The sequence below is a fragment of the Eschrichtius robustus genome, chromosome 12 (assembly GCF_028021215.1).
Source record: "Eschrichtius robustus isolate mEscRob2 chromosome 12, mEscRob2.pri, whole genome shotgun sequence".
Classification (NCBI taxonomy): domain Eukaryota; kingdom Metazoa; phylum Chordata; class Mammalia; order Artiodactyla; family Eschrichtiidae; genus Eschrichtius; species Eschrichtius robustus.
Window position 1 is genome coordinate 86,311,637 of NC_090835.1, and position 143,477 is coordinate 86,455,113.

At 39.2% G+C, this 143,477-nt stretch overlaps 1 protein-coding gene and 28 non-coding genes across 29 annotated transcripts; 17 read left to right on the top strand and 12 right to left on the bottom strand.

The window, feature by feature from the left end:
- Positions 1–6,368: 6,368 nt before the first annotated feature.
- On the top strand, positions 6,369–6,440 carry TRNAA-AGC (transfer RNA alanine (anticodon AGC)). Its single transcript has one exon. It is a non-coding gene; the product is annotated as a tRNA-Ala (tRNA).
- Positions 6,441–10,768: 4,328 nt separating this feature from the next.
- On the top strand, positions 10,769–10,840 carry TRNAA-CGC (transfer RNA alanine (anticodon CGC)). Its single transcript has one exon. It is a non-coding gene; the product is annotated as a tRNA-Ala (tRNA).
- Positions 10,841–20,979: 10,139 nt separating this feature from the next.
- Positions 20,980–21,052, top strand: TRNAF-GAA (transfer RNA phenylalanine (anticodon GAA)). The gene has a single exon. It is a non-coding gene; the product is annotated as a tRNA-Phe (tRNA).
- A 3,383-nt stretch (positions 21,053–24,435) lies between these two features.
- Positions 24,436–24,507, top strand: TRNAA-UGC (transfer RNA alanine (anticodon UGC)). Its single transcript has one exon. It is a non-coding gene; the product is annotated as a tRNA-Ala (tRNA).
- Positions 24,508–28,026: 3,519 nt separating this feature from the next.
- Positions 28,027–28,099, bottom strand: TRNAK-UUU (transfer RNA lysine (anticodon UUU)). Its single transcript has one exon. It is a non-coding gene; the product is annotated as a tRNA-Lys (tRNA).
- A 1,185-nt stretch (positions 28,100–29,284) lies between these two features.
- On the top strand, positions 29,285–29,357 carry TRNAR-CCG (transfer RNA arginine (anticodon CCG)). The gene has a single exon. It is a non-coding gene; the product is annotated as a tRNA-Arg (tRNA).
- Positions 29,358–33,140: 3,783 nt separating this feature from the next.
- On the top strand, positions 33,141–33,212 carry TRNAA-AGC (transfer RNA alanine (anticodon AGC)). Its single transcript has one exon. It is a non-coding gene; the product is annotated as a tRNA-Ala (tRNA).
- Positions 33,213–36,730: 3,518 nt separating this feature from the next.
- TRNAA-CGC (transfer RNA alanine (anticodon CGC)) lies at positions 36,731–36,802 on the bottom strand. The gene has a single exon. It is a non-coding gene; the product is annotated as a tRNA-Ala (tRNA).
- Positions 36,803–40,755: 3,953 nt separating this feature from the next.
- Positions 40,756–40,827, bottom strand: TRNAA-UGC (transfer RNA alanine (anticodon UGC)). The gene has a single exon. It is a non-coding gene; the product is annotated as a tRNA-Ala (tRNA).
- A 706-nt stretch (positions 40,828–41,533) lies between these two features.
- Positions 41,534–41,606, top strand: TRNAF-GAA (transfer RNA phenylalanine (anticodon GAA)). The gene has a single exon. It is a non-coding gene; the product is annotated as a tRNA-Phe (tRNA).
- A 922-nt stretch (positions 41,607–42,528) lies between these two features.
- TRNAT-AGU (transfer RNA threonine (anticodon AGU)) lies at positions 42,529–42,602 on the bottom strand. Its single transcript has one exon. It is a non-coding gene; the product is annotated as a tRNA-Thr (tRNA).
- A 4,577-nt stretch (positions 42,603–47,179) lies between these two features.
- LOC137774376 (U6 spliceosomal RNA) lies at positions 47,180–47,291 on the bottom strand. The gene has a single exon (XR_011075897.1). It is a non-coding gene; the product is annotated as a U6 spliceosomal RNA (small nuclear RNA).
- A 477-nt stretch (positions 47,292–47,768) lies between these two features.
- TRNAF-GAA (transfer RNA phenylalanine (anticodon GAA)) lies at positions 47,769–47,841 on the bottom strand. Its single transcript has one exon. It is a non-coding gene; the product is annotated as a tRNA-Phe (tRNA).
- Positions 47,842–53,290: 5,449 nt separating this feature from the next.
- On the bottom strand, positions 53,291–53,362 carry TRNAA-AGC (transfer RNA alanine (anticodon AGC)). The gene has a single exon. It is a non-coding gene; the product is annotated as a tRNA-Ala (tRNA).
- Positions 53,363–60,064: 6,702 nt separating this feature from the next.
- On the bottom strand, positions 60,065–60,136 carry TRNAA-AGC (transfer RNA alanine (anticodon AGC)). The gene has a single exon. It is a non-coding gene; the product is annotated as a tRNA-Ala (tRNA).
- A 2,200-nt stretch (positions 60,137–62,336) lies between these two features.
- TRNAA-AGC (transfer RNA alanine (anticodon AGC)) lies at positions 62,337–62,408 on the bottom strand. Its single transcript has one exon. It is a non-coding gene; the product is annotated as a tRNA-Ala (tRNA).
- Positions 62,409–64,515: 2,107 nt separating this feature from the next.
- TRNAA-AGC (transfer RNA alanine (anticodon AGC)) lies at positions 64,516–64,587 on the top strand. The gene has a single exon. It is a non-coding gene; the product is annotated as a tRNA-Ala (tRNA).
- Positions 64,588–67,065: 2,478 nt separating this feature from the next.
- Positions 67,066–67,138, top strand: TRNAF-GAA (transfer RNA phenylalanine (anticodon GAA)). The gene has a single exon. It is a non-coding gene; the product is annotated as a tRNA-Phe (tRNA).
- Positions 67,139–67,869: 731 nt separating this feature from the next.
- Positions 67,870–67,976, top strand: LOC137774287 (U6 spliceosomal RNA). Its single transcript, XR_011075816.1, has one exon. It is a non-coding gene; the product is annotated as a U6 spliceosomal RNA (small nuclear RNA).
- A 2,291-nt stretch (positions 67,977–70,267) lies between these two features.
- On the top strand, positions 70,268–70,339 carry TRNAA-AGC (transfer RNA alanine (anticodon AGC)). Its single transcript has one exon. It is a non-coding gene; the product is annotated as a tRNA-Ala (tRNA).
- Positions 70,340–72,272: 1,933 nt separating this feature from the next.
- Positions 72,273–72,344, top strand: TRNAA-CGC (transfer RNA alanine (anticodon CGC)). The gene has a single exon. It is a non-coding gene; the product is annotated as a tRNA-Ala (tRNA).
- Positions 72,345–81,452: 9,108 nt separating this feature from the next.
- TRNAA-CGC (transfer RNA alanine (anticodon CGC)) lies at positions 81,453–81,524 on the top strand. The gene has a single exon. It is a non-coding gene; the product is annotated as a tRNA-Ala (tRNA).
- Positions 81,525–87,220: 5,696 nt separating this feature from the next.
- TRNAA-AGC (transfer RNA alanine (anticodon AGC)) lies at positions 87,221–87,292 on the top strand. The gene has a single exon. It is a non-coding gene; the product is annotated as a tRNA-Ala (tRNA).
- Positions 87,293–95,245: 7,953 nt separating this feature from the next.
- On the top strand, positions 95,246–95,319 carry TRNAT-CGU (transfer RNA threonine (anticodon CGU)). Its single transcript has one exon. It is a non-coding gene; the product is annotated as a tRNA-Thr (tRNA).
- A 10,501-nt stretch (positions 95,320–105,820) lies between these two features.
- TRNAA-UGC (transfer RNA alanine (anticodon UGC)) lies at positions 105,821–105,892 on the bottom strand. The gene has a single exon. It is a non-coding gene; the product is annotated as a tRNA-Ala (tRNA).
- Positions 105,893–108,728: 2,836 nt separating this feature from the next.
- Positions 108,729–108,800, bottom strand: TRNAA-AGC (transfer RNA alanine (anticodon AGC)). Its single transcript has one exon. It is a non-coding gene; the product is annotated as a tRNA-Ala (tRNA).
- A 6,014-nt stretch (positions 108,801–114,814) lies between these two features.
- Positions 114,815–114,896, top strand: TRNAS-GCU (transfer RNA serine (anticodon GCU)). The gene has a single exon. It is a non-coding gene; the product is annotated as a tRNA-Ser (tRNA).
- Positions 114,897–119,054: 4,158 nt separating this feature from the next.
- On the bottom strand, positions 119,055–119,126 carry TRNAQ-UUG (transfer RNA glutamine (anticodon UUG)). The gene has a single exon. It is a non-coding gene; the product is annotated as a tRNA-Gln (tRNA).
- Positions 119,127–121,490: 2,364 nt separating this feature from the next.
- Positions 121,491–138,499, top strand: SCAND3 (SCAN domain containing 3). Its single transcript, XM_068557025.1, has 3 exons — positions 121,491–122,479; positions 134,700–134,847; positions 136,959–138,499. Exons 1-3 carry the CDS (start codon positions 122,060–122,062, stop codon positions 138,464–138,466), a joined length of 2,076 nt encoding a protein of 691 aa, XP_068413126.1. The 5' UTR covers positions 121,491–122,059; the 3' UTR covers positions 138,467–138,499.
- The last annotated feature ends 4,978 nt before the right edge of the window (positions 138,500–143,477 follow it).

Here is a 143,477-nt window from a genome sequence, read left to right on the forward strand (position 1 = left end):
TCTATTTCATTTATTTCTGCTCTGATCTTTATGATTTCTTTCCTTCTACTAACTTTGGGTTTTGTTTGTTCTTCTTTCTCTACTTCCTTTAGGTGTAAAGTTAGATTGTTTACTTGAGATTTTTCTTGTTTCTTGAGGTAGGCTTGTATTGCTATAAACTTCCCTCTTGGAACTGCTTTTGCTGCATCCCATAGGTTTTGGATCATCGTGTTTTTGTTGTCATTTGTCTCTAGGTATTTTTTGATTTCCTCTTTGATTTCTTCAATGATCTCTTGGTTATTTAGTAATGTATTGTTTAGCCTCCATGTGTTGGTGTTTTTTACGTTTTCCCCCCTGTAATTGAGTTCTAATCTCATAGCGTTGTGGTCGGAAAAGATGCTTGAAATGATTTCAATTTTCTTATATTTACCGAGGCTTGATTTGTGACCCAAGATGTGATCTATCCTGGAGAATGTTCCGTGTGCACTTGAGAAGAAAGTGTATTCTGCTGTTTTTGGATGGAATGTCCTGTAAATATCAATTAAATCGATCTGGTCTTTTGTGTCATTTAAAGCTTGTGTTTCCTTATTAATTTTCTGTCTGGATGATCTGTCCATTGGTATAAGTGAGCTGTTAAAGTCCCCCACTATTATTGTGTTACTGTTGATTTCCTCTTTCATAGCTGTTAGCAGTTGCCTTATGTATTGAGGTGCTCCTATGTTGGGTGCATATATATTTATAATTGTTATATCTTCTTCTTAGATTGATCCCTTGATCATTATGTAGGGTCCTTCCTTGTCTCTTGTAACATTCTTTATTTTAAAGTCTATTTTATCTGATATGAGTATTGCTACCCCAGCTTTCTTTTGATTTCCATTTGCATGGAATATCTTTTTCCATCCCGTCACTTTCAGTTTGTATGTGTCCCTAGGTTTGAAGTGGGTCTCTTGTAGACAGCATATATATGGGTCTTGTTTTTGTATCCATTCAGCAAGCCTTTGTCTTTTGGTTGGAGCATTTAATCCATTCACATTTAAGGTAATTTTTGATATGTATGTCCCTATTACCATTTTCTTAATTGTTATGGGTTTGTTTTTGTAGGTCCTTTTCTTGTCTTGTGTTTCCTAATTAGAGAAGTTCCTTTAGCATTTGTTGTAGAGCTGGTTTGGTGGTGCTGAATTCTCTTAGCTTTTGCTTGTCTGTAAAGCTTTTGATTTCTCCGTCGAATCTGAATGAGATCCTTGCTGGGTAGAGTAATCTTGTTTGTTGGTTCTTCCCTTTCATCACTTTAAATATGTCCTGCCACTGCCTTCTGGCTTGTAGAGTTTCTGCTGAGAAATCAGCTGTTAACCTTATGGGAGTTCCCTTGTATGTTATTTGTCATTTTTCCCTTGTTGCTTTTAATAATTTTTCTTTGTCTTTAATTTTTGTCAATTTGATTACTATGTGTCTCGGCGTGTTTCTCCTTGGGTTTATCCTGCCTGGTACTCTCTGCACTTCCTGGACCTGGGTGGCTATTTCCTTTCCCGTGTTAGGGAAGTTTTTGACTATAATCTCTTCAAATATTATCTCGGGTCCTTTCTCTCTCTCTCCTCCTTCTGGGACCCCTATTATGTGAATGTTGGTGCGTTTAACATTGTCCCAGAAGTCTCTTAGGCTGTCTTCATTTCTTTTCATTCTTTTTTCTTTATTCTGTTCCACAGCAGTGAATCCCACCATTCTGTATTCTAGGTCACTTATCCGTTCTTCCACCTCAGTTATTCTGCTATTGATTCCTTCTAGTGTATTAATGACAGCAACATAACTACTTATTTGATTAATTACATAAACACAAAGAGGTCATAATTACAATACCAAAATCACAATTAACAAATGATTACTTAAAATAGTGTAGTAATCATTTTTTTTTCACTTCTTTTAGTCCTTAAGGTATTACCTTTCTCTCCATGTAAGTAAGGTTTTTTGGGTTGTTTTTTGTTTGTTTGTTTGATTGTTTTGTGAAACAAAATTTAGTTTGTCCTTCTGTATTCCATTTTACAGTGGCATTATATTGATGTGCCATAGTTATCTCAGTTTTTCCTTTTGATGGATATTTGGATCATTTCTCATCTTTTGCTTTATAAATAGTGATGTGATAAATAGTCCTAAGCATCTACTTACCTTTTTATTTTTTACTTTTGCCAGTATATCTTTGGATAGCTTCCTAGAAGAGAGATTTATGGGTCAAAGGGTAAATAAATATGTAATTTTTCTAGATACTGCAAATCTCCTTCCCTTAGGATTGTATTCCTACCAGCAATCCACAGATGGAGTAATGTCTCTGCAGCCTTGAACAACAGAATATGCTATCCAACCTGTAGATTTTTGCCAATCTGATAGGCGAAAAAATTGTATCATAGTGTTAACTTAGTTGTATTTCCCTTATTATGAGTAAAATTGAGCATTTTTTTCATATAGTTAAGAACCATTTGTATTTCCTACTCTTAACTCTTTATTCATATCTCTAAACTATTTTTTCTACGGATTTGTTGGCCTTTTACTCCTTTTAAAAATTTTATTTATATAGAAAGAATAGTAACCATTTATCATGATATAAATTGCTAATAATTTTTTCAGCCTATTATCATTTGTTTCTTTGATTATGGTGTTTTTTTGCAATGCAAAAAGTTTTCCTTTAATGTTTGTATAATCATATTTATAAATATTTAGAATACTGCTTTTAGATTTGGGGCCATATTAGGTAATTTTGCTACTCCTTAGATTATAGAGGAGTTCACATATGTTTTCTTTTTTGTATTTTTATAGTTTCATTTTTTTAACATTAAAATTTTTAATACGTATGGAATTTATCCTGGTATGCAGGGTGAGAAATGTATTCAATTTAATCCTTATTCATGTGACTATTCAATTATCTCAGTGCTACAAATTTAGAAGTTCATCTTTCCTTTGTTGATATGAGTTACTGCCTTTATTGTAAACTAATTTTTATTTGCAACTGGTTTTGTTATAGGATTTTCTATTCTCTGTGTCAATAACAAACAATTCCAGTTACAGAGGGTTTTGGTATGTTTTAAGCCTGTTGGGCTAGCTCTCCCTCCTTGCTTTTGCTCTTATTATTTTAGGGGTTTCCTGGCTATTATTGATGGCTTGTTTTTCTAAGTAAACTTTATAAAAATTACTCAGTTGCAGAAAAATGTGATGGCATTTTTATTGGGATTGCATTAAATTAATAAATTATCTTAGGAATAAATGACAATTATATGAAGTTGTGTCTTTTTCTATTAGAATATTATATATTTTTACAATGTTCAAGTATATTTTTGTGACTTCAAGGAGTGTATTAGAGTTTTATTCATATAGATTTTGGAAATTTTTAAAGTTTATACCCAGGAATTTTTTTCTTTTAAAATTTTATTTCCTTTTCCCTTTACTCGCCTCCCCACCCTCCCTGCTTCCTTCCTCCCACCCCCTTTTCCCTTTCTTTGCTGTTGTTAATGGCTTCGTCTATTGTGTTTTATATATATATATATATATATTTTTTTTTTTTTTGGTATACGTGAAGGGTATTGATTTTTTGTGTGTTATTTTTCTAACCTACCACTTCACTAAAATCTCTTATTGTTTCATAGTTTTTCTTTTGTTTTTCTTGATTTTTCAGATACATAATTATAACTGAATCATAACATCGTTTTCCCTACTTCTTTCAATTCTTATGCCTTTAATTGTCTTGTTAATTGCTTTGACAACTGTCTCCAACTTAATATTAAATAGCAGTAGAAATACTGAATATTATTTTTTCCTGCCCGCAAAGCCTCTAGTGCTGCTCAGTTAACTAAAATGCTAGTTTTGGGCCTGAAGTATTTTATCATGTTGAGAAATGTCCATCAATTCTTATTTTATTGAGTGCTTTTGGCACATTTGTATTAATTTCTTAAGGCTGTCGTAACAAGGTACCACTAACTGGGTGGCTTAGAACAATAGGAATTTATTCTCTCATAGTTCTCTAGCCCAGAAGTCCAAAAGCAAGGTGTCAGTAGGGCCATGCTCCCTCTGAGGTCTCTAGTGAAGAATGCTTTTTTGCCTCATGTTAGTTTCTGGTGGCTCCTGGCAATCCTTGGATTGTAGCTGCATCACTCTAATCTCTGCCTCCATCATCACATGGCCTTTTTCTCTTTGTATATCTCTGTCTCTGCATGTTCTCCTCTTGTAAGGACGTCAGTCATTGGATTTAGGGCTCACCCTAATCCAATACGATGTTTTTTTAACTAATTACATCTTCAAAGACCCTATTACTAAATAAAGTCACATTTTCAGGTTCTGAGTCCACATGAATTTTTGGAGGACACTATTCAACCCACTACAATGTGAAATGTATGTTGGCTTTTGTCAATGTCTATTGTGCAGCTCTTGGAGATGATCATGTATGGTTTTTCTCCTTACCTTTATCAATTTGATGTATTATATTAATATTGTTAAAGATAAACCAGAGCTGGACAGTAGCTAGAGTGGTAAAAACAGATTTCATTCAGGAATATTGCAATGGGCAAAAGGCCTCAATATGGAACCAGGATCAATTCCAAATACAGCATAGCCAAGTGGGAATTTATAACTAAGGAGAAGGGTGGAGTGGGGGAGAGGGTCAGTGGATAGAAAATTACTAAGAAGAAACATCAGAGGTAAGGAAGAATTCTGGCTAAACCAACCAAACAGGATTCTTGTTGAAAGTAGGCCAAGGTGATCAGACATCACCCAGGGGATGGCAGCGGATGAGGAACACAATTAGATATCAAGGGTGACCAGACATGGAGGATAGAGGATTCTATCCAAACCAACCTAACAGGATTCTTGCTAAAATTGGACAACACAGGGATGAAAACAGAAATCCAAAAGTCAAGGCCTATTTGAAAAAGAGTTCAGGGAACCCTGAGTAGAGATTGGTAGAGGAGAGAATCTTTGTTAATGTCTTCCTTAATAATGAGTGATCTTTGCATTTCTGGAATAAACCCCACTTGGATATTCTGTATTATGTGAAATTAGACTATAGTTTTCATTTTCTGTGTGAACTTAAAAAGTTTGTGATGAACGATATACTCACTTTATAAAATGAATTGGAAGGGCTCCTTTTTCTGTGCTTTGAAAATTTAAGTTGCATCATGATTCTCTGATATTTAGCAGTTCGGTAAAATTTCTTTGTGAAAGTATTTGTGCTTGGTGTCCTTTTGGGGGACATACTTATTCAACTGTTTTTCTATTTTTCTATAGTAATGGTCTGTTTAGACTTTCTGTCTCTACAAGAAGTAATTTGCGTATAATGCATTTATAAAATCCACTTCATCTAAAGTTTTTAAATCATTTGCTGAGTTGTGTCTTATGATTTTTAAAAGGTTTTTCTGTTTTGATCGTTATTTTCTCCTGTCAGTTCTAATTTTGTGTATTTGCACTTATTTTCACCCTTCTTGATTAGGATGGTTAGAGGTTTGTCTATTTTGTTGACTTTTCAAATAACCAGCTTTTTTCTTTATTAGTTGTACTTCTAAAAAACTCATTTTCTGAGTTTGTCTTTATCAACCCTTCCTTCTTCATTCTTTTTGGCTTATTTTGTTCATTTTCTAACATCTTGAACTGAGTGTTTGATTCGTTATTTGTCATTTCATTAACGTCCTTTTCATCTCTGATTGGAGAAGTATTATTTACCGCATTACCTTATTATGTCTTTTGCCCATATAAGCCACTTCTCCAATCTTATCTGAGGCTCTGTCGGTTTGTGGGGCTGAAAGCGAGAGGCTCAGAGCCTCAGAGAAGGATGTGGTTAGTGAACCATTCCCACCGTGCGGAAGGTTTTACAAAGGGTGAACGTGCATCACAGGTGTAGCCTTCTTAATGACCTTCAATTCCACCCCCAAGGGGGGCGCGATCATAGCCCATGCGCCCTCTCTCCTCGGCGACCAAAACAAGCAGCTCTCCATTTGTCCTACTGTCTTCTCTCCCCTCTGGAGCTCACATGGTCTCTATTTTTGCATCCCCCGCATTATACTTTGTGGCTTTCTGGCAGCCCTTTCAAGCGGCAAGGAAAGAGGAAAGGAGGGAGTGAAAAAAGGAGAGAAAATATTTCATCCCGTGGTCTTCTAGAGGCGTCAAGGAAGTGACTCCAGACTGATTGGAGCGAAAAGGTCCCAGGACCACCAATAAGGACTTTCCGTCTAGAATGCAACTTACTCTTCTTTTAGCAAAGCATGTCATAGGACCTAGATTTAGGTTCCAAATTTAAGATTTCGGAAATAAGCGAAATTAGGCAGATTGGACTTTAGCTTGATATTAATTCTTGTAAAACCTACTCAAAATGGCTATTTTCTGTTTTGAATATATTCCCGAGTGCACAGTTCAAGAGAGGGGGTGTAGCTCAGTGGTAGAGCGCGTGCTTAGCATGCACGAGGCCCCGGGTTCAATCCCCGGCACCTCCACTTTTGAAAGTTGTTCTTGTCTCTTTCCCCATTTTACTTTTTTTCCCTGTTCAAAAAGAAAGTAAACCGATTTCACAACTATTTGCTATGAGTATTGGCGCTGCCCTGTTACTACTTCTCGGGTTTGGCAACACCCAGGGTGGCTGCGAAAGGAGGAAGAGATGGAACGAGAAGACAAAGTCTGGGCTCATTCAGCAGCTCGAGATTCCGGAACAAAAAGCACGTCACAGTATTATTAATAAAGCAGGAAAGAAGAGATAAGGATGGGAAAATTTAACAAAGGAAACACATGGTCGCAAGCCAATTTTTCTTAGTTTCTTTTGTTTTCTGAGCCGTTTTGGCCATGATCAGACTGCAGGTTGAGCAAGAAGAGAGCGTTCCAAAATGGGAAATCGAGAAATTTATTTTCATCAGTGGATGTGGAGAAGTCACACTTAGGCAGCAATAGCTCCATTGGGAATACATTGAGCAATACCTTGGGCTGAAGGTTTCAGAAGTCACAGATTAATTTCCAGTTTTGTTCTGTCTTTACTCTTACCCGAGAATAGGATTTAACTGGATAATTTAGATGATATACAGAAGAAATTTTATATGAGATTGTTGCACCCTCTATCGGAAAGGAATTTTCCAGACCCAGGGTCAGTGTGGTCCTTAGACCAAAGGAGTTGGTGGTACCTGAGAGCTTGTTAGAAATGCAGGATGTCAGTTCCACCCCAGACTTACTGAACTAGAATCAGCATTTCGACAGGATCCCCAAGTGTGTCCTTTGCACGTGAAAGTTTGAGAATCACTGGTTTGAGTGCTGTGACGTGGATTTAAAGGGTATATATTATAAATATATGGCTGTATTATAATTGTTTGCAACTTCCTACTCTAATGTAGAAAAAACAATTGCAAAAAATGTATTTCTATTGTTGAACAATTTTTGTATTCTAATAATTGACACTGTTTCCCCTCTCATGGTAAAATGATATTTATTAATATTAATATTTTGAATCAATATACATAATTGAATTAGATGTGAAGTTTCTTTTTAATAAAAGTTTTGCAAGTTTTGCAATCAAGACGATGCTAACTTCCAGTATAAACTAGGAAGTTTGTATCTTTGTTTCTGCTCGGCAACATCTTAAATAGGATAAGATCTTTCTCAAGTTAAAATGCCTTCACTTTGGAATTTACCTCTTCAAAGGAAGAATAAGAGCTAGCACTTAGGAGCCAGATTTTCTTTAATAGGAGTAATAGGTCATTTTCGGTTCTGTTGACATATTTTTCTCTCTTGTTTTCAAAGTACAATTTTACAATGTCTTTTTGCCACTTGTATCTACTGTGTCAGGAGAAATGTATTCACATGCTCCAACAATAGGAATTCATCAAGTTGCAAAAGGCAAATAGACTAAACTTGAAAAAGAATATCATGAATTCTTACCATTGCTTTTATGTATTATATTAGGGCTCAGGTCCAAATGGAAATTTTTTTTCCCTTCCAACCATAGACTTCTCCAAGGAAGTTCACCTCTGAAATTTAAGGGAGAAGAGGATAGAGTGGAAAAGCCAGGAACTTAGTATGAGAAAACCATAGGAAATATAGAGTGGAAATTTCAAAAAAATTATATGCCAATAAAAGCAACATATGACAAATGGAGGTACTTCTTTGAGGGCTAGCTGTGTCTAACTTTGGCCCAGGACAAAAAGGGCTCATTTTAAAGTACGTTGTAGATGAATTCTGGAAATTCAACTATGTCTTATTTGGGGGCTCTATCCTTCAACAAGCTTTTGTTTAGCTTTCTTCGGGGAGGAATTAAAGATTAAGGACCTCTGAGAGGAAAGGGGAGGTGGCCATGTGTGTGACACCCTCTGTGAATGTGTGAGAGGTCACAGTTGGGCAGGACCATTGGCTGCATAGGAATATGGAAGCAGACAATATCCACTAGGCCATGCAGTCACTATGACTCAAAAGGCAGTGATTTATTTCTTTCAAAGACATATTTAATAGGAGAAAAAAGAATACCTAATCCTTTACTGCCTACTCTAGGCACAGTTTCTTCATATTCAGTCACGGTGGGAAACTTAGAGCAATATGACTAAACCTCTCTGTCCAGGTCAACAAATCGAGATGTTGTAAACACCAAACATCATGAGTGTTAATTCAAATTCCAGAGCATTACATAAAACCTTTTTACATGAATACTTTATCCCTTTTGCCCTGTCAACTTTGTGTGTGTGTGTTAGCTAACACCTCTACTGTGTCACATAATTATTCTTCTAGTGGTGGGAACAATTAAGATCTAGTCTCTTAGCAAGTTAAATGTTTACAACACAGTTTTGTGGTCTGTAATCCCTGGACTGTGTATTAGTTCTCCAGGACTTATTTGTCTACTAGTTGCAAGTATGTACCCTTAAACAACATCTCTCCAATTCCCCACCCCTCAGGCTTTGGTAACCACCATTCTACTCTGTTTTTTTCGTTTGTTTGTTTGTTTTTAAGATTCCACATATAAGGGCTATCATATAGTGTTTGTCTTTCTCTGTCTGACATCTCACTTAACACAATGTCTTCAAGACCCATCCATGTTTCTCATATATAACATCTTCTTTATCCTTTCATCCTGGTCTGTCATTAAAAAATGGCACCCAACCAGTTACAATTTCCTCCCTGGTTTTAGATGCATTAGAAAAGCACTTCATACATCTGCTAATTGCTGATTATTTTCACAGAAAATTGATAAACCATTTTGGTGTTCAGTGTATGTTGGAGTAAACACAAAAAGACAAAATGAAGCCAAAACTCCTTGTGAGGAACTTCTGGTAAAGTAACTGGTAGTTAGGCTTCTCCAATTTCAATGACTCTGGAAACTTTCATATTTGTGCTTTGACCCTCAAACAGCCTAGATAATTTCCCACTCATCCTCCTGGACTCTCTCTCTCTCTCTCACACACACACACACACACGCTCATACACTAGAGCTTGCAGAATTTTGTGGGTGCCTCTTCTCTAGCGCTCAATTTCAGCGAAACCTGCCACTTCTGTCTCCTCCTATCTATTCTACCAGCCCCATGAGCCAGTTGAGAGAGAAATTCTGCCAAACCAATAATGTCCTCTCAATTCCAAAAGATATTCAATGATATATTTACTAATATAGGCAAAGACATAAGATGAATGAGGAAGATATAACACATACTAGGAGTCGTACCAGAAAACGAGTCCTTCTGGGTCTTCTATGGAAGTTTCAAGGCCATGATGCTAACCAGTGTGGCTGCTAGGGTTCAAGATCAGACTAAGAAGCATTTTTGTTTGTTTGTTCGTTTGCTTTTGTTTTTGTTTTTTGGCTTTGCACAACTATCAGTAAAAGAGTTCCTGATCGCTAAATCTCAAAGGACGTTTCCAGTTCTCATTCTGCTCACTCTCTGTACGCTGTGCCTGCCTTCTGAGCACTCCCACTCCCGTGTATTCATATCAGAGCGCTGAGTTGAGTTCACTGCGCTACACTGACAGGCGGGAACCTATGGATGGATCTGTTAAATTCAGCATGTCCAAAACCAACGCCATTTCCTCCGCATAATCTCTCTTCCATTCTGAAGAAGAAGGAGGAGGAGGAAGAGGAGGGGAGGAGAAGGGAGAAGATGAGGGGGAGGAGGAGGAGCTCCCCAGGGTAACGGCCTGGTCCAGTGGTTAGGACTCCGAGCTTTCGCTGCCGAGGGCGCAAAAGAACAATAGATCTCTTTTTTGCTTTTCTTCCTGTTTCTTGGATGACTGGGTTCTCTTTTATGTGCCTCCCACTTTGTTTCTTGCTCTGTAAACCCAGTAGGTATCTCCAACCTGTGTCTAGATACCTATTAACTTGCTTTTAATCAACACTTCTTTCCATCCCTGAATCTGCTGTTTAGTGCGTGCCTTGAGCACTATTCTCCTAGACTATTCTATGAACCTTCTTACTTGCCATCAGGATGTAATAAAGATGAATAGACTGTTGGGAATGAATCGCTGAACGAATTGCCGGTGGTTTTTATTTTCACCTGGGGTTTTCTCATTAAAATCTTGCCCTTAACATTCCTGTGGAGCAAACAGCAAATAGCAAGAAGTGTTTTATCCAAGGAAAAGTTCGTCAATTTTCTGACACACGTTTTCAATATTTTTCGTTCCACTTCAAGTTTTATTTGGTAAAGAATCAGTATCACCCACAGCTCCCTGGCCTTCTCTATCTTAAAGCAGTCACATATCCTGCTCCGACACACAGTACTGCTAAAACAACAAACACAGCAAGTGGGGAGACGGGACCACAGAATACGGTGAGATATTTCTTGAAGGACCTCCACCCGTACTTCAGCAAGGGGGTGTAGCTCAGTGGTAGAGCGCGTGCTTCGCATGTACGAGGCCCCGGGTTCAATCCCCGGCACCTCCAGCTGTTGGCCTTCAGAAAGCTGTGAGATTTAAGTTCCCTTTTCCTTGATTCCTTTACCCATTGCCTGCCTGCTCACAAGAAAAGTAAACATATGGTCTACCAAATGCCTGCTCACAAGAAAAGTAAACATATGATCTAAGACATTCACTTTAATGTTGCGCTATTTAGGCTTCATGAGCCTCAAAACCACTCAAGTCAGCTGACAGAGTAGATGTCTATTGCTTTCCTACGGAGGCTGTAACAAATTACCACAAACTCGGTGGTTTAAAATAACAGAAATTTATTCTTTACCCTTCTGGAGGCCAGAAGTCCAAAATTAATATCACTAGACCGACATCAGGGTGTTGGCAGAGTGCTGCTACCTCCAGAGGCTCTAGGAGGAGAATCCGTTCTTGCCTCTTCCAGCTTCTGGTGGAGGCTGGCATTCCTTGGCTTGTGGCAGCAATACCCCAATCTCTGTCTCCGTGGTCACACTGCCTTCTCCTCTGTGTGTGTGAAATCTCCCTCTGCCTCTCTCTTTTAAGGACACTTGTGATTACATCAGGCCTACCCGGATAATCCAAAGTAATCTCTCCATTTCAAGATCCTTAATGTAATTACATCTGCAAAGACCTTTTTCTATATAAGATAACATTCACAGGTTCTGGGGATTGGGACCTGCTATCTTTGGGAGCAATTATTCAGCCTACTATTCATAGGATCCCCTAAACCCAAAACAAGTGTGCCGTCATAACTTTTCATCTTGGCTTCTATTTCCCACTATTACTGAGCGAAGAGAAAAAGGAGAAGAAAATAAGAGGCTTGAGGAAAAATTGCTTTAGTTTCCTTTGTTTTATGTGAAGTTTTAGGATGAGAAACAGAAAGTCCTCCCTCTGATTAGTCTCTCCATCACCAAAAGTTTAGTCCAAAAATAAACCAGAGAATACTAGTTGAATGAGTGGGTGATGCTACTGGAAAGGACAGCTGTCAAGAAGCTAGAGTCCTGCGAAACATGAAAAAAAAAAAGAATCGGCTTTACACGACTCAGCTTACACATGCCAAATTGCTATTTTGTACTATCCAATTTCCTTTTATTTTATCACTCATCCATTGTTCCTTCTTTTCAAATCTCTAAATAAGATTATGCCTGGAAATGTCAGTTAACAACAAATATGCTACCATGAAGAAGTGGCAAGAAAAAAATTTTTTTGGTATGTATGTCAAAATAGGAATTATTAGCTGCCAAAACAAGAAGACATGTAGTTCACAAATGTCTAAGACATTTTCACTGTAGCGAAAACCCAGCCATTTCCTCTACTGTTTCCTGCCTATATAATCACTTCTGCTTTGTATTTTCCAGGCACTCCTCAAAATTTCTAGTCCATTGATGGCCCCGTTAAAGGGCCATTATGGTTACAAATCCATCACTATCTCTGCCCATCTTCACCGCTGAATATTAGGGAGGGAAGGGAATTCTGTCTCCCAACTTTACTCTTTCTTTCCATACCACAACTTTACTCTTTCTTTCCCTCCTCACCTCTCAGCTCTGAGAAAGAAATTCAATCTCTTTCGAATATCCTTAGTTGATTAATTCACAAGCAAGGAGTGTGAAAGGAAAAGAGAGCAAAACACCGCTAAATTCTAATATAAATTGGGAAATTTGCATCTTTGTCTCTGCTTAGCAATGTTATCAATATGATGGAAACAATTTGAGAGCACCTACTGTCCAAATCTTGGGATCATTTCAGAACACTGGGTTGCCTCTCCCTCGATAACCAAAAACTGCGGAATATATAATTACTCGGACAAACAATATTTTTCTAAACTATTTGAGAACAATTTGCAGATATTATATCTTTTTCTCCACAAATCTTCTTATTATACACTTCCATCATAATCTTTATATTTTATACATCAGTATATATTTCTTAAGAGTAAGGGCATTTCCTTACCACAGCACAATGATCAAATTCAGGAAATTTAACACTGATAAGAAGTCTTTTCTAATATACAGTGCATATTTAACTAATTTTACCAATAAAATACTTTATAGAAATTTCTCTCCCAAACTAAGGTCCATTCCAGAGTCACATATGAATTTAGTTACTCCTTAGTCTCCTTTAATCTGGAATGGTTTCTCAATCTTGCCTTTTGTGAGATTGACATGTTTTTGAAGAGCACATGCCAATGATTTTGTAGAATATTCTTCAATTTATGTTTTGATTAGACTAAGTTCAGGTTATGAATAATTGGGAGGAATATCACAGAAATTATGTTTCCCTCTATCACACCAAGGAGCATGTGATGTCAGTTTCTCCCATTGTTAGTGATGTCAGCTTTGATTACTTGGTTAAAGTTGTGTCTAATAGGTTTCTTTCCCCGATAATTAATAAGTAATCAGTAAGGGATACTCTGAGACTATATAGATATTCCGATCCTCATCAAAAGTTTACCTATGCTTTTAGCACTGATCTATGAATTTTGTCAGAGTCTATTATTATTCTGATGGTAATTTTATAACTTTGTTATTACCTCTGCATTTATTAGTTGGCATACCACTGTAAGGAAAAATTTCTCTTCTTCCGTATTTATTCATTTAAGTATCCAAGGATTATAATCATTTATTGTCATTATTCATCTCAAACTGCCCCAGATTTGACCAGTGAGAGGCCCTTCAAGTTGGTTTCTGGATCCTTTTGAATTGTCCTCATGATTTTTGAGCAGTTATATTCTAGCACAGAAAGATAACTTAGGATCATCTTGTACTCTCCCTCATCCAGTCTTAGAGTCTGTGAATCCTACAAGTAGCTCTGTTTCCTTTTGGTGGGGATTGGTATTCAAAAATCAAGATATGGGACTAGCATTGCTTATTGCTACTGAGGTATTAGTTTTTCTAGGCCCTGTTAGCAGACAGATCTGGAGGGAAAATGACAGATATACAAACAGACACACGTGCGCGCGCGCACACACACACACACACACACACACACACACATTTCATATCCAGAGCCAACAGGGCTATTCGTTACTTACCTCCTTCTCTTACAGTGAGAGCCCTGAATTCCAGCAACACTATATGTGTTCATTTTCCCAACCACACAAAAGTAAATTCACACACACACGCACGCATAAAAATAAATAAAATTCACACAAAATATCAGAATTGACATACCCTTAACACTACAAAAAATAACCCTGCTACATAGAGGTTATGATTTGTTTGCTTTTTTTTTTTCTTGTCTTTACAATTGGGATAAAGTACTGTGTAAACATTTATTTGGATGTGTTCTTTTTCTCTTGAATGAGGTTATGTTATCCTTTTGAAATGCAGTTAGATTTTTTTCTATTCATATTCAATTTTGCAGTAGTTTCACACACACTTGAGTCAGTTTTATTTTTTGACTATGTAAAACATTAATGTTTCCAAGAGTCAAAAGTATTCAGAGAGTAATATTCAGATAAATTGTGGGAGAATGTTGTGTCCTGTGACTCACCCAAGTGATGGAATGGAAGCACAATCCAAGCAATCTAATCTGATGGGAACCCAACTTTGTGATCAGATTCTGATCACAAGCTGACCACAAATCAAGAACAGTGCCTTTCTTTCTACCATTAAGGTTCCTTTCTCCTGGAGTAGCCATGCCTGAGAGAGGATAAAGTGTAAGGAGTTTAGAAATAGCAGAATTGAACTTAAGGTGGCTTATTTTGATAACTTGGTCTTCAAAGATGCAATGCTGGTCACTAGAAGGTCACAGAAAGTCTTCTGAGAAGCTGATAAGAGTGAGGGGGTATAGCTCAGTGGTAGGGCGTGGGCTTAGCATGTACAAGGTCCTGGGTTCAATCCGTAGAACCTCCACTTTTGTATTTTCTTCTTACCCACATACTCTAAGAACTCTTGCTTCCTGAAATATCTTTGTCAAACTCAGTCGTCTTGGCTATGGCAATTCTTTCTTAACCGTTTTGGGACACAGGGAGGAATTGTGCTCCTTCACTAAAGTTATCTGTTGTTTGCTCTATTATTGACTGCATCTCTCCAAGCACTCTCAGCAATCACTAGCACGTGGGCCACTGTCAATAGGTTATAAAAAGCAAGTAGCAGTTTTCCCAACCACCTAATTTCCAGTTGTATGGAATCTGAAAGCATTGGCAAACGCGGGTCTGTGTGGCCTAATGGACAAGCCATCTGATTCCTTGTCAGAAAGTTAATCACTTAAGTTCTTCTGTGGTTCTTTTATTCTAGCTCCTTCCTAACCAGGATGCAGGAGGCTGAGAAGATTTCACTAAAATATTTCACTAGATTTCACTGCGAGTGGTTGATGACGGTGTGCTGGTGGGCACTTTTTGGCTCAGAGCCCCTCAAACTCTGGAGCTTACATAGAAGTCATTTAACTACAAACAAATGGCAAACAAGGAAAAGATAACAGTCACCTCAGCAGAAATCTGTAAAGGGAAATAGTACTTCTCTGAGTGTTCGAAGAAAGTTTCCAGTCTGAAATAGCAAACATTCTGAACTCTGGGGTCCAAGATCAATCTAGGGGAAAGTTCATTTCTTTGTTTCCCACAAATAGAGAAAGAGCTCTTATTCTCCCAATCCCAATAGATCATTTCCAACCTTACTCTACTTACTCTCCAGGGACACCCTCCTTCCAAACTACTGAACAACCCATATCTCCAGATCAGAGCTCTTTGCACAGCTTCAGATTCTGGTATCACAATGCCTAAGCAGAAATCCATGGGATACACCGTCTTTTTTTTTTTAAAACATCTTTATTGGAGTATAATTGCTTTACAATGGTGTGAGTTTCTGCTTTATAACAAAGTGAAGCAGCTATACACATACATATATCCCCATATCTCCTCCCTCTTGCGTCTCCCTCCCACTCTCCCTATCCCACCCCTCTAGGTGGTCACAGAGCACCGAGATGATCTCCCTGTGCTATGTGGCTGCTTCCCATGAGCTATCTATTTTACATTTGGTAGTGTATATATGTCCATGCCACTCTCTCACTTTGTCACAGCTTACCCTTCCCCCTCCCCATGTCTTCAGGTCCATTCTCTACATCTGCATCTTTATTCCTGTCCTGCCCCTAGGTTCGTCACAGCCATTTTTTTTAGATTCCATATATATGTGTTAGCATACGGTATTTGTTTTTCTCCTTCTGACTTACTTCACTCTGTATGACAGACTCTAGGTCCATCCACCTCACTACAAATAACTCAATTTCGTTTCTTTTTATGGCTGAGTAATATTCCATTGTATATATGTGCCACATCTTCTTTGTCCATTCATCTGTCTATGGACAATTAGGTTGCTTCTATGTCCTGGCTATTGTAAATAGAGCTTCAATGAACACTGTGGTACATGACTCTTTTTGAATTATGGTTTTCTCAGGGTATATGCCCAGTAGTGGGATTGCTGGGTCGTATGGTAGTTCTATTTTTAGTTTTTTAAGCAACCTCCATAGTGTTCTCCATAGTGGCTGTATCAATTTACATTCCCACCAACAGTGCAAGAGTGTTCCCTTTTCTCCACACGCTCTCCAGCATTTATTGTTTGTAGATTTTTTGATGATGGCCATTCTGACCAGTGTGAGGTGATACCTCATTGTAGTTTTGATTTACATTTCTCTAATGATTAGTGATGTTGAGTATCCTTTCATGTGTTTGTTGGCAATCTGTATATGTTCTTTGGAAAAATGTCTGTTTTGGTCTTCTGCCCATTTTTGGATTGTGTTGTTTGTTTTTTTGATACTGAGCTGCATGAGCTGCTTGTAAATTTTGGAGATTAATCCTTTGTCAGTTGCTTCGTTTGCAAATATTTTCTCCCATTCTGAGGGTTGTCTTTTCGTCTTGTTTATGTTTTCCTTCGCTGTGCAACAGCTTTTAAGTTTCATTGGGTCCCATTTGTTTATTTTTGTTTTTATTTCCATTTCTCTAGGAGGTGGGTCGAAAAGGATCTTGCTGTGATTTGTCATAGAGTGTTCTGCCTATGTTTTCCTCTAAGAGTTTTATAGTGTCTGGCCTTACATTTAGGTCTTTAATCCATTTTGAGTTTACTTTTGTGTATGGTGTTAGGGAGTGTTCTAATTTCATTCTTTTACATGTAGCTGTCCAGTTTTCCCAGCACCACTTATTGAAGAGGCTGTCTTTTCTCCATTGTATATTCTTGCCTCCTTTATCAAAAATAAGGTGACCATATGTGCGTGGGTTTATCTCTGGGCTTTCTATCCTGTTTCATTGATCTATATTTCTGTTTTTGTGCCAGTACCATACCGTCTTGATTACTGTAGGTTTGTAGTATAGTCTGAAGTCCGGGAGCCTGATTCCTCCAGCTCCGTTTTTCTTTCTCAAGATTGCTTTGGCTATTTGGGGTCTTTTGTGTTTCCATACAAATTGTGAAATTTTTTGTTCTAGTCCTCTGAAAAATGCCATTGGTAGCTTGATAGGGATTTTTTTTTTAATCTATTCTTGTTTTCAGCCACCAAAGGGAAAACCAAGCCAGCAAACTGCTAAACATTCAGAAAGCATAAAAGCAGTCTCTTTCTCCATCTACAGAAGCCAAGAAACCTGGAGGTCTTCCATAATGCATCCTCCCCTTTTCTTATTCTCCAGAAGCTGTAACTGTCCACCAGGCAGTCACAAACCAGCTGTACAGCCAATCTTGAGTTCATCCACTTGACTTGTGAGGGACTCATCTATATTGTTCTGTGCCTGTACTAGGAGTGAAGAGACCATGGCTTCGTCTGTAGGTATCACCGACTGTTCAGTGACTGTGGCTTTCCACGACCAGAGTCTTCAGACCCTGTTCCACTCTTCAGACTCCTTTTGAGGCAAGAGCATCGTGTGAGGAGTAAAGGAGCCTGTTGCAAATGCCAGGAAGAGTTTCTTCAGGACAAAGTTGTGTTTCAATAAGCTTCTAAGAGTTAGAAATATGTGCAGCAAGCAAACAGGAACTTTCTCAATTTTTTGCTTTTCAAGCAAAACCTTAAAAAAATAAGACGCTTCCACGGTCTCGGTTGTGTTCAACCTCAAAGCTGCCGCTTCTACTGTCGATTCTGCTCCCACCGCATCCATGCCCCCAAACCGGGGCATCCCTGCAGCTCCTAAGCTACCAGTCCCAGAGGTTCCTGAACTTCAAACGAAATCTCACCCTCACGTTCGTCCCCCAAAGCGCTCAGCCTGTTTATCCAGCGATGGAGAGTTGTTAGGTGCTCCCGAAGCCAGAACAGTCTTCGACATAAAGAGCCAAATCCTTTTCTGGGACAAGCCTACCTCCCTTGAGAGAAAAAGATCTCATCTCTTCCCTCATACCCGGACAAAGCCACGGAGAGACGTGGAGCTTAGACACCGCCCCCCCCCCCACCTCGCCCCATCAACTTCCCCTCAAATCCTAATCATTTTGAGGATGCTTTTCCTTTGCCCACTTCCTCTCTATCCCTTTTCTCCTTTTCTTCCTCCACTTCACCCCACCCCGCCTCTTCCCTCTTCCGTCAGCTGCTGCTCCTCTCCTCCCTACTGTGTGCTCCGGAATGAAATTTGCACAGTAGTTTAGCGCACTACTAGTCGCATTTACACGCATTTTAATCTCTGTATTGAGACACTCATGTGTAGCTGATATTTTAATTTCCACATTGCTTTCTAATTCCTTTCCTTATGTTCCCAGATCAGTCTTTCCCCAGCATAGGCTGATGCTTGGTCTGGTTGGTGGCTAGGTGCATGGCTGGGGCTAAAACCCTGGGTAGTTAGAGAAATGCTGGGGGGAGAAAGAATCAGTAAGAGAATCTAAAATATTTTTAGAGGAAGTCATCCAAAGACTTGCATCTGAATTTCCACTCGCACCAAATTTTGGCTAAAGGCAAAAAGCTCCACCCTTTCAGAATCGGAGATTGAGATTTGAGAACCTGTCCAGATATGCACAGGGGTTTATTAAAATCCACTTAGCAGGTGGTTCTTGGGTGCTGCCCTTTCCTCATTCCAGAGATTATTATTTCTGAAATCCTGAAAGCCCCTGAAATTGTTTCTATTTTATTTAACAAAAGGAGTCCTATGTCCTGGCACTGTTCACGTCTTATAAAAAGTCCCTGATGCTCACAGATAGGTAAAAAACAATTCTTAGCCAGGCACCAGTCTGCAGACCACAATCTGAAAAGCACTAATGAAGAGATAAGATGTACTGGAGGTGATGAGGTATCCAAGGAGATCCTTTTTCTTCTTTTCTTGTTATTTAAATTGAGGCTTAATTAATATAAACAAAAATGCATGAAATTTAATGATTCAGCTTGATGGGTTATTACATATGCATACACCCATGTAACCAACAGCTCTGGCAAAGATACATGATTTTTCAGCCCCCAGCTGCTTCCTTGTGCCTCATCCCAATCAATGTGACTCTCTGACCTCTATCACCATAGATTAGTTTTTCTTGCGTTTTGAAATAATCTAAATAGAATCATCCAATATGTACTCATTTGAGTGTGGATTCTTTCACTCAATTTTTAAAAAGTTGGATACATCCATATTGTTGCTAGTAGCAGCAGTTCTTTTTCATTGCTTGGTAATATTCCATTGTATGAATATTGTGCATCACAACTTAAATTCATTTTACTGTCAATGTACATTTAGAGTGCTTCCAGTTTGGGGCTGAAATGTCTAATGTGGTCACTAGCATTCCTATATTTGTCTTTCAAGGGAAATACTCATGCATTTCCCTTGGGTATAAATACAGCTGTGGCGTTTTGGGGGCATAGCTTACATGTATATTTAGATTTAGTCAATATTTCCAAATAGTTTCCCGATGTGTGTGCACCAGTTTACAGTCTCATCAGCAGTGTGTGAGTGAGTATTCCAGTTGCTCCACATGCTCAGCAGCACTTGATATTGTCAGTTCTCTTAAGGTAATTGATTCTGGTGAAGAGAAGTATTATTTCATTTCGTTTTTAAATTTGCATTTCCCTCATAGCAAATTATGTTGGGCACCTTTTAAATTGCTTATTGGCTATTTTGGGTATCCTCTTTTTGTGAAGTGCATGTTAATTTGCTCTTTCTTAATGAGATTTTAGTCTTTTTCTTAGTGTTTTGTAGAAGTTCTTCACAGATAATGGTCTTTCGTAAAACATAAGTGTTGAAATATCTTCTCTCAGACTGTAGTTCATCTCTTCTTAAGAAGGAGAGGACTTGAAAAATTTTGTAAGAATAGGAAAGAGAAAAAGAGAGAGAGATTGAAGTCAGAAAAAAAGAAAGTTCCATCTGGAAATCTTTCCTGGTGGTTGCAGAAAAAACGCCGCCAGGCAGTTTTCTGGGGCGGGAACCTCGGAAAGAGCTGATAGGATGAAATGTGTTAAGAGCAGAAACGGTGCTATTTGGTTTGCGACCCTTACATTTCTCCTAGTGTAGCAGCTTAAGAGGATACAGTTTAGAGGTTTAAGAAATAGTAGGATTTGAGACAGTGGCTCTTCTATCTGGCCAACTACGGTATCTTTGAAGACCCCCCCTCAGAAATATGGTTACTATTTCAAAGATGATCTTCACGACCTTTCTGTCGTGAGACGTGTAGTTCAGTGGTGGTTTATCCTTTCCTTACGAGAGGGCTGGAAACCATACACGTGCATCTCTTTTTCTCCCTTTACGCTTTGCTTGCTCACACGGAAATAGACACATTATCCAATGGATTGCCTTTAAATGCTTCCGGTTTCTACTGTGTCTCCGCACTAACAACCACGTGTCAGCACAAGGAAGACAAGGGAAAGGAAGTGACTAGAAGAAAAAAATTGGCTCCTTCCGGATTTCCTCAAGCCAAAGCAAGAAGCCCGTCTCCATATTAACGTGCCCAATAATCCTTTTAGCCTTGTCATTGAAGAGCGAGACAGAAAAAGAACCGAAAGACGAGGCTCGATAATTTCATTTTGAATTGCCTTAGTTTTCTGAGCCGTCTTTGAGTAGTGGAGTAGCCGAATCCATTTCTCCCCCTTTACTTCCCTCCTCCTCTACCAACCCATCCAGTCTCCTAAAACTGGATGCTATTTTTAGACATGGGTTTCAGGGGAGCCCATATATTTTGGGGCGAACGAATGGGTGATGTTGAACAAAATAAGATTAGACTGGCACCCATAAATGAAAACTTTAAATTTTGGGAGAACAGCTAAGGCGAGCGTTGCCAGGCGGCCGAAATAGCTCAGTTGGGAGAGCGTTAGACTGAAGATCTAAAGGTCCCTGGTTCGATCCCGGGTTTCGGCAGTAGCGTTTTACTTTGGTGTAATTATTAACCCGTTACAAGACAGTTATGCCCCAATCCCCAAAATCTATATATAACTACAATTTTTACGGCTTTTTGCAAGCGCAATCAAGGGATATGTGTGTGTGTGTGTGTGTCTGTGTGTGATGTGTCTTCCACGAAGTGTTTACTGACAGTGATATTTTATTTAAAGTTTCAAAACCTAGGAAATTATTTTCCTAGGAACTAGGAAATTCCAATATGCTACATGCCCTTGCACTTACAATTCATTTCTGCTTTTTGTTGTGTGTGTGCGTGTGATCTTTTTAATCACAAGAATTGTTGTTGTTGGTGGTGGGGGAACCTGCAGGAAAAAGGACTACTACACTGTGTAAGTGTATGTATGTGGGTATGGTATATGCAAGGAAAATTTTCCAATCAGAAAATATGGGTTTGTATCTTGAGTCCACCCTGTTTTTAAACTGCTAGAATACGGAGCTTTGTTGAACATCATTGAACTTTTAAACAATTACAAGAACATGCAGAGTTTTCTTTTTGACAAGACATTCATTCCTTCAGCCTTCCACCCCTGTCTAGAATTTGCACATCTTAAGTTATTTCTGTTTTGTTATCCAGGAAAGAATGAAAATAAGCACTTCTTTAAGAATTATTCTGTTGAATTTTCACAAGGGGACCTAGAATACTGAAAAATGAAAGCAAATGGAAAGTAAAGTCGTCAAGACTCAGGTACCAATACTCCATTTTTTCCTTTTAATTTTGACTTTATCTCTTGAAACTCTTTGTTAGGGATAATAGGTCACTCTTGTGTCATTTTGAACTGTTTTCTTCTTTTCAAATTTCTGTGTCAGTTTCATAGTGTCTGTTTTCCACCGACAACTCTTGGACACTTTGTCAGAAGAAAATAACCAACACTATTTCAACATCAGAACGGCATCAAGTTGCAAATGGAAAATGGGTACAAACTGAGAAGCAATGTCAAGGTAGGGACATTCGCTGTACAGGAACTTGGCATTAGAAACTTATCCATTAACAATCTATCCCTCCTCAATTAAGAAGCTTGCGTTTTATTTCATTAAGAAGTATTTGATTGGACAAACAGCATCATTGAGTATTGTACTGCCTAACACAGTAATGATTCCTTTACATTCTGTTGAAGTGGGAGGTCTAGGGTAATTCACAAAACATAATTAGCCTCACATTCAATATCTAAACAATGAGGCTAATGATGTCTATGCACAAAGGGATACTGTAAATACCAAAGGAGATCATGCAAGTGAATGCCTTGTGTCATGTCCACACATAGTAGGAAACTGGTAGACTGTGCTCCATATATATTCCTTGGTTCTGGTGTTCTCCCAGAACAGCATCTAAACATGTCATGTCTTCTGTAGCTAAGGCCGTCCAATAGCAATATAATAAAGCCATAAATGAGTCACTTTTGTAACTTTACATTTTCTAGTAGTCACATAAAAAATAAAAATAAGTGGTCTTAACTGAAGAAGAATATTTAAATAAGTTGGTATATCAAAAACATCATTTAAATAAATAGTCAATCAAAAAATTATTAGTGATATAGTTTACATTTTAAATATCATATTAAGTCTTTGAGGCCTGATATATATTTTACACTTACAGCACATCTCAGTTTTTAAGTGTTCAATACTCAAAGTGGCTAGTGGCTACCATTGTGGACAGTGCAGGGTTAAACATACACGTCATAGATTTTCAGATTTTCTGAATTGACTATATAATGGCATGAGTGTGTTCTTTCTCTCAATTTAGAAGTTTAATTCCTGATAAGAATCGTGTATTAAATGAATCCATAGTCTGAAGATGGCTATAGATTTTTTAAAAATTGAAGTATAGTTGATTTACAATATCATTAGTTTCAGGTGTACAACATGGTTAACAATTTTTATAACTCTAAGTATTTAATTTAAAAAATCCCCACTTTGTTCTTGGGGCAAAAAGAAAAAAAAAAAGGCATACCTTATTATTATGAATTCCTGAGACCCCAATAGACATGCAGTTTTCACCAGGTGTAACACAAAATTATGACCCAGCAGTGTTTCTGCAAACCTTCCTAATATTGGAAAGCATCATAAACCTAATATTTTACAACATCAAACAGTTAAGATAATCCTCCTCAGCACTTCATGGGCTAAAAATTTCATGAGCCAACTGAAAGAACAAATCTGTCAGACAAACCATATTCTTCCAACTTCAAAAGGAACTCAATGTTATTTTATGAATATTGGCAAAAGTCCATAAATGAGCAAACCAGAAGGAGAAAGGGTTAGCCACTGGATATCTGGTGCCAGGCAATGGGTTCTCTTGCAGTCTTTTATATATTTCAAAGAACACAGCCTTAACCACAATAAATCCCAGGGTTCAAGAAATGTCCGGGAGCAAATTTATTTTCCTACGAATATCACTAATGAGAATACTTTTCTGTCTTTATCCATCCTCCACATAGTTGTATCTACTGATTACTCACAAATCCAAAGCTGGATGCAGGGGTAATTGTCTGAGTTCACCATGTAACATTCTCACAAGTGTGCACCACATAGATCTTGAATTTAACATGAGCAAAGCTTGCTCATCTTCTCCGTCTTCCAAACTTCCTCCCATTTCCAAAAGAATTTTTAAAACCTCCCCCTTTTCTGCACTTTCTTCTGTTTGGTAATGACATGGCTTTTTCCCCCTCCCTAAATAAATGAATGAACAAACAAACAAACATAAATAAATACTTTTTTTCCCCTTTATCCCTAATGTCTTGAGGCTATTTGTCTTTGGTCTCGCTCTCATAATTTAATATTCCTCTCCATCCCTGAAGCTGTTGTTTCATTCATGCCTTATGAATGCTTATGAAGAAGAGACTTCAGATTATTGGCGGGGCCTGCTAAATTAGCCTGGTGCCTAGATTAAAAGAGAAAAAAAGCCCCTTACATTGCAATGTTGAATGCATCGCTCTAGGGTTTTTTACTGCCTGTGGCTTTCCTCCATCAAATCTGGTCCTTAATATTCCGATGGAGCAAACAACAAATACCATGAAGCGTTTTAGGCAAGAAAGAGGCTGAATTTCAATGGCCTTGTGTCTCAGGTTAAGACATCTCTGGAGGAAATCAAAAGGTCCAAAAACTGGGACTTGATTTGATCTCTTGCCAAGCATAATAGGAGACCCCAACTATGTTTTAAAGCTATGGTGGCAACTTCTTTTGGTTATCTGACACGTTTCCAATCTTTTGCCTTCCACTTCAAGTTCTATACTCTAAAGCATCAGTATCCTTCTTTGGTTCCTCTACTGCCAAGACACCCAAGGATCCAGAGCCTCAGGAAATAAAATTTATTCTCAAAGAAGCATTATCAGGGAAACTACCGGTGAGGGGGTGTAGCTCAGTGGTAGAGCGCATGCTTTGCATGTATGAGGCCCCGGGTTCGATCCCCGGCATCTCCAGGCCTTGGTTTGACTTTTCCCTCAAACCTCAAGGAATACAGATTTAGTTCTCCTAACCCTTTTTTCCCCGTTATAGTCCTGTACATATACAAAGTAAAAACATAACCCAATGGATTCCAGTGAAGTCCCTCGTCTCTTGCTGTGAGCCGCGACCTCACCAAGATGACTTCAACAAGCAGAAGAAAGACAAAAAGGAAGTGGGAGAAAGAACGGGATGCCAACAGGAACAGTCTCGAAATCTTGGCCCTGAGATTAAAGTCATGACAACCTACACACCGAACTATCTAGAGTTCAGCCTCTGAAAACCATTTCAAATTAAAAATACTTGGTTACTGCCTTACCTTTCTTATCTTCAATGTCTTTCATTCCAAGCTCAACACATTAAATAAACAACAGCAACAACAAAAACACTCACTCCTACGTATAGCTCAGATGGTGAAGTCTAAAGACAAAGGCGGTCCCTGTTTCTACCTTGCGCTCTTCTCCTACCCCTAGCACGTGGGGATCCGGACACTGTGACGTCCCTGCCGCGCGGTCTGAAACCTCCAATACTACCGGGATACACTAAAAACGGAAACTCAACCGCAGGACTTCTCTCAAGTGCTCCAACGACGGAAAGAGCAGCGAGGCTCTCTGAAAACCGCGACAGTCGGACAAAACGAAGGGGATCTTCCTTCGGGAAAGCGCTCTCAGCTCACTTGTTTTACCGGGAATGGGCCTGCTTGTTCCCCACGTACCCAGAGGAAGCGCAGCAGAGACGCGTAACTAACCGCCTCTCCGCCCATCCGAAACTGATGCCAACCTAAGCACTCGTCCACTTTTTTCCTCCTCCACCTTCCTGTGGCCGCTGAAGCCGCGGACTCCACGCCTGCCTTTCGTTATCGTTACCTGTATTCCGCTCTCGTTCTTTCCCCTTGACGCACTGATCTCCCTCCTGGTTTTAACTTTCCCGAACATTATCAGCTCACTCGTCTGGGAGTCTCTAAGGCCGAGAACTGCCAAACCTGGCTGACTTTCAGAATCATCGGGGGAACTTTTAAACAAGGTCGATTTCTGGCTTAGCCCATCAGTGATAATTTAGAATTTCCTCCAAACCTAGTACCTGGGTTGACTGTCGGAACAAATTTTGGCTGAAGGTGGGAAGCGTCTCCCCTTTCCACAGGGACAATGGGATCTCAAGAACTAATTTGGCAACCGGCGAGTTCATTTTGCACGTCGGGCCCAGCGGCTGAACCTCCCCCCTGGTGTTCTTTCATCCAGAAAAGGGTTCCGTATATACTAAGAGGGGCAAAAACCGATGCAGCGTCCTGCTGTCTGTGCTTGTCCCCAGCTTGGTCTCTGTGCGTCTCAGAACCAGAGCTGCAAGAGCCCGGGAGACAAACCGATGCCGGATTTCCCAACCGTGGTGCTGGCCCAGGCGTTGACAAGCGTATTGTTTTTATTAGTTTCTTCCTTCTGTTTGCCTTAGGTTTCTTCTGCTCTTTTTTCCCTTGGCTATCTCAGTGAAAACTTAGATGACTAACTTGTGATTTTTCTTTTCTTGTATGCACTGAGGGCTATAAATTTCCTTCTCAGTGCTGTTCTAATATGTATCAGAAATTTTTAGTGCTGTCTTAGTGTATCAGAAATTTTGATACATTGTATTTTCATTTTTATTTCATTCTATTTCTTTTTAAATCTCCATTGAGATTCCTGTTTGTTGCGTGGGTTATTTAGAACTGTGCTGTTTAGTTTCCAAATGTTTGAATATCTGCCTCTTATCTTTCTGTGACTAATTTGCACTGTGGTCAGAGAACACACTGTATATTTCAATTCTATTAGATTTGTTGAGGTTTATTCTATATCCCAGGATATGTTCTATCTTGGAATACCTTCTGATGGATTTGAAAAGAATCTGTACTCTGCTTGTATTGGATGAACTGTTCTATGTTGATTGGATTCTAGTGGCTGATGGCATTTTCAAGTTTTTCTATATCCTTGATCATTTTCTGTTTAGTTGTTCCATCAGTTATTCTGAGAGAGACGTTGAAGTCTCCAACTATAATAGTGGATTTGCATATTTTATCTTTCAGTTTTATCAGGTGTTTTTTTTCCTTCACATATTTTGCAGCTCTGTTGTTTGGTGCATACATATTTTGGATTACTATGCCCTTCTTGGTAGATGGGCACTTGTATCATTATATGATGTCCTTCTCTGCCTCTGATAATTTTCTTTGTTATGAAACTGACTTTATCTGACATTAATGTAGCTACTCCTGCTGTCTTTTGATTGATGTTTGCATGACATTCCTTTTTTTTTATCCTCTTAACTTCAAACTGCCTATATATTTACAGGTTATATTTGAGGTGAATTTTTTTGTAGACAGACAGCATATAGTTTGGTCATGTTTTCTAATCTACCCTGTGGGTTTAATTGGTGCACTTAGACTATTTACACTTAATGTTATTATTGGTATGTAGGGCTTAAGTCTGGCATTTTATTTTTTTTGTTTTCTGTTTGTTATCTGTTATTCTTATTGTTCTCTTCTCTTTTTTTGTTGCCTTTTTATGGACTACTTGTACATATTTTGGAATTCCATATTCATTTATCTATACTATTTTTTATTGTATCCTTTTGTATAGATTTTAAAAAGTTGTTACTGTAAGAATTCCATTATAGATATTTAACTTAGACTGTACTGGTGTCACCATTTTACCAGTTCAAGTGTAATGTAGCAACCTTACCTCCCTTTCTGTCACTTTACTGTTCCTCACTTGTAATATAATTGTCTTAACTATTTCTTTCACATACATTTAGAACCACATCAGACAGTGTTATACTTTTGCTTCAACTTTCAAACATAATTTTAAAAGCTCAAGACAAGGAAAGTTTATTGTACTTACCATGTTTTTTTGCTTACCATGTTTTTTTCTTCCTTCCTGATATTCAATATTCCTTCTCTTATCATTTCCCTTCTATTTGGAGAACTTACTGTAGCCATTCTTTTAAGGTAGTTCGCTGGCAGCAAATTATCTTAGTTTTCCTTTATCTGAGAATATCTTGATTTTCTCTTCATTCCTGAAGGATATTTTCTCTGGATATTGTATTCTGGATTGATAATTCTGTTCTTTAAGCACTTGGAAAATGTTGTGCCACTCTTTCCGACCTCTATGGTTTCTGCTGAGATAGACAGCCGCTGTCATTTGAATTGTTTCTCTATACGGGTAAAGTGTCATGTATCTCTGGTTTCAAGACTTTTTTTTCCCTTTGTTTTTAAGAATTCAGAAGTCTTGGTTGATTTTTTTCCCAGTCAACTGATTAAAGAGACTCTCTTCTAAAAACCACATAAAATCCAAATCTTCAGGTCAGCAATCCCTATTCCAAATGACTTCCCAAGACTGTCCCTTGGGGTTGGTAAATTTATCGTGTAATCATTTCACACCCATAAAGCAATGAGCAAAGTTTCAATCAGTGTAAAAGCAGGATATCATTTCCCCCTAACTCTTCCTGCATGAATAAAGATAAAACAAACGGGAGTACGCCTGAACAGGGACTTGAACCCTGGACCCTCAGATTAAAAGTCTGATGCTCTACCGACTGAGCTATCCAGGCCCTAGGGAATAGGCTTTCCCTTAGTATCTTATCTATCTTCACACATTTGGACAGTTCGTTTTATCTTTCATGTATTAGTTCCCAAGTCAGATTTCTTGAATTTTCCTCATTGCTAAGAAGATTCTGTTTGAGAGAGATGTTATAATCGTTAGGAACATTTTCCTTCCTTTTCTCTTCTTTGTCTTCCTTCTCTAGGTTTTCAGAACCAGAGATGCTGCGTCCCCTAGGCAAAGCATTGCCAGGTTTCAGACTACATTGCTAGACAAAGAGGGTTTCATTTCTTGCCAAGTACCTCACCTAAATTTCTCCAGGCAACACTCACACTATTTCTGTTTCTCTCTCTCTGCATTGTCTTGTACATATTTCTTGCAGCCTTTGTAGACAGAGGCAAAGAGAGTTGAAGGAGGAGGAATTTGAAGATGCAAGAAAGTGTTCCATAATGGGTCCCTTTCTGTTGATGGATGAAATTGCCCCCAAACATTCCTTTGGCAAGGGAGTCTTGGAGCTGGCTGATGGGAGGGTGGGAACCATGTGGAACAGCTCATGCTGGCCAGACATTCTGCCCAATGTGGTGTGGATTTACAGTCTTCAGCTTCTACTGGAGCCAGTAGCTCTCCAAACAGGAAAACAACAAGGGACCATTATCCAATCTAATGCTTCTCATTGAACCCATTTCGAGAAGGAAAGGGATTTAACTAAAACAATTTCGCAGGAAACAGCAGAAGGCATTTCCTTGGTCTAACCCGATTCATTCAGTCCAGGCCCTAGCTCTTACCCTCCGCTGCTCCTGTTTGAGCTTACAGAATTTTCTCCCTGGAGGAGGCGCCATTGTATCTTTGAGATGGAACAGGTCAGAACACACCAAACTCTGAAGCTCCCTCTCCTTACACTATCATCATCCCTTCATTGCAGACTTTAGTTCTTGGCTCATATTTCTCCACTGAACTTGCATCATCATTAACTTGCATCAGACTTAGGTAAGAAAGCCTTCAAAGGCTGTGTCACTTCTGATCGCCTCACCGTTTATTAATTTTAAGTAATTGTTGTCAGGAACTTGATGCAGTTTTATTCCTTTTGGGGCAGGAATGTTATTAATGAGATCTTCTTTCCATTGAAGTTAGAAATTTGAGAACAGAAACCTACCACGTTTCAGCTTTCACGTTTGAATGCATATATTCACCAACTGGCTACGTGGCCTAATGGATAAGGCATCTGATTCCGGATCAGAAGATTGAGGGTTCAAGTCCCTTCGTGGTCGTTTGCTTATTGCTAGGCAAGAAACGGAATCCTTTTCATTTGACTTTCTATCGCTGAACTTAAGAAGAAAACCTGAAATGAGGCAAGAGTCTTAAAAAAGCAAAATTAGTATGCCCACTGATTACCGATACCTTGCGTTTTGTCATTGGCATCTAATCACCAGATAATACCCAGTAGTGAAATACTAGTGCATGTATAGTTATTGATACCATAATGACCCTGGATTTTCTGGCTCAGAATCCTTCTCTAGAACTGGTAGACAGTGGCCAAGAAAAGGATAGGAAGGGGAAGAAAAGTTGACTGCAAACATTTCTCTGGAGAAAGCTGGGTTTCAAAGAGTTTCTATGCTTGTCTGATGCTTGTCAACTGAACTATCCGGCTCAGGACTTCAACTTATCCTGAGAATTTATTCAAAGCTAATAAGTGGATTATTCTCTAACCTTTCTACTATTTGCCTTCGTTATAAATACAGGGCACCAATATCTGAGAAATTCACCTGGCAGAGGGATCCTCCTTCTACATTCAGGATAGCTTCCTACTTAGAAAGTCTGAACAAACTTGTAACAGGTAGAGATTGAATCAGTATTCAAAAACCTTCCAACAAAGAAAAGTCCAGGAGCACAGGCACATTCAGCTAAATTGCAAGACATAAGATCAACACAAAAAAGTAAGTTGTTTTTCCCTACACTAGCAATGAACAATCTGAAAAGGAAATTTAAAAAACAATTCCATTTACAATAGCATCTGAAAAACTAAAACACCTAGGAAAAATTTAATCAAAGAGGTGAAAGACTTGTACACTGAAAACAATAAAACATTGCTGAAAGTAATTAAGGAAGAGGGGTAGGGAATTTCAGTGGGAAAAATCTCTGTTCCTCCATCTACTGTCTATTTCATGACTCAAAAATTATGAGACTCAACAAAAATGTCTGTCAGGTTCTTTATTTTTCCTCTTCTTTCCATCTTTTTTCCCTGTACTGAAAGCGAACTTCCTCTTAATGTTGGGGTAGGCCTCTTTTTCTTAACTGTTTTTTTTTTTTCTCTCTTTTTCTTTTTTGGTTTCACAGTGTGGATTGCAGGGATTGACCCTGCGTCCTCAGCAGTGAAAGTGCAGAGTCCTAACCACTGGACCGCCAGGGAATTCCCTGGGCCTCTTTTTTTTTTCTGGTGGAGATTTAGGATGGACCCCCCCCCCAACTTTTCCTCTCCCATCCCATCTTCCTTTTGCCAAAACAACCACCCTATGTGGAACCAAGGTCTATGGAATAGAACTGGAACAGCTGCAAAGGCAATGCACTGAATCATTGGTTTTCTTGTATGAGCGGGGAAATCAGGAGAAAATGAATGAAAAGGTGCAAGAAGGATTTGGTTACAGAGTAAAGAACACACATGGAGTTACAGGGGTTTTACTCAAGACCTTGTATGTGGAAGGCACCTGCTCAACACTAAAAATCAGCTTGCCCTAGAAATTCTTCATAACATATCAGTGCCATTTTTGGATGGTTTTGAGAAACCTAAAAGTTGGCAAGGGAAAGTCCACTGAGGTAAATTTCACCAATGTAAAAATCATTAAACTAGATCCTCTGTTGCATGTCTGGCTCAGTATTCTGGAACAGAAAAAGTATATTAGGCAAAACTAAGGAAATCTGAATAGATTGTAGATTCTGTTTTTTAAAATGTATCAATTTGAGTTCATTAACTTGGCAAATGTATCATCCTACTGCAAGCTGTTAACAATATGGGAAACTGAGTGCAGGGTATAGGGGAACTCTCTGCAATGTCCTCTCCATTTTTCTCTATATCTACAACTGTTCTAAAGTTAAACTCTTTTTATAAAATAAAAATGATCTCTCTTTTAGATATACAAGAGAAGAGAGCGTTTAAAAGGATTTAGAGCAAAGGTTTGCTGCAGAGAGTGAATGCATTTCTAACAGGGCTCTTGTACCGGTTAGCACCCACATTCAACAGGAGGGTGACTTATAGGACCTATGCCACTGTCTGATTTCTATGATGATTTTAAATAACATTCAACAGAGGCTAAAACAAAAGAATAAGCATGTGATTAGTAACGTGCTCCAAACGAAAGCTGGCTTCAGTAGCCTTTTGTGTATGTATGTATACATGAAGTTATGGGGAAAGTGAAAGAGTCTACACCAGAACCGGGTCGTGAATCCTGGGTCCTCAGACTAAGGGCCTGATGCAGGTCCAACTGAGCTACCCAAGATTACAACGGTTTCAGTGAGAATCTATTCAAATCAAAAACGTTTAGTCACTGCTTAACCTTTTCCTTCCACTCTTTCCCTTGTATTTTAAAGCCAAACACGCTAAAAACTAGTTGATGGCAGTTGAAATGCCCAAACACAAAACTGCGGTTGGAATTTGTTTCTAAACTCAACGCTGCATCGGGATACGTATAACGTCGCCTTTCTAAAATCTCGAATACCGGGTTCTACTGCTCCAGAGATATGCAACCACAGGTGCGCCCTTGAAAATGCTCAGCCTGTTTGCTGTGACAGAAAGTGGAGCAAGGCACTCTCAGAGTCACAAAATCTTGGGCAAAACGGGACGTATCTTTTTGTGGGACACACGCTTTCAAATCACTTACCTTAGGAAGGAGCCTTCTTCTCTTCCCGAGGGCCTGCAGAAAGTGTAGCAGAAATGCTGGGCTTGGTCACTTTCTACCTCCGAGCCTCTCCATTGAGACCCATCTCCAAACTAGTCCTCTTCTATCCTCTTCCTCTGCTGCCTCTTTTCTTCCCCTTCATTGGCTTCATCCTTTTCCCTTCCAAGAACCAGGCCACTCTCCCTTCTCCAACACCTCTTCTGCTTATTCCGCTTCCCAGCCGCTCGTCTTTCTAGTATGGTGATAATATAACCCATCCCGGTCGGTACCTGTCCTCTCCTCCCCATTCCCTCTCCTGCCAGAAGGTTTAGGATTTTATCCAAAAATCTTACCTAGCTTAACAGTCGCACCAATGTTTGCCTAAAGGTGGGAGGTGTCGACGTTCTGCGCCCTGGGTACTGATGAAATTTGTAGACTTGTCCAGGCATAGGGAAGATTTACAGAGGGCGAATTGGTTTCGCAGGTTGCGCGCAGCTTCCCTTGCGCTCTCCTCCTTGCGCAAATAATTTGATCTGAAAGTGATGCTGTAACAACAGGAGCGCCCACATTTCTACTCTTGCCTCTGTCTGCCGCCACTCTTGCGTTGCCTGCAAAACCAGAGCGATAGCGTCGCCGTAACAAAGCCGCTGTCACGTCCCGAGTCCAGATGCCGAGTGCAGTGGTTTGCAAGAGCACGCAAGACTGCCTGAGACACATACTTGTCGCTGTTTGTTTCGGTCAAGTATTGTGAATTAATTCACCTCTTGTCTTAACTTCACATCTGGACCTACGTTCCCTCGGCTGTACTCACGGAGCGCGCCTTTGTATCCTCAGCACTACGTTTTGCATTTTTTGGCAGCTTCGTGGGCAGAGGAGGACTTTCTAAAGAAGGGAGAATCTGAAGACTTAACAGAAGATTCAGTTCTGGGACTGTCCCTCGTGGTGGACTAGAACTGACGCAAGAGGCAGTTGGCTGAAAGTCCGTGATGGGGAGGATTGTGGGAAGACCTAAGGGTTTTTCGGTCCAGAATCCATTTCTCCTTTTCCTGCCCTAGCAGTGAGACAGGAGTCACGCCAGAGGTTTCAGAAACAGAGGAACTGAACATAATGGACTTTGGCTTGCCAACACCGTCATACAGTGATAAATAAATAACATGGGACAATAAGTAAACAAGCATGTCGGGGGGTGTAGCTCAGTGGTAGAGCGCGTGCTTAGCATGCACGAGGCCCTGGGTTCAATCCCCAGCACCTCCATTTGTCCTCAACTCCTTCACAGCTGAGATCCTTCTCTGTTTTCTTTGTGTAGACCTTAACTTGTGTATCCTTCGGTTAATCATGTAACTATGGGCCTTGACGTTCCTTGGACCTCCCAACCTGACTACTTTAGTACAATAAAGCCAGGAACCAAGTAAAGTATAGAAACTGCTCGCTCAGAATCAGTCTCCTGAAGGCGGAGCACCGAGTACGCCATGTAGGGTCCATTCTCCTTTGCTGCATTTTTTCCATTATTATTAAGAAGCAGGGAAGAAAAAGACAGACTGAAAGAGAAAAAGGGGAAGGGGGCCTTTGGGAAAATTCTTTTAGATTACCCCTCCCACCTCCCACCCCGTCTTCCTCTCAACTGGTTTGTGTCAATGGACAGGCTGCGGGCTCCAGAGAAAGTTTTCCTTCTCCTTTTCCTTTCCCCACTCGCCCCTGCGCTTTCACCACACACCGAACCTTGGTTGGGCAGCAAGAGGTTGGTCCAATCACCAGCCATGGAGCGCTGTGTTCCCAGGTTTTTCCCGGTGAAGGAGCGTTTAAGATACTGTCCATGGGAAAGACGCTTCTCACGAAACTCAGAGGCTTCCAAAATCCGTAGTTGAAAAATTTATTTCCGGTGTTGGAAAGAGCAGCTAGTCTCTCTCAAAGCCAGACTCGGGAAAAAAGGGTTGCGCATTCCTGTGGCACAAACGCTTTTAAGCCCGCTTCCCTTAGGAGGAAGATAACCTTCTGGTTTCCTGCATCCCTAGAGGGAGCAGAGGAGACAGAGGCAACGCGGGCGCAAATTACCTCCCGGGCCAACCAAACAGTGGGCATCGTAAAGACCTAGTCCCAAGCCTTCTTTCGTCCTTTCCTCTTTTAGTTCCTCCTCCCCAACCGCAGCCACCTGCCTCCTCCTACCCGCCCCCATCCACTTTCTTCATCACCTGCTGCTTCACCTTCTCCTTCACTTTCTCTTCCCGTTTCACGGCTTCCTCCAGGCTAGTTGTTTCCCAGCAGCTCACTTCAGTTCCCGCAGCTCCACTTTCTTGATTAACAGTTCTCAAACCTGGATGATCAACAAAATCATCTGGGGAGGCATTTCCATCCTATAGATCTCCACCCCACCCCCATCCCGTGATTCTGAGTGCACTCAGGAGCTACAAGGTAGAAATGGGCATACATATATTTATAAAGTCATCCGACGGTTCCCCAGGTTCGGGAACATTGCATTCTAGTCTAAAACCTTTTATCTCTGTGTTAGTGAGTCACTTCAGGCTGCCTATATTATTCACCAAGTTACTTTTAAAAGTCGTTTTGCCTCTAAGCGCCCATTTCAGCGACTTTCCAGAGCCAACTAAGCCTCATTTGGGCTTTTTTTTGAAGGGGAGGAGCAGAGGAGGAATGGAAGAGTTGATATATATGTAATTGATTACGATATTCAGGAAAATACAGATTTCCCACTCGTGAGAAAAAGTAAAAGAGAAGACACAATGATTTAGGATTACTCCTAAAACTCACCTTTGGTCATCACAGATTTTGGCAACAGGAGGAAAGTGTCTATTCCTTGCATCTCTGTGACGGCTGAGGTTTGAGTATTTGTCCAAGAGCATCGGGTTGGAGTGGGAAGGTTGTTATAAAAGTTTAATTCGCTTCGCTGTTCTTGCTTAGCCTCCAAAGTGTCTCCCTTAAGCGTCATTGTGGATCTCAGAAACAGAACTGCACAGTCCCCAAGACCAAAGCCACTGAGGTGCAGGGCTCCAGAGTTTGGAGTTTCGCTGGGCTCCAGAGTTTGCTAGAGTGACCTGTTTTCTCTTTCCAGCTGGATCTAAATTCCCCAGGGAACTTTTCAGGTTCTGCTCCTTTGCACCCTTGTTTTAGTATTTCCAGCTGGGGTTGACAGCCAGAAGCATTGGAGGTGCAGGGCCCCCCCGATGTGATGGTGTGGGATCTGCCCTCTGGTGGAGGCCACCGGGAGAAGGAGCAACGTATTCAGGGTTCCAGCCTGAAGCCACTTGAGTTAACATGGGCCATGCATGGCCATGGCTGAGGCTTCACAGCCCTAGGGTTTAGATACTCCCTTCTCCTGGAAAAACGGATCCAAAATATGGATTCCCTCACGGGTTACAGTGGCCAGAGTACTGTTCTTTATGGGGACTTCTTATGTGTCATGGCTTTTGACAGCTGCCTGAGAGATTCCTAAGGCAGAAGGAGGGCTCCATGCTAAATACAGTGAGGCTGTAAAGAGCAAAAGGAATAATGTCCTGAGAATCCGTGTTTGGCAAAACGGAAAAAGGTGGTCTAAGCTGTTTTTCACTGCTTTGTCTACTCTCCCATGTCAGAAGTCTAGAGAATGAGAGTCAAAGAGAAGGAAAACTCATCCACTTAATCTTTGCCCTGAAATGGTTTAGACAGCAGCTTGACAACAACATACTTGGATGGAGACAACCCAGAGATGGCCCTGGTAGGAAGGGAGCTTAGTGGCTTGGCTGGTTTGAGCGTCTGTCCAGGGTTTGAGTCCCAGAGGAAGCTGAGCTTGTGACTGATCCCTGCTTTCTCGTGATCTTGAAGGAACTAGGAGAAACGTGATTTTAGTTTCTCCAAATGAGGGAAAATAGATGTCATTTTAAAAATTTTGACTTCACGTTTTAAAACATCCTTTTCAAATACAAAAGTTATCATGCAAAGGTTTTGGTAAAGAAAAATGGAACAGTTTTTGTGCATTCACCCAACACTCGACTTGCACAGAGAACAAAGTGCAGAGCAGTGATATTCTGTAGTTTGTACTGATTCTTAAACAAGTTGTTTCTGTTTGTTGTTTCTGTTTGTTTGCTTCTTTTGTCTTGTTTTGTTAAATACAAGCAAATTATATATCTATTCTTATTTCCACCCAAACACCTTTGGCCACATCTTCCTCTGGGACATCAGTGTGGTGTTACATGAGGTGTTGTTAATTCATTTAATGATTTAAGAACAGAAAAGTGAAGTTCAGTGAGGAAATGTAGAAGGTAAGGAATCTAAATCTGCTGTTTGCAGGGTTTCTGAGATTTACTTCAGCTAGGTGTTTTGGTTGAGGGGATGGTGGGGAGTTAGTGGGTGTCTTCTAGTATATATTTTGTGTAAATTTCCTGTGGAAGTTGATTTAATATGGAATAAAAATGACTGTGCTGCCCAAACCTAGGATCTAACCTTTAAAATCCGTTGGTCGCTTGCTCGTCTAAGCTATTCCGGTGAGCGTGAGCTAGCTCTTCAGCCTTCCAAATCATGTTTTAAACGTTCGCGTGGCAAAGGTTTTGCTAAATGTCACCTTACCTTGGGCCAACGTCCACCCACTCACTAAAAAATACTTGGGGTCTGTGCCCTGCACCTCCGTGGCTTATCTCGGATTCCCTGCTCCAAGGCCCGTGGAGTAGAAATGGTATAATATCGAAGGGAATCCATTGAACTACATATTTTTTAAAGTGGGAGTAGAGGAAACGTGGCAAAATGTATGACAAAAGTGAAAGGGGCGTATGAGGCGAAAACCCAGGTGGAGAAGCCGGGAGTTGAACCCGGGACCTCGTGCATGCGAAGCACGCGCTCTACCACTGAGCTACACCCCCTGCTCTGGGGACTTTTTGGGGATCATTTATAAAATACTACTTTTATTTTGAGATTGACTTTATTTTCTGATGGAGAAAATCCACTGGGTTAAATTCCACCATTTGTGAAATTACTAAACTGGATATCGTCTAGCGGCTTCACTCAGGTTACAGTCCGACTGACACAGTCTCTGATTCTAGGACTTTCCTACTTCTGTTAGCCCGCTGCAAGGTCCACTCAGAAGAAACTACGTGAAAATTACTTTCTTTCACCTGGAAAAGTCACGGATTTCCAACACAAATCTCCAGCAGTACTGGCTCAGATGAAGTACTTTTCAGTCCAGAGGCAGCCGAATTGAACTCCACACCAGGTTGGGTCGGATGACGGCCAACAAACATCCTTTATCCAGCTGACACTCATTGTTTGCTCACGCATCACCACATGTTCTGAGACTGTCTTCAGTTCTGGTTCCACATTCCCCCACGTCTTGAAGGTTATGTCTACAAAGGATTTCAGGGGGAAAAAAAAATCTTTAGTTCTATCAACTAAAAAAAAAAAGAAAAAAGCTGTCATGGGAATTCCCTTGGTGGCCCAGTGGTTAGGACTTCACGCTTTCGCTGCCGAGGGCGCGGTTTCAGTCCTTGGTGGGGGAGTTAGGATCCTGCAAGCCACGCGGCACAGCAAAAGAAAAAAAAAAGAAAAAGAAAAAAGAAAAGAAAAAAGTGACATTTTTCTAGACTGGGGGAATGAAAGGACAAACACAGGGCAGAGAAACAAGATTGGGGAACCTAGCAAACTGTCAAACTGCTTTCCCTGAAGGAACCCATTATCACAGTGGGAAAACCTGCAATTCTTCAGAACATGAAAATTCGAGGAGGTCCTGGGTAACCCAAAGCTGATAGTATTGGCCGTGTGGGAAAGAGCAGAGGTAATAGCTCTTTTCTCACTGCGATGCTTTCAGCTTTGTGTAAGACCAATGACCTCCATGAGTCCAAAGCCCTAAACTATATTTCTTTATCATGATCTTCATATGATATTGATGGAAGTAATCCAGGAAGCTTTTCATTTAATGGCTTGAAAATACCGGACATAAGTGTTTACTTGTGAAGGCAGGGACGACTGAATTCCAATTCTTCTTGCCTTAGCCCTCTAAGCCCTTTTCTTGAGAAAGTGAATTCAGAAGCATTTGTATTAGGGTGACATGTTACAGGAAGAAGAATTTGTTTTGACACAAACTGTGGGCTTTTCAAATCATGGGGAGGGAATCCTGATTTTAGTCCAGCCTTTTAGAGCTCTTCCGACTAAGCTATGTTGACCAAATCTCTACTGTCATCAGCAATAATAATTTTCTCCACTTTCAAGTTTGGAAAGCACAGCAATCCTTGAGAGATGTTGTTCCCTTTTTCCCTCACTTTGAGAAAGTTGGTGTTTGATATCCTGCCACATTTGGTGATTAGTTTCAACTACTAGCAACAATGGGTGTGGGAAGGGAGTGGGAGGAGAGAAAATCAGTGGGTAGGTTTTCTGTTCCTCAGTCTTCAGTCTTTTAATTGACACAGGCAGAGCCCAGAACACAAAGGAATCCTTTAACAAAAATTGACTATGAGCCTCTTTTCCTTTCTTTTGTATCTTTTTCTTTCCTTTTCCTGTGTAAACTGTGATATGGAACAAAAGGGAGCATGGGCTCACTCTCTTATTTCTTATCTTACTTGTGCTGATGCAGTTAGGTTGGTAGATGCCAGAGTCATAGAGTTGAAATAGATCAGCTTAAAAGCAATCTTTTGGGTAATGGATTTACTTTGGATGTGAGCAGGGGAAAAAAAATGACAAAAGAATTTGTTTTAATGGGGAAATTTGGATGTGTTCTTGAAATACAGTATTCGTGAGGAAAGGGAAAAGCAATAATGGAGCCCAAGATTACCTGGATTCTCCTGCATGCTTAGCTTATGCTCTACCAGTGAGCTACACAACCAGATAGACCCTATACTTCAGTAAATCTATAACTGATGATTGCCCTGATTCTTATTGAGGAGTCATTTTTCCTTTTCCCCTACATTGTTTCCAACTTTTATTTGGAAGCCAGATGGAACTTGGCTTTCTTCTAGGAAGGTCTTTAGAGCATGTTAGGGTGTTCCTTCACTCCTCACATCCTGCCATTGGCTTCAACTAGCTTCTGAAAAGCAGGATATTGAGGGGCAAATCCAGGGCAGCAATAGAATGAGAAAGTCATAAATGTATACAATCCAGTGATGTTTTGCTCTGTCTTAATCTAGACTGAAAGGCAACTTTGGAGGTGCTTTCAAGGGTCTGCTAGACAAATAAAACAGTGAATTGAATGAGGAAAGGCAAGGGAGAAATTTGATGTAACGTGGTAGAATAACACAGGATTTGGACTCTTACTGGAGTCCAATACCTAATACTTAGGAAGACTTACAGGTAGATTGGATTATGCAGACAGTGATGCCTTTCGCAAAGCTAATAAAAACAGGGGAAGTGGTGGGAATTCTGTTTGTTGTTGTTATTGGTTTGTTGATTTATTTTTGTGTCGGGAGCATAAGGCGGGGTAATAAAGGGGTAACGTTGAGTTTGGGTTTTGGTATGACATATTTTAAATGCCTACAAGATAGCCTCTTGAGGATGTCTACCTACACACATTATAACCTGAATCTGGAATTCTGTGGACATCTCTGAACCTCAAGTTTGGACATGTATGTGGCTAGGAGTAGAAAGCCTCCGAAGAGTAGGTAGAGTGAGAACTTAAAGTTATGCGTTCAGACGTGTAGGTAATGGGACTTCCCTGGCGGTCCAGTGGTTAAGACTCGGTGTTTCCGCTGCAGGAGTCACGGGTTCAGTCCCTCGTCGCGGGATTAAAATGCTGCGTGGCGCGGCCAAAAAAAAAAAAAAAAAGACGAATAGATAAGGAGGTTATTGTTAGTACTTGTGAAAAACAAAGAAATGAGATTGCTCCTAGGCTGATCTCATTCTTCTTTGATTTATACTGGTTATTGTTATGGTCCTAAAGTTTCCTTAGAAGACCAATAAAAGTCCCATTTTCTGCCATCAGCTTCCACGTAAAGTGATTATCTCTGCAGAAATTGCAGATCTCTTAAGCTGTCTGTAAAAGGAAACAGCATCAATTCCACCAGTCCCCAAAGGACAACCTTTGAGCAGAAATACTGTCCACGAGGTCTGGTTTATTGAAAAGGAACGTCTCCTGCCTCCACCGCACCCACTTGCTGCTGAGCATCTGCTTCTCAACGTTTTGAGAATTCAGTGGAAAGGATGGGACGGAAACAAAGAGATGGCTGACTTTTTAGAAACCAAGACCTCTCCATTACTTGAATTTATTTGAAAGTCAAGTGTTCTCTAGGGCAAGGGATGAACATCACTTTGTCTCCAAAATTAAAGCAGGTTGGTGGTGGGGCTTTCTTTATTTTGTCTTTTTCCGGGCTCTTACTGGAGAAACAGAAGTCCTTGTTCGAATTCATGTGTTCTATTCCAGGTATGTGATAAAAGTTCATGAATAGTTGTGTGTCTAAGGCATTTGGTTTGCAGTTCAAAGTGTTTTTCCAGGGACGGTTGGAATCCTGCTCACAGCACCCTAATTTTTCACGTGGCTACTGTCTTTAGGATTAGTTATTCTGGCCAAAGAAATTGCACACGGGTTTCTTTCTTTTTCTTTTCTCCCGTCTTACTTTGGATCTTTCTTCTCTTAAGTAGTATTGTAAAATGGTAGTTCAGGTGAAAAAGCTGGTTAAATTGGGAACATTCGCGGATGTGGAATAAGCCTGTTATTTTTTTTTTTTTTCCTTCTCTTGTTTATTCCTTCTGCTGTCCCAGCAATCACGTTTACTTTCCATGTAAGCAGGGGGAAAAAAGTGACGAAAGGTGGAAAAGTAGAAGAGCAGATTCCGCGGGACTGAAGGAATGTAAAAATATAAAATATATTGGAGACCAGAAAATGAAGTACTTATGGAGGTGCCGGGGATTGAACCCGGGGCCTCATACATGCAAAGCATGCGCTCTACCACTGAGCTACACCCCCGAGTAATAGTGGCTTTTTTTCCGATATATTAGGAAATATGCCCATTTTCTGTATTCTTTGGCAAAGCTATTTTCTTTTGTCAGAAAATTTATTCTGTTAACTCCACTATTTCTACAGTTTTTAAATTAGATTTTTTTTGGTGGCTGTCTATGCTCAAGAATAGTAAATTCTAAACCCAAATTTTTACCTTTCCTGCTCGTGGTTTCTTCTCAGCCGGGTCAGTCCTCTCCAAGACCTTCTCACCTGGGCCAAAAGACAGAGTAGATGGAAGAGCATAAAAGAAAGGAAATCATCACCTTTCATCATCACTAGAAATCATCACCAGGAAACAGAAAACTGATCCCACATTCACAAAAATTAATCTGTTTCTCAGCATCTTTGAAGATTATGCAAGAACAAACAAAAAGAAGAAAAAATAAGGGACTCTAAGAAATTAAATTTTTTTTACTGTAATTTTCTGAGCTGTGTCGGAGTAGCAGAGAGGCTTTCCAATGAATCCCTATTACTTCTCTTCTCTCTCCTACCGTCGCACATTGCCAGGAATTGGATGCAAGCACCATACATGGAAGACATTCCAAACTTTTTGTGGTGGGTAAATATATTGGACAATTAGACAGCAACACTTGCAGAGTCTGAAACATTCTAAAAACGGGTTGAAAACAATCTCAGTTTTGAAATATGTGTCAGAGAAACTTACTTTTAAGGAGCCGAAATAGCTCAGCTGGGAGAGTGTTAGACTGAAGATCTAAAAGTCCCTGGTTCACTCCCGGGTTTCGGCAAGCTGAGTGGTTCAGCCTACAGTCGGTAGGAGGAGCAGTTTTAGCAACCCCCGCAACCTAGTCCTTGACACTCCAACCTTTGAATTGAGGTCTTGTAATTGATGTCACATGAGCGAAGGAAATGTCCGGCATTCCTTGCTTCTCCCGTATGCGTGCGATTGCAATGCCCTGTGATTTTTGATTCATCTTTAATGAATAGTAAAATTCGTTCTTATAATTTACGATGCTATTTTCCCTTAATAATAATGACATCAAATAGCAAATTAAGAAATACCATAACAGGTCGAGAGAGCGAGGAAGAAAAAAAGCTAAATTTACGTTTTATTATCTTTACCGGCATCTTTCCCTGTTTTTTGGGTAAGGGACCCTACATTTTCATTTTGCTCTGGTCCCGTATATTATGCAGCCGGCCCTGACCAACATTAAATCGACATTCCATGCTTTCACAAATTTCTTGGGCTAATTACATCTACCTCCACACCCACTCTCAGTCTTCCCACACACCTACCATTGAATTATAATCTCGAGCACTGGCGAGCTTCGTATTAAAATCCACGCCCAGAGTCTACAATCCCTCTCTGAATTTCAATTCATTGTTCTTAATTCTTTACATGAAATTAGGATTGGAATACCTGAGATAACATTGCAAGGAAAATCCCAAGGGAAGATGTGGTTTGTATTTCCAAAAGGAAACATTAAGAAAATAGGCAGTACACTAAAATCACAACCCTGCTCTTTGCTTTCTTAACATGGTCCTGCGTTGTGCGGATGTAATAAAATCAGTTCCATTTTGTTTCCAAAGCCTTTGGAAACTACCTATTAATGGGTGGCTGGTAGGCTGCCGGTAGGAAAAACCCCGCCAAAGTCGAATTTTAAGAGAGCAAAAGATGCACTTGGAGAACCAGAGTGGTCACACCTAGAGAGGCCCCGCTGGGACTCGAACCCAGGATCTCCTGTTTACTAGACAGGCGCTTTAACCAACTAAGCCACGGAGCCCACGTTGTGACTCTAATTCGGTTTTCTTCTGTCAGAGAATGCTTCTGTATTGATGTATTTCAGAATAGGGCCTGAGACGGGAACTATATATTCATCTCTTTTTAATAATAAGTCATCTTTTCGTGAACTTTCATACCCTTGGCTTTTGACTGGGGTCAGAGCCACCCAAACAATGAATAACAGCTTTGACCCAAGCGTTATTCATCTGTCTTTTTTTCCTTTCGCTCTGCATGACCTCACTGTATTTGGCGTGGAGCCTCGATACTGCCTCAGGGAAACTCAGGCAGAAAAGTTCAAGCAAGATAGAAGGGCAGGGACTATGCATAGATTTCCTCAGAAAGCACTGGGACACTGACTTTGGTAAACTGCAAGGAAATCAATATTCCGAGCGGACCATTTTCTCCAGGAGACGAAACTAGCAAAACCATAAAGGCCTCAAAATCTACCTCGTCCACTTGTGTTCAGGGTTACCTCAACCTCTCCGTGCTGGCGCCTGAGTCCCCACGCTTCGCCGCGGGCATCTGGGTTGGTTGCTCCTTCTCCGGAAAAGGCCCTGCGCTACCAGGCGTTTCCCACATCTTTACACCGGTATCCCTGCCCCTCCACTGCTCCTGACTGGCAGAACCGCGGCTGACAAAGCCGGGCAGAAACTTCGAAGAGGAAAATAAAGTTGCCTCAGGAAATAAAGGTCCAGTTGGAGAGAGGACACAAAACGGCCAGGAGCTAAATGAAGACAAGGCAAGACAGTCCCTGCTCGCAAATCTCTTGGCCCAGCAGGTGATCGGGAACCCTGCGGCGGGATCTTAAGGACTTGGTTCTGAAAACCTCAGAATAGACCCTCTCATCAAATACTGCGACTGTGTTAAGCAGTCTTCTACCAAAAGAAGACAACAGGAGGGGGATGATACACGGCTTGGGGACATGATCTGAAAATGAAAAGCAAATTAACTTTTTGTCACGCCCTTCATGCAACTGAACAAGTCCCCAAACCTTAAAACCAATGAAACTCAAAGTAGACGCTATTGTCTTTAGCCAAATTTTGACCTGTCAGTCAACCCAGATACGAATTTAAGATTTTTTTTAAATTTTAAGGTAATCCTAAATCATTTCATCTTCTTACTTTGAAGTTTCATTCCGACCTCTCTTACCAGTGTGAGGTCCTATCTTTCTGAGAACAGAAATAACATAACTAACTCTCCAGTTCCTCTGTACCACAAGTCAGTTCCCCTCTCTGCCCATTAACAAGACAGAAACTCAGCTGGCTCTGGGGATGTCACTGGAAATATATATGAAAATATATCAATATTTCTTAATATACACTTAATATATTAAATAAAAATTTAAATATATTAACATTAATGTTATGATAAATAGCAAAGTCAACCACAAGCAACCTTCCAAGGTAGAGAGAAAAAGGTACATAAATGCTGTAGACGAATGTCAGTAGTACCCCGACCTGGAGAATGGCTTGAGAACTTGATGAAAGTATAGATTGCTGGGCCCACCACACAACTCGTAAATGAATTAAAAATAAGGCAGGAATCTTTATAATTTAAAATCCTCTTCAGATTTTACAGATGGCCAGCCAGGTTAGAGAACCACCATCGGTCTAGAAAGTTAAGTGAGTGGAAGTAAAACAATCTGGTGACAAACTTCATCTGGAAGTGGTGGTTAGGGAGGGAGAGGGGTGGGCAGAATGATTCCTGGGTTCTTGAAGAAAGGTAGGCAACAGAGGTTGAGGGATTTACCATAGTAACTCACTTTTTAAAATAATCAGGCTTGGCTTAGAAACAATAGTAATGAGACAGTTTTAAAAAAGAGAGAATTATAAAATTTTGGGAAGGGGGGAAAATGATGATTATTTGCACATGATAAAAAGAAAATGAACTAATGAACTTTGATTCCAAAAGTTTAATGCTGACTTCCTTGGAAAGTAACCACCAGTCTTCAAAGCTTGTTAATGGTTCCGTAAAACTCCTTTTATTTTGGGTCTGTTACCCAGATACCAGATTCTAATATTGTCAGCAGGGTGTTACAATTCATTCTGTTGGCATCTTCCTTATCTGGCCAAAGAATTATCAGTGATAAAAAAAGCTAGCTGATTTGTTGTCTTAAAATTTTGTAACAGAAAGGTTAGTTTTCAACAATTTAATGCCACGACATGAATGCATAAACTCAACCCCATTGGGCAGCCTGGAGTGGAGCCCCACCTATGCTGAATCAGAAGTTCCGGCTGTTGCCCATGCACTATCACATTCTGAGATTGTTCTCAGTTCTTACTACACACTTCATCTTGTGAGTTTTGTTCCAAATAGCATCAGAACAAAACTTCAGAAATGCACCTACTCTTCATTTTCGTTTGAAGGAGGGCAATTTTTAAGAACAGACACGGGGCAGCAGAGTAAGAGTAGCAGAGAGAACAAAGCCCCTCACATTCCTTTCCCTCCGAGAATGCAATGACTGACAGGAAAGATTGGCACAGAAATTCAAAAGAATAAAATTAAATAGCTGAAACCTCTGAGATGGGATCACTTCTGTCTATGCAGCTGATGATGGCCATTTTCCCCCCAGAGCCTTTCAACTTTAGCTGCTGGCTTCTCCAGTGTTTTCTGTGTGATTTTCTGACATTTACCAGGCAGGGTTTCCTTAATATATCTATATATGATGGCAAAGCATGGAATTTCGACCCCCCCCCCATTTCAGCCCCCTAGACAATTCAGTTCAAGGATGGAGGAGGGTGTCTGTGGTCAGGAAGCTTCTACATGCGAATTGGGAAAGAATTATTGACTAAACATAACCATCGCCACCAAACTATGGGAAAAGATACGGGTACTCTTATGCTAAAGGATCTCTCAATCTAGCTATTTCAGTCGCACTAGAAAACTCTACACTCACTGACTCAAATATTCATTTTAACGAATTGAGGTTTGGATAACAACAGCATTCTTATGAGAAGTGGATTTATTGTGCAACGTCTACCCATGCAGATAGAACTGAGATCTGTCGACTTCAATGTCTGGTGACTGCACTGAGTTGCCCTCAGTGGAGCCTGGAAGATAAGGAGGGAGTGGAAGAAAATTAGTGGGCAGGCCTTCTGCTCCTCAGAAACCTGTCTCTCAAGAAAGGCACAGTTGAGAAAATAGGGGTAGGAAGTTGTGCATGGTCTTCTTATTTTTTTCTCTTCCCATTCTTCCCCCCTCCCCCCATCCTCAATTATTTTTGCAAATGAATCATTTACTGGCTCGCGAATGTGCATTTGGTATGTTTACTGCCCTGGGTGAACAGTATCTTCCTTTGTTATCCCACTCCACGCAGCCTTCCTTGTTCTGACACAATCAGGTTCGGTAATGGACTCCAAAGCCCTTGGAGTAGAAATGCTTGAGTGCTTAAAGCAACCAACTAAATTAGATAAGTAGTCTCGCTTGAATGTGAGCAGGAAAAGACGAGTAGAGAAATGCAAAATAAAAGTAAGAAAAAACCAAAAAAAAGAGAGAAAAAGAGAAGAGGTTCTGACATGCTCAGGAAACTACAGCTGTGAAGTGCGAGCATGGAAATATGGAAGATTAAACCTAGGACTTCTTCCATGCTCCGTAATCTCGCCACAACTCAGCTACATCCACCCAGACATGTGGCTGCTGAGAAAAAGTTTTTGACTAATTACCTTCCTTTTCTGGATGTCTTCGAGGATCTAATATTTGGCAGAAGAGTTTAATCTGTTCAGCTCCTTTATTTTGTGAAGCTCCTACTCTGAATCTGGTCTTGCGGCTACATCAAGAGAAGGGGCACTGCAGCCCAGATGAAAAGACACATGGTCTTCCCAAAGTTAGCGGTCTCTGAGGTCTGCTTGCCAAGGGACTGCCTGAGTAGCAGTTCCATCCACCCAAAGAGAAAAGCCCATTATGGAACCTACCCTTGTATCTTCAAATGCTCTCTCCTTCAATTTTCTTCCCCTCTGCTTACACAGATGGGAAGAAAAATGAAAAAACATAATGCAGAGGGATGTGAGGAAGAGTAGCGTGCTTCCTCGAGAATTTAACTGCATGTGGGGAAATTAGAGACAAAGGATGAATTCACAATACTTACAGCGAAATGAAACACCTCCGTTCCAGCAGTATGGTCTGCAAACCTTGCAGTGACATTTTCTAGTGGATGCTACAGCTCTGGTTCTTAAAGACACAGAAGACAGAAAGAAAGGAGGAGGAAAACAAAGTATTCCAGAGAGCTAGCTATTATAGAGTTTTTTCAAATGGAGTTTTCTCTGCAATGAAGAGAATGCAGAGGAGATTTCCACTAGGACAAGATCTACCAAATGAATTAGTTGATTATATGTGCAGTACCTAGATCTATAGGTTTGGGTAGTTCGCTAGTTAAGCTTTCAAATTTTTAGCTGGGGAAACAACGTTCGAACCCCTAGCAGTTTAGTATTGCAATGTTCGCACTTGTTCTCTAGTTATTGGGGAAGGCGGGGCGGCAGGGATATGACTCCAGTTATTTTTAACTGGCAGAAAGCAACTGAAATCTTGCGTGCTCTTAACGTTCTGAGTATTTGCAATGGGATCCTTGCCTGCGAGCTAAGAATGATTTTGGAACGTTTCACGAATTTGCGTGTCATCCTTGCGCAGTGGGTCATGCTCACCTTCTCTGTATCTTTCCAATTTTAGTATATGTGCTGCCGAAGTATGTGAGCACCGTTTTTTATTTTAAAAGGTTGAAAAATAAAACGAAGAATAGTATTTCGTGACACGTGAAATTTATATGAAATTCAAATTTCGGTGTCCATGTATAAAGTTTTATTCGAACACAGCAACCTCATTTATTTACACATCATCTATGGCTGCTGTCGGGCTACAACAGAGAGTACTTGTGACAGAGACGGTACGTGGCAGCCTTTTCCCTTCCCACTGCTGCTGTGCGCAGTACACATCGCAGTGACTCAGTGATCGTTCCTCGTTTTTCAGTGTCGCACACATAATATTTTATTATTATTTTTTAAAGTAGCAGTGCTTACACATCATTTAAAAACAATAAACGTGGGCCTCAACTGCGAGCTCCTGCATGGCTGAACTATGGCCACAGCATTGTGTTTATTGTGCAATTAGGCTTTAACATGCTAAAGAAGTATGGCATATCGTGAGCATCATTTCGTATTCACTAGAATGTTCAGCTTGCCGAAACCCGGGATTGAACCAGGGACCTTTAGATCTTCAGTCTAACGCTCTCCCAGCTGAGCTATTTCGGCTACCCGAAGAAATGGCTTCTTGACTTTTCTTTTTAATATTTAGATTATTTTCAACTTCGGTCTTCGGACGGTTTCAGGTTCCTTAAGTATGGCTATCTAGTTGGCCAATATATTTGCCCACCCAGGAAGACTTGGAATATATTGTTTTCCATGTATGCCAGCTGGATCCAATTCCTGGCAGCGTGGGATGGGCAGGTATAAAGCAGATTTTTTTTTAACATCTTTATTGGAGTATAATTGCTTTACAATGGTGTGTTAGTTTCTGCTTTATAACAAAGTGATATAAAGCAGATTTTAAAGAGAGGTGATAATGAGGGATTCAATGGAAAGCCTTTCTGCTCCCCTGCATCCTGTCACTTGACCCAGGACATTGTTGAGAAAGTAAGGGAACTTAAAGGCAATATTTTTGGGGATCCCTATTTATCTCTTCTTTTTGATCCTTCCTCTCTCACAATCTCCAAAAATGCTGAGGAATGGAATCCAATAACGCTATAAATTTGCTAAAAGAATGCAATATACACGTTCATTACCAGAATGCAATATACAGGTTCATTACCAGTGTATATACAGGTTCATAACCACTCGTCACAGTACTCCAACTGGCAGGACAGCAACTGTCACAAAAGTTAGAAATTTTGAAATGGCATATCTCATTGCAACAGAATTTCTTCACACACACAAAAATGTTTTTAATGAAGATGAGGTTGCAACCAAGTCATTCTATAATTGGCTCCTCTGTAAGTTGTGCAAGGAAACCATTTATCACGGAGAAGTAATTACAGAGTGTTTACTTGTAGTAACCAAAGAAATACATCCAGGGAGTTCCCTGGTGGCCTAATGGTTAGGAATCCAAGTTTTCACTGCTGTAGTCCAGGTTTCAATACCTGGTCAGGGAACTGAGACCCTACAAGCCACAGGGTGTGGCAAAAAAAAAAAAAAAAAAAGTCTAGAGAAAAGAAATCTAAGACCCCACTGACTGAGCCTTGAGGACATCAGGAGCAACATTGAGTTGATTTTAAAAATAAAACAAATGATCTGGCATCATTTTCTTTGACTCTTGATGAGTCAGTCTAACAGATGTTACTGACATTATTCAGTAGTTTATTCAAGGAGTCAATGTCAGTTTGAAGTGACTGAAGAAATAACCTACATGAATAGTCTGCATGGAAAAACTCCAGGTGAGACTATTTTGTGAGAAGTTGAACAAAGAGCAATTCATTACAACCTGCCACAATATGTTACAACTGCTGGTGGTAAAATTATGAAGGAAACAGAAAAAGACTTAGTTGAACAAATTTTAAAACTTGTGAGAAAGGTAAGCCTAGAGGACCTCTTTGAATTTTGGAGGCAATATAGAGTCTTTCAGACCTAATAATGTGATGGTCTTAACAAGTAGCCTGTAAAGCTACCAGTTTTATTTAAAGCCCAGAACAAGAGAAAGTTCTGCAATAGGTCCAGGCTGTACGAAAGCTACACTATCACTTTACCTGTATTGACCCAGCGGAGTACTCAAATGTCTATGTAAGACAGAGATGGTATTTGGAGTTTTTGGCATTCTTCTATTAGTGAATCACAGGACAAACCTTTGGGATTTGGTGCAAAACTATGACATCCTCCTCAAATTTTTATTCTCTTGTTAAAAAATCATTTTTGGTCTATGTTATGAGAGAGAATAAATGCTTGGGCATGAGTCACTATGAGACTTGAACTTCCAATCGTGACCTACTTGTTCTCTAATCCATCTAGCCATAAAGTTGTGCATGCACAGCATCATTTCATTATTAAGTATAAACAGAATATATGAGCAGGGCCGACACACATGAGTCATTTGCATGGAAAAGTGGCTTATATTCCCATGGCTCCTACCCTTGGTACTTTTTCTCTATCTCTTCAACCCCCACTCATAGCCTCATAGTGAGTTCCCTGTAACTGAGGAAGAAAAAAACAAAAAACAAAACAGGACTGGTTTATTAATAATTCTGCACCCTATGCTGGCACCACACAAAAGTAAGCAGCTACCATAGCACCTGAAGTCCAGTGGTGAAGGTAAATCCCCCCAGTGGGCATGACTTCACGCAGGGCACGTGATTGTTCTTTTTACTTGGAAGGACAGATAGAGCATAGGGATCCACACTAATTCAAGACAAGTGACTAATAGTTTGGCTGGATGATTAGTACTTGGAGGGAAAATTGCTGAAAAGTGATGACAGAGAGGTCTGGGAAAGAAACAGGGGGATAGATTTTACTAAATGGGCAGAGGGATAGATTACTATCAATGTAGATGCTCTCCAAAGAGCAACCTCCTAAGAGGGGGATCTTAATAGGCAGTTGACAAGATGATCCATCCTCTTGATGTTTGGAAGCTTCTCCTTAGCCATCACTGTCCTTGTCCAATGGGATTATGAAAATAGTGGCCACGGTGACAGAAATGGAAGTCATATATAGCTCAGTAACATAGACTTCTGTACACCAAAATAGATCAGATTGAAACCACTGCAAAATGACTAAACTACCAACATACTTAAAACATAAGTAACATTAACATCATAACATGAAATAAATTCAAAATAAAAAGAGTTCTTTGAAAGGAAGATTGAATTAAAAGGTCAATAGGAGTAGATGTTTAATATTTTTCATAATTTCATTAGTGATCCAGGGGATTTTTATAAAATGGCACTTAATTTAAAAAACTATGACTGCCAAGGCATTATGAAAGGTTGAATCAAAGATACTAGCTTGAACCTGTTGCACGAATATATGGCAAAATAAAATAAAAATAAAGTGATTCAGTATTGAGATCAAGGAATATCAAGAAAGAAGTTTTGATATTAAGAAGAAATTGGATTGTCATACCTGAATCTTTATGACCTTGCTTTTCTTCTCCTTTCAGTTTTCAGTATTCTAATCTCAGTGGTGAACTAATCCTTCATTTAAGAATGCTTTAATATTGTTCTTTCTGGAGCCCTTAACATATGGACATTCCAGACAAAGGCAAAACTCTACCAGTGATGGTATGTCAGCTGCAAGGGTATTTTGTCAGTAAGGAAAATGAGAAGGCTCGGGTAGTTATTAAAATGTCCAGTGATGTTCAGGTATTTTCCTCATGTCACCAGGTTAATAAAGCAGTGAAATAAAGATCGCCTAATGTCAAATAGAGTCTCATACATATACACCATACATAGCACATTGACACACACACAGTAGAGAAGTTCTTCCTTTATGGGTCATTTTGTCTTGTGACTTGTGTCTTGTCTTGTGACAGTGTCTTGTGACTGACCGTAACAATACGCATCCCTCCCCCCAATGCACAGACACACAAAGAAAATCTCAAAGTAGGAGTGAATTAAAAATGTGTTGCTAAGTAGTGTGTTGAAATTTCTTACCCTCCAACATTCCTAGATTTTTCCAAGTGAACTTTAGAATTTCTTATTTAAATCTGTAAATTAAATCACAACCAGAATAGATCAGTTAACAAAGCAGAGTTGATTATGATAGTTCCATTTGGATTCCAACGTTGGAAAAACAAAACGAAAACGAAAATTTCTTTATAAGAAAAGGGGATATATTTAAAATCTGGGAAACCAGCTTATTTTGCTGACACCCTCATGATTATGTGTGTGTGTATTCAAAACAGAACAACAGCTAAAACGCTGAAATCATTGATGATAGTGAGGGCAATTAAGGTTGAGAAGCCTGAGCCAGAGACTAAATGCTGCAGTGAAGGGGAAGGAAATGACGATGGGGGAATGACAGGAACAGGGGAAAATAGAGCGCCAGAGGAAGGTATGTTAGGAAGGTTTGCGTATCAGAGTGAGGACGCTCCAGGGAGGATCTGTAAGCTGCAACTGACTCCTCTACCGGAAGGAAAAAAGTCTTTAATACAATTCAATTATACTGTAGATTTCAAGAACGTGATGCTAGAACATGTTTGGCTGAATCACCAGATACAGGGGATGGGCAGACGTAGTGGGTCTCAGGTCTCTCTGAGAGAGTGGAAGGAGTGTCTTCCGTGGAGAACTCGACTTCACAATGGCACGGAATAGCTTGGTGGGGCGCTTCTTTTACGAGACATTTACCTTGGGTGGAGTGCGCCCCCTAGAGTGCATGTAGGTTAATTTCAGAGAACTACTGGAGATTTTGCGCGTCTAGTCAACCAAATTTATAAGGTAAGAGAGATGCAATGTTCCCAAACTGCTGAAATGAAACTTTTACAAGGGCCAATCACTTTATGTGACTTGGCTTCTTGAAAGTGGCCAATTGTTTGCAACAAACAATAAACTAACACAAATCAAACCATTCACCTCTTCTGTGACCAAGAATAGCTTTTCTCTTTCCCTCAAACCTCTTGCTTTGCATTCAGGTCTCCCTCTACAACATTTTCCCCTGGTTTAGGTGAGACACAAAAACTTTTTTACTTCGTAAACTGGATTGTATAATCAAATTCATGTTGATTCATCAAAATCATTGTTATTAATAGGACCACGAAGTTAAACTACTTGTAGGAAAAGGTGCAATCGTCCCACAAGTACCAAGCAACTATCCCAAATCTCTGGAGACCAGTGTCCTAAATCTGTGTTCTTTGATGTTTCCATAAGTGCTTAGGGCTTCAGCTGTGTATCCCCTTTAGCAGCCTATTCAAGAGGTGATGCTCTCCCAAGCATACCCAGAGTGAGAGTTCAGGACAAGTAGAAGGAGAAAAGAAGTTTTCCTGTACTCTTTTTACTTCTTTCCTTTTGGGATCCAAACAGGACAGGGCAGACCAGCAAGTCTGTGTGGTGAATGAGTATCTCCTGCCTTCTCAGCTCAAACCTGGCACTGGTGAACATCCACTCTCAAGCTTTTAAGAGAGGGCAAGGACTCAAGAGAGTGGCTTGCTTCTTTGGCTGGAGCGTTCTCTCCTATAGCTGTCATCGTGGCCAGCCTCATGTGTCTGTGACCAGAGCATTTCAGAGAGCCTTGTGGCCAGCACATTATGCAGCCAGTCTGTCCTACGTCTCACTACCAGAGAATCCTGTGCTCTTCATGCCAGAGAAGGAACTTTGTTCCCCAAAGTACCAGAGCAGGTTGACTTCAGACTTTCTAGCCTCTTAATTTTAAACTTTCTCCAAATCCAGGAAAAACCCCGTTGAACTGATTCCTGATGCTAGTTTGATGAAAGATGAGGTGGGGGTATGGTCAAAGTGATTTTCCTGCTCTCAGAACTCTAATTTTCCCCAGTAGTTAATTTTTGTGTAGTACAGACTTTAGCCAACATAGGAGTGGCTGCTCAGTGACTAGAGTGGATGGCTTTTAAAGCTGGACAAATAAGTTTGAGCAAATCGGCTTGAATTACGAGAGACGAAGAAGTTTCAACACGTAAGAAAACCAGAGAGTAAGAAGAAAGCCAAGGACCGAAGAAACGCTCAACACGATGTAAGGTACTCCCGGTGGAGGTGCCAGGTACTCCCGGTGGAGGTGCCAGGGATCGAACCCGGGGCCTCGTGCATGCTAAACACGCGCTCTACCACTGAGCTACACCCCCTCACACGCTCATTACCTTGGCTGAAGAAAATTTAATGGCAATATCTATCTGCATTGCTTTTTTTTTTTGCGAACTTGAAATTGTTAGCACAAAGATCCTTTATGTGATCCTTTATCCATTATTTCTGAAAGTCCTTTCTTTCATTCTCTTTCGCGGTGACATGAGGAGAAAAGCAATTTCATGCTAGGCAGAAAGTCACCGTTCCTAGGACCGATTCACGCTTGTCAACCTACCCCCAAAGACCCGGCTACACAAAACTTGAATAGAGGAAGGCAAAGAAGAGCCCTTTCCTGGCCCTGTCTCCCGGAAGAGCCTAGAATCAATGACACTCAAAGAACAATGAGAGGAGCTAGTCCCATATCTTAATTTCTTGATACAGATTTCCACTAGAAGGAACCAAAGCTCCTGGAAGAACTTGTTGTCACCAGAGGGCTGAGACAGGAAAAGTACAAGATGAGCCTAGAATATCTTTCTGAGCCAGTATGTAAGAAAGTACTCAAGGATAATTGAGTACAGTATCTATGAGTCAAATCTTGGAAACACTGAGCATTAAAATGAGTAATAAACAAAAAGAATATAGTCTGGATGGATAAAATAAGAATACTTGAGTTCATACTGATAAGAAAGGGAAAGAGAAAGAAAGAAAAAAGGAAATGAAAGAGAAAGAAAGGAAGGAAGGAAGGAAAAGAAAGTTTACCCTACGTAGTACGTCAATTATAGTGTGGAAGAAATGACAGCATCATCATTTTCCACTGTCCTGTGATGACTGATTCAGGCAAAATTCATCAATCAGTGCCCAAGCTATGGGTGACAGTTTGATAAAGAAAGAGGTATTTATCAAAGTGTATTTATCCTCACATATTTCTTATGAAAATGGTAACTTGACCTTTAAAAAACTCAGCAGGGGGCTTCCCTGGTGGCGCAGTGGTTGAGAGTCTGCCTGCCAATGCAGGAGACACGGGTTCGAGCCCTGATCTGGGAGGATCCCACATGCTGCGGAGCAACTGGGCCCGTGAGCCACAATTGCTGAGCCTGCGCGTCTGGAGCCTGAGCTCCGCAACAAGAGAGGCCGCGATAGTGAGAGGCCCGCGCACCGCGATGAAGAATGGCCCCAACTTGCCGCAACTGGAGAAAGCCCTCGCACAGAAACGAAGACCCAACACAGCCATAAATAAATAGATAAATAAATAAATTAAAAAAAAAAAAAAACTCAGCAGAGAAAACCTTACCCCAAATTATCAGATTAACTTCATCATAATAGGGACACTGACATCACGTACCTCTTATGAGATAAACTGCGAAGGACACAGCAACACTCCTATTGTATTCTGACCAAAATGCATCATCATCTGAATCTAATCAGGCAGTCAAACCGAAATTGAAACCCATTATACAAACCAACTGTAACATGCTCTTTAAAAATGTCAATGAATGAAAATGTCATGAAAGACAAAGAAAAGTTGAGAAATGGTCCCAAATTAAAGGAGACTAAAAATACATTAACATAAATGAAATGTGTCACCATGGAGAGGTCCTGGATTTGGAAAAAAAAAAAAAAATGGAGTAAAGGATAGTATCGGGACAATTAGCAAAATTTGAGTATGAGGGGTATAGTTTTGTATCAATATTAAATTCTCTACATTTGACAATTTTACTGTGCTTACATAAGGGAGTGCCCTGAAAGAATACAATGAAGTATGTTGGGGTAAAAGGATATGTTTGCCAACACTGTCAAATGGTTTAGGAAAAAACTTATGTGTGGAGAGAGAGAGCAAGTGAGAGAGAGAGAAAGAGAACCAATGAATGTGGCAAAATGTTACAATAGATGAATCTGGATATATAAGATATTTTTTGCAACTGTATTTTATGTTTGAAATTATCTCCAAAAAAAGTTTTAAATATTCCTCCTTTTTATAACTTCCTTCCTCATTGTGCCAAAATGCTGCCAGAAAGACATAAAAGGTAACGCATAGTGATTTAAACCATAGTACTGTGTGTGCTACCTCTGGGAGTTTAGACCTTGATGGGGAGATGGGAATGAATTTACGATATCTGACCCAAAATGCGGAGGAGGGAAGATGAAGAACACTTCGTGTTGGCATAGGATTTTGGTGGGTGCATTCTCTTTGACTCTTCCTTTAGGTAAACAGGAAACAAGTTCCCTTTAACCTAAGTGAAGTAGCCTGAAAGTGTTTGATCCACGTAAGACTTGGCTTGTTTTTTCTAAGCATGTCAAGGTTTGCAGAATCTCTCACTGCTCTTTCTTTCAAAAAAAGACAAACAGTACATAGGAGGGCATGCGTGCAGTTGAGTTTTTGGTTTTGGCAAATAGTCACTGGTATTTGTGGCTCTAAAGAGAGCAGTAAGAAACCACATTTTCTCGACCCCATTGTAGCTGTGAGGAGACCCGTTTGTTTTAGAAATGGAATCTGCTGACAGTTTTGAGCTTCTGTACCTAAGATTTGTCTGGAGTGACTATTTGTTAGCACATGGGGTTTATAAAGCAAAAGAAAGGATAAAATATATAGGTTAGGCAGAAACCTAAATTTTTTGAATTGCAGAGAGTTTCATAACAAAATGTCTTTAATCCTGGATAATTTGATAGAAAATTAAACTTTCAATTTGATGGTTCAGGATTTAGGTCTCGTTTTAGAGCCTGGTAGTTTTTTGTTTATTTGTTTGTTTCCCTTACTTAGATATGAGCCAAGACTAGTACAACCCAGCTTTGTTCTGGAGAATCTTGTCCATGCATTTACCCTCCTCACATGGAGCTCTTGGCTCAACAGGAGTATGAAGAGCTAGAAACCAGACAAACATCTATTGACTTGCAGTGGTTTATTCTGTTCTACTGTAGGGATATTGTTGATTTAAGGAAGGTTCCTTACAACATTAAAAAAGAAACTTAAGTATTGCTTTTAAGGTTACAAATTTAGAGAAATGTAGAAAGTAACTAGGGAGGAAAAGATATGGCCTGTAAACTGGAAAATGCCGGTAAGATTTTTATTTTACAAATCATTGATAAATTAGAAATTTGAACAACTTCTTCCTAGACAAGATGATTGACTGGATTACTGGGTGTGAGTGAGGAGGCGGCCAGCGTCAAAAGATCCCCAACTTTTTCTCTGAGGATGGTAAGAATGGTTATGGTGTCTGTCAAAGAACTTGAGGACTTCCAGAACTTCAGTTTGAATTGAGAGGCCAGTGGCTCAAACAGATTACTCAGACACTTGTTGAATTAAAGTTCTAAAATCTCATGTATTTTGGCTAGAGTGAGACTCCATACATTCATTGTGAGTTCATTCATAGAAAAATCTAGAGCCATTTTGTGATCATCAATGTTGCCTAAAAGACTGGTGAGCTAGAAGACACAAGAAACCACAAAATCTTGAAAATAGGGCAATTATCTCTTGATTTCTGTCATGGCTCCATTGTTTGAATAGGCAGGAAGCTCTGGGAGGAGCAAGTTTTTTTTCCAGAGCACGCCAGGAACTGATATCAGCTTCTCTGCCTTCTAGAATATGGTGGGAGAAAAGTTGAGAGAACAAAAATGTGACTCATGTTTTTAGTAGGATGTTTCCTTTAGTTGAAATTACCTCAAAGTTCCATGTTCTTCACTATAGAGAACATACATTGTTTTACCCCTCAAACTAGAGGAATCGGGGTGGATATTTCTACTTTTTTCTTGTTGAATGCCCTTTAATTTATTGGTTTCAAACTTTCCCCAAATCTAGGAACAAGTGCACTTGAACTGAATCAAGATGCCTTTTCCCACTGTGTGATAGATGATGAGCATCATTTACTGCCAGGTGTAGGAAAGTCTGAGTTTTGAGCATTGAAACTTGGTGGGTTTCCCAAGGGCAAGTTGAAATCCTGCTCACAGAACCCTAGGTTGAGTTCAGACTGTGGCCAATATGACACATTATTTTTTCATACTTGCAAAATAATAAAAAAATAAGGTGCTTGTTTAATGTAGCTAAGGGTAAGAAGCGGATAATAGTAATAACAATGGGTTACATTAAATGATTATATCACCTCCTTGATAAACAGACTCCCTAAAAGATGAAGTAGTTACTTGGCCACCAGTTCACAGCCAACATGTAACAGGGCAAGTTTCAATGCCAGGCAGATTTCCTTTAGAACACCTACTCCAGGTCTTTTCTTTAGAGATGGAAATCCTGAAGTCAAAAGACCACTTGAGATTAGTGGCTTTTGGATTTATTCCTCTTTGAAAATGTCATTATCACTCATAGGAAAAGAAGTGGTGCTACATAATCATATAATGTTGAGCAGTTTTCAATTCTTTGGGGAAATTGAGAAGAGAAAAACGAATGAACTCATAATACTCACCATGAAATAAAATACCTTAAGTCCAGCAACATGGTCTGCAAACCCTGCTGTGACATTTTGTAGGGGACGCTACAGCTCTGGTTTTGGACACCTAAAGGAATGGAAGACAGAAAAGAGGGAGGAAAACAAAGTAATCCTGAGAGCTAGTGATTACAGCATCTCTTTCAAATGGAATTTTCTTTGCAATAAAGAGAATGCAAAGGAGATTTGCAACTAGGATAATATCTACCAAATGAATTAGCTGAATGTATGTCCAGTAAATAGATTTATAGATTTGGGTAGCTTACTAGGTAAACTTTTGGAATTTTTAAACCAGGGAAACAAAGTTTGAATCCCTAGGGGCTCAGGTCCTTCTGTTCGAATTTATTTTCCCGGTATTTCTAACTGGCAAAAGGCTACTGAAATCTTGCCTGTTCTTAAAGTTTGAGTATTTACAAGTTCTGAGACCCTATACTTTGTGGTTGGTAAACTATTGCCTGCGAGCTAAAAATGGTTTGGGAACGTTAAAAGGTTGAAAAAATAAAATAAAAAATAGTATTAGTTGACATGTGAAGTTTATATGAAATTCGAATTTCAGTGCCCATATATAAAGTTTTACTTGAACACAGCCACTTCATTCATTTACATACACAACGTCTGTGGCTGCTTTTGGGCTACAACAGAGAGTGGTTGCAACAGAGACGGTATGTGTCACCCTTCCCACTTCTGCTGTGCACACTACACATCACAGTGGCTCAGTGACCATTCCCCAAGTTTTTCAATGTCACGTGCATAATATTTTATTATTTTAAAATAATAAAAATCAGCAGTGCTTACTGCTCACAGGGTATTAATATGTTGGAGCACCATGTAAACTCAAAGAAATCATAAAATGCATTTATTACTTTGGTTAAAAACAATACCAAAACCATTTGAAAACAATAAAAGTGTGCTTCAGCTGTGAGCTCCTTCATGGCTGAACTATGGCACAGCTTTTAACATGTTAATGGAATACAACGTATTTTTCTCTTCTTCTTGATTCTTCCTCTCTTACAATCTCCAAAAATGCTGAGAAATGGAATCCAATAATGCTATAAATTTGCAAAATATATATATACTTACTGTACGTATATACAGTAACTCCCCTACGTAGGAATCTTCAAGTTGCGAACTTTCAAAAATGTGACCATGCGGTCCATCAATGTCAGGTGAGAGTGAAATTGCAGCTTGCCCTCTGTCTCCTATTGTTCACGATTCTTCAGCTCTTCCATCTCCAACCTCCTCTCCCCCCTCCAGTCAGTATCTCTTCTTGCCTGTTCACTCGATGCCAGCCCCTGTATGCCAGCTGTTATACTGTACTACTGTTCTGTAAGATTAAAAACTTTTTTGTGTTTTTTAATGTATTATTTGTGTGAAAAGTATTATAAACCTATTACAGTACAGTACTATATAGCCGATTGTGTTAGTTGCATACCTAGGCTAAATTTGTTGGACTTACGAACAAATTGGACTTATGAACTCACTCTTGGAACAGAACTCATTCATATACATGAATGCTACCAGACTAAACACTCATCACAATATTCTCAACTGACAGGAAAGCTGTCACAAAAATTAGAAAATTTAAAATGGCATATCTTATTACAACAGACTTTCTTCACAAAAAAAACAAGTTAAATTTTTAATTTTAATTTATTTTTAATTTTAAAAATTTTACACAATTTTAAAGGTTACTTTCCATTTACAGTTATTACAAAATATTGGCTTTGTTCCCCTTGAGCCTATCTTACACCCAAGTTTGTTCCTCCCACTCCCCAACCCCTCTATTGCCCTTCCCCTCCACTGGTAACCATAGTTTGTTCTCTACATCTGTGAGGCAGCATCAGTAGTTGAATTTTAAAATAAGACAAATGATTTGGCATCGTTTCTTTTGACTCCTGATGAGTCCACAGGTGCTACCAATATTACTCAGTTGTTTATTCAAGGAGTCAGTGCCCGTTTGAAGTAACTAAAGAAATAACCTGCATGAATAGTCTACGTGTAAAACTCCAGGTGAGAATATTTTGTGGGAAGTTGAACAAACAATTCATTACAACCGGAAGTGAAATCTGCTACAATATGTTAGAACTGGTGGCAGGAAAAAAAAAAAAAAAAAGGCTTAGTTAAACAAGTTTTAAAACTTGTGGAAAATGTAAACCTGTGGTTTTTTTGCAGATACTTGTGGTAAACATTTGAATGTCACAGGTCATTGAACAATGAGATATCAGTGGAATCAACCATTGCCATTTTTGCAAATTTATTGGGAATGTAAGATGAAGTCACTTGATAGTGACTTCATAAATTGTGAGCCTTAGTTTAGGGCTGAGATTAACTCCCTGGAGGTGCTGGGAATTGAACCCAGGGCCTCATGCATGCTAAGCACGCTGTCTACCACTGAGCTACACCCCCTGCTCAGGGTACTTAAAATATTCTATATAGCAGGTTGCCACTATTAGCTGCAGGTATTCCAAGATTGAAGCTACCCTGCTCTTTCTGAAACCCTCAAGAGAAGAGACATTGCATTCTGAACTGAAAGGTGTCTAAATACAGGTAGAATCTTTCATAAGTATCGGACCCTCCAAGGGCTGCTTCCTGAGTGGCAGTTCCTATCCACCACCAAGGGGAGTGTCGGACGGAATATTCTTTTGTGTCTTCAACTTCTTTCTTTTCTGTCTACAGCGCTCTCAGAAAACTATAAAAGATAGTGCAGGGAAATACAAAGACCGGTGCCATGAGAACTGCTCAGGAAATTTAGGTCCACTAGGGAGATAAGAGTGAAGTGTAATTAACTCACAATATGGGCATGAAATGAAGAGCGAAGTCAGTCACTACTTTACTAAACCGCTGCGCCCAACATCTTTGTCTGGAAACGCGGGAAGCAGCATTCTGCCCAGGACGCTGCGTCTCTAGCTCTGAGACCCCTAAGGACAGAAGACAGGAAAGAGGATTAGAAAAGACGCTCCCGTCGATATTGCGCCTCTTTCAGACAGAATGGTTTCCACAATAAGGCGAACACGAAGGAAGCAAAAGAAATAAATTCGTTATTTACAAGACCTCCTCACATCTGGGCAGGTCCTCAAAACCTATCTGTCCCTGGGGCACACAAAAGTAGAAGTTTCCTGCCTTTATTCAAATGTGTACCGCTGTCAAGGCAGACGCACGTGGTTTTTTGTGTGTTTTTTGATTGGTTGGTTTGGTTTTGGTTTGGTTTGGTTTTTTGAGGAAATCCTGTCATAGATGGAGGAGGGGAGGGGCAGGAAATTATGTAATTTTAAAACTCCCCCAAATGACTCTGAAAGGTCAGCAAGGTTCGGTTGTTCCTAGACTAATGCTGAGAACGGGAGAGTTGAAGGGGGACGGAGAAGAGAGGGGATGAAGAGCGGAGAGTGTCCTGTGGGGAGGGGGAGACAGTTGAGGGGGAGAAGAAGCAGCCAAGGAGGAGCAAGAGAACGAGGACGCTAGAAGAAAGTTTGGGAATGAGAATTAAACACCAGTAATATTTGGATGAGGGAGAATGTGGATGTATCCAAGGTCTTTATCTCTTCTGCATTTCTACAGGTCCACCGCAAGAGAAGGCGCCATTATTCTAAGCGAAGTAGGTGAAAACGTTATGTCCCACAAGAATCCAGTTTGTTTTGTTCCAGTTATCGTAGTTTGAGAGCTACTAGTTGCTCTTTTCCTCGCTGGTTAAACAGGTTGAGCACTTTGTAGGGCGCTCGTGTGGTTGAATTTTTGTTTGCGGTGCAGTACTGCTGGAATTGATAGCTTTATAAAGAGCAGCTGGAAAGCCACACCTGGATTCCCGTGTGACTGTAGTGGGAGCAATGTTGAGCATAGAAGCAGGGTCCGCCGGTGGCTTTGGGCTTACGTGTCTGAGGCAACAACTGATTTTTAGCGCATTGGGCTTGGAATATGAGGGACAAATGAGAAAGAAAGGTAAGCCGGACAACAAACGAATACTTCTGAATAGATGTCCAAGAATACAAGTGTCAGCACCTCGGATAGCGCATCAAACTTTCGACCTGAAAGTCGACCGTTTAAGTCTCTGAGAGCAGGTTCTTTAGTTCTTACATTCTTGCTTCTTACTCATACGCAGAAGTCAGTCCTCTGAAACCCAGTTTTCTTCTAGATATCTTTTAGGACATTTTCAGTGTTCTCCTTTACTGCTTATATTCTACACTTCTCCCAGCGGGAGTCTGAAGAGCAATAGTTTGAACAGACTTTCTCTGTTCCTCTCCTGTGGATCTTTGCTTTAAGCCCAATGCTATTTCCACCAAAGACACATGAGGATCAGAAGTACCTGGCTTCATTTCGACTACTTCAGAAGTCATCACACAATACCTAAGAATAGTAAGGGTGGGGGCAGGCATCCCTTACGCTGTGTGTACCCCACGGCACAGCTGTGATTGTTCAAAATGGCTAGAGAGCAGATGGCTAATAAGAACATGAATAAACGGTTTGAGTAACTCAACACGAACGTCGTTGTATTCCACAGTGACAAAGAAGATTGTGGCATCACGACAAGGCGGGAAACTTGATCTCTCAGTAAGAAAGCCTAAGACACTCCTGGTTTGCTTGTCGCGGTTCCCAGTAAAGGGAGATGCCCAAGTGGAGGTGCCGGGGATTGAACCCGGGGCCTCGTGCATGCTAAGCACGCGCTCTACCACTGAGCTACACCCCCGACGTAGTCGAGCTATTTCATTCATACTAGAAATTGTTCCATGAATTAACTTACATGCGCTCTAGGGAGCGCACTCCACCCAACGTAAATGTCTCTTGCAAGAAGAGCTCCGCCAAGCTATTCCGTGCCACTGTGCTTGACATAGCACCAAAGTCACGGTCTCCCAAGAAGACGCTCCTTCCATTCAGATTTGAGATGCACTATGCCTACCCATCCTTAACATCTGGTGATTCAGCCAAACATACGTTGTAGGATCACGTTCTTGAAATCTACAGTGTAAGTGAATTGTATTAAAGACTTTTTTTTTTCCTTCTGGTACAGATGCCAGTTGCTGCTTAGAGGTCCTTTCTGGAGGTTCTTTCCTCTGATAGGCAAACCTTCCTAATATACTATCTTCTGGCGCTCTATTTTCCCCTAGTCCTGTCATCTCTCATCATCATTTCCTTCCCCTTCACTGCAGAATTTAGCCTCCGGCTCAGGCTTCTCCAGTCCAAATGCCGTCATTGTTATCAATGATTAGGCGTTTTTGCTGTTATTCTGTTTTGAACACACGCACACACAACACATATGTAATCATGGGAGTGACATCAAAACTAACTGGTCTCCCAGATTTCTTAATACATCCCATTTTCTTACAGGAATTTTATATCAAACCTTTGGAATCCAAATGGAACTATCATAATCCAACAATTGTGCTTTGTTAACTGACCTATTTTGGTTGTGATTTCATTTACAGTTTTAAAATAAAAATATAAAGTTTACTTGGAAAAATCTAGGAAAGTTGCAGGGTAAGAAATTCCAATATACTTGCTACTCAGCATCACACTTTTAATTTCATTTTACTTTGAGGTTTTATGTGTGTGTGTGCATTGGGGAGTATTGTGAGGTTTAGTCACTGTGAAATGACCCATAGAAGAATAATCTCTTTATTGTGTGTGTATCAGTGCTATATGTATGACATATATGTGTGAGAATTTATGTGACATTTCGTATCTTGATTTCACTGCTTAATTAACCAGTGACATGAGGGAAAGAGATGAACATCACTGGACATTTTAACAATTACTTGAGCCTTCTCATTTTCCTTACTGACAAAACATCCCTGCAGCTGGCATGCCATCACTGGTAGAGTTTTGCCCTTTGTCTGGAATGTCCAGGAGATAGTATTAAGCGTTCTTAAATGAATTAAATGAAGGATAAATTCACCACTCAGATTAGAGTACTGAAAACTGAAAGCAGATGAAAGAATAGGGTCATAAAGATTCAGGTTTGACAATCCAATTCTTCTCTAAATCAATAACTTCTTTCTTGATATTCCTTGATATGGATACTAAATCGCTTCATTTAACTTAATTTTGCCATATATTCATCCAACATTTCCAAGCCAGCATCTTTGATGCAACCTTTCATTTCTAGCACCTCCATTACTGTCCTATTTCACTCTCTTAAACCATGCTTGCACAGACTTCTCCCACTTTCCTCTCTATATTACCTTACTTACCTTTTCCCGCTCAATAGCAAAGTTAAATTCATAACCCTTTACTCCACTCCAAGGGCCTCATCATCACTGTTGAAGTCTGTCTTCCTAACGAACATTTGATTGAAAGAAACAAAAAAGAAAAATCTGGTTCATGTAGGATCTCTTGAACCTGAGGCAACAAACACAACAGATTCACATCATCAAGCCTGAGGACTCAGTGCCATTGGCAGTACCATTGAGGAGCATGAAAGAAAAAGAACAGAAAGAGGAAAAAAAGTAAGACGGTTCTCGGTCGATTATCTTTTAGAAGGCATTATTCTTTCAACTGTGCTTTGGTCAATGAAATAGCTGTGGGCTAAGGAGAAGCAAATCTGCCCAGTGATGATCCCTTCTCTGTGCTTCTCTACTCTTCTACCTCCAAGCATGATTATCTTCTATAGTCAGCAGAAATAGGGGGCAATGGATCATCAGTCTTTCTGAGCAAGTAATCTGGTGTTAAGACATTTACTTTGGGTGGAGTGAACCCGCTAGAGCTCGTTAAGTTAATTCACAGAACAATTGGTGATTTTGCGAGACTCACCAAATCCTCACTAATTTCTAATATGAATGAAATGAGCCATATGCCGCGGGGGTGTAGCTCAGTGGTAGAGCGCGTGCTTAGCATGCACGAGGCCCCGGGTTCAATCCCCGGCACCTCCACTTAAGGAGTATCTTTGTTGGGAACCACTACAGAATAACAGTAATTATTCTTTACAGTGGCTCAGCACCTCCCAGGGTTGAGAAAAGTGCAGAAGTTAAGTGAATCCACAAGTGTTCTGATCTAGCCAAAATAGTGTCACCCATCCTTATTGGGATTATGAAAAGAGGTCAGATTTTTGTCATGAGGAGTCACGTATCCTTATTGGGATTATGAAAGGAGGTCAGATTTTTGTCATGAGGAATTATTCCCCTCTCAGTAATTTACACAAATTACCTGACCACACATTCCTCCCTTCAGTTCCTAAAGTGAATCCTTCAGAGTACTGATTTAGGGAAATTAGGGATTTTACGCTGTCAAGCTTTCCTTGACATCACTCAATAACCCCCCTTTCCACACTGTTTTTATCTTTTTAAATAAAATCATGCCTTTTATTCGTAAGTTCCAATCACAAAGAAACACCAGAAAAATCACCTAAAGACTTTGGAGTCCAAATAAAAGTTATCAGGGGAATAGAGAGGAAGCAAAATGCCCCTGTGTCTGTTAGCCATAACAGTGAAAAGACCACTTCCACTCTGATTCATGCATCCATGAGTCCTGAGGAGAGAGACACATTCCCATTATAAGTCACTGATTAAGAGTATTCACCATATCCTAGATATCATTACACAGCCCCCAACCTCAGAAAGTATTGTCTCTCAGCTCATACAATAACCAAGTATTCAAAAGGTCATTCCGCCATCCTATCAGGCCAGCTGCTTCAGGGTTAGGGGCTTATGGTGAGGCCAGTGAATTCCAGAACATTAGCCCATTGCCAAATTTTATTTGCTATAAACTGGCTTCTAGTCTCAGAAACAATGCTGTGGATGCTGTTGAATATGACATTCAGTAAATCCATGGTTGGTGGTTTTGGCAGAAGCATTGTGGGAGGTGAAGGAAAATCCACATCCAGAATAAATATTTATTCCAGTGAGATATACACTGTCCCGCTAATACAGAATTGGTCAAATATAATGAACCTGACACCAGGGGTTTAGCTGCTTCCCCCATGGAATGATAGGTTGTGACGGCTCAAAGTTTGTCTGTGATACTGGTAGTTTAGTCACTTAGCAGTGGTTTGAACTACATCATTTCGGTGCATAGAGGTGCATGTTACTGAGCCTGTGTATGACCTCTGTTCCTGTCATCATGGCCAGTTTGTCCATAAGCTCACTGGGCAAGTAGAATGGTGGCTAAAGAGAAGCTTCCAGACATCAACAGAATGGGTCATCGTGTCCAACTGCCTATTAGATCCCCTCTGAGGAGGTTGGTCTCTGGAGGGCATTTACATGGAAATAAATATCCTTAGACTCTGCACATTTGGGGAATTCTATCTACCCGCCTCTTTCCCAGACCTCTCTGTCACCACTTTTTCAATAATTTTCTTTCCAAGCCCCTAATCACCAGCCAAACTATTAGCCACCTCTCATGAATTAGTGTAGATCCCTACCCTACAAGCAAAATGAACAGTCATGTGCCCTGCTTGAAGTAACGCCCACTGAGAGAGTTTACCTTCACCACCAACATTCAGGTACCATGGAAGCTGCTCATCTTTGTGTGGTCCCAGTATATGAGCAGAACCACCTATAAACCAGGTCTGGTTCTTTTTTTTTCTTCTTCTTCTTTAGTTGTAGGAACTCCCTATGAAGCTATAGAGGTAGATTGAAGAATGGAGGATTGTACCAAGTGTAGGAGCCACGGGAACATAAGCTACTTTCTCATGCAAATTACTCATGTGTGTAGGCCCTGCTCATATATTCTATTTATACTTGAATATGAAATGATGCTGTGCACTGTTTATTACCTCACAGTGCTAAATGATTTCCTTGCCTGGCTAACGAAGGAGCCAATCAAAAGCTGATTCGGTTGTAGTCTCATTTTCATTTTTGAAGGAATTTTTGTGAAGAAATTCTGTTATGATGAGATATGCCGTTTCAAATTTTCTAAATTTTGTGACAGTTGCTTTCCTGTCAGTTGGGAATATTGTCTCGAGTGTTTAGTCTGGTAATATTTATGTATACGGTATTCTTTTAGCAAATTCACAGCATCATTGGACTCCACTTCTCAGCATTTTTGGAGATTGTGCGAGATGAAAGAAAAGAAGAGAAAAATAAGGGACCCGCCCCATAATATTTTCTTTAGTTTCTGAGCCGTACCTGGGTCAACTGACAGGATGTAAAGGAGCGGAAAGGCTTTCTATTGAATCCCTCATTATTACCTCTTTTCAAATTCTCCCACCTTTACGTGTTCATCCAATACTGCCAGGAATTGGATGCAACTGGCATACGTGGAAGGCAATAGATTCCAGGTCTTTCCGGATAGGCAAGTATATTGGACAATTAGGCAGCCATGCTTAAGGAATCTGAAAACGTCTAAAAACGGAAGTTGAAAACAATCTAAATATTAAAAAAGAAATGTCAGGAACATAGACTTTCCAGGTGGCCGAAATAGCTCAGTTGGGAGAGCGTTAGACTGAAGATCTAAAGGTCTCTGGTTCGATCCCGGGTTTCGGCAGATTAAGGGTTTTTAGTTGATCCCAAGGGTGAGTTTCCTTCCTGGGCATTAATAAGGAATGTCGTAATGCAGCAGCCCCCAACATTTTTGGCATCAGGGGCCGGTTTCGTGGAAGACAGTTTTTCCACGGACGGGGGTGTGGATGGTTCAGGCGGTACTGCGAGCGATGGAGAGCGGTGGGGAGCGACGGGCAGCGACAGATGAAGTTTCGCTCGCTCGCCGGCCGCTCACCTCCTTCTGTGCGGCCTGGTACGTAACAGGCCGCGGACCGGTACCTATTCACTCGGATGATGCCCACGAATGTTGAATTCCTTTAGCATGCTAAAGCCTAATTGCACAATAAAAACAAGGTTGCGCCACAGTTCACACTTTTTGTTTTGTTTTGTTTTGTTTTCACATGATGTGCAAGCACTACTAATAAAAGTAATAACAATAAAATGTTATGGTTCATAGATGCACGGGACACTGAAAAACTTGAGGAAAGATCACTGAGTCGCTGCAATGCGTAGTGCGCACAGCAGCAGTGGGAAGGGAAAAGGGTGCCACGTGCGGCCTCTGTTGCAATTACTCTCCCTGAGAGCCCGAAAGTAGCCGTAGACCATGCGTAAATAAAGTGGCTATGTTCGAATAAAACTTTATATATGGACACCGAAATTTGAATTTCATTTAAACTTCACGTGTCACGCAATACTATTTTTCGTTTTATTTTTCACCTTTAAAAATAAAAAACGGTACGCCTTTCGGCAGCACTTATACTAAAACTGGAAAGATACAGAGAAGATTCCCATGGCCTCTGCGCAAGGATGACATGCACATCCATGAAACTTTCCAAAACCATTCTTAGCTCGAACGCAACAGTTTACCAGCCACTAGGGTAGAAGAGTCCATTATAAATACTCAGAACATCAAGCAGACAAGATTTCAGTAGCCTTTTGCCAATTAGAAATAACTGGAGAATAAATGTAAACACACGGGACCTGAACCCCTAGGGATTCAAACTTTGTTTCCCCAGATTAAAAATTCTGAAACTTACCCAGTGAGCTACCCGAATCTACAGGTCTAGCTAGTGGACATGTATTCAACTAATTTATTTGGTAGATATTGTCCTAGTCGCAAACTCCTTGGCATTCTCTTTATTGCAGAGAAAATTCCATTTGAAAGAGATGCTATAATGCCTCACTCTCAGGAATACTTTGTTTTCCTCTCTCCTGTCTTTCTGTCCTCCGTTCCTTGAGGCGTCCAGAACCAGAGCTGTAGCGTCCCCTACAAAAAGTCACAGCAGGGTTTGCAGGCCATATTGCTGCATTTAAGGTGTTTTATTTCGTGGTACATATTATGAATTCATTCCCTTCTTTCTAATTTCCCCACAGCATTGAGAGCTGCTCAACATTAAGAAATTATGTAGGACCACCCCTTTCCCTGTGAGTGATAATGACATTTTCAAACGGAAATGAATCCAAGAGTCATTCTATCTGTCTTTTGACTTCAGGATTCCTGACTGTAAAGAAGGATCTGGAGCAGGTGTTCTAGGAAATCTGCTTGGCTTTGAAACTTGCCTTGTTACATGTTGGCTGTGAACTAGTGGCCAACTAATTACTTCACCTCTTAGGGAGTCTGTTTATCAAGGAGGTGATATAATCATTTAATGTAACCCATTGTTATTACTATTATCCACTTGTTACCTCCAGCTACATTAAACAAGCACTGTTTTTTATTTTGAAAGTTTGAAAAAATAAATGTGTCATATTGACCACAGTCAGAACTCAACCGAGAGTTCTGTGAGCAGGATTTCAACTTGCCCTCGGGAAACCCAGCAAGTTTCAATGCCTCAAAACTCAAACTCTCCAACACCTGGCAGTAAGTGATGCTCATCATCTATCACTCACTGGGAAGAGGCTTCTTGATTCAGTTCAAGTGCACTTGCTCTTAGATTTGGGAAAAGTTTGAAATCAATAAATTAAAGGGCATAAATAAGAAAAATAAAAAAGTGGAAAGACCCATCCCCAATTCCTCAAGTTTGGTGAGGGTGGGGGAAGCAATGTACATTTTCTATAGTGAAGAACATGGGACTTACAGGTAATTTCAGTTAAAGGAAACATCATCCTACTAAAAACATGAGCCACATTTTTGTTTCCTTAGCTTTTCCTCCACCATATTCTAGAAGGTGATAAGCTAGCGATCAGTGCCTGGTGTGTGCTGGGAAAAAACTGCTGCTCCCAGAGCTTCCTGCCTATTCAAGTAATGGAGCCACGACAGAAATCTAGAGAGAAAGTTATAATTGCCTTATTTCAAGGGTTTTGGGGTTTCTTATGTCTTCTAGCCCACTAATCCTTTAGGCAACACTGCAGGTCACAAAATGGCTCTAGATTTTTCTATGAATGAACCCACAATGAACTTATGGAATCTTACTCTAGCCAAAATACATGTGATTTTAGAACTTTAATTCAACAAGTGTCTGAGTAATCTGTTTGAGCCACTGGCCTCTCAATTCAGACTGAAATTTTGAAGTCCCCATGTTCTGTAACAGACAACAGAGTCATTCTTACCATCCTCAGAGCAAAAGTTGAGGATCCTTTGACGCTGGCCATCTCCTCACCCAGACCTAGTATTTCAGTCAACTCTCTGGTCTAGCAGTCTTATTTCATCCACTACGTTGTACTCCTTTATTGTTTCTTATTCATTTTAATGCTCAGTGTTTCCAAGATTGTCTCAAAGATACTATAATCTGTTGAGCATACTATCATCTTTAAGCACTTTCTTACATTCTGACACAGAATGATATTCTAGATGACAGCAAATTCTTACAATGGGGATCTGTATGAAGAAATTAAGTTGTGGGGCTAGTTCTCCCAGTTGTTCCTTGAGTGTCACTGATTCTAGGCTCTTCTTTTCCTTCTTCTATTCACCTCTTGTAGGTTGACAAGTGTGAATAGATCCTAGGAATGTACCTTTCTGCCTAGCATGAAGATGCCTTTCTCTTCATGTAGCCTGGGAAGAGAATGCAATAAAGGAATTTCAGAAATAATGGAATCGTACATAAGGGATTTTTGTACTAACAATTTCAGGTTCTGGAAACACAAGGCGGTTAGATATTGCCATTAAATTTTATTCCAGAAGTACAAAGAGGAAGGGGGTGTAGCTCAGTGGTAGAGCGCGTGCTTAGCATGCTCGAGGCCCCGGGTTCAATCCCCGGCACCTCCAATCGCAGGTGAGTGTTTCTCCTTGTACGTAAGGAGACCAGCTCCTTGTGAGTGTTCGTACTTCTACCTAAAACTGGCCTTCGCTTTTTGGAATCACTTCTATCCTCACCATATTGAGCTACCTCCTTATTTTGCGGGGGGAAAAAAAAAAAAAAAAAAAGAAGTGAAATATGGGAATTCCCTGGCGGTCCAGTGGTTAGGACTCCGCGCTTTCGCTGCTGAGGTCTTGGGTTAAATCCCTGGTTGGGGAATTAAGATCCTGCAAGCCGCGCGGCGCCGCCAAAAAATTAAAAAATAAAATAAAATAAAGTGAAATACATCTAGTTTAGCATTCAGCAAGTTAGTTTAAGTAGAAATAATGTAATTTTAAACGGCTTTTTAAACTAATAACATCAAACTGTAAATTTAAAAAGCAACTTAAAAGGATTTAAATATGATAAGATATAGAAAGACATACTCATAATTTCTCAGATCTTCATGCACTTTTGAGTCGAAGTGACAAATTAGCTCTAATATATCACACACTGTAACATGCTCCCTCTGCACATGACTATGTATGAAACCAGAATATGTCATGCAAAATATGCCTCTTTGACATGAAAATTATTTTGAGCTGAAGTTAATTAAGATGCAAAAAAACACACAAAAAAGCTCTCTCTACCCTCCCATATCTGCCCAAAGGCAGGATATAAACTCTCCTTTTACTGGAGACAAACTCTTATCAGCCCAGAGACACACCAGAGGAATCTGCAAACAAATCTTACTCCACTAGTTTCCTCCCATATATTTAATTACCCACAGTTTTCTGCCCTTGGAAGATGAAAACAGCATTCCTCGATCCCGTCATTTGTCTACAAATTTACTGTTCTTTGTTGAATATACTTCATTAGCCGCGGTGCTAAGCCGCCACTTTGAGTTACTTTTTGTTTAGGTTTCTTCTGCGTGATGCCTGTTGCACACATTAACAAGCTCTGTTTTTCTCTTGTTAACCTACCTTTATGTGTAAGAGTGCCAGCTGAAAGCCTAAGTTGAATAAAGTGTTGTCTCTCCCGTTGTAGTATGCTTCCCTCTCCACATTCTATACACCAAGCAAGTTGGACAGCACCCCATTAGAGCTACACACTATTAAAATGAGTCAAGTCCTCTGATCACGCACTTGGGATTGAAAGCAATTACAAGATCCTCTAAAATTTCTAAATCCTTGCTTTTCATTTCTAGACTTATTCTCGGAGAACCAGTAGCAAATAATGGAAATCAGTGGGGACAGGTATTTTTCCGAATTTCTTGGATTATTTGAGAATAGAGTGCACGAAATGAAGTACTGGGTTCGGTTTCTAGCACCTTTATTCCTGCCCTTTTCTTTTATTCTCTTAAACCATGTTGGCACAAACGTTTCCCCCTTTCCTCTTTATATTCCCTAACTCACTTTTTCTTGCTCATAGCAAAATTAACTTCATACCCATTTGTTCCTGATCCCTTTCCACTCTAAGGCCTCATCATCATTGGTGATGTCTGTCTTCCCAAGGAACATTTAATTGAAGGAAACAAAAAAGAAAGATCTGGCTCATTCAGGATTTCCTGAAGCCAAAACGACAAACATGGCAGATTCACATCATCAAGCTTGAGCAATCAAATCCATTGGTAGTATTATTGAGGAGCATGAAGGAAAAAGAACAGAAAGAGAGAAGAAAAAAAAAAGTAAGACATTCTCAGTCAATTATCTCTTAGAAAGCATTATTCTTTCAACCGTTCCTGGGTTAATTAAATAACTGCAGTCCAGGGAGAAGCCACTAGACTGTATCCAGTTTAGTAATTTCAGAAATAGTGTAATTTAACCTGGTAGACTTTCTCCAGCCAACTCTTAGCTTACAAAAAAAAAAAAAAAAGACGGAGAAATAACATTTTATGAAACAGCCAGAAGAAGATAAAAGTAGGGGGGTGTAGCTCAGTGGTAGAGCGCGTGCTTCGCATGTACGAGGTCCCTGGTTCAATCCCTGGCACCTCCACTTAGGTTTTATCAGCCCCTTTTCTCATATCCTCTGCGAAAAGAAGGGCAGTGGATTGCTTTTATAGTTTTCCCATTTTTACTGCCTCTGGCTTACCACCTCCCAGGGCAGGGCATCAGCAAAATGAAGACAAGAAGAAGGAGAGAGAAAGAGAGGAAGAGAGGAAGAAAGGAAGGAAGGAATGAAGGAAGGAAGGGAGGGAGGGAGGGAGGAAGGAAGGAAGAAAGAAAGGAAGGAAGAGAGGGAAGGAGGGAAGGAGGGAGAAGGGAAGAAAGGAAAAGAAAGACATTCCCATCAGACATTTCACTTCCAAAGCAAGAAGCCTGCCACCACAACTGGCATATGCAAATAAAGACAGGACAGAAAAAGTACAGAATAAAGGGGAAGATAAACAGCCCTATTCTTTTAGTTCTTTTAGTTGTATGAGCAGTCAGATCTGCATCATCTAACAGACAAGAGAAAAGCTTTCACCTGACTCCCCTGCCTCCCCCTTCTCATCCCCACCTCCTTTCCCTCCACCCCTCCATCCATTACTGGACGCAAGCAGTTGAGGTGGGGGAAGTGGATCCCAAATCTTTCTGAGTGAGTGACTGAGAGAACATTGAACAACCCAAACAGCAGCGCTAAGGAATGACGAGACTGTCAACGTGAACACTGGGAACATTGTTGGAAGTTTCAGGGTTGGAAGCTATTAGGTGGCAGGAATAGTTTGATTTGGGTGGAAATTAGGCTTAAGGCGTTAAAATTTTTTGTTAGAAGCTGGATTTTGGCAGATGATAAATTGGGTCTCATTGGAGATTTTCACGGGCCATGTAGTAGAAAACACCCAACCCCATACACACACTCCTGGCTGAAATAAAACCGCAAGGATTTTGGCGAGTAATGAATTAAAATGTCTTCCCTTCTACATTTCCTACATTTGCCCACTGAATTCCAGTTTCTTGTTTTTAGAATTTTAAATAAAGTCATAAGGTGGAATACGTGATTTAACATCACACCAAAGATTTCTGAGATGCAACCAAAGGGGTAGTGTGTGCAGGGTTGGGGAGATGAAGAGGGAGGGATAAAAACAGATGGATGCATAAATTTCTTGTGTTTCCTAAAATAAACACTATTGGTATAAACAAAGAGCTAATTAAAATTATAGAACAACTTTGTTGCTATACATAATTCTACATTAGGTGAATATATCAAAATCAGTTCCATTTTCAATTTTTTTTTTTTGGATGCTAGTTTGTGTATCAAAGGAGTAGAATAATGTAAAAGCTGAATTTTGCAGGGGGAGGGAAGCTTGTTCGTGTGTACAAACAAAAAAGATTTCCATTTAGCCTCTCAGAGGCTAGGAGGGCTGAGAGGGTAGGATTAGCAACTCACAGAGGAAGATGAAGAAGACAGGACTCCACAGACACTGGACCTTAGGATGCCCAGTTTACCCAGCAGCTGCTATAAACACCTAAAGCACAGACATCCAAGGGCATCGTTTTTGGACCCTCCCAGTTGAGAAATGCTTTTACAAAGCAGTGTCTATTTTAGGGCAGATGCCAAGTAGAGACTGCTTTTAAATTCCTTTTTGAGTGAATTATCTGTTGTCCTCTTTATTTTCCTTCCAGTGGCTCCTAGCAGCTCCTGGCAGAGAACAAAAGCTTGCCCTTGGTGTTTTCAGTGCCAGGAACACTGATGCATCTTCTCTCTCTTCCTCTTCATACTCACTGGATTAAACAGGGAGCCTCCATACGGTCTCAGATAAATGAAGGCAGTGGGCAGAATCATGAAAGACAGAAAGTCTCTGAAGGGCACTGGGACTGTAGACACTGTAGCCCCCAAGGGAATCCATATTCTGGGCACTTTTCCCAGGGAAAGGAAATAACTAATACCTAGGACCTCTAAGGTTCACCTTTGGCTCCCTGATGGTCAGTGTGCCTCAAGTGGCTTCAGCTTGGACCTTGGGATTTGTTACTCCTTCTCTGGTCATCTCCATGGTACCACCAATTTCCCACATCATCACAGCAGGGGACTGTAACTCCACTGCTCCTGACTGCCAGAGACCTAGCAAAAAATTCAGGGGAGTGAGTACAAAGAAGAGAACTCAAAAAGTTACCTCTGGAAATATAGGTCCAGATGGAAAGAGAAGACAGAAAACCTTCAGCTACTAAAGGAAAAGGGGTAAGTGTCTGCCACAGATAATCACTGGTTCTGGCACTGTTTGAACATGAGATGAATTTGAATGTGTAGGAAGCAACTTCATGATGATGAAGATGTCTGGTAAGCAAGGTCATACCTGAGTCTATAATTCAGCAGATAGCTTTCATCTAGAGACCTGGATTTTCACGTGGAAGAGAAGGCCCCTGAGATGAGAGTAGCACACGGACTGAAAGAGACCCATTGGAATTGGAGAATTAGGAGTCATTGGTATACATTGCAGGAAAACAAAAGAATGGCTGGCTTTAGATTGATTTCGGACCTTGTGGCTCTTTGTTTCTGCTTCGGGTATCTTCCCTACTTCTCTCAGCTTGCTTCAAAGTCTGCTCCACAGCTAGCTCTCAGGAAGGCATTTCCATTCCCTCACCAATTAAAGTCCCAGGAATGGGGCATTTTTCTTCTCTTCAAATTCCTCTTTTCCCCCAACTTCATCCTCCTCTGCCTCCAAAGCTGCCTAAAAGACCACAGAGATAATGCAGAAGAAAACAAAGAAGAAAAGTTAAGTATTTTATCTGTTGGGCTTCAGTATTTGTAGCACGTGGGCTCAGTAGTTGTGACTCGCGGGCTTTAGAGCGCAGGCTAATTGTAGCGCTCGGGCTTAGTTGCTCCGCGGCATGTGAGATCTGCCCGAACCAGGGCTCGAACCCTTGTAGCCAGCTTTGGCAGGCGGATTCTTAACCACTGCGCCACCAGGGAAGTCTTCAACGTTAATGTTGCGGGAGTGGGGTAGGGACGGGGCGGATAGAAGGGGATTTAGGTCCTTCCGGAAGGAAAGAGATGACAGACAGAGCGGAAAGAATTCACAAAACCTACCAAGAAATGCAGAGCGACAGAGTGTGTCTAGCAAACCTAGGGCAGCAACACGGTCGGGACCCGGCAACTGCTTTCCTTACTGAGGTTCTGTTTTGAAAGACAGAAGGAGGAGGGAAGAGGGAGGAGGAAACAGAATACACAACCTCTTTCGGACGGAATTCTCTCCGGAATGTGAGAGAGCAGGGAAATGTGTGGGCTGGGAAAGGAACTAGCACTTTGTATGCCTAGAGAGCATCTCACACCTCAGGCACTCAGGCGCAAAAACACTTTCCACCTATTTTGTCCGACAGGTAACCCAGATATGAATTTTGGATGAAGTCCGAAAGCATATTTTAGAAGAGGCCGGACAGTAATTTATACTATTAGAAAGCTCCGCAGACTCAAAATCTGGCAGGTTTGGGAAACCCTGACTGGAGTGTCAAAAACCCGGAACCTGGATGGAGTGGACTGAGTTATTGGGAAGATCTCACGTAGGAGGTGTCAGAGTGGACCAGAGCGGAAAGGCGAAGCAGTGCGTGAATGGGAAGAGGGAGGAGGCGAGGTTGGAGTTAGCAAAGTAGGGAGAAGAAGGCTTGAATATGGATCTCTAAACATGAATAGGATTTGGGTAGATGGGTAGGAAGGACGTGTCCAAGCTCCACCTCTCTTCTTTGCATCCTATAGGTATAAGAAAATGTTGGCTTTACGTGATTTTAGGGAAGTGAGCAGCAAACTTTTGTCCCACAAGAAGATCCCACTCATTTTTACCCAAACTGTTGGCTTTTGAGAGCACCGTGGGGCTCTTTCCATAGCTGAGGTAGCTCCTCAGAGCGCTGGATTTTTGAGGGAAGTCAAATTGTTTCAAACTTGTTGTCTGTTGTGGTGGCAGCAAGTTAGTGTAGAAGTGAGATCCGCCTGCTGCTTTTGGCTTGAGTATGTGAGGTACTTGTGCCGGCGACTTTTTTTTAACACTTTGAGAACTCAAAATTGAAACTAACCTAACGAACTTACCTTTACTAGGCCGTGAGAGACCTTATTGCCCGTGGGCCCGGGTAGCTCAGTCGGTAGGACATAAGGCTTTTTAATCTGAGGGTCCACTGTTCAAGTCCCTATTCGGGCGAAAGTGAGCTTTTCTTTCCTAACATCCCCCAAAAGTGTCCTTTCTCTGAGCTGTGAACTGCCAGAAACAAGCGGATTAATCTTAAATGTTTGATACCTTCGCCCAAGTAAACAGGAAAGGCAGTGGGGATGGGGGTTCTGATCATGGAATGGGCGCGGAGAATAATGAATCCCCTTCTGCATGTTTGCAGTCTGTTGTGCTTTTGCTTTGTGGGTGTTAGATCGAGCTTGGAACGAGTAGTAGCTTGGGTTTGGACACGATTAAGATGCCTGCAAATTTAAGATGGAGTCTTGTGGAGGTATTTGGCAACCACAGTGATCCCTAAGATGGCAACTCTGCAGCAATCTGTGATTGGGAGGGGTTTTATTATTATGGAAAAGAGAGACAGTATGTAGAGCGAGAATGTAAAAGGGCTTATTGTGATTTGAAGATTGGGAACTCATTAACGGTATTCCCAGAAAAAATGTGTATTAAGCTAGACTGATCTTGGACTCCAGATAGTATAATGTTCCTTGAACTTCCTTAGAAATCCCGGGAAATGCTTAGAAATCTAGGTGAGGTGATTGGTATCTCATCTCCTTTTTGCCCGCTTCTGACCATATGAGAGTTTTGTTCATGTTCACAGAAATCCCATGAAGTAGAATTTGAACTTGGAAGGACCCCATTTGTTGGGAAGAACTTGTCTCTCAGTTTGTCCAATAGATTCATCTGACTGCCAGAATAAAGAATAGGAAACAGAAAAGTGACAGGTCTCAATGAGGGAGAGAAATGTGTGGGGTGGGGAAATGGGGCTGTCTTTAAGTTGCCTCTGCGTCTTGGTGTAAAGCACAACTAGGATCATGTCCATTGTCCCTGGTAAATCATTACATTGTGACAGAAGCAAACTGGATTCCAAGTGGGGTCTTGTACATTCCTGATATAAGCAAAAGCACGGTAAATTGGGAAGCGCTGCCCAATATAATATGAGCCACAAATGCCAACCACATATATAATTTAAAATTTTCTAGTAGTCACAGTGAAAAAAAAAAGTGAAGTTAAAAACATATTTTATTTAATTCACTATATCTAAAATATTATCATCTCAATAAATAATCCATATAAAGGCATATTACCTAGATAATTTACATTCTTTTTTTTTCTTACTAAGTCTTTGAAATCTGCTGTGTACTTTACAGTTACAGTACATCTCAAGTTGGACTGGTCATATTTCAAGTACTCAAGAATCACATGTGCTAGTGGCTACCATATTGGTCAGCAGAGTTCTAAGGATTAATGCATTTGAATAAACAGAAGAAAATATATAGATGTGCAAATTAGAGCAGTTTTGTAACTCAACTCAAAATCTATATGCAGAATTTCACTCATATTTGTGAGGTGTGCCAACTAAAAATTGGCACTTGCCGTCTGTCTCTACAAGGATTAAATCACTAGCCACTGCAGCCACTGACCTTCAACACACCCTGAAAGGAGTTTGGAGTGGAGATCAGAAATGACGCACTCTGTGCTCTGGGAAAAACTGGCACAACAGGCCTTCAAATAGTTAGATATTTTCAGGAGATTTTATGAGCCCAAATTCTTACATCTTGTCATATCTAGAAAAGCACTAAAATCATTAACGGTGACATCTGCTCCTCCTGACTAGCAGCAAGCCTCTGCCAAAATGTGTACTTAACTGCACATACCCCCTTCACCAAAATCTTATATAATACTGACCTTCCCCCCTACGTCTTTGGAGCCGTTCCTCAGAGCTATCTGAGACACTGTCTCCTGGGCTATAGTCCTCACTTTGCCCCAAATAAAACTTAACTCACAACTCTCACATTGTGGTTTTTTTTTTTTTTTCCAGTCGACATGTGTCAACTGAAATAAAAATGCACAATGCGGGAGCTATGAGTTTCAGTTTTATTTGGGAACTTATTGAGGACTACAGTCCAGGAGCGGCTATGTGCAAATACTGGTAAATTGCCACTCTGTAAGGTTACCTGAATTCCTTCTGATAAAGTGCTAATATTTAATATCCTTTTACCATCCTTTATCTTTCCTATACCTAAAGACTAATATATGTTTTCCTGTGAATGACAGAGATTGTCTTCTACCCAAATCATTCACTCATAAAAATGCATGTGTTAAGACTTGAGAGGAAACATGCCATTGGATATTTCTGCCAGTGGATATTCCCCCCATTACTTCCTGTATACAGAAAGCCATATTTAAAATTTCTAAGTCAGTGGTCACATTTCCACAAGACTCTGAATCCCTCAGTTTTCAAGAATTACTTTGGGAGCCACTGGGGAGAGAGATCCTTCTGTTCACAAGAAAGTCAACCTCAAAAGGTTGATATATACTTTAAAAAGCTATTCAAGTACGTATATGCTTTGAAAACAGTGTGTCACAGTAAAAAGATAAAATATATATTTGAAAAGAGATTCAGATATACATATTTTCAACAAAGGACTTTATCATAAACAAGGTAAAATTTACATCTGAAAGGAAATTCAGATACACATTTGAAAAGAAAGAGAGTTACAATATCTTTCAGGGAAAAAAAAGGAGGGAGGAGAGTAAAACAAAGAATATTAGTTGGGCTTTAGAGTCTTCTAATTGGTATAATGTTATTTTGATTATGAGGGAACTGTGTTCTCATCAGGAGTTCTGTGTGTGTCTGTTAGATAAATTGCACAATTCAAATATTATGTATCCATACTTTATTTCTGACAGTAATTACTGAGCACAATGGGTTATAATCCCCCATTATGGATAAAAATGGACTATTTAATAATTGGTGTGGCAAAAACTGGGTAGTTACCTGGAAAAAAAGTTTTGACTCCATATCCCACAACTCACAGCAGGATGAATTCTAAATGGTGTTTGAGATTTATGAAAACAAGTACTTCAAAAACACATGTGAAATTTTTAATAACTTTGGAGTGGGGAAGGCTATTGAATCAATTGTGATTCAAAACTCCAAAATTATTTAAAGGAAAATTTTGACAAATTTGATTTCAAGAGAGCTTCTGAAAGAGTGGTAAGAGTGTAAGTAGAGTTTGTTTAGTAGTTTTATCCTTTTCTTACTTTCCAAATTTTCTGCAATAAATATGTGTACTTTGAATAATAATAGAGTAAAACAGAACAAAACAAAGCCTCCTGTAAAACAAAGTAAAAAGCCACAAGCAAAGTCAATGAAAAATTCAGACTGGGAAAATAGAATTGCTATTCATATAACAAAAGGCATAATTTCCCCGTGTCACTCAGCTTAGGCTTGATCATGATGTAAAAGAAAACATCCACAAAATCTCAGTGGCTTAAACAATAAAGGCACATTGTATATTTTCCCTCATTGGTTGGCTGTTGGCTCTTCAATATTCTCGATCTGGGATTTAGGATGATAAAGTAGTGTAGGAGAGGGGAAAAAAAACATCTTTTCCTCTACCCATCTTAGCTTCGTTGATTGGAACTGTGCAAATTAAACCGACAAAAAACAGATTAAGAAGAGAGAAACAGAAGTTTATTAATGCATGAATCATGCATACACATGGGAGGATTCAGTGATAAATGACTCAAAGGGGTAGTTAGCCCTGAGCTTTTATAGTGTCTTCGGAAAGAAAAATAAATTTGTAGAGAAGTGATGAGATAAAGGAAAAGGGTTTTAAAGGCTTTTGAGGGCAGAAAACTGTGGGAAGGTAAATATCTGAGGGAAACTAGTGGAGTAGGGATTGTACAAGTCCCTAGCATTTGGTGTTGTCAGTGTTCTGAATTTTGGCTATTCCAGTAGGTCTGTAGTAGTATCTCATTGTTGCTTTAATTTACAATTCCCTGATGATGTACGACGTGGAGCATCATTTTATATGGTTATCTGTCATCTGTGTTTCTTCTTTGATGACGTATCTGTTCAGATACGTTGCCTGATTTATAATCGGCTTTTCATTTTCTTGTTGAGTTTTAAGAGTTCTTTGTATATTTTAGATCCCATCCCTTTATCAGATACGTGTTTTGCAAATATTTTCTCCCAGCCCATGGCTTAAGAGTGTCTTTCGCAGAGCAGCAGTAATTTTTAATTTTAATGAAGTCCAATTTATCATCATGAATCGTGCCTTTGGTATTGACATTTTCACTATTGAAGAGTTTCTCTTCTCTGCTCTGTGACTTCTGAAGTGAGAGACAAAAATCACTGCAGCTGGGTCTGGGGTCAGAAAAGCCCTTTCAGTAGATTGTAGTAGTGCAGCGGGGCTGCGGGTGCAGAAGCGCTCCGCACCCGGATGCTGGTTTAGGAGGTCTTGTCCAGGTTCATTCTTCCACGGGGTAAAGTAGCCTGCGGAACGAGAAGCTGGCCACTGGATAAAGGAAAGGGGGAAACAAAGGAATGCGGGCTTCTTTAAATCTAAGATTCTTCATGAAGCCAAAGTTCACAGATAACCACTCCGGTTATCTGTGGTCAGGTGGGCTAGAAGGTCTCTGTGGGACAAGCCGTTGCCTCTGGGGACAAATATTAGGGCAGGATTTTCGCAATTTCATCTATCTGGACAATTTTCTTTTTTTTTTCTCCTCCAAGCGGGATCAAGTTGGAAGACGCAGCTCCAAAGATTCATTTGACCATTCAACTTACTCTGCTGCAAAAAAATTGGGTCGCATTTTCCATGAGCCTTTGTTTTGGCTCGTAGACCATTTTTCAAAGGGTCCTGAAAAATCCCTCAGTTCTTTCCACCGGGGGTTCGATTTGACTGACGGGAGAGAAAACAATTGTGCTGAAACTACTAAAATAAGAATAATTGTGGTGAAGCTACTAAAATTGGGCTCTGTTCTCAGTAACAATACGAGTTGGATGTTGTCGGCGGGTCTCGGAAGGGGGCTACTTGGATATAATCCGAAAGAAGCTTTAGGTGTAATTCGTCTTCAATGACGGCTACTCTCTAGTTGGAAACAAAAAAACCCCAAAATTGTGCACAACGCTTTGAGATTTTAAAGGGACAGGAATGCTGCCAAGTACCTGACCTTCAGCAGGGGATGTAGCTCAGTGGTAGAGCGCATGCTTCGCATGTATGAGGGCCCGGGTTCGATCCCCGGCATCTCCAGTAACTCCTCTCGTTTTCGTTGTTGCCTAATTCAGTCTTTGGCCTTGCATTATAAAATATTTTAGCTCTTTCTCATTTCCCCCCCATTATCATTCCCTTTAAATCGAGCTGTTTTCCATCTATGTGCTTATTTCTCTTTCGTTTTGTTAAATAACCACCGCCATTTCCCCTGCTTCCTGGAAACTTCCTTGGGGTGTCTTATTATGCAGTGAGTAGTACAAAGCCAGAGGGACAATTCACAAGTAAATTCATCCTATGAATGCACCCAGGAAGAGGGAATACAGCTGCATATCAAAGAATTATTTAGCTCAATTAAAGGAGGTCCTATCCATTCCCACTATCCACTGGAAAATAATCAGTAAAAATAAAATATCTCAGGAATTTTTTTTAAGGGGAGGAGAAGGTAGCATGTTTTTTAGTATTGATGTGGTAGTTGCACATCAGTATTCAAGGGTACACCCTATGACCATAGAGGAATTTCTTTATGCATAGTTACTAACCTAGTTACCATTTTATTTCTCACTGCATCTTTGGCATTACTCAACGCTTCTGTGCAGAAAAACTGGTCACAGTCCAGTACAGGAGGTCTGGAAATGTAGTAAAGGTTAGGAATAGCCTGTGGAAATGGAAGGCACCCTTAATAGCATGACTGTTCTCCTAGCAACCAGCCCCTAACTCTAGAAGCAGGCCAAAGCTCACCTCATTAACATAACAAAAACACCTTTGTCTCTCTCATCACCTAGGAAATTCTGAGGATTTTAGGAGCTCTGTGCCAGCAGCAGGGCTGAAGGCCAAATGTACATTTCTTATTATAAATCACAATATTAATAATGTACACCCAGATGTGAAATTGCTGCATCATGTGGTAGTTCTATTTTTAATTTTTTGAGGAACCCCAAAAACCTTTTTTTCTCCTTTCTTAGCTTATCAGTTATAATTCTTTAACTTTTTTTAGTGGTCCCTCTAGAGCTTGTGGTATACATTTACAGTTAATCCAAGTTCACCTTCCAATAACCCTATACTTCTTCACAGGTAGTGTAAATATCCTTGTAATAAAAAAAATCCTACTTTTCCTCCCTCCTAGCTATTGTATTATTGCTATCATTTATTTCAGTTATATATAAGCATACATAAGTATATATACAATATTTGCATAACCATATAATCAAATACATTGTTGCTATTATAATTTTGAACAAACTGTTATCTGTGAGATCAACTAAGAAAAATAAAAGTTTTTATTTACCTTCCCATATCCTTCTTTGATATTCTTCCTTTCCTTATGAAGATTTGAATTTCTGACCTTTATGATTTTCCTTGTCTCTAAAAAACTTCCTGGGCTTCCCTGGTGGCGCAGTGGTTGAGAGTCTGCCTGCTAGTGCAGGGGACGCGGGTTCGAGCCCTGGTCTGGGAGGATCCCACATGCCGCGGAGCAACTAAGCCCGTGAGCCACAATTACTGAGCCTGCGCGTCTGGAGCCTGTGCTCCGCAACAAGAGAGGCCGCGACAGTGAGAGGCCCGCGCACCGTGATGAGGGGTGGCCCCCACTTGCCACAACTAGAGAAAGCCCACGCACAGAAACGAAGACCCAACCCAGCCAAAAATAAATAAATAAATAAATAAAAATTAAAAAAAAAAAAAAAAAAAAAAACTTCCTTTAACACGTCTTGCAAGACTGGTCTACAGGGAACACATTCCCTCCATTTTTGTTCGAGAAAGTTTTTATTTCTCCCTCACTTTTGAAATTTTGCAGGGTACAGAATTCTAGGCTGTGGTTTTTTCTCTCAACACTTTAAATATTTCACTCTAATCTATTCTTGTTTTCATGGTTTCTTAATAGAAGTCAAATTAATTCTTACCTTGGTTCCTCTATAGGCTAGATGTTTTGTTTTGTTTTGTTTTGTTTTTCCTCTGACTTCTTTCAGGAGTATTTTCTTTACATTTGATCTTCTGTAGTTTGAAAATGATATCCTTATATATAGTTTTCTGTTTCTTTTTTCATTTATCCTTCTTGGTGCTCTCTGAACTTCCTAGATCTGTGGTTTGCTGTCTGACATTAATTTGGGGAAATTCTCAGTCATTATTGTTTCAAATATTCTGCTCCTTTCCCTCTTTCTTTTCCTTCTGGTATTCCCATTATGCATATGTTATATTTTTTGTGCTTGTCCTAGAGTCCTTGGATATTCTGTTCTTTTTTTTTTTCCCAGCCTTTGTTTTCTTTGTTTTTCAGTTTTGGAGGTTTCTATTGATATAGCCTCAAGTTCAGAGTCTTTCCTTAGTTATGTCCACTCTACTAATAAACCTAACAAAGGCATTCTTCCTTCTGTTACTGTGTTTTTAATCTTGCGCATTTCTTTTTTCGTTGTTTGTTTTAGGATTTTCATCTTTCTCCTTACATTGCCTATCTGTTCTTGCATACTATCTACTTTATTCATTAGATCCTTTAGCATATTAATCATAGTTGTTTTAAATTTCTGGTCTAATAATTCCAACATCCCTGCAATGTCTGGTTCTCTTCTTGCTCTGTCTCTTGAAATTGTTTTTTGCCTTTTGATATGTTTTGTAATTTTTTCTGTATAGCCTGACATGGTTTACTTGATAAAAGCATATATAGGACTTTAGTAATGTAGTGGTGAGATGTTGGGGGAGGAGAAGCTTTCTCTAGTCCAATGATTAGGTCTTAGTCTTTTAATGATCTTTTACCTCTGGGTCGTGAACTTCACAACTGTTTCTCAGTTGTACCCCCCACCCCAAATGCCCTGACTTAGGTGGGACAACATAGCTAGAGTATGCTGGAGTTGGGTTTTTCCCTCTCTTATGTGAAAGTCTAGAGCCAGCTGGAACTGAGTATTTCCCTTCCTTCAGGACAATTAGGCTCTGACAAAACCCCAGCAAGTTAGGGTCTGGTTAAGTAGATTCTTTAGTAGGCAGGCCTTGTTAAGAACAGCAGAGTGCTCTGGCATATCTCAACATGGTTCCTCTTCTCCCCACTCCGCTGGAAGCATGAAGGAATTTCCCCCCAATATTTGCATATTTAATGTTAGAATCTGGTCAAACTCCTAGGGGTAAAACTTGCAGAAGTGTGGGGACGCCACCTCCACCCTGCCCCGGCCATGACTCAGGGTCCCTGGAGTTTTTAACTATCAGACTTGCTTACATGGATCCTTAAGCAATTTATCAATTACAGTTCTTGTTTTGGTTCTTCCTGTGGTTTCCACTTGTGAGTCACTGCTCAGGTAAGTCATCACTCCCTTTATTCTCACCTGTCTATCTCTCCAATCTTGGGGGCAGCCATTTGCCCTGTGTCTGCACCTCTCTTATAGATTCAAGAAGAGGTGTTGATTTTTCAGTCTGCTCAGCTTTTTCCTTCTTGATAGAATGGAGTGGTGACTTCCCAGCCCCTTATATATGGAACCAGACGCTGGAAGTCTGTTTGCTAGTTTTTTATACGTTTTTGTCTCTGTACTTATTAGTGAAATGGTCCTATAATTTTTCCTTCTTGTATTTTCTCCACTGGGTTTTTGTATCAATATTATACTAATCTCCTAACATAATTTATAGTTTTTCTGTTTTTCAGAATATTTTGTACAACACAGAGGTTAATGCTTCCTTTATGATTTCATAGAACATGCCAGTAAATTGATCTCAGACTGGAAATCAAATTTTATGGAAATTTTGCTTCAATTCCTGATTCAGTTTTTTAAAATGGTAATATATTGAATCAGATTTTCTAAAGCTTTTTATGTTAGCTTTGATAAGTTATACATTTTTATACATTTTCCATTTCTTTGAATGGAATTGAGAGGATTGAAGCCAAATTTCATGATTTCTCACTTTTAAAATTTCCTAAGTAGCCACTGAAAATATTCTCCTGTTTATTCATTTATGCAAGCATCTATCTCTCTATCCATCCACTCATTTACATTTTAAAAATGATTCAAATATTTACTTACACTGGGTATTGTAATAAGTACTGATATACAATTAAGGATAACACAGTGTCTTAGCTAACCTTCAAGAAGACCCCCTATGATCCTTACCTCCTGGTAATCACACCCCAGTGCAGTCTTCTCCCATTTGAGTCAGTCACCAAGACATGACGGGGAACTGAGGCTTCCTACCCACATGTGAATGAGCCATCTTGGAAGCAGATCCTCCAGACTCAGTCCAACCTTCAGAGCACTGCATGCACAGTAGACACCCTGAGTTCAACTTCAAGGGACACCTGGTGCCAGAATTACCCAGCCAAGCCACACTGGAGTTCCTGACCCACAGAATCTGAGATAATAAATATTATTTTTTTTAACCCTGTACATTTTGGAGTATTATTCAGCAATAGATAACTAATATTCACAGCAAGGCTTTTTAACATTTCTCTTAAAGGAATAATCATTATTTACAAAAAATATACAATTTTTATCTGTTTCTCTCAAGCTTGCAGACTACTATTTGAAAATCAAATAGCAATGCTAAATTAAGATGTGTGGCTATCCTCACATGTTTCTCTTTTTATCCTGAAAAAAATCCGAAGATTTTAGGCTGATTGCCTAGTGTAACTTATCCACCAGAGGGTCATGGATCTACCATTAAAACAATCCCTGGCAAAAAGAAATGGAAAAACCATAATTATTTTAGATGACTCATGTTTTATGTAAACTGTCTGGGACCACCATCTCTACTACATGAATAAAATTTAGGTTCTCTTAGCAAGGTGAAAAGACGAGAAATGCTGGTGTCATCTTGGTCAAGCTGATTTCTCTGCCTTCCTCTCCACCTTGCACCTCCCAACTCAAACCGTTCTGAACTACATACACTTCCACTCCTGTAGGCATGTTGTATCCTCAGTTTTCGTTTCCTTTCTATTTGACATTCTTATTCATTCTGCCAGGTTTGCTCACAGGTTACCATATCCGGGGACTTCCCAGAGCTAGGCAGGGATAAAACCTTCTTGATTTGTTGAGACCCTTGTTGAGGGAGTGATCTGAATTCCAAAGGACCACTCCCTCTGCAGAAAAATAAAGCAACCCGGAAGCAGAGGTTTTGCCTCAGTCTTAAAAGTAACACGTTTCTTACTTCCTGGCTTTTCTTTCCAAAGAATCAGAACAAGATCCGAGGATTCGTATTCCTTGGATTTGATTTGTATTCTTTGGATAAAATGAGGATCAGAGGCCTCAGGAAGCAATCCAACATCTTTACCCTTTAGCCCTCCCAGTTGCTAAGAGTGGAAGGAATTTATTTTTCTAACAGAAATACCTTCATTGGCTCCTTGTTTTCTAAGAATAGTTGCATAGCGGTTTCTGGAGTCCAGGACTAGGGTGCAGAATTGGGGAGGGGAATTGGGGAGGGGATAGTTTGGTAGGTTTCATAATTAAAGACAGTCATTGGCAAAGTATTTTTTTTATCCTTCCTGTAAGGAATTTTCCTTTGTCCCACATATCTTTTGGCAAACGAGAAAAGCACTCAGAAAAGGAGGGTCTGTGAGACTGTTTCCTACTCAGATTTCCGAGATCAGTGTATTCTCGTCAGTCACTGAATGTTTGCAAGATACAGGTTAATAAGAATTTCTTGGTAACAGAGTTTTATAAAATAGAAGGTGAGAATTGTATCGTTTAGAAAAGAACGAAGTAATTTTGTTTTAAAATGTAAATTTGTTTTATTTCATGAAGGTAGTTTAGAAAACGGCACGTAAACGCGATGGGGATGTAGCTCAGTGGTAGAGCGCATGCTTAGCATGCATGAGGTCCCGGGTTCGATCCCCAGCATCTCCATGCTTTTGTTTTCTAGCTCCGGAAACAATTCTCTTCTGCGTTACGGTCACAGCCCATTCCTGCAGAATCTGAAGATTAACCATCTTGCCTCCGGGTACTTAACAGTTTGCTCGGGTTATGCTAGTAACCTTTCCGTTTAAAAATTTTATTCCTTTCCATCCTCAGCAGGGATTAGAGATGGTCTTCCACAAAGTGAAATCAAGAGTGACTTTAGTCCCTGTTCCATGAAAAAACAAAATGACAGTTATTCATGTAAACTCTAAATGGAAGATTTGCGAACGGATTAGTATTTGCACTTAATTTTGCTGCCGGCGTTTCGAATGGGAGATGGGACGGTAGGCTGAGCTCCTGTCTCAGGTTTCATACTCTGAGGCTCAATAAGAAAGATGGATTTCACGGGAAGCTCCCCTAGAAAGAAAATACACTCTTCCCAGGCCGGAGGCTGTGAAAGTATTGGGTAAATTTCGCTTCTTAAAACGTGACAGTTCTCTCAGAAATCGAACACAAAGGAGTGAAGTAGAAACATTTTGACGCAGACATGTTTCCCCCTCTGCGTTTTGCCAGAGCTCGCAGCGTTCACATCGCTGTGGATTTGATTCCTTCTATACTGATCTCTTTTGTAATCTCTGAATTTGCCTCACTGATTCTAAAGTTACTGACTTTAATTCTCTCCAAAAATCCACTTCTCTTTCTAAACCTAGCCCTTTTACACCATTCATGTGGGTAAGGACTTTCTTTGGCTAGCTCCTTTGTGTGTTTTGTTGAAGGGCTATTCCCCTTTGGAATGCAGCATCTCCTGTATCTTGGTGCTTTTGTCTCAACTTCCAATTTGTGACACCTTGTCACATTAGCAAGTGAAGGAAATTTAGAAAACAGTTTTCTGTTGTTCCGTTTATTTCTCAGCAAGGCCTGCAGCAGCTCCAGGCATCCCTTGCCTGGCTGTAGTTAAGGGCTCCTGAACCTTAGGGGATGGAATGTACCAAATTCTTAGAGGTACAAGAGCCCAGTGTTAAAAAGTAATAATGGCTACGATCCTTTATGTTGGACTCTTTAATGATTTGGTCTGTCATTCATGGGTGGATCTAGCACTTGTGCCTCTTGACTATTTAAGAAAAACCACAAAATTAAAGTATGGGTCTTAAAATGGGCCTTTCAAAGTGTGGTGCGCTGAAGCTTGCATTCTATTAGCTAAATCATCCTGTGCTGTCATGTATTGAACAATTGGTCTTGCCAATATTTATTACAGACCTACAATAGTTTAACTCTGGTGTAGCTCTAAAGATATTAGAACACTTTGAACAAACTTAAAATAGTAGCCATAGCATCTACCAGCTGAGCGGTTAATAAGGAAATAGTTCACAGACTTTATCCTTTCTTGTTCCTCCCATTTTCAATGTGCCGTATTACCCACAGTCAAGTCTAGCAGTGGTGAGATACCAACAGTTCTACCTAGGAACCAGTTTTGAGTTGTAATTCTGACTTACTACCTGATTTTTTTGTCACTTCAGGTCACCAGACTATGATCAACTTCATCAAAGATTGTTTTTAAGATTTCTCTATTCCAAACCACATGAAAAGACTCACCTTAATTTAACCAATAAAAAAGTTTTAGGTGCAATTCAAGAACAGTGTCCTAACTAAATTATTTTATCTGGTAGGTAAAGTGTGTACTGGTTGATGGGAGGGAAAGATAAAATCAATACAGTTTCCCTGAGCCCCAAATTTCTTTGAAAGTGAAGCAGTGGTTCTACAACTTGGCTGCACATTGGAATCACCTGGAGAGCTCTAAAATTTTCTGATGCCTGGATCCCACTCTGAGAGATTCCAGTTTAATTTGTCTGGAGTGTGGAATGGACACCAGCGTTTTAAAAATCCCCCTAGGTGATTTGAATATGCAGCTAAGGTTGAGAACCACTGGCCTAGAAATTCTCTATTTAAATTATCTCCAAATATCCACAAAGGCAGGAGGAGGCATAAGAGAGGTATACCTGCAGGCTTATCCCTTTCTCAGTTAGTCTAAGCCTATCTAGAGACACCACTGGTGACTGAGGTAGTCACAGATACAGGAGCAGCCCCCAGACTGGCCAGGTCAAGGGCAGACAGGGGTGATCCATGGGATATAACTTAATTTCACATACCATTTTGCTAAGTAAAGAGAAGTACCTCTCTCTCTCTCTCTTTATCTTACCACAGTTGTTCAAGGACTGTGAAATGAAAACTGTTACTTCCTGAGATCCCTGTGTTTGCAAAGCTGGTCACTGGGAAGAAAGTAGATCACTTAATAATTCAGTGCCTTCCAGGACAGAACAAATATACTCTAAGCTTCCCCGCCCCGCCCCCCGCCAAAATTTAAATTTGGTGATATCTATCAGTGGTTTGAGATGGCTCTGACCTAGACTTGAAGCAAGGAAAGACACTACATTTTCTGAAATAAAATTTCCTCATGAAAAAGGGGATTTGATACTGATAACTTGGGGCTAAGACTTTATAATGGAAGGCTTTTTTTTTCTTTTTAACATCTTTATTGGAGTATAATTGCATTACATTGTTGTGTTAGTTTCTGCTGTATAACAAAGTGAATCAGCTATACGTATACATATATCCCCATATCTCCTCCCTCTCGCATCTCCCTCCCACCCTCCCTATCCCACCCCTCTAGGTGGTCACAAAGCACCAAGCCGATCTCCCTGTGCTATGCGGCTGCTTCCTCCTAGCCATCTATTTTACATTTGGTAGTGTATATATGTCAATGCCACTCTCTCACTTCTTCCCAACTTACCCTTCCCCCTCCCCATGTCCTCAAGTCCATTCTCTACGTCTGCGTCTTTATTCCTGTCCTGCCCCTAGGTTCTTCAGAACCATTTTTTTTTTTAGATTCCATATATATGTGTTAGCATATGGTATTTGTTTTTCTCTTTCTGACTTACTTCATTCTGTATGACAGACTCTAGGTCCATCCACCTCACTACAAATAAGTCAATTTTGTTTCTTTTTATGGCTGAGTAATATTCCATTGTATATATGTGCCACGTCTTCTTTATCCATTCATCTGTCGTTGGACACTTAGGTTGCTTGCATGTCCTGCCTATTGTAAATAGTGCTGCAATGAGCATTGTGGTACATGACTCTTTTTGAATTATGGTTTGAAAGGCTCGTTTTAATTTATCATATGACTCTGGGTCCCTAAGAGGAAAGTAATAATGTTTTTAACAATATTTCAAGAGATGACTATTTTAAATAGGTAAAACTAGATCTCATATTCTGTAGGGTTTTTTGTCCCCCAGATAGTATTAAGAGGAGCAAAGATAGAAAGAAAAGGAAATTTTTCTAAGAACATAAGAGAGCAGATAGCTGGGGAAAAGTCTTCTATTTGCTGAGCCTTATACGTTAACATTGAAGTAAAAGACTAAAAACACTCCTTTTATTTACCACCAATGGAATTCCTCTGAGCCTACCCTGAGTTGGACTCCATTTAGTAGTTTCTACAAAGTCTTGTGGCTAGAGAAAAGTAGATGTGAACCAAGGTCATTCAGTGAAGAATATACCTTATTTTTTTCATTTCAAGGAGAAATGAGATCCAACAGACCTACATTGTAGCAGAGGGCAGTCCTTGCACAGTTTAATCTTAAATTGTGACTAATGACCTCTCAGTAATTTGAAATAAAATTTGTCCTGTTTGTAAGTAGTAAAGAAAGCTAATCTCTCTTCTTTCTTATCTATATTGGCCCTTCAGATCCAAAGAGAGAACAAACCAGATCAGGGGAAAGAAGCCAATTAGAGCACTTCTCCTCACAAAGACATTTATAACCAGAGTGCATTCTAGACAACAGGACCTCAGGAAAATGTCGTAAATCTGGGAGATTTTAAACATTCAGGGAAGGCAATCTGATGATCATTTTTTGAATTCATATAGTGTGAGGTGATCAAAGGAGAGGAGGGTTGGATAAGGGGGTTGGAATAGCTATTTCACAGTTGCTACCAAATGGCAACAAAAGGATTAACTTTCCAGTAATGAACAAAGTAACAAATGTGCTAGATGCATAAAAATGCAATATTCATATCTTTTGGTATTCTAAATAAGCTATTCACCAATAAAAGTTAAAAATGAAAATAAACTGAAGAGACAGAAAAAAGTTATACTGGGGAGAGCTAATTTGCTCACATAGAACTTCCTGTGCTTAATCCTTAAAGGGTCCTACTACTTTTTTCCCCCAAAGTTTTCTTTTAGGGTAAATTCTAAGTTATTTAGAATGGTCGTTTCACAAAGTGAGGAAGCTTTAGATTGCTATTCCAAGTCATTGCCTTTATTTTTTCCCCTTGTATTAGCTTTCTGGTATGTTTGTTTGACATAAAATGTTAGAAGGCTTGCCTTTACTTATGTCACTATGCTGCAGGGAAAGCCCATTTCCATGTGGCCTAGGTAAAGCTACAGTATCATTACCCATAGATACATTTTGTTTTGTCAACTAACATTTTAGCAACTTAATGGCAAAGACTATGTCTCTGCTCTTTGTTATTTTCTAGAAACTATAGAAATTCTGGCAATATCTGTTAAGGGAAGAGGCTCTATTACATGTAAAGCTAATATGTGAAAACTTGGGGCTTTGCAAGTGCACTAATATTTACTTTTACTTTTGTTATTTTTCTAATACGATAATGTGAAAGTTTATGCAAATATATTTTATTTTATTGAACTTAAAATTAATTATGAAATATTAAAGTATAAATACAGAGAATATTATAATAGATGTCATGTACCCTTTACCCAGATCTTTTTTTTTTCCCCTAAGGAAATAATTTAGAAGTATGGTTGAAGCATCACCCCTCACTTTCCATTCCCCTTCCTCTCTCCATAAAAGTAACCACCATCCTGAAGTCCATTAGTATCTTCTCAATCTGCATTTTAATCTTTTACTACATGTATGTATATCTATAAAAAATTTATAGCAATTTTTGTTCAGCTTTTTAGTTAGTGTACATGAGCCTCTCACACTTACCTCCTATCACCCCTTATTCATTAGCTCTCTTTTTATTTTATTTTTTATTGAAATACAGTTGATTTACAATGTTTTGTTAATTACTGCTGTACAGCAAAAGTGATTCAGATATCTATATAGAAATATATATATATATTACATAAGAATGTATATATATATATATTCTTTTATATATATTGTTTTCCATTATGGTTTATCATAGAAAATTGAATATAGTTCTCAGCCCTTTTTGAAATAAATTGTTTTCAGTTAAGTTTGGGGCAAAATTTAGGAAAAAACTTAGCTCATACTCAGAGGATGATGCCTAGGGCTGCTGTAACAAAATAACACAAACTACATGGCTTAAACCATAGAAGTTTATCATCTCATGATTCTGGAGGCTAGAAATCCAAAATCAAGGTGTTGGCAGGGTGGTTCCTTCTGAGGATTATGGGGGAGAATCTTTTTATGCCTCTCCTATAGCTTCTGATGGTTTGCTGACCATCTTTGGTATTCCTTGGTTTATAGGTGCATCCCCCTCCCCAATCTCTGCTTTCATGTTCATACGTGTGCATGTCTGTTTCCAAATTTCCCCCATTTACAAGAACCCCAGTCATATTGTAATAGAGAGGCCTGCCCTACTCCAGGATGACTTTGTCTTAACTAATTACATTAGTAATGACCCTTTTTCTCAACTACTTCTACAGTCACATTCTGAAGCAGTGGGGATTAGGACTTCAACATATGAATTTTTAGGGGGACAAAATTCAACTGATAACATCTACTAGCTAGTGTTATGTTGAATCACCCAATTCTCAACAGAGGAAGCATTCATTAGGGTAATGAGAAATCATTGCAGTTATGAAAAATCCCCTGTTCCACTATCTATATTCATATCCCTCATTTAGTTATTTTGGGTCTAATATTAATCAAGCACTTGTGCATCAAATTGTCCTGGGGTCTCATATGCTATTTGCTCTTTCAGTTCTCACACATATTGCTTGCCTGAGTGCAAGGCTATTTCCGGGAGGACCTCATTGGAATAGGTTCCATGGATTCTGCCTCTTTCTACTCTCATGATAATTTTATTTCATGTACCTTGCAGACCTTCCTACTATTGGGCCTTGGTCAGATTTATTTCATTCCACCTTGGCAGAGATTCCTATTTTGGTTAAATACCTGGGATTAACATGAAAAAGATGTTTCCAAGTACTAATTGTACAGTTATACATTATATATATATATATATATATATATATATATATATATAAATAATATACTTTTTCTACAAAAAATCAAATACATTAAAGAGAAATCATCAAAAAATGTATTGAACTGGGCAGTGTTCATAGTACAGAGTATTACAAGCCCTGTTAGGTGCTCATCTATCATCTTGTGCTTCTTTTATTATCATATTAAATTTTTATTAAAATTTCTTGTTCTATTTTCTATCATCTTTGGCCATCTGGTACCTAGTTGTATCCATAGAACTCATTTCAGCCCCTGACACATAGTAGGTACTCAGTAATATCACTCTTGTTGGACAATACTTGAACAATACTTCGCCAAAATTGCTGTCATCCCAATTGTGCTTTTGTAACTGAAATTTATACCGTCCTGATCATAAACAATTGAGCTAATTAGAATTCAGAAACACCATGATTCCTTGTCCATTATTATTTTGAAGGTGTTGTTTTCCAAACTGTATATTTTCCAAATATACAGTAACTGTGAATGGAGTAGTAGTGTGAGCCTTATCATAGAAGTTTGTTAGTATATATTAAATTAAAAAGTGAGTATCCTGGTTAGCAAGAAAATAAGTTTATATTCACTATAAAAACATTCTGAATGGGATAGAAAATGACAGTGCCAGACCATTTGACCCAAGAAAGGAATTAAAAAAGACTTTGGGATTCAAAGGTTTTATCAGGCCCAGAGCTCCTTTCAGCCTTTACTTGGTTAAATAAAGAATTTTGGAGTCCGTATGTTAACCAGGCAGCAGAAGCTGGGTAGATGTGCCGTGGCATCTGCTCATCTGATGAACTCACTCCCTTTTCAGCGCCAGCCTTATTCCAATTAAAGGCAGAAAACCAGGATGCAAGCGTTAACAGCTTAAGAATAGATTCTTAATTCCTAATTGTACAATCAGTAAATGTTTGTTTAGCTTCTACAAGTTGAGGGTCCATGAGGAAAATACTAAAGAACATCCTTTTGAAGAAACAACAAGAAGAAGGTAGTATAGAAAAGGAGGAATTTCCCGATCTGCGACGCCTCCCAGAGCCTAGCGAGCTGTGGTTTCCATCTGTGCACCTTCCTAAGAGCTGCAGAAACAGAGGTCATTTCCCAGCCTCGGGCAGGCAAAGGCTCCTGGGATTTGAATCATAAAACCTTTAAGTGAACTCTGACCGAGCCGCCTCCTGAATGACCGTCTCCTATTTCCTCAAGCAGAGCACAAGCGGACAGCTGTTAGCAGGTTCTGAATGTGTTTGGAATTTTGGGTTGTTTGTTTCCGTTTTGTTTGTTTTTCAGTGCACAAGTGTGCCCTCTTCTATCAACCAGGAATGCCATTAATTTGACTGAAGTTCTAACTGACCTATTCTGCTATTAAAGCTTTTCACTCTACTTTTAGAATACCCACTTACTTGAGGATTCTAAATTACTACAATCGGATGGAATATAAGAACTTCTCTGGCCTCATTCAGAGAATTCCCCTCTTCCACAACGAACACTCGGCTCGTATCTACTCTTTCCCATTCCATGGTTGTTCTAAGTACATTTTCTCTGCTATGGTGTGAGTGCGTGTATGCGTTTTGTTAGGCTTGATGGGAGTCTTAAGTTCCAGGAGTCTCCGTCGCGGGTCTGTCTGTTCTGCAAGGTCGACTTACTCAAGAGAGTGAGCCGTGACTATAATTAACTCAGCTTTTCACCTAGTTGAGTACAATTTGACTGGAAAGGAGGTTTTAACTTCCGGGCAGCAGGCTCTGTGGCTTAGTTGGCTAAAGCGCCTGTCTCGTAAACAGGAGATCCTGGGTTCGAATCCCAGCGGGGCCTGCTGAGGTGTCCACTTTTCCTCCTAAAGTCCTTTGTCCGATATCTTCTTTAATCACAGTATCAAATCCACTGGTTGGAGGTTCTTCTAATTACACCTGCATTCTCAATGACGCTCAGGCTCTCTGCTGATGGTCTATCATATGGTTATACTGTACTGGAATTTAACTACTTAGGTGCTCAAGATCAATTATGAATGGAGATTTCCAGAATAAAATTGGAAAACTTTTTATTCAAAGCATTTACAAATATATTCTGCTGATTCCTCAAACTCCAAGCAATCTTACTTAAGTTATACATAGATGAAAAATGGCTGCAATTTATCGAACACTTACTATGTTGCATTTTTGTGTTTCCTCACGTACCTTTAAATCCCTAAAAACACTCATGAAAGTAAGCATTATTATGCATATTTTAGAGATGAGAAAACTGAGAATTGGAGAGAAATGAAGTAACTTGCCCAAATCACAGCTAGGAAATAAATGACCAAATTAGGGTCTAAACCTAATATTTTCCAGTTCAAAGTCATGGTTTAAAATGTCAAATAATCTTATTTATAAAATCAAACAGTATCCAGTATGGTTTAAAATAATAGTTCTTAAAATTGTATGGCACATAAACGCATTAGATTATCTGATGAAAACTTGCCAATGACCACCACCAAAAAGTGCTCCAACAGACATATGGATAAATTTTTTATATTCTTTGAAGGTGTTCACTGATCCCCTTAAACTCTTAGGTGTCCATGAACCACTGGAAAAAAAATCCTTGACTTTCATAAACCAATAAAGTAAATCACAAATGGGTATTAAGGAAACATAGCTGTTATAGGGGCATATTTTACTTCTTGTTGTTGATTTTTATGGGACTATTATTCCCTCTCCTAAGCTGACTAAAATTGGGCCATTAGAGGCAAACATCTGGTCGTCAGTGTCATGACTCTGGGCCAGCATATCAGTTTCAAGAAGTTATATTTCTGGATGTGAGATCTCTGAAATGAGTTCTGAAAGAAAATCTGTGTAGACCAACAACTCTTACAGCTGGCCCCAAGCAGCAGAAGATCTACCTTTATCTATTTTAGCTGATAGCTATGAAACATTCATTCATCCCCTCATTCCAAAAATTATGCCTACTCATTCAGCATGTGGAAAGGTGAGCTGAACAAGTCTGGTCTCCACCTCCAAGGAGTTAAGAGCTTAGTGGGAAGGAAGGAGGAGATAGAAATCAATTACATAATCACAGACAGAAATATAATATCATGACTATGATAAATGCTACAAAAAAGAATGACTGAGATTTAGGAGAACATATATGAGAAATTCTGTTTAATCCGGGAAGTCACAGAGGGGGACACTTGAGTTGCAAAAAAGGGGAAGAATTATGTAGGAAAGAGAGGCAGAGCATATTGTTTACTTTTTGGAAGATAGATTTAAAATGAAAAAGAGTAGATTTTAAGCAAGTTAACCAGAGGTGCAGAAAACATAAATGTAAAAAATAGTAAAAGGGAACTGGCATCAAGTTTTAGGGAGAAAATCACCCAAATGAGAAAGAACCTATTTCTGCAACTCCAGGGGAAGCATTGCTGACAGTGACTTTTTTTCCAAGACATTTTTAGAGTAAAACTTTGACAGAAATAAAGTAAATGCATCCATTCCTTTTCCTTAATTTTAGATCAATAAGACATAATCCTATCCTTTCTCTCTCTATCTAATGATGATGAATTCACCAATGTTTTAGTGAGAAGGTATTTGTGCTAACAGGGAGTTCTCTTTGAAAATTTTAACTCTCCATTCTGTTTCTTATTGGAAGTTCTTAACTACCAAAATAAGAGAAATTGGAGGTCAACTCTTCTAAGGTTATTTGAACCCCAAGTGGGGTTATGTAAGGAGGCTTAATGGAGCTTTGTAGTCTCCTCATACTCAGCAAAGAACTGAGTTGGTCTCCTTACAGTGCAAACTCAACAGAAAACTCCTAAGATTCTGCACTGGGGCATAGATTAAAAAGTGAAGTGGCTCTCAATTCAATTCAGAGATGTTTTCTTCCCTCTAAAGAAAGCAATATTCATTCAATGGATCAAATTGCTATTGTAAAAAAACAAAATCTGTCTATATATGAATGCAGAGAAAAGGCTGGCAATAAAGTGACTGACCATGCACAGAAGAGAAAGGAGCACTGAGTTTTAGGTGATAAAGTATCTATCCATTTCCTGGATCTGTCATTAACCAAATGTGGGCTTTTGTTAAGGGATTTGATTATCCTAACTTATATTTTATTCTTCTTTTTCTTTTAACTATTACTTTTAAAGTAATTTTATTTTTACAGAAAAGTTGCAAGAACAGGACAAAGAATTCCTATTTATCATCATTCAAATTTCCCAAATATGAATATTTTATCTCATTTAATTTATTATATATGTATATATATAAATCATTGAGAGTAAATTGCAGACATGATCATCCTTTACCTCTACCTACTTCAGTGTATGTTTCCTAATAATAGTATTCTCTAATATAACCACAGTACCAAAATCAGAAATTAACATTGATATCGTACTGTTATCTAATATACAGGCCTTATTCAGACTTTGCTAACTGTCCCAGTAATGTCCTTTAAATTTTTTAAAATTTTGTTTTGGCAAAAACACAACATGAAATTCCTTCCTTCCTTCCTTTCTTCCTTCCTTCCTTCCTTCCTTCCTTCCTTCCTTCCTTCCTTCCTTCATCTTTCCATTCTTTCTTTCTAACTTGAAGTATAAAGCTATAAATGGTACTATAATTTATCAGATTGAATTCAAAATAAGTGCCTATTGGCTAACGGGAGAGTTTTGGGACAAGATATTAAATTCTCTTGTCCAAAATATTTTAAGTCAAAATAAATGGCATTTGCATTTCTTTTTAGATTGAAACACAGACACCACACACACCCAATTACATATTTCACTGCAAGTTAATATATTCAACAATCAAGGTTGCCTTACATAAGTTCCACCTTCATCCAAATTGTTGATTAGATAAGAAAAAATAAACTATTTTATATATTTTTAATTGGTTTCCTTTGGAAATTGATTTGTAGAAGCTTCTTATTTATTTTTAATAACAATTTTCATCATATGTAGCTTATATAAATATAAACGGTTTATCAGTTTGTCAAAAGGTCACATTAAATTTGACCTAGGCAAGTGAACCAATATTTTTATTTATGTAGTGGTTTCTTTGTGTGTCTTAAGTAGACCTTCCCTATGCTAAGTTCAATAACTTTAACTGTAATTTTATTTTATTGAAAGACCAGCTTCTGTTTCCTAACCTCGTAACCTCACAATACCTATTTTTAGCTTCTATATTCAAAATGTTAAATAAATCACGATTGTTCAGTCTTAACATGTAAAAGGCTAATTTAATCCTTGCTCAAGAAAGGGAGGATTGCGAGATTGGAACCAAGATGGCAGAGTAGAAGGACGTGCTCTCACTCCCTCTTGCAAGAACACCAGAATCACAACTAGCTACTGGAAAATCATCGACAGGAGGACACTGGAACTCACCAAATAAGATACCCCACATCCAAAGACAAAGGAGAAACCACATTGAGATGGTAGGAGGGGCGCAATCACAGTGAAATCAAATCCCATAACTGCTGGGTGGGTGACTCATAGACTGGAAAACACTTATACCACAGAAGTCCACCCACTGGAGTGAAGGATCTGAGCCCCACGTCAGGCTTCCCAACCTGGGGGTCCGGCAACGGGAGGAGGAATTCCTAGAGAATCAGACTTTGAAGGCTACTGGGATTTGATTGCAGGACTTTGACAGAACTGGGGGAAACAGAGACTCCACTCTTGGAGGGCACACACAAAGTAGTGTACGCATTGGGACCCAGGGGAAGGAGCAGTGACCCCATAAGAGACTGAAACAGACCTACCTGCTAGTGTTGGAGGTTCTGCTGCAGAGGCAGGGGGTGGCTGTGGCTCATCATGAGGACAAGGACACTGACAACAGAAGTTCTGGGAAGTACTCCTTGGCCTGAGCCCTCTCAGAGTCTGCCATTAGCTCCACCAAAGAGCCCAGGTAGGCTCCAGTGTTGGGTTGCCTCAGGCCAAACAACCAACAGGGAGGGAACCCAGCCCACCCATCAGCAGTCAAGCGGATTAAAGTTTTACTGAGCTCTGCCCACCAGAGCAACAGTCAGCTCTACCTACCACCAGTCCCTCCCATCAGGAAACTTGCATAAGCGTCTTAGATAGCCTCATCCACCAGAGGGCAGACAGCAGAAGCAAGAAGAACTACAATCCTGCAGCCTGTGGAACAAAACCCACATTCACAGAAAGAGAGACAAGATGAAAAGGCAAAGGGCTGTGTACCAGATGAAGGAACAAGATAAAACCCCAGATAAACAACTAAATGAAGTGGAGATAGGCAACCTTCCAGAGAAAGAATTCAGAATAATGATAGTGAAGATGATCCAGGACCTCGGAAAAAGAATGGAGTCAAAGATCGAGAAGATGCAAGAAATGTTTAACAAAGACCTAGAAGAATTAAAGAACAAACAAACAGAGATGAACAATACAATAACTGAAATGAAAACTACACTAGAAGGAATCAATAGCAGAATAACTGAGGCAGAAGAACAGATAAATGACCTGGAAGACAGAATGGTGGAATTCACTGCTGCAGAACAGAATAAAGAAAAAAGAATGAAAAGAAATGAAGACAGCCTATGAGACCTCTGGGACAACATTAAATGCAACAACATTCGCATTATAGGGGTCCCAGAAGGAGAAGAGAGGGAGAAAGGACCCAAGAAAATATTTGAAGAGATTATAGTCGAAAACTTCCCTAACATGGGACATAGCCACCCAAGTCTAGGAATCACAGAGAGTCCCATACAGGATAAACCCAAGGAGAAACACGCCGAGACAGATAGTAATCAAACTGGCAAAAATTAAAGACAAAGAAAAATTATTGAAAGCAGCAAGGGAAAAATGACAAATAACATACAAGGGAACTCCCATAAGGTTAACAGCTGATTTCTCAGCAGAAACTCTACAAGCCAGAAGGGAGTGGCATGATATACTTAAAGTGATGAAAGGGAAGAACCTACAACCAAGATTACTCTACCCAGCAAGGATCTCATTCAGATTCGATGGAGAAATCAAAAGCTTTATAGAGAAGCAAAAGCTAAGAGAATTCAGCAATTCGATGGAGAAATCAAAAGCTTTACAGAGAAGCAAAAGCTAAGAGAATTCAGCACCACAAAACCAGCTCTACAACAAATGCTAAAGGAACTTCTCTAAGTGGGAAACACAAGAGAAGAAAAGGACCTGCAAAAACAAACCCAAAACAATTAAGAAAATGGTCATAGGAACATACATATCGATAATTACCTTAAACGTGAATGGATTAAATGCTCCAACCAAAAGACAAAGGCTTCCTGAATGGATACAAAAACAAGACCTATATATATGCCGTCTACAAGAGACCCACTTCAGACCTAGGGACACATACAGACTGAAAGTGAGGGGATGGAAAAAGATATTCCATGCAAATGGAAATCAAAAGAAAGCTGGAGTAGCAATACTCATATCAGATAAAATAAACTTTAAGATAAAGAATGTTACAAGAGACAAGGAAGGACACTACATAATGATCAAGGGATCAATCCAAGAAGAAGATATAACAATTATAAATATATATGCACCCAATATAGGAACACCTCAATACATAAGGCAACTGCTAACAGCTATAAAAGAGGAAATCGACAGTAACACAATAATAGTGGGGGACTTTAACACCTCACTTACACCAATGGACAGATCATCCAAAATGAAAATAAATAAGGAAACAGAAGCTTTAAATGACACAATAGACTAGATAGATTTAATTGATATTTATAGGACATTCCATCCAAAAACAGCAGATTACACTTTCTTCTCAAGTGCGCAGGGAACATTCTCCAGGATAGATCACATCTTGGGTCACAAATCAAGCCTCAGTAAGTTTAAGAAAATTGAAATCATATCAAGCATCTTTTCTGACCACAATGCTATGAGATTAGAAATGAATTATAGGGAAAAAACCATAAAAATCACAAACGCATGGAGGCTAAACAATACGTTACTAAATAACCAAGAGATCACTGAAGAAATCAAAGAGGAAATCAAAAAATACCTAGAGACAAATGACAATGAAAACACGACGATCCAGAACCTATGGGATGCAGCAAAAGCAGTTCTAAGAGGGAAGTTTATAGCTATACAAGCCTACCTCAAGAAACAAGAAAAATCTCAAATAAACAATCTAAACTTACACCTAAAGGAAGTAGAGAAAGAAGAACAAACAAAACCCAAAGTTAGGAGAAGGAAAGAAATCATAAAGATCAGAGCAGAAATAACTGAAATAGAAACAAAGAAAACAATAGCAAAGATCAATAAAACTAAAAGCTGGTTCCTTAAGAAGATAAACAAAATTGATAAACCATTAGCCAGACTCATCAAGAAAAAGAGGGAGAGGACTCAAATCAATAAAATTAGAAATGAAAAAGGAGAAGTTACAAAAGACACTGCAGAAATACAAAGCATCCTAAGAGACTACTACAAGCAACTCTATGGCAATAAAATGGACAACCTGGAAGAAATGGATAAATTCTTAGGAACGTATAACCTCCCAAGACTGAACCAGGAAGAAATAGAAAATATGAACAGACCAATCTCAAGTAATGAAATTGAAACTGTGATTAAAAATCTTCCAGCAAACAAAAGTCCAGGACCAGATGGCTTCGCGGGTGAATTCTATCAAACATTTAGAGAAGAGCTAACACCCATCCTTCTCAAACTCTTCCAAAAAATTGAGGAGGAAAGAACACTCCCAAATCATTCTATGAGGCCACCATCACCCTGATACCAACACTAGACAAAGATACTACAAAAAAAGAAAATTACAGACCAATATCACTGATGAATATAGATGCAAAAATCCTCAACAAAATACTAGCAAACAGAATCCAACAACACATTAAAAGGATCATACACCATGATCAAGTGGGATTTATCCCAGGGATGCAAGGATTCTTCAATATACGCAAATCAATCAATGTGATACACCATATTAACAAATTGAATAATAAAAACCATATGATCATCTCAATAGATTCAGAAAAAGTTTTTGACAAAATTCAACACCCATTTATGACAAAAACTCTCCAGGAAATGGACATAGAGGGAACTTTCCTCATCATAATAAAGGCCATATACGACAAACCCACAGAGACATCATTCTCAATGGTGAAAAACTGAAAACGTTTCCTCTAAGATCAGGAACAAGACAAGGATGTCTTGCCACTATTATTCAACATAGTTTTGGAAGTCCTAGCCATGGCAATCAGAGAAGAAAAAGAAATAAAAGGAATACAAATTGGAAAAGAAGAAGTAAAACTGTCACTGTTTGCAGATGAGATGATACTATACATACAGAATCCTAAAGATGCCACCAGAAAATTACTAGAGCTAATCAATGAATCTGGTAAAGTTGCAGGATACAAAATTAATGTACAGAAATCTCTTGCATTCCTATACACTAATGATGAAAAATCTGAAAGAGAAATTAAGGAAACACTCCCATTTACCATTGCAACAAAAATAATAAAATACCTAGGAATAAACCTACCTAGGGAGACAAAAGACCTGTATGCAGAAAACTATAAGACACTGATGAAAGAAATTAAAGATGATACCAACAGATGGAGGGATATACCATGTTCTTGGATTTGAAGAATCAATATTGTGAAAATGAGTATACTACCCAAAGCAATCTACAGATTCAATGCAATCCCTATCAAATTACCAATGGCATTTTTTACGGAACTAGAAGAAAAAATCTTAAAATTTGTATGGAGACACAAAAGACCCCGAATAGCCAAAGCAGTCTTGAGGGAAAAAAACGGAGCTGGAGGAATCAGACTCCCTGACTTCAGACTATACTATAAAGCTACAGTAATCAAAACAATATGGTACTGGCACAAAAACAGAAACATAGATCAATGGAACAAGATAGAAAGCCCAGAGATAAACCCATGCACCTATGGTCAACTAATCTATGACAAAGGAGGCAAGGATATACAATGGAGAAAAGACAGTCTCTTCAATCAGTGGTGCTGGGAAAACTGGACAGCTGCACGTAAAAGAATGAAATTAGAACACTCCCTAACACCATACACAAAAATAAACTCAAAATGGATTAAAGACCTAAATGTAAGACTGCACACTATAAAACTCTCAGAGGAAAACATAGGAAGAACACTTTTTGACATAAATCACAGCAAGGTCGTTTTTGATCCACCTCCTAGAGTAATGGAAATAAAAACAAAAATAAACAAATGGGACCTAATGAAACTTCAAAGCTTTTGCACAGCAAAGGAAACCATAAACAAGACCAAAAGACAACCCTCAGAATGGGAGAAAATATTTGCAAACAAATCAACGGACAAAGGATTAATCTCCAAAATATATAAACAGCTCATGCAGCTCAATATTAAAAAAACAACCCAGTCAAAAAATGGGCAGAAGACCTAAATAGACATTTCTCCAAAGAAGACATACAGATGGCCAAGAAGCACATGAAAAGCTGCTCAACATCACTCATTATTAGAGAAATGCAAATCAAAACTACAATGAGGTATCACCTCACATCAGTTAGAATGGGCATCATCAGAAAATCTACAAACAACAAATGCTGGAGAGGGTGTGGCGAAAAGGGAACCCTCTTGCACTGTTGGTGGGAATGTAAATTGAAACAGCCACTGTGGAGAGCAGTATGGAGGTTCCTTAAAAAACTAAAAATAGAATTACCATATGACCCAGCAATCCCACTACTGGGCATATACCCAGAGAAAACCATAATTCAAAAAGCCCCATGCACCCCAATGTTCATTGCAGCACTATTTACAATAGCCAGGTCATGGAAGCAACCTAAATGCTCATCAACAGACGAATGGATAAAGAAGATGTGGTACATATATACAGTGGAATATTATTCAGCCATAAAAAGGAACGATATTGGGTCATTTGTAGAGATGTGGATAGATCTAGAGACTGTCATACAGAGTGAAGTAAGTCAGACAGAGAAAAACAAATATCGTATATTAACGCATATATGTGGAACCTAGAAAAATGGTACAGATGAACCGGTTTGCAGGACAGAAATAGAGACACAGATGTAGAGAACAAACGTATGGACCCCAAGGTGGTAAAGCCGTGGGGGTTGGGGGTGGTGGTGTGATGAATTGGGAGATTGGGATTGACATGTATACAGTGATGTTTATAAAATTGATGAGTAATAAGAACCTGCTGTATAAAAAAATAAAATAAAATTCAAAAATTAAAATAAATAAATAAATAAATAAGAAATAAAAAAGAAAGGGAGGATTTCAAATAGAAATGCAGGCTTTCACCAAACAAAGCAAGAGATAGAGTTATTATAGGATTTGTTAGGTGGGGTGGAGTTTAATTTAATTTAGTTTAATTTAATTTAACTTAAATGAAACAGCATTTTAGAGAATCAAAGCAAAGAAGGGCTATGTATAAAGTGGCTGTATCAGGCATTGCATGAGAATTGGAATCATATCCTGTTTTCTTAAAACTACAGTGTTAAGATAAATATTAGAAGATATTTCTGAAAACCCTTACCGAAACTCTGGAAATTGTTGGAAATCAAATCTGAGTTTCTATGTCAAAGTCATAGTCAAAGTTTTAGTCAAGGCCAAAGTATTTTGAGGCACGTGGCTCAGATAATCTAGGCAATAGTGGGATGTTCCATTCCTACTGATACGATTTCCGAGAACAAATTTTCTCAGCCTATGTTTTTAGAGAAAACTGTTTCTTAGCCTATATCCTTGATGACAATTGATAGCAGCAGCTTTTTCTCATTTACACAAAGAACAAAGGAAAAGCTAGTAAAAATTCTTCCCCCTCTTTGCATACATTTCTAACCAAGTCTTTCCTCTTACCTGAAGACTGTTCTTTGCCTATGATTTCTGCTAGTCACATTCTTAGCTTCAGGCAGCCAATTTATTAGAAATTAGTCATATTTTTACCCACTCATACCAGTAGTGTACTTTGTATTCAGCAGTTGATTTCAAATATGATCTCTTCTAAAATAGAAGGAATGAGAAATAAAATATTTGTTTATGACCTAGTGAGATAGAAACACTTGTGACAAAGGTCAAAGAATTGTTGAAAAAACCAGAAAGACAAAAACAAAGGGTAGGAGTGGAAACCAACCTATCCATTGTCTCAGCCTAATCTCTCTTAACCCTACCATTTCTCCCCTCCTCCAAAAGAGGGTTATAGCATCAGAGTCTGATGGGGTCTTGGCAATCGAAGCAAGTTAAATTTGTTTTTCAGCAGCGTATTGTTTAAACTTTAAATGCTCAGAAATATCTAAAGTGCTGAAAACCAGCTATATCTGTTTAATACGATCCAACATTTTAGGATGCCGCCAAGAGAGTACTAAGAAGCTGGAAACGCTGGGGATCGAACCCAGGACCTCATACATGCAAAGCATGCGCTCTACCACTGAGCTACATCCCCAAGCCTATATAGCTAATGTGGCCCCGGAATAGTTTTCTTTATGAATACATGGTCAATTTCCCCCTAAAGTATATTTTGTTTACTTTGTTGTGCAAGAATCGTATGAATTTTAGAGGCCTTGAATGTCAGAAAGAAGATGTGTTTTGTAAATCAATGTCACTAAAGCCTTCAGATTCTCTTGCACCTGACTAGGCCCAGCTGAGAACAAGAAGTTGTAAAATTAGCTTTTATCCCAGTAGGACCATGAACATACGTCATTCAGATCAAGAGTCTTTTGGAAAGGCTGGCATCAAAACAAAACAAAACAAAACAAAACAAAACAACAACAACAACAAAAACAAAACATAGATGACTACAACACACCACTGGGAAATTTCATGATGTAGTCTGTACATCTATGGGATGTAGTAAAAGCTGTTCTAAGAGGGAAGTTTATAGCAATACAATCTTACCTCAAGAAACAAGAAAAATCTCAAATGAACAATCTAACCTTACACCTAAAGGAACTAGAGAAAGAAGAACAAACAAAAAAGAAATAGAAGCCATTCTTTGATGAAAATAAAAATTTAAATAAATTTAATATACAATATAAAGCATATTACATATATAAAGTATTAAATTTTTAGCTTTTTGTTTTGGGCATTTTAAAACAAAGTAGAAATCATACTATAACGAATACCTATGTACCTACCACCGAACTTCGGCATTTATCATAGTTTTGTTGTTCTTGTTTGTTTCTTTTTGTGCTTTTTTTTCCCCTCCTGGAATAAAAATCAAGTTCCAGATATTAATCTCAACCATAAATATTTTCCCATACTAATAGTTATAAACTTTCTTTTTTAACACTGCCACAGTAACATCACAACCAGCAAAAATAATAAAACTTCTTAATATAATCAAATCCTCAGTATGTGTTTGATTGTTTCTTTTTCCAATTACCTTGTTTGAATCAGGATCCAAATATGTTGCATTTATCTATTATTCTCCTTACATGTCATTTAATCTGTATCAGTTCCACCTCCCTTTATCCCCCATGCCATTTCTTTCTTGAGTTTCAGTTTGTCCAGGAGAATGTCCCACATTCTGGATTTGACTGATTGCATTTTTGTGATGTTATTAAACATATTCCTATATTCCCAATATTTACTGTAAACAGATGGTTCCATCTATTAGACTAGACGAAGCACTAATTTTTTAATACAAGTATTTCATTGGTGGTCCTGGGCATGTTCTGTTTCACTGTGTCGAGAGGCACATGTTGTGTAGCAGTCTCACTTTTAGAGGGAAATTGATCGGGTATGTCAGCCTGCTCCATCTGTTCTAGAGCTCCCCCATCCAATTTCACCTCATGGTTGTAGCAACCACTGATGATTGTGACCAGGATGCATTATAGCAATATCAGTTGCAAAATGTTGACTCTATTTTATCATTCCTCCTGCATGTATTAGCTGTCATTCTTCTACAGAAAAAAATTTTCCCTCATCAACTGTATGTTTATCCTGACATACATTCTGTATGAGAGGTAGTATAAATACTTGATTCTTTTCCTTCATTTGTCAACTTTCAAAATAATGAATCAATAACCAAAAACCTCCAAAGTCTGGATGTAGGAAGACGTGTGTGTGTGTGTGTGTGTGTGTGTGTATTAATTTTACAACCAGGTTCTTTACTAAATTGTCCATTTGTAGTAGCTTTTCTGTTCTGAGGAGTAGTTTCTAGATATATAACCCTACCAAGATGTATAGAGAGAGCTTTATCCCTTCCTATCCACTACCTACTCCTCTAATTACTTTTTCATGCTAAATTCCTTGATTAGTACCTCCATTATAGCATTAAAATAGTAACGATAGTGGATATCCTTACCTTGTCATGAAGAAATTAAATCTCTGTGACCACAGATATACTTAAAGTGACTTAAATAGGTGGTACAGATCATAAAAACTTACTAAAAATATATATTGTACAGAATTATTTTCCAGAATAAAAACTAATTCCTAGAAATCAATACGTTTAAAAGGGACAACTGATTTTTTTTCCCTCTCATATTATGAAACCAATATTTCAGACTAGGTGGGCCTAAGCAAATCAGCTTTGATTTTTAGATTGGTTAAGACATATGGGTATTGTGGGATACTTGTTTGTGTTGGCAAAGTGGAAGTCGTCGTTCACTCAGATTTATTTCTGAAATGAGCCCATGTCATTTACTTTGATTGAAATTTTCTTGAACAGGAGATATTTAGATGCTTGTTCTCTCACACTCCCAATAAGTCATCTCAGCAAAGCGGCAATGGTCTGGATTCATTGAAGCAGCCAGTCTTCATTCACTCTGTAACATTCAGTTTAGGCTTGGAAGGCATCACGTACAATGACAGGCAGTGCTTTATTGTTTCTCTGTGCATAGAACCTTGCGGTTACGACTGGAGCCCACTGTTTCCATATCTGGTGATTAAAGAAAACAAAGTATGGGGTGGTCGGATGCTCATAAGGAAGAAATCACAAGATATTTTTCTGCTATTCCACCTCCAGTTTGGTTTTTGCTCTAAGAACTCTTCAGAATTCAGAAGAAAGTGAATGAAACCGAGAGTCTGTTGTTTTCTGTCTTCTTCTTTTCTGTTTTTAACTTGGCATCCAAAGAAATCAGGCCAATTATCTTTCAAAAACGCTTGTCACGTAGGATTTAGGATATTTCTGGTGGTGGCAACGCTCTCGGGGCAGAAACTAGTTACTACAAAGGCAGTACAGGTAGGCAGAAAATTGAATGAAAGAAGACACCAGGTTTAAAGGGAGAGATGAAAGGAAAAGTGGTTTGATCACAAATGCATCCTCTCAAAACTGGTGGAGGTGCCGGGGATTGAACCCGGGACCTCGTACATGCTAAGCACGCGCTCTACCACTGAGCTACACCCCCAACCGCGAGGGCTTTTCTTCGGATTCCATTCGTGATTTATAATCATTATTTCTTTGCTTCTCAAAGATTTAGTAAATTGCAGAGGAAACGTGAATGTAAAATTCTCCATTTGCGAAACAGACTGAGCAGCGGCCTCATAAGAAAGCAACAGAATGAGACTCCAAAGGAAGGAGGCTGAAAAGAGGCAATCTGTTGTCTCGACAATCTGTTGTCTCTCACTCTCTCCAGCCTCCCTCCATTCCTGCCCTTTCCACATGTAAGGCTTCAGGAGGCCGAAGCAGGTAGCTGGGCAGCCGGGGTACCCACTGAGGAGGTGGCGTTGGGAAGGGAGCAGAGGTGGAGTCAAAGCGGGTCCGCGCCTGCAGAGCTCCAGTTCCCGCGTCCAGCACCAACTCCCTTGGAACAAAGACCCTCAAATCATCTCCATTTCCGGAAGCCAGAAAAATCCACTGAGTGTTTCGTGGTGATGGCAGGGGACATCCCAGCGAGCTCACGATGTCCTGGACAGTAGGCGCCCAGATCGTCCAACTTAGCAACACTTACCTCCGGCAAAACCCTGGAGTCCCCTTGCCTTGCGGAGCTAGTCGAGGGTGGGTTGGGCTGGGCTGGGATGTTATTTAGATAATAGGTGAGCAGGCAAGGCAGGACTGGCTTCTGTTTCTCCGCGACCAATCCCTTGGGAACCAGGGAGCTATGAAGAATTATTAGTACCTCGGAAGGTTTGGGAAGGGGGGAAGCTTCCTATACTTTAAAGAGTTGGCCCGGGCCCAATTCACATGCATTGATTTCTCGGGCACGTCCATCGCAGTCTCTCTTTTCCTCCCTCTGAATTTCAAACTTATTAAAATTTTGAAAAAAATAAAAATATTACCCCAAATAACCATACACCTTTTACCCAGACTTAGCTATTGTTAATATTTCACCCCATCTCCTCCCTCTCTCTCCCATGTGAGAGTAAGCTGCAGTACATCATGTTCACTTACCCTTAAATACTTTACTACATAACCACTGTACGATCTTGAACTTCAGTGAATTTAACATTAAATAAATAGCTGTATTTAATCTACAGTCTGCATTCCAATTTGACCAATTACCCCCTAGAGTACAGGATCTAGTCTAGTGTTAGGTATTGTATTTAGATGACATGTCTTTAGTTTCCTTTAATCTGGGACATTTCCTCAGCCTTTCTTTTTCTTTCATGACATTAATGTGCCATTTCAATAATAGTGTATTTTTTTCTTTTATTTTTTAAAATAGAATGTCTTTCACTTTGGTTTTTGACTGTTTTCTCCTGATTAGATTCAGACTATGCATTCCCCAGTGGATTACTACGTAGATAATGCTGTGTGCTTCTCAAAGTATCATACCTGGAGGCAGGTAAGGACTATCTGTCACTCATTGGTGAGGTTAATTTTGATCCCTGCTTTGTAGGACAGTGATTTAAGACTGCAAATATCCTGTTCCTCATCAAAATCTCCCCCAAGATTTAACATGCACAGTCTGAGCAAATCTTTATTATGATTGTTACAGAATAATGATTTTCCAGCTCCAGTCCCTCCACCATATTTACAGTCAGTGCTTGGCATGCTACTAAACAATCATTTGTATGGACTTCTAGTTTTTCGATGGTTTATAATTGATTATGATACTTAACTACTTTGGTGCACAAATAGTCCCAGATTTGGCCACTGGGAGTCCCTTCAAACTGGCTTCCTATGTCTGTTTGAAATGTCTCCATCATTTTTTTGAGTCGTTTTTACTTTCTAAGCCACTCTCTTGTTCACACTCTCCTAGACTGAGTCTGTCCTCATGTCCAGTAAATAAACACCCAACACTGGGATTCTGCTCAACAGAAGTGGATGAGGGAGCTGATGATCAGGGTGAGAATTTGGGCTGGGGAGTTTGTTTTTGTTTTTTTAACTGAGTCCTACCTCCTCTGATATACCCAAAGCAAATAAGGGTAAGGGGGGGAAAATCACAAACATAAACTTGTTGCGTGAAAGAAATCAACAGAGTGTATGATTCCTTTTGTATGAAATTTTAAAACTGCCCAAACTAATGTATGGTATAAGAAGTTAAGTTAGTTCCTGTCTTGTGGGTAGTGGCTAGAAGAGGACAGGAGAAGAGCTTCTGGGATACTGGGAATGTTCTGTTTCTTCATCTGGGTGTTGGTTACACAAATGGGTTCACTGTATGAAAAATTGCCAAGTATAATTTGTGTACTTTTTCTGTATGTTTGTTATACTTCAATATGAAATTTTCAAACACAAGAGCAGTGTTCAGAGATATGTTATTTCAGTCCCTGGGGGGTTCCTCTTCCTGTTTCTGCCTGGGGTTTATCTCCACAAGAGATTTCCCTTCCAAGGTAAAATGTTTACCAAGGATATCATGATTAACCTTGAAGTAAAAGAAAAGAGCAATTCATTACTGTTTCCTGCACTAAGATTTGATGTATAGTGGCTAATACAGAACATCAAGATGTACTATCAAAGTTCAACAAGAATCTTTTTATGTGGGAAAATTAAATGAACTAGTTTTTGGTAAGCTTTTATCTTCAGAGTACTAGAGAATTGTATGTGACCTGAATCCCCTGATTTAGTGTTTCGACACTTAATTGGGAGTTCTCTTTTTTCTCTTTCTGCTTTTTTTTGTTTTTTGTTTGTTGTTGTTGTTTTTGTTTTTCCATTTTGTTCTTAGGCAGACAAGGCAATGAGAAGTGATATCTGGATCGTTTTATTGGCATTTCCCCTCGTAAAATACTCTCAGATCCAAAGGTGGAGTCTTGCCTCTGTCCCTCCAACTTGCAGCTCCCTCTGGAGATGCCCAAACATCCTCAAGATCAGTACTGACAGGGCCAGATTTCAGGTCCATACTCTGCACAGAGCAATGCTCTATAGCATATATTTCTTCCTGTTCAATTTTTCCTCATTTTAACCTCTCCTCAGAAAGTTTTTAAAAGGTTTTAAGAAACCACAAAAGAGGCCTAAGGAGCAAATTAGCAAGATCCCTTTACTCTCCCCAGAGGTCATGCTGGGCAATTCTGCTTTCTGAATGAGAAAGTCCAATGAAACCTAATGTGAGAGAGACATTTTTTCAGGAGCAAACACCACTTGGATTTTGCAATAGAGAACACTGGCCTAGAGAGAAAAGGGAAACAGTATTATCTATTTGTTTACAGAGCCTTGCCACCTGCCAGATTTGGGGGTTGAAATGGCCTTGGAGATGTCTCAGGTGCCTGGGTTGGATATGTTATTTAATCTCTCTAAATCTCAGTTTCTTCACATGTAAACTGAAAATGATAATAGGTATTATTATATTTAATATATATTATATATTATACTATATTTCATGATTGTTGTGAGGTTTAAAGAAGAAATGTATAAAACTTTTATGCACTGGGACCTAGAACAGAGTGTGCTTTTATTATTTGGTGGCTATTCTTGTTGTTGTTGGTATTAAACTGGAACATCTCAGCCTGGAATAATCTAGTTGTATCCCTTTGATAAGCGCCATCTTCCCCAGCTCAGGAATTCCCCATGTCTTTGGGACTGTATATTATTTACTGGTCATAAGGATCTCTGAAGATACAAGGGGAACCACAGGGAAAAATATGACCCCTCTGTGAAATCAATCATATTACAGAAAAATGTTCTTTAAATACTTGTTCTCAGAAAACATGATCTGGATAACAGGCTCACTGCTGTTAGAGAAAATAAGGATCCAGGTAATTTTTCGATGGGAAAAAAGGTTTTTTGTTACCTATGGAAGTAGAAATTTCCAAAACCTACTTTAGGTTAAATTGTTCTTTATGGATTTTTGGCAGGAGAAGGTACAGAGGAAAAAGCTATAAGAGTGGGAAAATAGTGTTCAAGAAGGATTGAAAATAAAAACTAGGGATCACACCAAGCCCCAATACTCTGGCTTTTCAGTGGGAAAACTCACACATTAATAACATTTAGAATGAGAAGAGTAGAGAAAAGAGGAGGACTAATGACTAGATTGAAGACAAAATTAGATGCTGTGCCTGTTTACAGTAAGCATCGTTGTAAAGTTTTCCCTAAATATCTGGGAGATATGCCCAGGAGTTGTATCACTGGGTTCAAAAATATATGTACTGTGTAAGCCAAATTACAGCTGTCAAAGATATCTAGGTCTTAAACCCTGGAACCTGTAAATGTTACCTTATTTGGTAAAGGAGAGTGAAGATATGAATAAATCAAAGGTCTTGGTATGGGAAAATTATCCTGGATTATCTGGATGGGCCCTAAATATAATCACAACTGTCTTTATAAGAGGGAAGCAAAGAAGAAGAAGGCAATGTGTGGACTGAAGCTAGAGGCTACACTGAGGGCTTTGAAGATGGAGGAAGCAGCCACAAATCAAGTAATGCAAAGAATGCAGCTCTAAAAACTGGAAAATTAAAGGAAACGTTCACCAATTATGACTGACTAGAAGCTCTGATGGACCTCCTACTTCCCAACAATTAGCCCCTAGATAGTGCACTCTTTGTGACATTTCTGATCTCACAAAGAGTTGGAGAATTCTCTAGGGAGGTCACTCAAAATAAACAAATATGATATTATATGGGGCCTAAAGTCATTCAGGAGCACGTGGAACACAGGTCAGGGTGACTAGTGATATAGCTCTAGATGTGGGAGCCCTGCCTAGGGGGCCTGGGAATCAGAGCAGTTGGGAGCAAGAAATGCAGGAAGCTGACCTGGATCAGCAGAGGAGCAGGTTATCTTGAAGCCAAACAGCAATAGAAATACAACTGTGGGGATGAATATTTAACATCAGAAGAGCAGAGAAGTGGAGGAACTGAGCCTGGACTTCTCCTTATGGGCCAAAACCTGTAGTGGGAAAGAAGTGGTTCAGGGTATGTTGTATGTTGAAGGTGAGTTTATGAAATTCAGTAAAGGAACGTGAGAGGGAAAGAAGAGAGTCACCCCTGCCAAAGTTGAGAACCGAAGTAGAGATTTCATAGGAAGGAAGGAGCTACAGCATTTGGGCATGTGAGAGTCTTTTCAAATTTCTCTCCAAAAGTCTGCACTAAATATAGAAAAGCAGTTGAACCCTAGTGAGTGAAAGGGGTTTATTGATGCTGAGTTTATTTGAAGTTGTCAAGTTCAGCTTCCTTCTGGGGGTGGGGAGGGTGGGGAAGAATGGTGGTGGTGGTGGAATTGTGGGGGCGAGAGGGAAGGAGTGGATATGGAACTGGTGAAGTGGCCTGCCCGAGGTCACACGGTTAGTGGGACAGAACCACAACAGGACCCAGGCGTCCTGGCTCCTGCACTAGTGAGGATTTCCCCACCTGGCCCTTCTCGGTGTTTGTGGTAGCCACCGTAAATCAATCGTACACTCTAAGACGCCAATCTGCTCTAGAAACAAAACGGCCCGGTCAGGACGCTTGCGGGTTTTCTGCTGATACTTTTTTTCAACCACGTTTTCACCCTTTGCTGTGTGTCGCAGACTGATGAATCCCAAGCCCCAGAGAAGGTAACAAGACCGAAATGAAGGAGTCTTTCAGCAGTCCAGCATATTTCAGAAGCAAATATAAGAACTACAGAGCCAGGTTTTGTTGTTTCCTGGTCTCTCCCAGAAAACCGGAATCCCGGGACGTGTTCTAATCAGGACGTAGGGAATTCGGCCCCTCGAACGCAGAGTGCAGCGGCAGAGGCACCCTACTCTCTGGGAGAACACAGGGCAGCTGACTGGAGCCGCGTCAGCAAATCAGGGTTGAAATCCTGGCTATGTTCATTCATTCTTGTGTTCAACAAGGACCTATGTATTTAAATACCGACATGTACTGGTTTTACCTGTTCATTTTATATGTGCCAAGTAACCGAACCACTCTAAGTGTCATTATCAGTTTTATGGTTGCTGTGAAATGTATATAAAAATATCTGATTGTGAGGACTGAGTCAGGATTAAACCAGAAAGGAAAGGCAATTAGATACAATACGACAGAACGGAACTGCAGTAATGAAGGACATGATTGTATTCCATCATCGTCTGACGAGGTGGCCGAGTGGTTAAGGCGATGGACTGCTAATCCATTGTGCTCTGCACGCGTGGGTTCGAATCCCACCCTCGTCGTGAAGTTCTCTGGACTTTGGCGCCTTCAGGGCGGCCCCTGTGTGAACAGCGCGTTCGTCTCTGACTCCGTTCCTGTTTGTCATGTGAACAGTGCCTGTCGTCATCTCGTATAGCAACTTGCCTCAGGGCGAGAAGTGTACTTATACTCACACGGACTTTTTCGAGAAAGAGGGATATAATAAAACATTGCCTAAAATCGTCCACAGAGATATACACAACAAATGTTGTGTTACACTTGCAGGATATTTTCAGCCTATTTTTAACTGTACTGCAATTTTCACCAAGTTTGTTAATTTAATGTGTCCCCCTCCCCAATAAAATACTTAACCATTACTGAGGATCTCTGGCTTTGAGGAGGAGGGTATGTCTCTGCTTAGAGACAAAACTGAAAATACATCCCACATGACATTTCCTGTTAGATCCAAGGATTCCTCCTTTAGCAGAACAGAAGAATGTCAATATTGTGTAGTTTCTGCTGTGATCTCCATCTTGTCAGAACTTTGGGGGAAAATATTTTTATATGTATATAAAATATTTTATAAAATAAAAGTTATTTAAGTATTTTATACATAAAATATAGTTTAATTTAAAATTATTAAAATATTTATTAAAATATCATATATATAAAGCTATACAGAAAACCCTTGCATCCTTTCTTATTTCCCAGCCACCTAATTACATTCCCCACAGAGAGCCATTGTTATTAATTCCTTCCAGAATCATATTAAGCATATATGAATATATACCACATGCAATAAATATATCTTTTTATCTCAAAAAGAGGTAACACAAATGATAACATACTATGCACATTGGTCTGTACCTTACCCTTTTCCCCTAAGCAATATATCTTGGAGCACTTTCTATATCATAAAAAAAAGTGACAGTTTATGCTTTTCCAAGGACACATGGTATTCCAACCTATGGGTTACTGTATATTATTTAACCAGCCCTCTATTGGACATTTAGGTTTTTTCCCCCATCTTTTGCTTTTACAAACTATGCTACAATGAATAACTTTATACATTTATATATAATATTATATAGAGACATTTATGTATAAAGTTATTCATATATATGTATATGTAATTTTGAATATGTGCATTTGTAATACTGCAAGATAAATTTCTAAAAAGGAGTTTGCTGTGTCCTAGGATATGTGCATTTGAAATATTCACATCTACTGCCAAACTGCCCTCCAAAGGAATTTTATTAATCTATACTCCCAGCCAGTAATGACTGAGGTCCTTTCTCCCTTCACCCTCCCCAATATGCTATGTTGTCAACTTTGGCTTCTCTGTTATTTTAGTAGGTGATAGTGATATTGCAGTGCAATTTAATTTTCATTTCTTTTACTACAACAAAATATTTGTTACATTTATAAAGCTAGAATATTTTTTGCTTTATTTTATTTTTTTTTAAGGTGAGAGCAGTATTTGAAGTATGATCTCTAGGCTGCTTCAAGTGCTTGTTGTGAATGAAGAATTCTGGGCCTCACTCTTGATCTATTAAATTATGATCTCAGGGAGTTGTGCTCTGGAATCTGTAATTTAATAAAGCATCCAGATGCTTCTCATGTTGATCTTAAAGCTTTGTGTCTGGCTGAGGTATCTATGTATTACATCCAATCACCCAGAATGCTCTTTATTTCTGCAAATGTTCAGCCCAGGAAAGCTGCTCCTGCCTTCAGTTTTACCAGCCACATCCTCATATCTTGGACAAATTTTAAAATCTGTTTTTGTATCCTCAGGAAATTGGCTACCATTAATTCATTCAGTCGTCTACATTGGACACACATTCTCTACATTTATTGCATCCTCAAATCCTGAGTTAGCTCTCTCTTCTGAAAAAGCAGTTTTCCCAGGATGTGTCTATAAGTTCTTTGAGGAAACTGTCAAAGAAAAATTGCACCAGATGGAGTCAAACAGACAAGGAAGACTTTACGACTATTGCAATCAGGAAGATTAAACTCCATTCAGAATACAACAGAGGCAGCTGAGGATTTATAGCCAAAGGGGCAGAGTAAGGAGTCATTGGGTGGAAAATTACTGAAAGAAACTTGATTAAATATCAAGAGTGAAGGAAGGGGAACTTGATTGGATATCAAGGGTGTTGGTGGGATTCTAGATAAACTGGCTTAGCGGGATTCTTGCCCAAACTGGAATCAACAGGATTCTTTACTAAAACTGGGCTGGGCAGGCCAAAGATGGTTTGTAAGAGGGCTCAGAGGAGCTTGACACAAGTTTGGTCAAGGAGGGAGTCCTTGTTAATATCCACGGGGATTCCATCAGCTTCCTTAAAGAATGGGAGATCCACAGACCAGGTAAGGTTCCCACAGAAGTGTCCACATGCTCTCCCAGCCTCTCATGTGTCTGTTACTGGTTCTGCCTCCCTATATCAGCTGTTCCTTGGCCTTCTCTCCAGCCCTGGGTCACTTGAGTGCAGGTACCTCCTCCAGCCAGGTATGTTTCATTACTGTAATTTAGATGCTTGGAATAATGTCTGAGTTACTGAATTTGAGCTAGGACAAATGGGTCCTTGATGCTAAATATGACCATAATGATTATGTCATTAATTCTCCTTCAGTATTTGAGATGAAGTGGTTCTCCCTTTTGTTACGTCATTTCCTAAAGTTCCAGGAGGGTGGTTGGAACTCTGGAGTCTATTTGAGGTTTTGACTTTGGGTTAGGATGTTAGTGCTGCAGATGTCTGAGAACCACGGGCTGGAGGTGGCATTGGTTGGAGGGAATGCAGTTAGAAACTCCCCACACCGGGAAGGCTATCAGGCCAGTTCAGAAGAGAGAGGATACTCTGGAGGATACTTTTGCTCATACTAGCATCAACAAGGTTGAAAGAAGACAGGACCACACCTGCTAAGGCAACACTCCAAGCAGAAAATGTTATTTCCCCCTGCTATTAGCATCATCACAGACCATCTAAGTAGAGATACAATCAAGTGCTCATAGTGGGAAACAAAAGAATCTGTTTTCATAAACTTAGTAACCTTACTTTGTTACAAAGTCTCTGTGTAACCAATGGTAATTCATAATATGAGTCAATGAAATATTTATAGTTTAGTGAGTTACTGGAATTGGTGAGAGTAGGACTTGATTTACTTTTTGGTTACATATGAGAACATTAAAATGTTGAAGCAAGAAGGAACCTGAAGATAGATCACTGGATTTAAGGGTTGCCTATTATGACATAGAAGAGATTAATTTGTACAGAACATAGATACCTGTCTCCTCCTAATTTAGTTCCTGTCCAGCTGAAGGAAATCTTTCCTCCCACTCGCCTACGTTTCTCATTCTAATGGCAAATGAGTGGCTATCTAGAACTAACTGGACTTTCTACGTTTGATCAGCTTTGTCTCCAACTTGATCTCTGTCTACACACAGAGTACTTTTTCAGGGGGACATTTCTTGTCCCTGAGCCTCAGCTCCAGAGAACCGTTTCCCGGGTGCTTCGGGTGCAGGTGTTTGGCACTTTCTGAGGAGGTTGCTTTCAGAGGTTCGCTCCATTTCCCGCGGGCCCGAGCGGCGGGAGAGGGGAGACGCGGGGAGAGACGTGAGTTTTTCTGCTTGGACGGCAGGAACTGCGCGCTCCGCGGCTGCAGGCTTTCGAGGAGTTTTCAAGCCGGCTTCGCATTTGGGGTGGGTGATGAGAATGAGAAGAAGGAATGAGAGAAGGCAGAGGAGAGTGAACTGTCTCGGTGAAATGGGAATGGGAAGAGGAGGTGAGAAGTGACCCCGGACGGAGAAAGCGCGCTCCCGGCCGAGGCTCGGCGACTCGGCACGTGGGGTTTTAGGCTTAGGAGCGGGCGCGGCGAGGAGGCCTTGGTACCTTGGAGGTTTTGAGATGCGGTCTCCATCAAGCAATTGCGCTGCTGGAGCTGTTCCGCCCGAGCCCTGAGAAGTTCATGAGGTTGCTGGGAGGCTGACCATTTCTAATCAGCCTCCTTGCTATTGAACTTTGTGCGATTGGAAAGCTTAATTTTAAAGACTCCGTTACTTCCCAGGAGAAGTACTCTGTCCTTTTGTTTAAACAGAGCCATAGAATCCAATACTACTGCACACGACCACAAATGTGTAAAGCAGAGGAACGCTTTCTTTCCGGTTCAGATGTGATCCCAAGAACTATAAAATGTTCCTTTGAGAGAGGTCCCACCGAGATTCGAACTCGGATTGCTGGATTCAAAGTCCAGAGTGCTGACCATTACACCATGGGACCAACCGAGAAGATAAATATCCATCTGTAATCATAGTTAAATATTTTCTTCATAAGTTTTCAATAGCTCTAACCCAAAAGAGTTAGGTCAAGCTTCAGTGAGACCACGCTGATAATGAAATCTGACGCTTTATTGTCGCTGGGGAAGAGGCATTGGGCAAAATATAATTCAGGGCGATCCGAGCACTCTCTCTTCTGCTTCTGTTGGGAGCATAAATTAATTTTCGGAAGACCAGCAGAGGCGGATCCAGATTTTGTGAAGTCTGAAACTTACACAAGTTTCTTAAAAAGGACACAAGGGAGTCCTTTTCAAGAAAACGAATAGACATTCTCAACAGATACAGCTACTCTAAAGCATATATAACGTATCTGAGGAAAAATTGGAATAAAAAGAGGCCGCAGTCTTAACTAATTTCCATTATAATATACTTTTGCAAGTTTTACAAAAACATATGTTCATACAGGGCGACCCCTTCCAGGGCCTTGGAGAGCAGTCTTGACACACTTAGTGAAACTCATGATAAATACCCCTCCGAAGAGCAGTTTGGCAATATCTATCAAAATAATCTCTACTCAGCAATTTTTCTTTAAAAAAGCCATCCTACAGAAATACAAAAAATTTAAAAATTAAAATATATGTCTAAGGATGTTCACTGTAATATTTTGCAATATCAGGAACTTGAAAATATGCCCATCCATTCAACGGAAATAATATACTAAAAAGAATGGGATAGATGTAGGTACCCACATGTTGGTTTGGCAGTTTCTGGAGAGGATTTAATCTAAGGTTAAAACAAATAAACAAAACCCAGAAAATTTGCTGAATTGTAATATATAGCATGAACTAATTCTTGTAAGTCATAGTTTGTGGGTTTATATATACATTTTAAAATAGGTTAAGAAGCGGAATTGGGAATCAAGGAGTTTCTCACTTTTTGTCGTGTTCACTTTTGTGAGATATAGTCACTTTAGAAATTAAAAGTGAAAAATCTACAAAAAAAAAAAAAAATTAACGCCCTTCAGTAGAGGACTTAGAAGTCATGTTTACTCCATGCTGACTGCCTACTGTGCTCAGTATGGCGGTGATCACAGCATGCAGAAAATGAAAGATGTAGAAGATAGAATCCCTGACTGCAAAGGATTAACAGTTGGTTAGGGGGAAACCACAAAAGATAAGTGCAACACATTAATAGTGGCTAGGAAAATGAATGGGGAGCTCCATCTCAGTCCCTTTGATGATCTGATGACTCGGGCACATAGACAAAAATTTTATATACAGTTTCATTGGGTTTAGCGACTCACTCAAGACCATTTACAGACCTCAAGGGTAAGAATTTTTGATTTAGAGATCTCTAAAAGAGACCTTCTGATCCTTCAAAGTCTCTTGAATCAGAAATGCCAAAATGTGAGTAATTAACGGGGACCAAAGTAGAAGCAGAGAGAGAATGGGGAAAGGGAGCCATTCAGCAATTCAACAAATATTCCTTAGACATCTATTATTTATTGAGCACTCTTAACAAGGCCGTGGGGGCAGGCTGGGTGGGGAGGAGGAAGAGGAATTAAGGCTGGCACTTGCAATGATTCCTGGGCTTCTAGACCTCCAGCAGAATCCACCGGTGCCACAGCCTTTTCCTCTTGAAACAGCGTTTTCTCTTTGCTTACCTGCATCCACTCTAGCACTGCCTGCTCCGTGCATCTTCGAATACCTTGCCTGGCAGAGTACACTGCCTTGAAGGAGCATGAGCCGGGTGGGAATTTCCTGGTTGTCCAACTGTAATGACTTGTTAGACTCTGAAAATACGTTCAGATTTTCCTTGTTAGGTTTCTGGGGCCAGTTTCACAGGATTGTTTACAGCATGGCTCACAGGAATAGCTACTCCTGTCGTTAGGGGGGGAAGCTCACTATATGGATCTTGATTTTTCCCATCTATAAAATGGAAAGAAGGAACTAGATCTTACATTTCTTTTTTCGAGTCTGATTTACGGTGACTGGGAAAGGAGACAGTGGCCCAGATCTAACGAGAAAAGGCCGGGTGGAGCCTACAAATTCGCTGACTTGGCATTCGCTCAGGGATGCTCTTCTATGTCTGTTTTAGGACGCGGCGGTGAGTACTGCGGGTCTGAGTTCAGCGACGGCTTATCACCATGACAAAAAACAAACAAACCCAGAGTAGCCTCTACACTGGCGCTACTCACACCGTGAAACTCTTTTCACCCGGGAACTGGGTCACTCGGGAGTTAAGTCTCTGTACAGTTTACAGAGTTCACCAACGTTACCACGACCACCGAGATGACTGCACCACCTGGAATCCTAGAGCGGACCGGAAGTGAGCGCAGCTCTCCCGGCGTGGCGGGAACGCGGGAGCAGCTGCGTCGGCCGGGAGTGTCGCCCGCGGCCCGTTTCTCTGGCGTGGCGCGAGAGAGTCCGAGCTTCTCTGAGGGGAAGCGCGGGCGGAGGGAAGGTTGTGTCTGCGCGGCGACAATCGGGTCTCCTCCGCAGACGGCAAGCCGTGTGGCAGGAGCCCTTCGCCCTCTCCACCCGGGCCTGAGCCACAGGGAGCGCCGGTTTCGGAGAGACCTGTCTGGTTTCCTTGGTGGAGGTCGTATATCTAGGCTTTATTTAGGGCCAAAGTCTCCTCAGTTTTCTGTCTCGCAAGTAACCTGCCGCTCAATCTGTGGTCCTGGAGCTTTAGTGAGTAGTTCAGTGCTCACAATTTCCCGTCTTGTCAGAGAATGGCTTCACTTTCAATGGAATTGCTCGAGTAACTGCCCTGTTGTCACCTAAACAAAATTTTTTTAGCTGCTTCTGTAATTTTTCTGTGTCAACAGGGTTTTCTTATATCGAAAACTTTCCTGACCAAGAATTGAGTGGGGCCTTCAAGGAAAATCTGCCTAGACCCTTGTTGGAGCGAGCCTTTCTCCAAGCTAAGCTAAGGATGGCGGCAGCCCCGGGGGCCCTCCCAGCCTTGGTTGGCCAGGCTTCAGAGGAACAAGGGGAGATTATCAAAGTAAAGGTTAAAGAAGAAGACCCTATTTGGGATCAGGAATCTTGTCTACAGAAGGATTTGTCTCATACCAGGGAACTCTCTCGTCAACGCTTCCGGCAGTTCTGCTATCAGGAGACTCCCGGACCCAGGGAAGCTCTGAGCCAACTCAGGGAACTTTGCCGTCAGTGGTTGAGCCCAGAGATACACACTAAGGAGCAGATCCTGGAATTGTTGGTGCTGGAGCAGCTCCTGACCATCCTGCCTGAGGAGCTCCAGGCTTGGGTGCGGGAGCATCATCCTGAGAGTGGAGAGGAGGTGGTGACTGTGCTGGAAGATTTGGAGAGGGAGCTTGATGAACCTAGACAGCAGGTGAGAAATTGGAGGGGCCATCTTCTGTGAAGAGTTTGAGTGCGTGGGTCCAAGGTGGAGTAAGTGGGGTTAACTTCACACTGACGGCTGCAGATTCTGGTTCTGGGCATTATTATTTGATCACTGGTGTAGATGAATAGATTCATGCTTCTGGGATAACAATTTTCATGTCAGTGATAGCTGATCCTAATAAGGAGATGGTTTAACCAAATGGGAAACCTTGGTCTATTGCTTGCAAATGAAAAATATCTCTTATTTAGTGACTGAGATTAAAGTAGCTATCTCTTCTTACGATCCCCGCTACTTTTACCATATATGAAAGCAAATCAGTGCAGGAGTATAAGGAATACCTTCTAGGAGAGACAAATAGAAAAGTAGTCTAATTTAATGGAAATATCAGGAAATGGTGAATCATAAGATCTGGGTCCTATGATAGGCTCTGTCACTAATTAGCTGTATAATCTTGGGCACACACCTTCTCTGGACTTTGATGACTTCATCTGGACAGTGAAGAGATTAATTGCATCATTTTCTAGATACTTTTCAGTACTTGCAGTTGTTGGTATGTGAGCCAGTATTCTGTCTTTTCCCATTACACTAGAGGTTATTTTTAAGAGAATATACTTGCTTTCTATGACTGTAATTTTAGAACATTATGGATATTGCCAAACACTGTTACATTTCTATAATGTTACTATCTATACATTTATCTGAACTCTTTTTGAATATGAACGTTGTATGTATACAGTCTGATCTGTTAAAATATGTTTCTCTGGAATGCAAAATCTTTCATATGAGATTGGTAAATAGGGAAATAAGTCAATATAATGCTGAAATTGTGCCGGCTCATATATGAGTTTTCCCAGAAAGTTGATGTTTTGGGCCACCAAGTAAGAGCAGCTGAATGCAAAGTATATGACTATAGCTGAGTGCAGCAAGTTGTGAAGACATACAGTGCATAATGTCCATTCACCTCCACATCCTTCCTCTTGACTCTCTTGGCCCCAGTCTCTGTTTTGGAAGCCTTTATGTGCATAGTTCCCTCCCATTTTGGTGCATTTTTTGCTAAACTTTTTTGTATTCCAGAAAATGAGCAAGGAAGGGGGTTTGCAAGTGCCATAGAAGCATGCTGGTGATAAAATTTCTGCTAGTGAGCACAAAAGAAGAAAAGATTTAACAATTGAAGAAAAGCTGGAAATTATAAAATGTTTTGAAATAAATGAAAGAACATGTGACACTGGGTGTGCAACTGAAATAAAAGAGTCAATTTTACGAACAATTAGAGAAAATGCTGGGAAAATAAAGTTATCTAGCTGGAACAACTTCCATTGCTACAAAATTTATTGGAACAAGGCATAAGGAAATGGTAGAAATGGAACATTTGTTTGGATTTTATACCAAAGAAAGAAGCAATCAGAGGTAACCTTTCTCAAAATTAAAGAGAAGACGTTAGCAATACATGAAGACCTTAAGAAGGAAGTGGAAGATCCTGCAGAAGTGCCTTCATTTAGTGCAAATAGTGGCTGGTTTAGTGGCTTCAAGAACTCCTATGATTTCCACAATATTAGGATCTCTGGTGAAGCTGTGAGTGCAGAGAAGCTGCAAAGACATTTCCCCGAGTGTTAAGAAATTTGATAAAGAAGGCTATAACCTGGAGCAGATTTTTAATTTTGATGAAACTAATCTCTATTGGAATGGCCTCAAGGGCCTGTATCTTGAAGGAGGAATCATAAGATCCGGTGTTTAAGGCTACAAAAGGTCAACTGACTGTGATGCTGGGTGGGAATGCCAGTGGGAATTTAAAGCTAAAGCTTGTGTGATTTATCACTCTGCCAACCCACAAGCTTTAAAAGGAATTGTAAAGACTAGCCTGGGTGACTACTATAAGTCAAGCAAGAGAGGCTGGATGACAGGGCAGGTATTTACTTATCGTCTAGGTGATGTTTTGTAGATGATTTTTTAAAATATTGCAAGAAGAACAATTTGTCTTTCAAAATTCTTATAATTCTCAGTAATATACCAAGCCATCCTCCAACAGTTGCTGAACTTTCTTCAGATATTAAAGTTCTCTATTTATCTCCTCATACAACTACTTTACTCCCTGATCAGTGTGTGATCACAGTCTTTAAAGCTTATTATTTAAGGATAACATTCAAGGTGTTTATTGGATCAACAGGGGGTGACAATGCACACACAGTTTTTTAATTCTGGAATTGATAGAGCATTAAACCTGCAATTGATATTCTTGTAGAGGCCTGGAATGATGTCACAAAAGCCTGTTTGCATGGGGTGTGATGTAAGATTCTCCCCGATTTAATTTATGATTCTAAAGGCTTTGAACCTTCAGAAGAGCTCCCTCAAATCAAAGCAAGCTGTATTGCTCTTGCAAAGGAGGTTGGATTTGAAGAAGTTGAGAGTGAAGATATTGAGGAACTGCTGCAATCTCATGCAGAGGCTCTCTCTACACAAGAGCTACAACAGTTAGATGCTGAGGCTCAAATGGAAGCGTATAAGAGGATGATGCAGTTCAACAAGCTACCCCACAAGAGCATTTCACTTCTCAGTTATCTTCTGCTCTAAATATGATAGAGAAGCAGTTGCAGTGGTTAGAAGATAATGATGCAGAACACAGCAGGATTTTACTTCATGGCATGAGGTCCTATTCGGAGCCATGTAAGCAGCTTCTTTATGAAAGAAAGAAAATATTTAAGCAGCAAAAACTACATATCTTTTTATAAGCCAATATCAAAGAAATAAAAACAAGATGATGAGCCAGAACCGTCATTATATTTTTTGTAATATCACTACATTTCTTTGAAAGTGTGCAAATGCTTGTCCATCTGAACTTCTGATGATGATATCCTCTACCCTTGCCTCACCCTTTCCTTACACCTCTTTCTAACAAGATACCATCACCTTTCAAAGTAAAATCCTATACTTAATGTAACATTTCTTTATTTAATGTCTTTTTGACTATACTTGTATTTTTACTGGAATTTCTGTAGTTTTATTAATGCTCTCCTGACAAAGTTGTGTAGAATTTAAATAGTCTACCCTACAACTTTATTTTCTCCATAAATCCTGTTATTTTTTGTGCAGTTTTGCAGAAAGCATGTTTTTTCATAAGTTCATATGTTACTGCATAGATGCCTGTACAGGCAGTCTCTTATCTCTAGCCAGCACACCTTTTCTCTTTGTTTCAAATAAACAATATTAGTTTTTTCCCTTAGGATATACCTGTTACTTTAAAATTTTCCTCTTCTAGCTTTGTTGAAAAATGCAACCATTGGTAGGACTTGGTGTTTTGTCAATCCATGGGTAATGGGTATGCTCTGCTCATACTAGATAGTTTTTCATGTGACTCAGGGTTATAGAAATCTCCTAGTCTTATTGAATGTCAAGTTTGCATAAATGTTTCTCATTTCTCTTGTTTCTGTGTGATTTCTGAAGGTAGGGGGAAATGCCATTGTTGCAGACACTTTAACTGCCAACCCAGTATCTATTGTACACCCCTTCTTTCTTCCTTAAAAAATGTTGATTTTGTTCATGTTGGCTATGTACCTAACTAAATACTTCTCAGCTTTCCTTGTGCTAGAGTTAGCCATGCATCATAGTCTGGCCAGAGAGAAATAAGCATATTTTCTGGGAATTTCTGGAGAAGCTTTAATTTTCCTTATAAAATGGCACAGATGTGTTTAGTTCTGCCTTTTCCCACTTCCTGTCTTGAACGTGGATGTGATATCTGGAGCTGTGGTAGCCATCTTGTGACCATGACATGATGATAAGCATGGGGATGAATACCAATATGTTATGAATGGCAGAGCAGAAATATAAAGACAACTCGGGTCCCTTACAGAACTGTTAGGTATGTGAATCAATGCCAGCAACTGCCCTCCTCTGGATTTCTTAGCATATGACAAAAATAAACCCCTATTTGTTTAAGCCACTATAATTAGGTGTTATAATTAATTGGGAAATACATGCATTTCTAATGAATACAGTCATATTTACTCCACTATTTTATGACCAAAATTTCTTATTAGAAATCTTAAAAAATCAAATCTGGGAATTATGTAGTGAAAGACAAATGACTTTCATAACCAGTTTGAAGTAATTTCAGCTTTGTAATTTGTTTTTGCCATCCAGAGGCACCCTTTACACTTTTGTGGTAAAGGCAGAGTGGAATTCCTCCTATTCCTTCCAAGACCAGGCCCACCTACCTTGGACTAGTCCCTCTAATGGAAATGTAGAGGAATCAAGAGGCTAGACTCTGTGTGTGTGTGTGTGTGTGTGTGCGCGCATGCTTGTGAGGGAGGAGGAGTCAGTGGCAAATGCATCACAATGAGCCATATCTATATTTTGTTTCATATCTTAGTTGCTCTGGTTGTGCTTATACCAACTTTACAGAATTGATGTGATTTTTAAATTGTAAACAGGTTACCCTGTCTCCCAGATGACTTATATCTTTCACTCCAGGACCTTCTTTCCCCCAGTTATGGAAAGATTTGGGCAACCTGAAATGCATGCTATTATATCATACAAAGCATTCTACATAAGATATCTTACTCTTAAGATCAGAGAAGGGAAAAACTTACCAAAGGGAAATGACTCAACCATTTTATGAATTTTGTTTTAAAAGAAAATTGGTTTCTTATATACTTTGAGCAGTCTAAGAAGAGGGAGTAAATTTATAACATGGTGTCCAGCCTGGGCGAAAAAGCATAACACATAAATTCCTTAAATCCCACCATGACGTTATAATACCTCTTGGCTTTCATTCATATATCATTGACTATTTCCTTTTGGAATATTCTGGTTTATGTACACTTTGGGTTCAATATCCATGGACATTTTCAAGCCATCCAGCAGAATACTGACATCCACTGACACCTTTTACTTTACTTTATTTGAGTATCTTGTTCTGCTTGGTGAATATGAATTATTAGAGTTCATAGTTCTGACAGTATTTGTTCTCTATTACTGTAGAATTGATCTGTAGAATTGGGGGTAAGAAAAAGATCAACATTGTTGTCATTAAATCTAAACTAGTCATGGCTTAATGTTAAGTGGATCAGGAAGGTTTTCTCCACATGTTTTTTATGTTCTTAATCCTAATCACTGTGCACACCAAAATCATTTCAGAAACTTCATTATTCAGCTGAGGATAATTTTGAGAGACTGGGATGACAATTCCAGAAACAAAATAATTTCCATGGATATTGCTGGTGAATATAAAATTATCTGTAATCTACTGTACATTTTAAAGCATAACATTTTCACTAGCAGACACCTGAATACTGGCATGGCCTCTGTTTTTCTTTTCTTTTTAATTTTTGAAGAGAAAAAATCATAACAGCATTTAGCATAGGAAATGATGGGATGTCACTAATACACAAGTTAATACCTATATTAACTTTCCTAATCCAGCAAAAATTAGTTAATTCTATGTGTTATTGTCAATTATAGGTTAACCCTTGATTATTTAACCTAGTATTTCTTTTCAGTGTATGCAAATGGCGAATTAGCCAATCAGCTTAAATAAATCAGGACATGGAGATGAACAGTATATTATGGCAATTTGGATTGTGTCACAACTTCACTCAGGACTTTTGTGATTTAGATTAATCAATGAATAACATTTCTAAGGCAGTATTTAGAATTTATATGTGCATTATAATTGACTTTTGTACTCATTTCATGGCAGTGTCCTTTTTTATAGTATCATTATGGATAAAAAGCTTTTAAGAAAAAACATGCTTGGTTTGGTTCAATTTGTCATAATAATTGTTTTCCATTGCTTAATTTATCACTGCTTTGCATTGAAAATAACACTAGCTCAGACATCAGTGAAAGCATCACTTTCCTAAAATCTTCCAGACTTATTTATTTTCCCCATGCTAGATCCAGACAAACTACATACAAAAAGCTCATATCCGAATGTATAAAGTACTACAAATCAATAAGAAAAAAACGAGATACCCCAACAGAAAAATTAAGAAAAGACTTGAACATGCACTTTGCAAAAAAAGGATAATCAATTAGCCAATAAAAATCAAAACAATTACTCAATCTTAGTGATCAGAAAAATGCAAATTAAAACAACATGTGGTAACTGCTTTATTAAATTAAAAGTGCTGACATGACCAATTTTGGGTAAGGCTGTTGAGCTACTAGAATGCCTATGTACTACTGATAGGAGTAAATTGTTATGACCACTTGGGAAATATCTACCATGTATAACCATGCTCCATGATCCAGCAAACCTACTACAAGATATATATCTAATAGAAACACATTCAAAGACATGTAAAATAATATTCATAGCAGCATTATTATAATTGCCAAGAACTCTAAACAAAAATGCCCATTAAAAGTGTAACGGATGAATATATATGGTATATTTGTACAATTGAATACTATACAACAATGAAAATGAATGAACGAGTACTACATTCGACAGTGTGAATGAATTTCACAAACTTAATGTTGAACAAAATAAACCAGACACAAATAAATACATATTATATGATTCTGTTTATATAAAGTTCAAAATGCAAAATGAATCTGTGGTAATAGATGTCAGAGTAGTAGTTTGGGAGAAGAGGGTGGGGCAAAAGTAGCTTTCTGAGATGCTGTTAATGTTCTGTTTTTTGACATGAGTAGTTCACTTTGGGATGTCATTGAGCTCTACACTTATCACTTATGCACTTTTTTCTAAGTTTATAATACTTCAATAAAAATTGTATTAAGAAAAAAATTTCTCTCTAATTTGATGTCTCTTGAATGATAGGCTAGGGTGCTTGATTACATGCACATCTTTAGATTCATGTGTCATGTGAGTGAGAAATTATTTTTGTAAAGCCAAGGCCCAATGAGAGAAATTTTTCGAATTAACCAAGTTCATAAATGCCCACCAGAGGATAAGCTAAGTTTTTACTTGGATTTTGCAAGTTAGATGAAGAGATGGGCAATTAATGCTAGGTGTATTGCCAAGCATGGGTTGATTAGGTTTCCATGCTAGGGTCTTATATATATTGATCGACCAAATTGTTTTCTTTGAAACAAGAAAACAAGAATATCAGGCAAGGCAAACTACTGAAATGTTCTGTTTGAGTGCAGTATGACTTCTACCAGTCTATTTGCAGAGAGCAGTCTTGGCAGGGATGTGAAGTGGCCAGGCCACTTCCACTGAAAGTGGCACACTTAAAGAATTGGAATCAGGTGCCATACTCAAAGCCTCCAATTGAAGAGTTATTTGTGTTCTGTTCACTTTAAGGTATGCTACTGATAAATAAGTATAAATCAGAATTCTGGTTCTCAGGAGGTAACAGCCTTTTTTTTTTTTTTTTTTTTGTAACTTTTGTTCTTGCTCAGTTTTAGAATTAACCATGGAGATGTGATTAATCCCAGAGGCTGTTCTCTTAAGACAGCTTTGGGAGGTTATTGGCTGTTGAATACTTATTTTCATTAATGAATCTATTTTCATTAGATTTCACAATGGTGGAGATGTGGAATAGAATCTACCTAACGTGTCTTATTCCCAGTTTACCTGTTGCTTAAATGACTAACAAAGATCCATGTGTAGAAGTGAGTAGAAGGTCTACAAGTCAATGAAAGCTCTCCTAAACTAGAATAGTATAACACACTATAACACAACTTTTATTACTTTCTTTTTTTCTTTTGGTGAATGGCACTGATGCTTTAGACTTAATCTGGAAAGTTACAGGCAGAGACACTGTTTCAGTGTAAAGGCTATAGTAAGTTGATAACACAAATACAGTGTTACAATGATTGAAATGCCAGACAGGAGCAATCTAGATTACTGCTAAGAAACTGTGCCAAACAGTTAGCCATTAGCCACCTTCCTGGATTATTACAAGATTCCCCTATTGTTCACTGACTATCATTTATAGCCTTAGCAGCATCAGATATTAGACTGTAACACAGTCCAGGAAAACATACCTATTGAATGGTGTGACAACTGAATTTACAGATTCATATTTTACAAAGATTTAGTAAATTAACTTACACAAAGACTGAAGGAAGGATAACATTAAAGCTTTAAATAGGTCCTTACTTCAGGTTTCCCAAGAAAATGAAACCTAATCAAATACCAGCATAATAAGTGTCACATGGATAACTTGGAGGTAAACATGCTTTTTTTCTTTTTTTCTTTTTTTGCCATGCCGTGCAGCTTGCAGGATCTTAGTTCCCTGGCCAGGGATTGAACCCAGGCCACTGCAGTGAAAGCGCCAAGTTCTAACCACTGGACCACCGGGGATCTCCCAAACATGCTTTTATATTAAAGACAGTGTTTATTCAAAGTCAGTGGCAAAAACTTCTGAATATTCCTGCCAGATAACCTATTTGTGGTCATTGATGTCCTCTTCTATTCAGCATTTTCCTTATTTAACCATACCATTAGTAAAATATGATTCTGTCTTAGTTTGTTCAGGCTGCTATAACAAAATACCACAGACTGGATGGCTTATAAACAAGTAAAAGCAATGGTTCTGGAGGCTGGAAGTCCGAGATCAGGGAGCCAGTATGGTTGGATGAGGGCCCTCTTCTGGGTTGCACATTGGCAACCTCACATGGCAGAAGGTGGTTAAGGAGCTCTGTGCTATCTTTTTGATAAAGGACTAATCCCATTCATGGGGGCTCTACCTTCATGCTCTAATCACATCCCAAAGGCCTTACCTCTTAAAACCATTACATTGGGTATTAGGGTGCCAACGTGTGAATTTGCGGGGGGCGGGGCACAAGCTTTCAGACCATAGCAGAGTCCAAGAGCCCTCACCCGCTAATGATAAGTAACATAAAGAAGTAAGCAAGCAGAACCCAGGGAAGCTGAGGAACACAGCCAACCAGCCAATGTCCATAGAAGCGAATTCTAAGGGGATTACCTTAAGAGGTAATAACAATGAGATATTACTATATTATAGGTTCATCTATAGCCAGGGAAGATATCTGTGTTGCTTAGAACCCAAAACTTGAAAACAATAGAAAATGAATTTCTATCTACTGTGTTAGGAGAAAACAAAACTAATTGCTTACTTTTGAAAAGGATTAAAACACTGAACTGTATTCATATGTGTAAATAAGCGTGAAAGAATCGATAAGAAAAACTTGAAGAGTAAGGAAGAGAGGAATAGTCTCATTAGATACTAACATACCATAAAGCCTCTTTAGGTAAAATTGTGGTACTGACACATGAATAGCTGGATCAATGAAACAATAGAAAGTATGAAAGTGGACTGGAGCACATATGAAAACTGAGTACACAATATATGTGCCATCTCAAATCACAGTGGGGAAAATGGTGTTTTAAGTAAATGGTGTTGGGACAAAAAGAGCCATTTCAAAAAGAAACACATGAAACCCATACCTCATACCATATTCCAGAACCAGAATAAACTTTAAATGTGTCAGAGATCAATATATAAAATTTTAAACATCCAGGAACTATGAACATATGAACATATGAACGTCTATGAACTGGTATGAAATGATTTCCAGATAATATTTTTATATTAAGTGAAAAAAAGGAGGTGTAAACTACTATACAGTATGAAAAAATAAGTATACACACGTTTGCATTTAATTTGTATATATTATATATACACAAATTTATACATGCAGACGTGTGTATATACGTATGTATAATGTTTTTACTTATTTTTGCAAAAAAAAAAAACAGGGTAAAGCATCAACAACAAAAATGGTTTCTTATAGGACTGGGGGAGAGTAGAATGCAGGCTATGTGAATATGAGCAAGACTTCTCTGAATACATATTTCGTTTTTTGTATATCACGTAAGTGTTTTCAGTATTTAAAAAACAATACTAAATTCAAAATGATAAAAACAGAAACAAATGAACTCAACAATATATCAAATTAACATAGTAATACAGAGGAAAATAATAATTCAGGTGGCTTGACCACAGTACTCTGACCATATACTTTTAGCAGGATACTGTCTATGGGCCTGTAAAGCTACAAAGATATATTGAACTTTACTTAGTAGGTATGTTGTTGGAAGTGTTCTACAACACAAAGCATGGTGATTCTGAAACTCTTTTGTATTATTGTAGTTTAGAGCCAATGAGTAAATATGCATACATTGTTATGAACTGCTTTTTTTTTAAACTGTGGGAGAAGGAAGATGGAAAGGTGAGGAAAATTCTATAGGTATTGAAGTTGAGTTGAATTCATGTTATTTTATGAAATATATTTACCAGCTTTATCCTTGAAAGGGCTTAGAGGAGATGACACCTATTAAAAATGAGCCTACTACTACTCAATCTTTGCTACTAAACATTGTTGTCCTCTAAAATGAATCAAAATTTCTTGGGAAAAAAACAGTTGAACTAGATCTGGGACAGAGAGAATACAATGTGGTCCTTGTATTGTTTATTCTAGAAAGCTTGGATGTGCCAAAACCCAAACCAAAACAAAACAAAAACTAGTGGGGTCATGTCAAAAGGTTGCAGGAGGCAGATCAAGGGGGCTCCCACTGGCCAAATTTGAGACAGTTGGAGCATCAAAGTGAGTGAGGATGGAATGGATTATAAAATAAGTCTATAGTGATACTCAGAAAGAGAGACAGACCCCAAAGTAGGATGGGCAGAAAGCTCTTTACAGAAAATTGCTAGCTATTAAATGTAGAAGGAATTATAAAAGTAGGAAGTCACCATTTTACAATCCCCAGTATAAAAATTGATTCAAGCAGAAGTCAATGAATGTTAAAACCATTGGGGAATAAGATATTTGCATAGTTCCAAATTATTACCAATTATTATTTATTACAGTTGGAAAAAGTGTATTTTTGAATGGATAGATCTGGTGGTTACCACCTTAACTAAGTAATCAAATTTAGCATTATCTACAATAAAATAACTTGACAACTTAATGTAACCTGTGATGTGACACAGTAAGTACACATTAGTTACGTAGTATTCTTCCAAAAATGTTCTTTCCCTGCTGCCGCGCAGTCGCGCGGAGGCTGAGGCTCGGGTGCTTTCAAGATTCGGCTCCATCCGTAACTCACCTCCTTGGCCGAGGAAGGCATTGCTGCTGGAGGTGTAATGGACGTTAATACTGCTCTGCAAGAAAAAATGATCAAATTAAAAATACTGGGCTCTTGTTCCTCAAAAAACAAAAAAAGGAAAAAAAAAAAAGTTCAACTAGAATCTACTTGTGAAGAAACAATCAGGCAAGTCCCTAATGTGCGATATTCTATAAGACAAGTAGCCCTGACTTTTCAAAATTTAATGTCATAAAAAAGTCAGGAAATGATTTTAGATTAAAAGAAGCAAAATAGATATAATAACCAAAAACAATGTATAAATATTGAATGGATCATGGACTTAAAAAAAGCAAACATAAAATGCAGGTGACCCTTGAACACCTATGGGGGTGAGGGGTTAGGGACATCGACTTTCTGCACAGTTGAAAATAGTCCTCCCTATACATGGTTCTTCCATGTCCGTTTCTGCATATGCGGATTCAACCAACCAGGGATCGTGTAGTATTTACTGTAGTAGTTACTATTTAAAAAAATCCGCCTGTAGATAGTCGCCCAAGGGTCAAACCAATGTTGTTCAAGGGTTAACTGTATGTATGGGGACAATTGGGTAAATTTTAATTATAAACCGAGTACTAGATCATTGGTGTAAGGAAAAGATAAATGTTTTCTTTTCACCCAACAGTTATCCACTTTGATTGGCTTTTTTTTTTTCTCCCATCCATAACACACTGGGCTAATGTTTTCCACATTTGGTCTACAACAACTGTCAGATTTCTTCCTGGGTTTAACAGTTCAGTTAGTTCCTATTAGATAATTTGCATACCCCCCAAATATTTACTTTTAATTGCTCACACTGAAACTCATTTACAATTTTCTTCTGGTTAGGAGGAAAATTAGGAAAGATTCCTTTAATGTGCTTCCATTGTTATTCCCCAAAACAGAAACCACAAGGATGCATATCAACTCCTGTTCAATGCAGTTTCTGTTGTATGGCTCTGGCTTTATTCGTCCCAGCATTTTTTATTTCTCTCCTTATTCTATCTTGCACTCCCCTTAAGAATTCAATGAAGACTTTTTTTCCTTCTTATATCCATCTATTTCAATAGAAGAATGTTTTGAGGTTTAGCTATGGTTTGTGCAGTGATGTGATTAATATTATATTAGTTTCCAAATGTACCTGTTTATCCCCAGGTCCCACAGGGCACATATGGGCAGGAAGTTCCTATGGAAGAAATGACTCTTCTAGATACTGCAAAGGCGTCCTTAGGTACCCATCTCCAGACTATAGAGGACGGAATGGAATGTGAATCTCCAGAGCCACATGCACTTCAAGATAATGGTGAGGATAATTTAGCCTTTGGAAAGAGAATGAGATTTGGGAGGAGGGAAGGGTCCATTCATGGAAAGCTTATCAAATTTTATTCCATTGCAGCTTCTACTGAATATGGCTGAAGGAAAGGTCAACGAGTGTAGTGGAATGCTATTAAAGAAGTTGAATTAAGCAGTCATGTAATAATGTAAAAAATAGTTGAACACAAGATTTTTCATTGATATTTTGCAATGGAATTAAGTACCTGTGGATAGATAAATCAGAGATGCCTCTGTATATAAATGCTGATCACTTGTCAATGTAGCCATGGGTCCCATTTCTATAGCCTCTGCCCCCAATTCTTGTTACATATGACTGTTTAAGACTTGGAAATACTACTTCGAAATTCTACTGAAGAAAATGGAATTTCTGAAGTCTATGTCCACTAGAGATCTAAGGACTATTAACAGTGTGGTGGAGGCAGCAGCACAGGCTGGCCTAGTTGTGGAGCATCTGTCTTTTCCCAAAGGCTTAAGTATAATTGATATAATTTCTTCTTTTCTTATAACCCTAGAGACTCCTTATTCTCTGCTTATCCTAGACCTACTAACATTGATTGTACTAATTTCTGAAGCTCATATTCTCAGATTGTACATATTCTGAAGCTCTGCTTCTCATTTACATTGCCCTGTATTTCTTTCCTCCCCCCAGTTTATCCTTGTTTACCTTCCATTATGTTCATGGCTCCAGAGCATGATGCAAAATGTATCAGTGTGGAAAGAAATACTATCTATATAATGGTCTTTTCAGTCACATTTTGAAATACCACTTATCATGAGTGTTGTCATCCTCATTATAAAGTTAACAAATTTTTATCCAACACTTTTTTTTTTGTGGCCACACCCGAGGCTTGGCTTTGCAGTTCCCCGACCAGGGGTTGAACCTGGGCCACACAGCAATGAAACCACCTGAGTTGTAATCACTGGACCACCAGGGAATTCCCTATCTGACACTTTTCTATGTAGTAATGTGTTAGATAATGGAAAAGATACTGGAGGAAAAAGTGATCCCTGCTTCTTTAGAAACTTACAATCTTGTTCTACATATGAAACAGTTAAAGAAGAAAGTGCTACAGTGCTAGTTTGTGTTACGAATAAATTATGTCCTCAAGAAAGGAGAACTCACTGTAAGCTTAAGTTAAATGATCAAGGAAGTCTTGTTGGAACCATTGAGACTTAAGTGAGGCCAAAACACACAGTAACATATTAATTTGAAGTTTTGGAAGTTATGAACATTTGAGAATGATTTAAATTTACCAATTCAATATTTTTTATGCAAATTGGTAGTATAAACAATGTTGACTTGAGAAAAAGTATTTTTTCCAAGCAGCTGTAAGACTTTAGAGGTGATATGCTAATTCCAAATTATTTTTTTGATTTTTTCAAAATAGTTTCCTTAAGACTAGCCAAATTTGAGTTATTCTAAGTGTTTCTGTTATTATGAATATTCTAAACATTTATTTTAATATGCTATATTAAGTCAGAGCTTTTTCACTACTTCAGGTTCATCTGCTACTCTTTCTTTATTAAAATCAGTAATAAGGTTATTGGTATTGGGTTTATAGTTTCACAAGCACCGAAAGGGAGCTCATGCAAATATATGATGTTGAAACTTCAGCCCCAAATGTTGCTATAACAGCTAACCTGACTGAATAAAACAAAGTGTGGTATAGTCTGGGGCTTTAAAAATATCTATGACTGTATTTCTGAGACTTCTCTAGCCAAAAAAAAATGTTCTTGTGTAATTAATAAATAAATGAAAAAATAATAACATCAATTTGCTCCCTGTTTTACATAAAACAGTGCTTTACTTTAAGACTAACCCTGGATACTGCTCTGGAAAGTCACATCCTGGCTTACTACTCTTTACTATATCAGAACTCTTTGTTCCTGGGTAGAGTTCTTCATTTACCCTCTCTATTCCTCCAAAGGGAGACTCACTAACCAAAATTGTATTCCCCCTCTTGTGTGTCCATAGCATCTACTTGTACTCCCAGCTCTCTCTAGTGGCTACTTAAGCAATATACATATTTTAAATTATATTCCCAAATCGTCTAACTGATTTTTTTCTTTATATTTTAGGGTCATTTTTGTGGCTTTCCATGATGTCTCAAACCATGGGTGATGATAACTTTAGTAGCTTAGATACTAATGAAGCAGAAATCGAACCAGAAAACATGAGAGAAAAGTTCTTCAGAAGCTTAGCAGTGTTACTGGAAAACAAGAGTAATAATACCAAGATATTTTCTAAAGCAAAGTACTGTCAATTAATAAGGGAAGTGAAAGAGGCTAAGGCCAAGGCAAAAAAAGAATCAGTTGACTACCGTCGCTTGGCTAGATTTGATGTGATCCTGGTACAAGGACATGAGAAGCTGATTGAGGCTGTAAATGGGGAAACAGATAAAGTGCGGTATTATTTACACAGTGAGGATTTATTTGACATACTGCATGACACACATCTCAGCATTGGACATGGTGGACGTACCCGCATGGAAAAAGAGTTACAAGCAAAATACAAGAACATCACAAAAGAAGTTATAATGCTATACTTGACACTCTGCAAACCATGCCAACAGAAAAATTCAAAACTCAAGAAAGTTCTAACATCGAAGCCAATTAAGGAAGTTAACTCAAGATGCCAAGTAGATCTTATAGACATGCAGTTGAATCCTGATGGGGAGTATAAATTTATTATGCATTATCAAGACCTTCGTACAAAGTTGAGTTTTTTGCGGTCATTAAAATCTAAAAAGCCTAAAGAGGTTGCACATGCTCTTTTAGATATTTTTACAATTATTGGAGCACCCAGTGTTCTACAGTCTGACAATGGGAGGGAATTTTCAAGCCAGATTGTCAGTGAACTTAGTTATATTTGGCCAGAACTGAAAATTGTCCATGGGAAACCTCAGCCCTGCCAAAGTCTAAATTCTATAAATCAAACTAATGAGGATATCCAAAATCGGATTATCTCCTGGATGCAAACTAACAATTCATCACACTGGGCTGAATTTTTGTGGTTTATTCAGATGACCCAAAATCAACCCTATCACAGAGGCATGCGACAGACTCCATGTGAGGGTACATTTAGCTCTGCAGCTAAGCTGGGCTTGTCTCATTCTCAGCTAACTGAAGAACTTGTTGCCAGCCTGAACACAGAAAATGAATTGGAACAGGCCGACAAGGAATTAGAAAATACTCTAGGAGCCCAGTATGAAGACAATATTGAGACTGGAACAGATAGTAGTGATATTGAAGAAAATCTTTCTGTTACTCCTAAGATAGCCCAAAAAACTCCTCCTGAAAGCGGACTGAATTTTTTATCTTGTGTAGTTTGTGAAAAAGAAGGCACAGGTGTTAGTAGTTGTGTATCATGTGATAGAAACGTCCATGCAATCTGTGGAGTGCCCTCTCAACATGAGACTGATGGTTATCACCATAGAATAACTTGTAGTCTTTGCTATGAGACCGCTACAATGAAAAGGAAACATGATGAGATTCCAAGAAGTTTGACTGTTCAACCCTCCAAAATGTTAAAGCCATCAGAGACACCATTTTCATCAGACAAAGTAGGAGACTGGGTAAGAGTTTGAGTGTCTGCTGTAGATCAAAGCAGGGGAGAGCCTCATACTTTACTGTGACCATGATGAGTGAGAAATTTTGGACATGGCATACTAAAGCACAATTATGACCATCTTGGATATATTTTCTCCAAAGAAAGGCCAATTACATTTAATGTCCTCCCTCCACTCCTTTTTTCAAGTTGGAAGTTATAACCTTGGATGCTGCTTTGTTTATTGTTCTGGGGTGAAGAACAGTAGTATCTCTTACTTATTTCTGATGTCAGGCATTTCTTAGCGGAATGAGAAAGCTAGGATCCAGGGGATAAATGGTATGCATGATGGTATGTTTCTATAGAAGGATAAATTTGGGGACAGATGAATTTAATGTTACTTTGTTTTAATTATATGTGAGTTTGGGTTGAGAGGTAAGCTAAGAAAGGGCATCTCAGGTCAAGTGAAGAAATATTTAGGAAGGGCAGGGGATGATAAATTTGGTTGGGAGATATGGATTTGTGTTGGGAAAGAGTTTGGTTTTCTGATTTAAATGCAGAGTGTGAAATAAGACCAATGAGATTTTCAATCAGTAGGTCTTAAAAAGTAGAGCTAATATGTGTTCAGGTAAGTGTTTTGAAATGTGAAGGTTACACATGATTTGGGCCAGTGGTACTCAGAGTTTGTTCTTCAGACCAGTGCTGGTCTGCAAACTGTTTATACTAGTCCATAATTAAGTAAGTACACAAATTGAGAGTATTTGGAAAGTTACAACAATTTGACATTGCTGCAATACCCAAGCACGTGATTGATGAACTCATCTTTTCAAATAGCATATTCAATTTGGGTGTTAAACTCTCAAGGTGAGTCACATGTGGTAGCAGCTGTACATTAGTCAAGCACAATAGGTTCACATTAAAATGTGTGATATGCTATGATTAGCTTGTCAGCTGTAACCCAAAAGTGTATAAAACTCTGAGAAAATGTAAGCGTTTATTTATCTTTATAACTTAATTTAAAAATCATTTTATATTTTTAATCAAGCCTAGTTTTGGGGTTATTAAAATTTTTTTAAAGTATAGTTGATTTACAATATCGTTAGTTTCAGGTATACAGAACAGTGATTCAGTTTTATATATATATTCTTTTTTCAGATTCTTTTCCCTTATAGGTTATTACAAAATATTGAGTATAGTTCCCTGTGCTATACAGTAGGACCTTGTTGGTTATCTGTTTTATATATAGTAGTGTATATATATTAATCCCAACCTCCTAATTTATCCCTCCCCTCCTCTTTCCCCTTTGATAACCATAAGTTTGTTTTCTATGTCTGTGAGTCTCTTTCTGTTTTGGATATAAGTTCATTTGTATCTTTTTTTTTTTTTCAGATTCCACATATAAATGATATCATGTATTTGTCTTTCTCTGGCTTACTTCACTTAGTATGATAATCTCTAGGTCCATCCATGTTGCTGCAAATGGCATTATTTCATTATTTTTTATGGCTGAGTGATATTCCATTGTATGTATATATATATATAAATATATATATAAATATATATATATATATATATATATTTATATATATACCACATCTTCTTTATCCATTCATCTTTTGATGGACGTTTAGGTTGCTTCCATATCTTGGCTATTGTAAATAGTGCTGCAATGAACAGTGGAGTGCATATATCTTTTTGAATTAGAGTTTTCTCTGGATATATGCCCAGAAGTGGGATTGCAGAATCATATGTTATTTTTAGTTTTTTGAGGAACCTCTATACTGCTCTCCATAGTGGCTGTACCAATTTACATTCCTACCAACAGTGTAGGAGAATTCCTTTTTCTCCACACCTCTCCAGCATTTATTATTTGTAGGCTTTTTGATGATGCGAGCCTAGTTTTTGATTTCTAGTTTAACATTATTAAAGACAAAAGTAAAATTTGTATTACTTATTTTTAATTCTAATTTGCAGATGGAAAAACAAGCTTCACTGGACTTTTTTGTGAAGAAAAGACATACCTTTTCTGAATATGGCAGTAGTAGTAAAAGAATTGGTAACAATGGAAGTCATCCTGAGGAAGTGAAAACCAAAAGAGTTCATACTAGCTTTACTCGGAAGTATGATCCTTCATATATTGAATTTGGTTTTGTCGCTGTAATTGATGGTGAAGTGCTGAAACCACAGTGTATTATTTGTGGAGATGTACTGGCTAATGAAGCAATGAAACCATCAAAACTTAAGCGGCATCTATATTCAAAACATAAAGAAATAAGTTCACAGCCAAAAGAATTCTTTGAAAGAAAGAGTAATGAATTGAAAAGCCAACCAAAGCAGGTGTTCAGTGTTTCTCACATAAACATTAGTGCTTTGCGGGCTTCTTATAAAGTAGCACTTCCGGTTGCTAAGTCTAAAACACCATATACAATTGCCGAGACACTAGTGAAGGACTGCATCAAAGAAGTTTGCTTAGAAATGTTGGGTGAATCTGCAGCAAAGAAGGTAGCTCAAGTACCACTTTCCAATGACACCATAGCGCGACGTATTCAGGAACTGGCGAATGATATGGAAGACCAACTCATAGAACAAATAAAACTAGCCAAGTATTTTTCACTGCAACTTGATGAATGCAGAGATATTGCTAACATGATAATTCTTTTAGTATACGTGAGGTTTGAACATGATGATGATATAAAGGAAGAATTCTTTTTTTCAGCCTCTTTACCAACAAACACAACTAGCTCAGAACTGTATGAAGCTGTGAAGAATTATGTTGTCAACAAATGTGGTTTAGAATTTAAGTTTTGTGTAGGAGTGTGTTCTGATGGTGCAGCTTCAATGACAGGAAAACATTCTGAAGTGGTTACCCAGATTAAAGAACTTGCACCAGAATGTAAAATAACACATTGCATCATTCATCGAGAAAGTCTTGCTATGAAAAAAATATCACCTGAACTAAATAGTGTGCTTACTGACATAGTAAAAATTGTGAATTATGTAAAATCTAACGCGTTAAATTCAAGATTATTCTCTTTATTATGTGATAATATGGAAGCTGATCATAAGCAACTGTTATTGCATGCTGAGATATGGTGGTTATCACGGGGAAAAGTTCTATCAAGAATGTTTGAAATACGAAATGAACTCTTAGTATTTCTGCAAAGCAAGAAACCAGTTTGGTCCCAACTTTTCAAAGATGTGAATTGGACAGCCAAACTTGCTTATTTATCTGATATCTTCAGTATTTTTAATGATCTTAATGTTTGCATGCAAGGAAAGAATGCAACATGTTTTTCAATGGCAGGTAAGATTGAAGGACAAAAACAAAAGTTAGAAGCTTGGAAAAAAAGAGTTTCTACAGATTGTTATGACATGTTCCATAACTTAACAACAGTTATCAGTGAAGCAGGTAATGATCTTGATATTGCATATCTGCGAAAAGTTGTCATTGAACATCTTACAAATTTGTTAGATTGTTTTGAATTGTATTTTCCATCAAAAGAAGATCCACGCATAGGAAATTCATGGATACAAAATCCATTTCTTACATCAAAAGATAATTTAAATTTAACTATAACCCTACAGGATAAGTTGTTGAAGCTGGCTACTGATGAAGGATCGAAAATGAATTTTGAAAATACAGCATCACTTGCTTCATTTTGGATAAAAGTTAAAAATGAATATCCTGAGCTTGCTGAGATTGCTTTAAAATCTCTTCTTCTGTTCCCCTCAACATACCTCTGTGAGACTGGGTTCTCTACATTAAGTGTTATTAAAACAAAACATAGAAACAGTTTAAATATACATTATCCCCTGAGAGTAGCATTGTCATCAATCCAACCTAGATTAGACAAATTAACAAGCAAGAAGCAAGCTCACTTATCACATTAAATTTTTTAAACACTGATTTATAAGGTTTTAATTCAAAGTATACATATAGGCATTATGGAAGTGTGAAAAGTTATGATTAAATTGGCAATTCTCTATATAAATTGCCTATATGTAAACAAAAGTGTACAGTTTTTATAATTCTCTTATTTTTCCCCATTATATTTGTTATATTTATTAAGATGTAATTTTAAATCTCTTCATTCTAATATTAAAAAATTTTGTCTTGTATTTTGTATGTCTTTTCATTATTGCATTTTATTAGGATATTAAGATGGTAGGATGACTTCAGGAGGGGAATAATTTCTTTGAAATGACAGACTTGATCAGTGAAGGGAAGTGAATTCAAGGGGTGGAATTAGAATTTGAATGCAAGGGAAGGGGTCAGTAAGATGTTAAGTTTGCTAAACTGATCCTGGGTGGTTTGGTTGGAAGTTGATAATAAGTTTGTTTTGTTGGTGCATGTTCAGATGCAGTGTTTAAGTGGGTAAGGTGGGGGAAAACCATCAATGCTTATAAAAGCTCAAATGGGAAACAACCCAAATGTCCGTTCACAGAATAAAATGTACTGTGTTTATTCAACAACTAGAATACAGTAGTAAAAATGAGTTATTGTGGGGGGAATTCTGGGGTGTGATGAAATGTTCCATCTTGATTGTGGTGGTGTTTACTATTAGCCATATGCAAAGTTGTCAATCAAAGTCCCAGGTGAGTGTTATCTGGGTATACAGGAGACTGCTGTCAAGAACTACCTTGTTCTTACTCATCTTAATTAACTGCAATTTCATCTTTCATCCTTTCTCCTACTCCTCATCCCAAATACATAGCAACAATAGATTATATTGACTGAATTTCCACAGCGCCCACACTAGCCCAGCTTATCTTTACCAAAATTGATACTCATGTTTCCCAAACTATGAGCTTAAAAGCCACAAAATTGAACATTTTCAACACAGACAAGGAGGAAATGAACAAATAAAGAAATTTTTTAAAAGAAAAAAGAAAAATCCCGAGTTTGGCAAATGAGAAACAATATTGGATGGTAGTTGTGATAAATTATTATTATTCAAAAGTATTTACTGCCTCTTCCTGGGGTAAGATTATACTGCCCCACTCCACAGATATCAGATTTGACTCATTTACTTCACTCTGGATAATGAAAT

Coding starts and splice junctions, on each gene's coding strand:
- SCAND3 (XM_068557025.1), top strand. CDS start 122,060: ATGGCGGCAGCCCCGGGGGCCCTCCCAGCCTTGGTTGGCCAGGCTTCA. Junction 122,480..134,699: donor TTGATGAACCTAGACAGCAG/GTGAGAAATTGG, acceptor GTTTATCCCCAG/GTCCCACAGGGCACATATGG. Junction 134,848..136,958: donor ACATGCACTTCAAGATAATG/GTGAGGATAATT, acceptor TTTATATTTTAG/GGTCATTTTTGTGGCTTTCC.